The sequence below is a fragment of the Poecilia reticulata genome, chromosome 17 (assembly GCF_904066995.2).
Source record: "Poecilia reticulata chromosome 17, P_reticulata-male-v2, whole genome shotgun sequence".
In the NCBI taxonomy this organism is placed as follows: Eukaryota; Metazoa; Chordata; class Actinopteri; order Cyprinodontiformes; family Poeciliidae; genus Poecilia; species Poecilia reticulata.
In genome coordinates, this window is record NC_088846.1 from 18,089,199 (window position 1) to 18,233,377 (window position 144,179).

Consider the following 144,179-nt stretch of genomic DNA (forward strand, 5'->3'; position numbering starts at 1 on the left):
ACATGAGATGATTAGTACAACCAGGAGTATATAGACTGGAGTTTGGAGAAAAGTTCTAAACCTTCAAGGCATTTACTTTATTAAAACAAACAAACAAACAAACAAACAAACTATATATATATATATATATATATATATATATATATATATATATATATATATATATATATATATATATATATATATATATATATATATATATATATATATATATATATTGTATTGCATTGCTGGTCTGCAGTGTCAAACTGAGTCACTTAAATTGGATTATTCATGGGTTTGTGCAGCTAAAATTACAATTAGTTCTTTTAGACTCCAGTGGCAGGAAATATGGGACAGTATTTCTTCGCTTTTACAGGAATAGATCAGCCCCATCATAGCAAACATCTTTGCAGATGGTCTAATTAAACTTTGCTGTGACATTTAGAAGCAAGGAGGGATTATAGCCTTGAGATATTGCTGAGAGTTTGGTCTATTTGGATGAAATCAACCCACTGATTTTAATGAGGTAGTGTTGCACCTCCTCACTAGTACACACTCTTAACTCTCATGGGTCCCACCGCCACCGTCAGCAAAAAAGTTTGATAAAAATTTTTTAAAAAAAGTTGAAAAGACTTCAAAGACTTTGCTCTCTATCTGGTTGACAAAAAATAAGCTTGGGTGTATTGTTTTTGTCTTTTCTTTTGGTTAGAAATTGGACAAGACAAATAAACCAAAAATGTCCAGTTTGCGACAACATAACTGACCTAAAACTGTCATAAAAAAAACTTTAAATAATGTAAGTATGGGGGTAGTAGGACTGTCTTTCAGGAATTTTGGTTCAAATGCATCTTTCGCAAAGACAATGACCTATAAGATAGAATCGAATTAGACAACAAAATAAGTGACTTGAAGTTTCCATCAAAAAAGCCCTGACCTCAGACCTATAGAAAACTTGTGGGCAGAAACAGTGTGTCAGAGCCAGGCACCTGACTCAGTTACACCCTGTTCACAGCTATTGTCAAACTATGAAGGACTGAACATTTAAGCAAAGTCCTACAGTTTGAAACAACATTCTTCCACATATTGAGGGGATGAATGTAAACTTCTGAATTAAAAAAAATACAATTCACATTCTCATTTTGGCATTTAGCAAAGGGAAATGCATTTAGTAATCTTAACTAAATTAAGACAGATAAAGTTTTGTCTGAATTAATGTCAAAAAGTAAAACGATGGATTGCAAGTAGAATGTGAAAACATTTAGTGGGATGTAAGTAACTGATGAGGTTTTAGTCTTTAAGTTTAGGCTCGTATGTTTACTATGAACATGCTTAATTTTCTTCTAATTACAATACGAGATATGGGCTTTTTTGTTTTAGTGAATAAAAAAGAAGTTCTGCAAACTGTATGTGGCAACAAAGGATAATGCTGTTCGCAATGATCACCATTTAGTTCTGTGGTCATGGGATTTTAGTGGGTTAGGCAATTAGGAGGAAATACAATAAAGTAAATATGATCACAGGATTCTTTGACAACTGACCTCAAATAGAAACTCAAAAAAGAGACCAGAGAGAAAACTGATCAGGACAATGCTGCCTTGTCAGTCTCTACAGGCTGCTTTATGTTTGTTCTCTATATCAGACACCAAAAAAAATATCATTTTTGACCTACATGGGGGGTTCAACCACAATTTCTTTGAACATGATGGCAGTCTGTCACTCATCAACCGGGCAGTCAGCTTCTTTTTTTTCTTCCAACTGTGAAACAATTTGAAATCCTTTAGATGAATTATTTTCTTCTTTGAAATGCATTGCATCCAGCATTTTGTTTTGAAGAAATCAAACATCCCCGCTGATTAGATTATGAGTTCTTGAGCTGCAGGAAACCAATTTACCATCAAACAAAATGTACAGCAAAAATTAGATCCAAACAGTTAAATAAAACCGCAACAAAATTGTTGTTGCATATAGTAAAACCACTCATTGGAGGAAACGGCATTGTACTAAAATCTTCTTTAAAGAGACATAGGCATTCAATAAACTGGTGAGACGTTCCTCCTCCAGGCGGTTGGAGTAAAAGGAAAGCACAATCATCTCCTTTCTGATGTGGTGAGGTTATGAGAAGTCCTGAGAATCGCTTCCCGGCTAGCACAGTGAGACCTCAGAGAACACCCTTAATTGTATTTGTTCCACTTGATGGTCATAAAGACATCATGCTCCCTGATTCACCATAAAGTCAGCAGGTTTTTGGGGGAATCATCCCACACTTTGCATCCCTCACTGTCTTCTTTGAAGCTGGAACTTTATTTTGCCCTGGGCAGTCTAAATGTGCATGCAGAGGACATTTATTTAACATGTGATAAAGTACATGTGACAGAATAAATGGTGTGACTAATTCAGCCATTAGTTAAATTCATGGTGTGCCAAAAGAGTCATAATGTCATGTTTTCTCTTGTAAATCAGAGGTGAAAATATGACTCCATTAGCCTATTTTTATTTCATTTTGAACTTTTATTTCAATTTGTTGAGTTTCAGCTATTTATTCTTTTCTTTGTCCTTCATAAGGACAAGTTGTATATCACTGAGTTTATGGCTCAGGCTAAGTGGAGTGTTTAGCACTTCTAAAACATGTGACCTTGCTGCAGACAAATAGTTTGTATGGAAATATACTACAGATGAAAACAGTTTAATTAACTTGTTGCTTTTATTTTCACTCCATAGTTTAGTAATATATCACTAAATGCACTCAATAACCACTTTATTAGTTGTAGATTGGTAGTATTGGGTCAGTGGTCCCTTTTGCCTTGAGAGCAACTTTAATTGTTATCAACAACGTGCTGAAAACATTTCTCAGAGATCTGGGTCCGCAGTGACATAACGGCTTAGTTGCATTGTTGCACATCAATGATTCATAAGTCCTATGCCATCACATCCTCAATATGCCCTTTTAGAGTGAGGTCTGGTGACTTCTTTGTGGTGTTCAACAAAACATTTTGAGATGACTTGTGCATTATGACATGGTGCATTATCCTGTAGGGATCAGAGTCTAGATTCATGTATTATCTTTAAATGTCTGTCATTTGAATGGATGGATAGAGTTACTATCCAAACGTAGGACGACTGTGGTCAGTGTTTAATTTTAAGTTTAAAGTAGTTAATTATTTCATTGTTATGTTTTTCAGCTTAGATAGAGTTAGCGTTGATATCACTGTTTCACTTATTCTCAACTGACTCTGAGGGGCCCAAAGAGTATATAGACAAAATTATCCATACCATCATGTCACACCTACCAGTCTTGCATGTTAACTCATCGCAGTTTGGATCCATCTTTGTTTAAACCAAATCCTTACCCTGTTATCTGCATGTTGCAGCTAAAATCAAGATTCATCTGTGTTCTTCTGAAACTTTGGTCAGCCTTCCTTTGTACATCGTGGTCTGAAATCTTTCTTATCTGACCTCTCACATCAACATGACATTTTTATTCAAACCCTGTCTCACTGGACGTTTTCCTTTTTTTCTGTTGAACTTTTCTAGATGTTTAAATGCCTTTCCTCGCTGCCATCTGACATGAGCTGTTTGTGTTCAAAAGTAATAGAACAGGTGGGTACCCAATAAAGTGGCACATCACTATATATTATTCAAATGGTTTTTGAGAAATGATATTCAACATTAATCTTTAGTTGACGATAATGCGAAGAATAAAAGGATAAATTAAGCAGATTTGTTTGTACATAATAAATGACTCAAATTAAGTTCTAAAACACTTTAATGGAGCAAAACATTATTAAAAAGCACATAATACTGAGCAGGATTCTATTCTCTCCTCGCTTTGACAAGTTAGACCATGTGTTTGGAGATTGTGGACGTGTACTAATTTGTCTGCTTGGACAAATTGGATCAAGTAATTGATCTTTTTGTTGTGTGAGTTGTGAGTTGTTTTCAACTCATGCAGAGATGCACTCAGACCTCATGAGACTGTTTGCAAGATGAACATCTCAGACTCTTTATTTTTTGGTCTCTTTTAAGCTTTTCCCCAAGAAGGGTTTTTCAGGCCTGGATGCTGACCTGGTGGGGATGCAGGTTAACTCCATCTAAATCTAGATTTTCCAAGTAAACAAAGCAAAGCAACAAATAGGGCCATTTCAGACACTTCATCTGTCAGATTTGCTTAAATCCAATCAATCTCTTTATTGGAAATTAAATTTGCCTGCCTTTTCACCGTACCTCCACTCAGATTCCCCTGTCTCTAATCTAATTGCATAAACACCCACGGGGCATCCCCTCTACCTGCGTTTGGCATCGTAAAGATTTTAGCACAACAACACAACTATTAGCAGTCCCCACAATCTGGCAAATATTTGCTCTCACTTTCTGTGGCAGCATCCCCCAATAGCTGCGTGTTTTAAAGCAAATAGGTTCTTACTCCTTGTCTTTCCCCCACCCCCGCTATCTCATCCCGCTATACAGTCAAAGCTGCTAAATCAAATATTCATGTTTTTAGGGTTAGTGGGGAGGTATAACACATTGTTGTTATTATCTGAGAAACCAGTCAGGCGGTTAATTATTGCTGTAAAAGGAAAATCGAGCCAGATTATAAAGCTAACAGGCATCATAACATTCAGATTTCTCTTCCTCTCTGTTACGGGTAAGATAAAGTTCTGCCAATGGATGGAGAGATATAAAACCCTCCAAAGAGGAGTGAGGATGGAAAGTGTCTGTGAGAGTTTAAAGTGCCCTCTCAATGGTACTTTACTTTTATGATGTGAATAATAGGACCTGCTTGCTTGTGCCATTTGCAGATTAGGTCACGGTTGGGGTATCAGTAGGGCTACGGGTGTGGATTTTTCGTCCTGCTCGCTGCACCTGCTTTCCAAGCAGGTTGGAGAGCCCCCGAAGCCAGCAGGTCCAATCAGAGGCGAGCACCTGGAATAACTCGATGCTGACTCAAAGAGGATAGAGAGAGAGAATATACCTGCAGGGTGGTTCAGCCTTTTCGCAGCTCAAAAACAAGTGTCTTTTTTTGTCAGATCCCATCTTTTGGGTCAGCTGCTTTTGGGAAACAGGAACACACTGTGGGGTTTGTTAGACAGAGCTCGGCTTTGACTGTATACCTCAAGGCGGTGCGCTTTTTGTAGTCTAATCTTTTTCTGCTGCAAGATAGCATATGGTAACAAAATGTAGCCAGAGGAAATCTATTTAATCCTCCATTACAAGAAGCCCAGAACTCAAGGAGGTCGTTAGAGCAAATGCAAATGTGATGTTTCAGTAGAAAAATGATTACAGGAATACGCCAGCTCCCTGAAGTGACTGAGCTTTAAGACATAAAGAAAAATTTTCTTCAATGTAGCTGAAGTTATACTTTTATGGCAAACGTTTTAACTTTATTGTGCCTTCACTTCCAACTGAGCAAATCTTTGGACAAAGATAGAGTCAAGGACCCTCGAGAGGGTATAGCAAGTGAGTGCAGATCAATATAGCTAGTATGTGTTAAATTTCAAGGTTGTTTGATGTCTGGACAGGTTCACAAGGAACAGGTTCAGGCCTGACACAGAAGCTGAGTCACCCCGCTCCTCATTTTTTAACAACTCCATAACAAGAGATGGCGCAAGCTAGATTAAATATCATTTACGTTTTTATTCCTCTTTTTTTCCTGTGTGTGCTTCTTCTCCTTTTGAAGTGTGTGACAATCAGTAAATCCAGCTGAGTCCTTCCTGCTTGAAAGAGCTGCTGACAGAGAGCCTCGGAGATGAAAAGCAACTCGGAGGATGCCAAAGGAATTATACAAAAACATCATTTATTTTTAAAAGTGTCATAAAAAATATGAAAATATCAAAATCATTCAGCATCACAGCTTTCACTGCTAATGTACAATCATCTCAGTCACACTTACATTCAATATATAAAAATATATATAAAAAAAGGCACCCTTTTGCGGAAAAATACATAACATTGCAGAGTAAAAATGAGGCACTTGTTTCTGCTATATTTGAGTGCTGGCAAACTGTTTCTACAGAGTGTGCAAAAGTTAATGATAATCTCGCTACATCTAAGTTTGCACTTGTTCCCTATGTAGCAATGACTTTAGTATTACATTGGTTTACAATAAATACTGCCAATCAGAGACAGCTTTTGGTTAAAGCTTGTAGAAAAAGGTTGGTACAAACACTGAAGATAACATTGTGGAGGCCTGAAAAACTTTCTGAGCAAGCAGAAAGTGCTTGAGTAGCACAGGTACGTTACCACGCCGTTCGATAAAAGCTCAACACTGATTGCAATCAGGAACACTGATTGAAGAAAAAAGAACAACATGTGATCGCTGAGCTATTTCTCAGTTTGAAATGAAATGGACCGCCTGCAGGACAAAATAAGTCTGCATGTTATGTGTTATTTGGTGTAATTCCCTGACACCTTTTCTGCAGCTTTGGAGGGGAAAAAAAAAAGCACAAAAAGGCACAGAAATGTATTCCCAGTTCAGTGGGCTGTACAACAGCCAGATTCCTCATGCTTGTGCAGAAGAGACATCCTGGAGAAGGTTTTGGAGCAGTTCTTGCATTGGTATTTTTTCACATCCGAATGGGTCTGTAGGTGAGCCCTGAGGTTGGACCTGTCTGCAAACGCCCGGTTGCAGTGTGGGCAGGAGAAGGGCTTCTCGCCTGTGGAGGCAGAAATGAAAACAAAAGACTCTATGAGGATGCATTCATTTCAAACTCTGAGGTTCAGTCAAGACAGAACTCGAGGAACTGAAAAAAACGCAAACATCTTCGCCTAAGCTCCATAAATCAAACTACATTAACTTAGACTTGCTGCCTCCTCAACCCAAAAGGCCCAAGTTTTTGATTTTCTGTCCACTCACCCGTGTGCGTCCTGATGTGTCCCTGGAGCAGCCACGGTCTCGAGAAGGCTTTCCCGCATATCTTGCAAACGCAAGGCAAGGTGTGAGTCCTGATGTGCATTTTAAGAGCTCCCAGACTGACGTACTCCTTCTCGCAGTATTTACAGCTGAAGGATTTCCTCGCCTGGGCGTCGCAGTGCAGCTGCTTGTGCTTGAGCAGTCCAGAGTAGGTGGAGTAGGATTTGCTGCACATACCGCACTGAAACTTCTCCACCTCCACCCCGCTCGGGTCCGTCAGCTTGGGCAGCATCTGCTCGTCTTCATCGCTCCTGGGGCTCTCCGAGCCGCTGTGGTCCTTGGAGGAGGTGTCGGACAGTGACGAGGGGTATCCGGAGATGGGGGACAGGTCGCTGGGCAGCGGGGACAGCGGCAGGCTGCTGGTGGTCCACACGGTGATGGGGCTGTAGGCGGCCGGGCTCAGGATCTCCGGCTGGGGGATGACGGATAGGGGGAGGCCCTTGTAGAAGTGCGGCGTGATGAACACTGGAATAAAGAGCGTGGGATGAACACTGTTATGTGCCCGAGTGAGGAGCGCAGATTTCAGAGCTGGCACGGCTAGTGGTATTAAGTTACAAATGAACTCCTGCACAATATGCATACAAAACTTTTACAACTTCATAAAGTCACTCTATTAACAAACTTTACCTGTTGGGCTTTCGAGCTCACTGTAATTTGGCTTCTTTGCGGAGTTTATGTGCTTCTTCACCAGAAAAGAGCGTGGCATCTTGGAAAACAAGAGGACAACTTTTGTCAAACTTTTCTCTCCCTTTTCTCGCCCCCGCAAACAGTCTGCGAGCCTTAAAGTTTGTTGCGTAAAGACGGAAATCCTTATTGCTTAAGTCCAGCGGAGTGTCATGGTGCGCCGCTGCGTTCTTGGAAACAGTGCCGCGGGTAGTTGCTGTAAAGAGCTGTAAATACTGCCCCATCAGGTGCATAGGAGGAGCCATCTACTGCTATTTACATATGCTGGGAGCTCAAACCAATTAAATCTCGCCTGATTTTAGCCTATAGGAGTACATGAGTCTAAACTGGGACAGGTTTACTGAGGTTTATTCCAGCTAAGACAGGTGTTTTCTGCAGAACTTGTTTTATCACTTTGAAAAAAAAAAATTGCTGTCAAGAAACAGTAAGGCGCTCACGAAAAGGTTTTCTACTTTGTCATGTGTGACTTTTATCATTCAGTGGAAAATGCGAAGATAATAGCAGGGGCGCCACCAAAAGCGGGAATGGGGGGCCCAGTGCTCACCACCACCAAGGGTGGGTGATGTCATTCTTTGACAAATCCTGTGGTAATCCGCCCTCAGACAATCATATTTCCCTCATTCATCCACAAAAACAACGCATAGACAAGCAGGGAATGAGGGCTGGACATTGTTTGTAGCAGACATTGGGTGAGAACAATCTTATATGCATAATACTTTCACTGTTTGGAAAAGAAATTCCAATCAGTTTCAATTCAATATAATTTAATTATTTGGTTAATTATTAGCAATTAAGTCATTTAAATTTACTGCTTTTGGGAACTGCCCAACTTGATATATTTTCATTGGCAGACCACCTTGAATGTCAAAGGTCTTTTTACGGATGAATTTAAGAAAAATAAATAAATACCCAGACATTTCTTGAGTGCTTACATTTATTTAATTGATTGTTTTTTCACTCATGGTGCCTGACTATTGCAGTACACTGGCCCCCCACTCCTGGGTGCACCTCTAAAGGATACTGGAATCATATATTTAGCCAATAAATTAGGAGATACACATTTTTAAAATCATTGGTTCTAACTTTTGCAGTGGCAAAAAAATAATTAATAAAAAATGTTAACATATCAAATCAGCTAATTTTCGGCATACTTATAAACAACGTACAGATGATCAGTTTGTTTTAAAATAGTGCAACTTTAATCCTACGATCAAAGTTGTTGCTTTTTTTCCATCTGACCTGAGTTTCAAATTTAGAGTGTCATTCAGACACCCACAAACCCCAACACACACACACACACACACACACACAAGAAAAAACGATGACAATTAAACTCTGAAATGATACTGTTGCTTTCAGTTTTGCTTTTCAACCCAAATCTTATCAAGTGAACCCCATCATTACATAAGAGTGATGTCGCATTATTTTTACTTTTATTTATTCCAAAGAAGAAACATGACCATCAACAGACAAAACGTCATGGCTACATTCCTCAATGGATCAGTTTGATCTAGGCAAAAAATAAAAAATAAAAAGCGACATGCAATAAGGCTTTCCTCCTTAAAATGTAAATTCAAATTTCTCTCAAGGTCAGCATGATAATCAAGTTTAGCCCCACTGCTGCTGAACTGGACAAAGAGAGGCAAACTTAGCAGTGTACGCCCCCTTGTGTTGGAGTCAGTTCTTCAGAGAAAGGGGAGTTTTGGGGTGTTTCACAAACAGGTCAGAGGCTTGGGCTGCAGTGAAGTTGAAAACTAGCCACAACCTGGAGGACTTTGATGAGTTGGGTCAGCAGATATTAAAAAAAAAAAAAAACTCCTTATGTCTGGGCCATGTGTTAAGTTAATTGTGATTTGCTTATCTTATCTAGAATGCATAATTGCAGATCAAGAATGATTTCCATCCACTCCCACTTGGATTAGAAGAGGGAATGGAAGGTTATCAGTGTATAATAAACTCCCAGCTACCGTGGCAGATTCAGCTCTTTGCATGGTGTGCGATACAGCAAGGAACAATGGCATTTGCCGGCGAACAAGCAGAAAATGTTGTGCACACTTAAGTAAAATGCTTCGAAATCAATACCGCCCAAACCGCAACCGAGAGAAGCAGAGCGTGCACGGACAGGTGAAAGATGCCATCTTGCAGTTTTTATGCTTCACCTCTGTTTCCCCTCAGTCCTGTGGATGCTCTTTTACTGTCAGTGGGAGTTAAAGCAAGTAGCAGCCAGGACTCACATCATATCAAATAATCCTGAAAAGCAGGGGCTGCAGATCAGGAGCTTGAAAATTATTTAAAAGCTCTCTGAATCTTCGGGTTGCAGGAGGTCATAGTGTAAAAAAAAAAAATGGACCGAATTAAATCGCGAGCTTCTGTTTCTCTGGTCAAGCACACATAAAAGGGATAACATGCGGATTGTGCAGATATCTGCTGCACAATCCGAGCACTTTCATCTTCCTTCACGTTCCAGTAATTTTAATTTAGATTGATGTTTGTTGTGTTTAATCTTTTGTGTTTTCTGTCATCTATTATTTTTAATCTCTGGAAACATTTAAATCAACCACCAACATCAAACTGGTGTTAAGAGCGGAATCACCAGGATGAGAAATGATTCTGTTTTATCTCTTGTGCTTCATTTTTCATCTCTTCTTTTATTAATTGTAAGCCAGTTTCTCTGCGTTGAGTTTCAAAGGAGTCTTTCCACATGACCTCTGCTCCTACTTTTCTTTTCCTTGAATCTTTCTAAATATATGTAACTATACACAAAAGTGCTTTTGCTTACGTTGATACATGTTTTGTAGTGCCTTGAAAAGTATTTAAACCTCTTGAACGTTTTGAATTTTATCATATTATGATTTGAAACTTAAGTACATTTTAACAGGATTTTTTTTTCATATGAAGTGAAGTAGAAGGAAACAAATCTGAAGTGTGACAGATTTGTGCTAAGTCAATACTTCATAGAACCACATTTACCTGCAACCACAGCTTCATGTAATTTGAAGACTATTTCAAGTTTTGCACATCTATACAAAAATCTTGCACATTTTTCTTTGTGAAATAGCTAAGAAAAAAAAGGTTCACACTGAATGGAGAGCATATGTGAAAAGCAAGTTTTTCTACAGGTTCCCAAGTAGATTTAGTTCTGGACTTCAACTGAGTCATTCTGACAAAGAAACATGCAATTCTATTGCAGTACTACTGACCGTATCCTTTGGACCACAGTACAAAGTGGAAGGTTCACGCTGTCATCTTTGCTGTATGCCCTACATGAGTTGTAGCAACCTGCTGGCAGGACTTTGTGTGGCTTTCTTTTGACCATAATTTTCTTTATGCCACCCTTCCGTGATAGCAAGATTTGTGAAATGCACAAGTTACCTCTGTCCTGTGAATAGTTTGTCACCTGAGCTGCTCCTCCAGAGTTACCATGGTACATTAAGGTTCATTAAAGCCTATGTATAATCTTTCTTCATTTTCAAAAGAGTCAAGTTTTGTGTCTTGATTCTATAAAAGAAAATATATTGCTATTTATAGTCATAACGGGTGAAAATATGAAAAACTAATTGTATTTAGGGGCAGTAAAGGATATATATTGGATGCCGTGATTGTGTTTTAGGATACAAGCTGCAGTTGGACTTAGAAAATAAATTAGAGGAAAAATGATGGATTTGCTCATATAAAACAAAAGCACCAGTTTATTTACTTAAGCTGATTCCTGATTTCTTTTACAGTTTTACTTGAATGCAACTGTTTCCATACTGTAATTTGCCATATTTCATGTTGAACCCAGGTCACTCCCCACCAAGGAACAAGAGAGCATTAAAAACGCACAAACACTGAGACTAACAATAACACAAAGTCTCTTTTGTAAAAGAAATTTCTCTGGACTAGTCATTTCCAGTCTTTTTCTTTTTCAAACAATCTTGAGAAGATTGAGAAAATGTTATTTCTGATACAGCACTCCACCTTTTCTGTTGTCGTTCAGTCTTTATATATTGTTGCATTTTGTTGCATTGAGTTGTATTCAAATAAAATCCATAGTTTAGACTCTTTATTTAAGATCCAGATATATTGGGGATGTTGAAACATGATAGCATGACTCAGAGATATGCTTACTCTATTAATATATTAAACATAGCCTGTTTGAAACAGCAGCTACTAATAATGGAAAACCTGTTTGGTGAGGTAAGCGTCACAGAGGGCATACAGTTATTATCCCTAATCACATCATCATTGCCCCTCGCGCAAATGACCTCAAGAACAGCTGTTAGGGACAATTCAATACAAAGCAATCTACTGCAACAGTGTTAAAACTTAATTAACATGCCTTAATTAAGAGATTGTTGCCTGAGACAGAATTATACACATACCCTTCCATTTATAATTAGCTTGTACTATGATGGCTGGCTCAGGTTGATGAGCAACTTTTAAACATCAGATGATCTGACATGTTAAAACAGCGAGACGTTATGGCCGTCGAGATGACAGTGCGGGAAATGAGAAGCACCTGGTCATTGTGCTCAGCTGCTCACAAGGCCTCACGGTGAGCTCAGATGCTATATTGGGAGACTGGATGCATGCACATTGTACGTGAATGTGAGTGCGCGTTTCTGCGTGTGTGTGCGTGTGTGTTCGATGACACTGACGGCACAAAATGAGTCAGGAGTGTCAGACTCTGCAACACTCTGAAATCCACCCATGCTTTTTCTTTATACCATTCAGGAGAGTTTTGCCTCTTCCACGCTGCCACTTGAACCTTGAGAGTCATGTACTGATGACATCAAAGTGAATTGATTTGCTTTGGATTGTCTATAAGCAGGATGACATCATATTCTAAAGATAACCTGAACAAAGCTTCCTACTTATATAACCTTACGGTCTGTCCTTGCTCAACCTTGTTAGGCTTGACCCTGATGTCAAATCATTTTATTTCAACTCAAATCAAAGGATGAATGCTAATGGCTAGATCTGCTTCTCGGTAAAAGAAAAGCAAAATGTGACTGGCAAAGTAAATTTATGAACCTACTTATATTTTTATATCCATGCCCTTGCCCTCAAGCTAATTTGATCCTGTCAGTCCTTCAATTATGCAGCTAGAGAGAAAATCTCAACCTGTCTTCCTCACTCTCGTCCACTGTCCTTAATTTGAATATCTAAATCTTAAATTGGTTCACACTAAATCTGAATCCCATTTCCTAGGGTTCCTCCAGCCCTAACCCTCCCTGTCAGCTGTGTGTCATTTAAACACTGATCAATCCTGCAGCAGGTGTTAAATGTCGGTGTTTATGTAAGAATCACATAAAATACAAATACCAGTAACAATATTTTCCAAAAGTCTTTGTGATTATCAATATTCTTTTAAGCAAATGATATCAGATGGAAATTTGTTTATTTTTTGCTCATTAGTGCTTTTGACCTTGGAAAATGTGATCAATTTTCCCAGTCTCTTTTTGATTCTTGAATTATGAATACAGACCTTAACTAAGGCAAGTGAGGCCTACAGTGATGTCCAGAGTTATTTGGTTGGCTTGTCAGTCCTGGGAAGATTCATTACTATTCAATGTTTTCTCCATTTAATGGGTAATTTCTCTCTCCCTCTTTTTTTCTTTTAGATCAAGACTTGATAAGTTCCTTTTAGCCAACTTCATGTTATCAGACAGGAACTATTTATTTCATTTCTTGATTCTGTGAGCCTGGCAGTAACCAGGTCTGTGTGTGGCTGGTGAAACAAAGCTCAATTTCCCCAAACAATTTAGTTAGAAATAGTTAATTTATAATTTACCAAGCTTATCTACTAATGCTTTCACATACCAGCTTGGTTTAGATGTGGTTTTGTCTTAGTTAATGAAATCAATTGAAAAAAGGACAAATAAACCTTTTAAAATATCCTGTAAAGTGTGTATTAAAAAAAAGGCAATTTCTGGTGAGGAATAAAATAAAACAAGACCACAAACCTTTGCCCGTGAAATGGCTGAAGTAATGTACAGATCTATCACGTCTGGTGCAGATGTTGAGAACATCATTGCTCAGCATTTCAAAGACGCACCATGTTTAAACCTTATATGTGGAGCTGGTATATTCTTGACTCCTTAAATAAACGTGAGAAACATGCTGAGATCAAAAGAGCTGAATGAGGTTTTAGGAAATTAGACTGTAGCAGTTTGTGACGATAAGGGATTTAAAGGTAGTACAAGTGGAAGACATTCAACACATCTGGGACGTTCATGTTTCATGGTCAGAGATGACTATAGGATGCTAAATGAAAACTCCCAAAACGTTGGGAGTGTCAATACGAGACCTAAAGCTGGCTCTTGCTGCTTTCCTTTCCTGTCTGAGAAAACATGAAGGCCAGGTAAAGTTTTGCTAAAGAGAATCTAGGCAAAATTCTGGAATAATATATATACATATATTTATCTCACTGAGATGACAATGCAGTGACTTCAAAGAGGTTTGTAAATGGAAGAGACACCTCAAACATCTTCCAGCTGAGAGTAAGGAATGGGTCAAACTTTCCTCAAACTCATGTCAGTCTATAGATGGATCTAGTGATTCAATGAAGTTAGACTTATGGTGTCTTAACTTTTCACTCAATTAGAAAATATGTTTTTGTTGAGATCTTTATTTAATGAGTTCATGTTTATGTTCAAGCCTCCATTTTGCTGTTTCCATGTAGTCAAATCACTTTAGTTCCCAGAAACACAAAAGAGAATGCACAACAAGATAAGAATGTTTCTTTGTTAAGAACTGAATATTTAATGATATTTCCTTTTTTTGACATAACTTTATATTCTCTGGAAAAATACGAATACCTCATTGTTCCCAAGTACCTTCAAAATGTATTTTTTAAGGAGAAGTAGCAATTTTCAGTAGTGTGACAGTGAATTAGGGTCACAAGGAATGAAAAAAAAAGAATTAGGTGGAAGGTTGCATTCCTTTAAAAAAAAAAAGGAAATTTATAAATAATGTGAAAAATGTCCAAAAAGCATAAAGAGAATGAAGTTATTACAACATTACAACAAATCTAAACATCTGCAACAGTGACGTATTGTGTAATTGGAAAATTGAATTTTGAATTAATATTCAATAACAAAGACATTTTTTTCTGTATTAGCATATAAACATAATTTAAGTGCACACTCTTAGTCTGCACATGTTTTTTGATATGTTGAATCGTGTATGTAAATTGCACAGCAGTTTCATTAATTTACTGTGTCCACTTTTTTCTTTTTTTTCACTATGAAACTGATATTTTAGTTTTCTTCTCCTATACAGAAAGGATTAGGACCTTCTCCCTTTTAGAAGCAAAAACATTAGGGTTAAAAATAATGGGAAAGAGGTTAAATGGGATATAGCCGAGGATAAACTAAGAATACTTGATTCAGCCTTACATTTACTACCACTTTATTTCCAATTTGGACGCCCTAACGCTTCCGTATGTAGGCTTGAGGGCTAAGAGAGAAGTGGCATGGGATTCAGCCTAAATTACAGGTAAAAGGCAAACACTCCCAGAAAAGCACTGCAGAGCATGTCAGTGTATAAATAAGGCTGTGTGAAGTAATGCGTGCCAGGGCGGTGGAGAAAAAAAAAAGCATAGAAAAAAGTGGAGTCATGTAATATTGATGCTTTCAGAGTTGTGCAGGTGCCTTTGGGTAAACGCAGGCGCGCGCTGAACACGCCGCATGTGATTTCCAGCTTCAGTCATGTTGGCAGCACGATGCGCGGCGGAGACGGGAGCGGGGCTGTGAAACCGGACCCTCTGCCAGGGATGTCGACGAGCCGGAGTCCCTGAAACCTCCGCCAACCCGGGATACAGCCTTTATACGGACTGATACGTGTTTTCCTGCGCGAGTGCGGGCTGCTTTTTCCTTCGTTTTTTTTAAATTGTTTTCTTTTTTTTTTTTTTTCCTTCTCCTCCTCCTGCACGCAGTATATAGTGGACCTGGATGCCGTGTGGGCGATGCAGTCACAAGGGATATATTGTGATTTGGCGGAGATGTGTTCGCCACCATTGCATTGATTAAAAACAAGTAAAGGAGGTAACGAGGGATCTAATAAGAGATCGCCACCTGTTACCAGAAAAGCAGGTAAGCCTCATAAACCCACTGTCGCTTTTAACATTTGCACAACCTTATAATCATTCACAGTAAGCGCCACGTAGTTCATTATTATTCTCCCAAAGATCCATGAAATGAAGCGTGAATTTATTCGCACTGTACTTTTTAAAAGGCGAAATGCACCGTAATGTTGCGCACCATAGATTTATATACCCATCACCTTTGTGATCCAAAGGGTAATAAAGCATACCCACGTTTAATAGTTGGATTTGTGTGGTGCGCTGAATGGAAACATCCCAATAAAACGGATTAAAAGATATATATTTGATTAAGTGGAGGATACGTGGGCTTGCACAAACCTTTGCATTGCATCAGTGCAGGTATATACAGGCAGCAACCGCAGTTCCTCAAGCCAGTGCAGTGGCAGCAGACCTCTTTCATCCACACAGCTATTCAGCTGCGTTCAAGTAGCCTGCTCTCTCTGTGCTGGATGCCAATCCAACATCCCCACTTGGGGGTGGAGGCGGTTGGGAAGGGGTGTAGGGTTGGGGGGAAAAGAAGAATAAGCCAATTTTTATAGCTGTTCACAAATCATTCGTCAGTGTTGTTCCTCTTTTTCTCGATCCTTCCCTGCTTGGAAGAAGCATCAAGGCAATGTCCATCTGTGGAGGGGTTTCAGACAGCAACTGCTGCTGGCCCCACTGTGCATTGTTAGCTGTTCAAAAAAAAAAAAAAAAAAGAACTTCTAAATCAGACCATTTGTTTTGCTTCCCTTATGGTGGCACAAAATTATTCATAGCACTTTAACTTTCTCACATATTATTACGTTACAATCCTAGACTTCAGTGTCTTTCATTGGGGTTTTAAAATGAAGCGGAGGTAACATATATATTTTTTGGAAATATAAACTTAAAAAGCGTGGCTTGCATTTGCATTCTACCCCACACCTTGTGCTGCAATTGCAGATGCAAGTCTGTTGGTTAATGCTTCCCACCAGGTTTGCACATCTAGAGATAGAAATCTTTCCATATTTGTCTTTACAAATTAGCTCACATTTAGACGGAATGGAGGGAGATGATCTGTGAACAGCAGTTTTCAAATCCTGCCTCTAATTTTCAGTCGGAATCAAGTTCAGTCTGTTTCTTGTCCACTCAAACACACATATATATTTTGATCTTAACTATGCTATAGCACCTCTGATTGTATCTTCAGGATCATTGTCCTGCAGAGAGGTGAACTTAGTCTTTTTTGCTGCAATTTGGAGTTTTTATTCCAGGACTGTTTTGTATTTAGCTCCTTCTAATTTGGTTCCCAACAAACTTGACCATGCAGTTTCCCTGGCAGCTGAAGAAAAGCATCCCAACAACATGATGCCATCAGCACTGTCTTCAAGTCCTAAGCCATGACAGTGTTTGTTCACCAAACCTTTAAATCCTTCACAAAGGGGAACTGCATTGGCTTCTTCAGATATTTAGTGGCACTGACTTTTATTTAGGGATATCAGAGTAAAGGAGCCAAATCAAATGGAATGTGGCTGCCACACTCTTCAGATTTTTTTTTTTTTTTTAGCTGTAAAACTTTTTTATAACATGCTTCATTTTCCGTCCACTTCTCAATTATATTCTAGTTTGTGTTGGTCTATCATATAAGATATCAATAAAATGCACTGACGTTTGTAGTTTTAAAATGCAAAGTTAAATGGGTCGATGGATCTGAATATTTTTGCAAGATACTGCACAACAGACCGCTCTTGCAAAGTTAGCATATATTTGTTTGATACACATAAAACTAAAAGGTAAAGGAGAGCCAGAAACCAAGTACTGCTCAGCCTGTCTAGTTTGGACCTACCCTGAAAAGATGTGTTCAGAGGTTGGGCCCATTTGGGTTCGATGTGCTTCAAGGACCCATCCACTGTCTAAGTATAGATACTAATTTGTCACTGACAGTTTTATTTCATAACCCCATTACCTTTTTTTCTGCTTATATCCAAAATCAAAGAGCATTTTGACCAAGTGACAGGGCCGCGCTGTCTCAAGATGGAGAAAAAAAGATAAAGGGAACAGGTGAAAAGGTTGTCACTCTTGTGTGAGCTGCACATCAGGCCGTGAGACGACTTTGTTTCGGAATCCATCTTTGCTATATGGCACTCAAACTGACACAGGCATGATACAAAGTCAATTTTGAAAAAGAAAAGAAAATGCTTCTCATCTGTTTTTGTTGTCCCTTTCTGTCAAAACCCTCTGATAAAAAAATCCTTACCAGATAATCATTCTCTAATATATAAGCGGGATCAGTAGTCCAAAAGTGTCACTTAAAGCAGGGAATGAGTGCATTGACATTAATTTTGTATGTTAACACATTCAAAGTGCTGTTGCACTACCCCAGCAACACCTAGTCACTTGATATGTCATCGAGCTGCTCTAAATATTCAAGGGTTACTCTTTTTTCCTTTGAATAAAGCATAAGTGACCTTTTTAATGTCACATGTCCTGTTCTCAGAATTATTTTGATCTTAAAAGTGAGCACTGTACTGAATAATGTAGCATGAAATAACTTTCATTTTGACCTTTCGCCTCCAGATATTGTTTGCTTTCCTGCTTACTTTAGCAGGCCAGCTGATTTTTAATAATTAAATCTTAGTTTAGCAACTCTTCTCAAAACAATAAAATAATATCTCTATATTATTTTACATTTCAAGCTGCTATTAGGTTATTGTACCATACTTCCTACACGAAAGCTGTCTGGTGATTTGTAAACAAGAGATCATAACGTTCAAGGCTGAATGCGGATTAAATCTAATTTCTGAATGGGAAGCAGGTTTTTGTCCTGCAAGATAGTTATAAGTTTAAAATATGAATTTGCAAAGCAGCAGCTAGTGGGTAGTTTGCTTTCATTAAGATGAAATGATGTGGGTAAATGTTTTAAATCTCTGAATCTCTTAGGGAGGAAAAACTCAATGTAATCTCTGACTCCCTTTAGCTCATTAGCTGGATAATATGATGCAGCTACACTATTTGTGGATAGACTTTGGTTTGCATGGAACGAGTGGGTCCCCGTGTGAAAGTGTCATCAGTATTGAACACCCAGAAAGCTTTCCTATGTTCTAAGAAGCTGGATCTGACAGAGTGGACCGGGATTAAGCTCCCTGTTGGGGGAGATCAATCTGTGGTTGAGATTATTATTTGCTTCACATTCTGTGTTAGGCTAAGTTGATTGTGTTTGAGTAAAGCTGATTTTACCCATCTTCTCTATGTTCTTTTCTTTTTGCCTTAGTAGCCTGGTTGTAAGTCCAAAACAAAAAACTTAAAGATGTCTAGTCCAGGATCAAAAAAGAAAACGACTACAGTCCTATGAGAAGTGCATAGAGTAATTTCATTCAAAACAAAATACACAAAAAATGTCAATAATTATCTTCAGGCATGGCAGTGCTATAGGGGTAAATTATGCGACACACGTATGCGGAGGCCTTACCCCTCGATGAGGCTGTCACAGGTTCAAGTCCTGGGCTGATGACCTTTGCTGCCTGTCTTCCTCCTCTCTCATAACCCACTTTCCTATCACACCATTGTTGGCCCCTTGAGCTGGAGAAAACCTTTAAAAAATATATAATAAGAATAATTCTTCCATTAACATAAGTAGATTTTGTAAAAAAAAATAACTAAAAAAACTGTGAATGATAAAATAAGGTTTTATTTATTCTGGCTTTGTTTATTCTGTTTTTATTTTAAGGGGACATTGAATTATTTGGTGGAATTTTTTGTAATTATTTAATAATACAAGCATTTATTTAAATCCTAAGTACATGAGGATTTGAGGATTCTCTGTGCTTGTCCTTTGTGTCCAGATGTACAGTATTTCTAAACTAATTAGTTGGGCATTAGGGAGGTCGCATATCAGTGGTACAGCTGGCCATCTAATGCTGCAACAAGTGTTGGACTATTCCACAATAACCAATGCATAATTTAAAAAACATATATATTTGCCTTGTAAGAGCAGCAGGTAGATATTAATAGAATTTTTTTATTATTTTAGATATAAGCGGAAAAAAGGGGTGGGATATTTTAAATAAAGCTGTCAGTGATAAATTAGTATCTATCCTTAGACAGTGGACATCTATAAACCTTAGTAAACTATTAGTTTTTCTATGTTTTTTTAAAAAAAGGAAATATTTATTTAAAAAAAAACAAACAAACTGCTATTCTTCCATTATCAGTGCAGATTGTAGCTTCTTGGAAAGAGCAACAATTTATTTTTAGATGAATAAACTTTAGTGATAATCCATGAGACCGATTTGAATTTGAAAATTCAAACTTTTTAAATCACTCGTCATATTTGCACATAGGAAACAGGAAATTAACATGAAGTGTAAGCAACAAACAAAGCCAGTATTTGTGCATGTGTACAATACATTTTGTTGGATTTCCCCAAGCGATTGTTCAACCTAAACCGTCCACAACAGCAATCCTAGACATCTTCATTACATCAGAGCCCTGGAGCTCAGCAGCAGGGAAGAAGAAGTATCCTACCTGATGTTTCTGAGGGGTTTTTATAGCAAATGTTTGGTCAGTCATCCATACAAGCTGCTCCAGATGTTAAGCTCGTGGAGGAAGAGGAGGAGGAGCAATGCGGCTTTATTGCAGAGTGATATATGAGCGGCACCAATAAAAATAAACTGTGGGTATTTCTCCCAGAAAGAAGACTCTGTGGGGAAAATATACTGACGGTCTGTGCCATGGCATCACTGTCATGCCACAAGAAAACCATTACTCTGTCTTAACAGAGACTGATGGCTAATGAAGCGAATGCACACCCAACTCTTCATGAAGGGGACGGCACAAGTCTCATTTATATGCACCTCATATACCAGCCTATCTGATTTAGAGGATCCGGGACTGCAACACAGACCCACTCACTTAAAGCTACACACGCGTGGTGATGACTGCCCTGAGAAAACCAATAAGGGGTTAGATTATCCATAATGATAAATGATCACTTAACATATACATGACAAAACCCAGTCGGATAACATCTGCACCTCCAGAGGAGGGCTTCTGTTGTGGGCGGACGGTGTTTTCTGTACACTTTGGAACTGGGAAGTAGCCCACATTGGACAATTTTAGGTCATATTTGATTAATGTGTTAAGAGTCTGCTTGTTCATTAAGCACTGCTGCTCTGAAGCCACGATATGGGAGCAGCTCAGCCTTGATGGCTCATGCTGTAATTTGCATTACTGTGTTTCCATTTAATATTTGCAATCCATTTAATCAGTAGATGGAAGACTAAAATAGCCCCAAGCAGTGTTCAACTCATTCCAGATTTACTTTTTTTTTGTCAGGGATAATGCACAAAATGGCACTGATAGCTTTCTCGAACAGCTGTGGAGCTGTCTGCAACAGAAGTTTATGTGGAGCTGGAGCAGCTCATCAGTGACAGTAATTAAGCATGGTCCAGTATTAAATTCTTACACCCTTAGTAATAATAATACCATGGTTTTGACTTCAAGCAAAATCAGGATCTAACTGCTTTTACTTTAAGCAACAATTGAAATATAGTATACCTATGAAGCTTAGCTGTTGTCTTCAAGATTTTACAGTGAAAATAAAGTTTGTAGTGTGGGGCTAAGTGTGTCTTTTTGTAGCTGATAATATTTGCAAAGAGTGGAATTTGTCTTAAAGATTGGAACATTTTAATAGTCTTTTTTCAGCCAGCTGTCTAGCAGTGTGCCACAAAAAGAAGAGAAGACACTGTGTTACTTTAAGCTCAACACAACCAGAGAAAACTCTGGCAGCTCCTGGGTTTTGTATGGCATCTCAGTAAAAGCACTTTAAACCTTTGGAATGGCATCTGGTTTTAGTGGTTTGTACCCATAACTTTTACATCAGTTCATCCACGCCTTGGGAATATTTTGTACTGGTTTTGACAAACAAGAATTTTAAGTAATTTTTTTATAATCTACTTGTCTACTGGAAGGATTACTCAAGCTAATAATGTATTCGAGTAACATAATGTTACTTTGGTTTGATCAAGGCCAAGGTTCTAGAGTTAGACCAATTTGGTCACACATGCAACTTAATTCACACTGGTGCAATTACAAAAAATCTCAGGTCACATTGGCCCAGTCATTTGAGAAAATTAAATGAAAGACTCTGACATTGAAAGTCTCCCAGTGGGCAAGACCCTTCCTCAAACTGGCCGTGGTCCAGTTATTTATTTATGTGTGTACATTGTGTCTTGTAGTCAGATATAAAGGTGAGTAGGCTAGGGCAGTCTGATAATCAGAGTGGGTGGAGTGTGGACGAGGAGAGAGAATAGAAATGCTGAAGGGTGAACATTCCAAGCATCATTACCGACGCTCCGACATGAAGCCATCAACCTTCCAGGTTATGTGAAGCAATGGGCATCACATCTGTGGGAGATGTGGGTGTTTTAGGTCCACACTTCTCTGAGCAAGATGGTTACTTACTCAGAGAAGTAAGTAACTATCTACTTCTCCAATTATGGACCTGGAAGTGCAGTTCCATAATTATGGCGTTATATTTGTGCCCCAATGTGAACATCTAACGAGACTGCTGTGAGCGCATATATCTATGTGATCAAACAATATTTTTATCATGTAGAAATATTTTGCTCTCTCAACACTTCTGGCATGCAATACACTCTGACAAACTCTTGCTCCGCCTTCTTTGTGCTTGTGTTCAGCCCTGTTGCTGTGCTGACACATGCTCCAATCTGACTCTCCTTTTTCTCATTCTGGTGCTCAGCCCAATGTCTGGGTTCACATCTCAAAGTGTATGTAAATGAACCTCTCATAAACACCCCCCGTGGTTCTACATTTTGAATTGAAGCGCTGAAAAAGCACAATGCATCTATAAAAATGACATGCCCTGGTAAATGCACTGCCCAAGTGTCCCCTCTCCACGATGCCTTTCAGCGGCAGACAGCAGCAAACAGATCAACAAGCCAGGCAGACGATCAAGTTTATTGTTGCCTACAGTATTGCAGCAGAACATCCATTCACTAATTTTAAGTTCAAAATGACTCTGGAGAAAAGTGGCTTGAATGTAAAACATTTGCACATGTAATTTAGATTTTCTTTTAATTTATCATTCCATTCAGTTTTGTCTTGAGACATTTTTAAGTTTAAATTTCAGCTCATTGAAGCGCTTGAAACACTTTTTCAGCAAGTCACCTGCTTTGTTCTAATCTGGTTCAAATAAAGAACTTGTTTTCTAGATTGTTAATTATTTCTTTACAAGTCGATATTGTCTTGTGTGTACGGGCATTTAAAAAAAGTGAAGCTGTAAAACTGTGATGTTAAATTATAGTGATTATAATTTTAACTATACAAACTAAATCTATTTGTTTTGTACATTGTAGAATAGTCGTTTTGCAATTGGAAAGTTTTGGGTTTCGATTCCACCCTTCCCCAGCACATTCACTTGTCCTTAGGCAAGGCACTTATCCTCAGTTGCCTACAGATCTGCATATTGGTATATGGTTGGGTGATCACTGAGCGCGTGGCAGGGTGATGGAGACTGCAGTATAAATTCACTGTGGGTGGTTATTAAACTCAAAAAGCATGAGATAAATTCAGTCCAAGTAACATTAAAAGTGTTCTGAGATTACATTTGTTAATTGGCATTGTGTAAAAATCCTGAAGGTTTGACCATTTCTAGTAATATTATCTCCACAAATCATGTATTCACCTAACAAGAGAAATTAACACTAAATGGCTTGAGTACATAAAAATAAACAGGTTTGCTTAGTGGTAAGAAATTAAATAAGAAGGGATTATATATTGGTAACTTGACCAGGAGCCCTGTCCGATACAATTATAAAAACAACAAACATATTGTAGCCATTTGAAAATGTCTGTCAGTGCTTGTGCAACTATAGAGCTGTTTCTGACCTTGAACAATGAGAGGCAGTGATTTTGACCAAGCACATCCAACCGTTGTTCGATAGCCTTGTGGACACCACTACTGAAAGAAAAGCGCAAAATCACAAGACTAATGTTTTGTCTTCAGCCTCTCAGGCTCTTTCTCTTGATTTATAAAACTCTGTGTACAGCTTTGTCTGAGATTATAGTGCATTAATTTGTCCACAGACAACAAAGTACATCACAGTCTGACAAATAATGTCCTACCTGGGGTAATGTATGGTGATGTTTTTTTTTAAAACTGTGAATCATGACTAAAAGCAGATGTACAGCTGAGCCGACTGCACATAGGAAAGTAAAAAAAAAAAAATTGTACATTCACTAATTCTGAATATGAGGCATGCATTTCAGATCATAAAAGTCATTTTAGCTGTTGAGCAATGGCATTTTATAAGAATGTCAAAATGCTGAGGAATGTATCAATTGCTATATACAGGATGATATTCAACATTTATTCGCTAAAATTTAAAGACTCAAAGAAAATGTAAAGCAAGAAAGCCGCCCTCCTCTCAGACTCTCAATAGGCTACCTACTTTTATCACTCTAAACACACTTCTCTGTGTATGTGACATTTTTCAATGTGTTACAACACAAAAGGGTTTTATTCTAACAGAAAAACTCAGACAGAAAATGACCTCTTTGATAGAAAATGTATTTTCTAATCAAAGTAATTATCAAATTTGTTTCTGTAGATCATCTGTGTTTCACAAAATACAGGATTTAATCAGATCATTTTTCACCTTTACATGTCATTACACTCTGCCTCGTCTCATTCTGTAAATATCCGTGTATAGATGCATAATTTTTGTTATAGATGAACTTGGTTGGGAATGAATACTGGAAGTCCATGAAAATCATCAGCTATTATGGAAAAACTACTTTACATCTATTCCCTGTCCTATAACTTTGGTTTTATTGGTAGAGTTTACAGTGTTGCAAAAATAGTCTTACTCCTTGAGCTTGTTGTCATGCTTGACCAAGGCAAAGTACCAGGCAAAGTTGTGGAAATACTTAAGACGATGAAGTGGTATGACTCCACATTTTTACACAGTATGTAATTGTGGCATTAAGATGCATTTTAAAATGAAGTACAACCAGGAAATCAATCTGAGAAATTTCACAATGTTGCCTTGAACTCCAATTAGATCTTTATTTTTCATGGTTTATCATGTAAATGAGTGTTCTTCTCCGGGAAACTAATTTGTTTTACCCAACACAGTTTGAATTTGAAAATAATTAGCCCGAGCAGAAGAGAGAGGGAACAGAGAGAGATAGGGGGATATATTTCTTACTTTGTATTCATTCAGTCAGCACATGTGTTCCTAAAATGTGCATCATTTCAGCGAGCAAGCCTTCAGGAAAGAGCTGAGCTTTTAAATCCTTTCATGTACTCATCACTTAGCATGGAGCCATTTCCAGATCCAAAAGTCTTTTCCTGTAAGGCAGTGTAGAGCTCATTGGTTTAAACACCAAAAGTAACTACATGCTTAATATATTCAGAACCTTTATGCTTAAGCAGAATGATATAGTAATTAAATTCAGAGTGGCACAAAAACTGTATCTACACGGTCTGATGTGTCCTTTCCTCTGCTAATGCATCATTTATTTAAAAAAAAAGGCTAGCAATCAGGTTAGAGGACACCTAAAGAGGCAATTTCCCTATTGTGTATCATCGGGTATATCTGGTGTTTATCTGTTTCTACTCTGATATTTTGTCCTTTAATAGTGTGTGAAATTATATAAACCAGCACCCACCTGTTATCTAGAGGTTCTCTGCAGCCAATGGACATACATCATAGTCAGCAAGGTCAGGATTTCAGTCTATAAATGTGTCCATCATTAATTTACCTCTCTGTCTATCATTCATGCACATTTGGCATAGAGAGCACCGCTCGCTGTGCCCGGAGCTGCAGGTATTGACTTAAAAGGTAATGAAAGTCTTATTTTTTTGACAAATGCGGGAAAAGAATTGAAAGCGTGATGAGACACTCAGAACATTTCTCAGTAATCGATCTTGAACATAATCTGAACGAGGATGAGGGGGGGGGGGCTAAGGAGTTGCACCTCTTGGCGGCTCACAAAACGGCCCCTGATGAATACAAGATGTTCTTACGCAAATGTTTCAGACTACAGCCTCCTGGTATGAGCCTGCTCGCTGCAGGAGAAAAAGTCAGAGGGACATTTTGGCCTTATTAATATGTCAGGGGAAGAGGAAGCATCACACATCATTTTATACGCAGATGTTTCCACTAAAACCTCATTTCCTCTACAGTTTAGATATTATTACATAATGACTGAACAGTGTAAAACTGGAGTCCAAACCCGTTTTTGCACACAAACCTTTCCAAAATAGCTTGTTTCGATTGTGAACATGTTTTTGTTTGGAACAAAGCATTGAATGAATATTTCTAAAGGACATTTGGGAAACCAAATTATGAAGGGAAAATGATATACAACATCAATAACTGACCAGTTATTTTGTCTCAAGAAGAATATCCCCAGAGGATAACACTGCAGTGTGTTCAGTGTGATGTGCAGTTTTAGCTTTCCACTTAATTTTTATTGAATGCCATAGCCATCAAGAATGAATTGCAGATGATTAAAATTATGGAGCAGTTTATGGAATTAGTGTCAAAAATGTTATGATCTTATAACTTGAAATGTGTTTTTCGCGTGATAGTCAGAGCTGCTTTTTCAAAACAAAGTTTCACTTTTTATTTAGAAGTGAGTGACAATAAGCGGCTGTACGAGCAACATGTGACGTAACATGTTCGAGGCTTTAGACTGTTCTTCCTTCACTTCATATAATTACTTTTACGCAGTAAAGGATTTCTGCAGCTCTCTGTTGGATGGTTATAAAAAGTTTTTTTATTGCCATAAAGAGAACAAATAAAACTGGTCAAACTTTTCCTCTGTAGACCTGCTGCAGTGAAGATATTTTCTTCTACAAAATATAAAGATCTTCTAAATCAAAAGAACAATGCTTCCAATTCCCTTTTAAAAGAAAAGAAAACTGGATTATTGACTTGTATTTGTTCTGGGTAATTTGATTGATGGTCTCTATTAAAACCAAGCAGACAGGAGGACAGAAGAAGGCTCTTTGCAATCTTTTCAGAAAATAACTTTTGCTCTATAGAAGCATCAGATCCAGGTCATTTCACACATGTAAGAGTAAAGCTGATAACTTGTCAGTTAGAAAGGTAGCGGTGTCAGTGGCCATGGTTTCATTGTGTCAAAGGGAAAACACAATGATAAATGTGCAACAGAAACATTGATAAGTCTTAATTACGTCAGTGAAGCTTTTGACAAGTAGCTTAAGGATTTTTAAAACATAAAAATTCGGAGTTAGTAATATATTATTACATATTATTGCAATCAGGCCTGCTCATCCCAGTTTCATTTCTTACAACTGTAATACATTCAGGCTTATTTGTGGAAACTTTGCATTATAGATGTAATAGTTTTATACACAAGAGAAAATGAAGGGATTAAAACATCAGCTTCACTTATGGATCAAAACATCTGTCCTTTTATAAAACAATCACTATTTTTTTTATAATCCTTGAGATTCATCTTTGATTGTTATAAATATTTCTCCACTTGGAGAAATACAAAGTATTGGTAAATCTCAGATATAAAATATAAAAATACTCTTAGTGATATGTTGATATATTACTAGGTAAAATAGAGGATTTGTTTGTATTTAGAGTGGACTATGCATGAGAAAAAATATCTACCTGAAATGTAGTTTCTTCAACATGATAAATTGTTTTTGTTTGGTGCTTTGTGTAAAATTAGGTCCTGTTTCTTATTCCTGTTTTTACAAAAAACATTCATTTCATATGTCAGAAAGGCTATATTAAGCTCTACCCTGCTCCAAGTAACCACATGTAGGCTGCTGTGATTTAAGTTAGATCTATATGTATCTTGCACCTGCTAGCTACCAGTAAACACACTGTTTTCTGCTGTCCCATAAATTGCATGCTTAGCATTAAAATGTGAGGCTGATCAACACATTATCAATGTTGGAAAGATACAATTGTAGATATGTTTTCTTTGCAGCGTGGAGATTAATTAGTAGAAAGCAATCTTATGAGTTAAAACTCCAATCACTGATCACATTTTTCAAATTACATTGATTCATTTTGGAAAGAAATGTTCTGTTTAAGATGGGATTTTGATCTTCAAAAGATACTCTTTGCAGAAGAAATGTAATTTTCCATCAGGGACAGAAATGGGAAATGTTCTATGTGCCGTGTTTTTGCTGTTGCTCATGATCTCTTGATGCTGTAATTTTTTAATAAAAAAAAAACATTATGCCTATCATCATCTCTCAGAAGAAAAAAAGTCTCAGGAACTTTCTGTTCTGGGTCAAATGACACGAGTGTACAGGAGACTGAATAAAACCCATCGCAGTATTTGAAGAGTAAAACTGAATTTAGTGGAGTTCAATGAGGACAGCTGCTTCACCTACAAGCTTCAAGGGCCATTTGTCATCCTGCATGGCCTGCAGCTGTCCTCAGCTCTCAAAGATGGAGATGTCATGTTGCAATCGCCACATCATCCGAGCGATTTTGCCCTGTTCCTTCCTGCGTGCTTGCTTCCTTTTCTTGTCAAAAGGAAGAGCATTGTTAGAAACACAGTGCTTAGCAAACTGATAGGACAGAAAATACCTGATGCCGTTATTATAAAAGGAGCAACGCTGACTCTGCTGAAATGACACAAAAGGTTCATAGTTTAATCTTTGGATTCTCAGAGGACAAAGGGAAGTGCTGCTGTCTTGCAGGTTGCACAGGAGGACCTGTTAAGAGAAAGTGCTCTGCTTCTAGCTGCAGACATGTCTTTCAGCTGACCATTTGTAGACATTCAATTTTAAAGCATGTCTTAACATTTACTCTGGCTCCTGTCTTGTCAATCACGCAGTTGTTTTATAAGAGAGCACTTGGAAAAAAAAAATCCTGCAACTGCAACAGATCGATGAAACAAATATTTTGTTTTACAGTGTCTTTGCAAAAGCCTTTAAACTTTTACGCATTTGATGATGTTACAAATACAAAATGTAATTTTATCTTTTTCTAATTGCTCCTTCATATTTAGGTGTGAACTTTTACTGGATCACTTTAAAGCATTGTTTTAAGCTTGGATGTAGACCACTCCATTGTATCTGGCTGTGTGTGTTTAGGATTGTCATCCTGTTGAAACACACACATCAACACAGCATGATGCCACTGCCACCATGTTCCAGGGTGGGTCTGGTCTGTTATGGTAGATTTACTGTCAGTTTTTTGTCCTACATGACTGGCATGCAGTATGTATCCCAAAAGTTTTAAACTAATTTGCTCAACCTTTCTCTTATCCACTCCCACATTTCTAGTGACCATTGTCTTGGGACAATGAATATAAATGCACAGCATTATTTGTGTAAAAAATTGGAAACCATGCAGCGTTATTATCACACTTCACGGACAAGTGTTATTTTAAGTTGGTCTACCATATGAAATCCCAAAGACATATTTTACTTTGAAGTTTGTGATTACATATAAAATTGGGGAGGTTTCACTAGTATGAATACATTTGCAATGAGCAAATGTAAGGGAGTAAAATCTTAATTTTTTTTTTCATTTAGGTGTCTATAACATGCAATGTTATTTTAACAAAAAAGAAAAAAAGTAAAGCAGCGTGTATTTTAATTAAAAAACTAAAACCTGCAGATTTTTCCTGCAGATTTTTCTGCATTTTCATGAGAGGAAAGTAAATACATTATATTATTTGTCCATATTGTTGGCAAAATAGATAAAACATGACCCAATTAAGTCTTGACCTAAAGTGCAAAATGTCCTCTGTTTCTCTTCTGCTGTCACGATGCTCCTGACACGCTCTCTGTGCATTAGCATCTTCACTACTGTCCTCTCAATTAGGTGTGAGCATCTTTTGCAGTGAGACTCCATTGGATTGGTCAAATATTTTATTGGAATGTGGAATATGAAGACTTGTCCTTCACAATCTTACAATGTCTCTTTATGGACATGTGGACAAACTATCCTTATATAGAAACTCTCATGCTATTTTATTTAAGAAGAAATCTGTCTGTTATTTTTCTATTGAGAAAAGATAACATCACTCAACATACTTGAGAGATGGAGATAAAGGGATACCACTCCCTCCAGAGGATTTATGAGCATTCTGTCCTTTAGGCAAGCACAAAAGGACACTGAATGACATATCTAATCTTCTATATACAGAATATCACCCCATGCACTCTGGTAGATAATCATCTGCTGCAAATGCATCTAGTATGCAAACTCATATTTTTCTCTTTCCATCAGCTTGTTAAGAAACACTGGTTAAGGTTGAAGGACTGGAAAAGCTCAGGGCTGTGTAAAAGAGATGCCTTAGTGTATGGACTGATGTGAGTTGAGATGATCTCAAACTGTTGTTATTGTTATGATTAAACAAAAATGTTTGTCTGCTATACATTTTGTGTGATGCAAAGGCTTCAACAAATTTCCCTACGGGAGCAGTAAAACTAAATTTAGTTTAGTACTGTCACGCTAAAAATGTAGGACACTGTATGAAAACTTCTCTGTCCAACATATCTAGATCTACCCCCATTCTTAACATGTTTAAGTTGTGCATTCTTTATGTGGTTAATAACAATAGTTAAATATAACAAGTCAACAAGTACAAAAAATATTGCCTTTTCTGTTTGTGTGTCGGGATCCTAAGATACAGGTAAGAGATTTATATTGAGACAAGATTTGTAGTTCAGTAACAAAAATTATGTGCCTAATCCTAAAACTGATAGGTAGCTAATCCTTATGTTACCCAGTGCTAAGAAGACCTGGGTTATCAAAATTGAAAGAATTGCTGTATTTTGGAAGTAATGAAAAAATAACTTAACATTACTAAAATAATTGCATTTAGATAAAAACCTAATTTGAGAAATGTAATTTCTCAAAGTTAAAATCACTGTCAAATATCACATTCAAATCCTTGATATGCTATTTCACAAAAGGCTTCAGAGTACCTTGATCCAAAGTAAATGTTTTGCAAAGAGTCCTAGAACCAAAGAAAACCAACAAGCAATTGTTAAAGAGAAACCGAGTTGCTATATTTTATTAAAAATAGATCCAAGAATGCACTGTTTCCCAAAAACATGGCCAAAGGGAAGCATGTTAGTCAGTACGGATGGGAGAACAGAGCCTCTGGGCATCCTATTTTATGCTGTTTGAAATAAAAATATATCTAAACTTGTGTAAATACAGTTTTTACAATAATCATTCTTTATTTTCACTGTGAATCTCTAAGAAAGAGCTCATGACTGGAGCTACATTATTGACATCAAAGCAAAGTGCTTTTTTGTCTTTGTTCATTTGAGGAAAATTGGAAGCTCAGTTAAGTCTAGATGAGAATATAGACAACTTTGCAAACATATATAAAGCAATTTTCTAATTATTTGAATAGATTTGTTTCATAATATTTCAGATTATAGTTGTCATATGTTCTCGACTTGTCATTGCACCAGACATTGTTCAAATTTGACATAAATAGCAAAATGTACTGTGAAAAGAATACATTAAGTAAATAAAGAAAACCTAAACTTTTGTTTTTCAATTAATAGTGTCCTCAAAATAGTACAGCTAATTACCAAGAAGTTGTGTAAGTACATATAGTAAAAAATGTTTTAAACATGTATTTGAATAAAATGTACTTTGTCCAGAGAAATCGCTTGTTTGCACTAGTGATTTAGATGGGACAATGATGATAGTAGTAGCACTGCTGCTCAACACTAATGTGGCATTGAGTAAACAATGGATACTAATGAGACAGGATTTTCAAGGGTATGCTTTTGGAATTTGATAACTGTCATGAAAAATAAAATCATTTATGCTTGGTATTTGCAAAATCCAAGAAAATAGAAGAATGTGAGTTAATTAAAATTCTTTTTGCTCTCTTGCATGTTAATCTACAGGTTTGTGTATGAAGTGTTTGAGCAGATCCATCATCAGAATCATTCATATCTTGAGTTTGTGTCATTTCTATTTCCCAGTTTAATCCCAGAGCTGCCTCAGATTCTACATTCCACACATACATGCTGGCTTTACAATAACAACTCTCATCTCTGTATTGCTTGCTAATGTAAATGATATATTTTCATTCAAAGTCAAAAGCATGCAATCAACAACATTCACTAATTCATCCTTTTTTTTCTCTCCAGATTTCACTTCTGTGGAAGAGCAGAATGTTATCTTAGCCCCATCCTCCCTGATACTACAGCGCAGCCACAGTTCAGGGACCTTTAGAAGAGATTCCATCCTCCAAACGATAACCTCAATCTGCTCTCCAGCATTGGCTCTACTGGGAATAACGCTGCTTACACATACACACAGCCAGCCAGCCAGGAGAAGTGACAGTGTTGCTCTCCTGCCGCCCAAATCTGACAGCCATGATCCTGAGAGGCCCCCTGCTACGGCTTAGATCAGGGATCAGCTCGCTGCTCGATGGCTAGACCTCAACACTCAAAGAGCTGGAGGCCTTTCTGATGAGGTAAGTCTCAGTCTCTCTCTGCTGCATTGGTTCTTTAACTTGAGTGCGAGCTGATTTTCTTTTTCCTGCACTTGTTTTCTGTATCCAAGTGACCGCCATGTCTCATTAAAACTGATGCGGTGCAGATTAAGCTTCTTCAAGACAGCCGTCAAAGTGATTTGATATCATGAGCGCAAAACTGTAAAAGTATAGACCGTTTAGTATTAAGGATCTTTAGGTTTTTATTTGCAATATAATACAGCACATTCCACTGTGGCTTGGTTTTCTCATCTCTGCGACAAGCCATCAGACACAGTAACACAGTTCATTTCTGGGAGGCTGGATTCAATATTGAAACATTTATTAGGATACCTTGGCTCTCACCTTTGCTAATAAATTATTCATTAATGCTTAATGGTCTCCAGTTTTCTGCAGAAAATTGCACCATTGGGGTTCCTTGTTCAGTCAAGTTTAGAAGAAGCACATTTAAATAGAAAAATCTCTTTCCCTCTTTTGTCTAAGCTCCATATGAGAAATAGTGGAGCATAACGGGTATGGGCAACCTGCTAACAATGCTGATTTAAACTCCGCCGTGTGGTTTTGCTGCATGACTCCATCCTATCATTAAGCATTTGTCCCTGCAGACCTAAATTAATTTTGCTTTTTTTCTCCATTCCAGAATCTCTCACTGCATTGTAGCACATGGATTTCAAGACTTCAAATGAAGAGGTTGGTAGGATTTAATCAGTCTGACAATTGACCGTAATTAAAGAAAGTGGCCAAGCATTTTCAAGCATTGGAACACAACATTAAGCCTCCCAGCATAAAGCTAGAGAGTAGGACTGCAGGAGAAACATTTTTTCTCACGGTTTTGCCTCTTATTCGCTACGTTAGCCTCTTAGAAGATGGTGATGATGGATGTACAGAAGCCGCATCTTTATATCTGCTATTAATATGTAGTAGTGGTTAAAAAAAAGATGTCTGATGAAGCATCTTCTTTCCGTTAGAGGGTGCATATATCTGAACACAATAAATAAAACAATGTTGTATCCAGGTGCTGCTAATAACAAGCAATGGATAGTGAGGTTCTCTAAAATAATTTCAAAGCAAGTTGAGGCCACTGAGAAGTGTTGTAAACAAGTGAAAATACTGAAGATAGTTTATCATTCTCTTAGAAATGGAAGCGGAGTGAATCAACCTATAGACATTACGTAAAATGAACTTTTTTGACCTTTCCATCATGTTATAATGTTATTCCCTCAACTCCTTAAGATTAGCATGAGTAGCAATTAGCAAACGCCTGGTGGAACTGCGAGTCTGCTGAGCTTACTATACAAAGTTCTTCTCAGTCCAACAATCCTGAGAACTGAGGCGCTTCTTAAAGAGACAGAGGCCAGATTCAAGGCATCAAATTACAAAGTCAAATTTCTTCTTAGTTATGTTTGATATATATATAGAGCATATTTATAACAACTGAAGGTAACCGTTAATTGATTGTGCTATAAAATGGCACTATGTGCTTAAAAAGTATATAATACCACCTTGTTCATGACAGTACATTTAGAAAAATGTGTATAGCAGGATGACTTGGGACAGATGAGACCTTATCTTGTCCCCTAATTACAAAGCCAGTGTGATGTTAGGTTTAGTTATATGTGTATCTTTCCTCTAGCATACAAACCTCAACTAACTGAAGGAAGACCGGGAAGATAATTGGCCTAAAAATGTAGTTTTTATTCTTGATACGTGAAACCCTAGCCTTGAAAAAGGATGAACTTCTATCTTATTATGTCTCTACATCCTATGTGATCACAAAAGGACAGCTTTACATGCATTAGCTCGTACCTCACATTAGAATGCGCCTCCACATGAGTCTCAAGTGACCGTTTGCGATAAGCTCCGAGCTCCAGTTCCGCATGCCGATAAAGTAATATCACATATGAGGATCTGACTCACAGTCAGCGGGAGGGAGGGGGGGCAATGTGTGGCTCTACAAATGTTTTAACAAAAAAATAAAAAATCAGGAATTGCTTTCAGAGCGAACCACATAACAGACTTTATTATAGACATAGACATTAATCTGACACATGTCAAATCTGTCTGCGTCATGTTAATAACTGTGTTTTGACAGAGGTTCTTGTAAGTCATGCTTGCTCTGATGGAGAAATGACTGATGTTGTGTTGGCAGCCTCTCTGTGTGTAAGCCCACCTCTGCTGACTAAAGAGAAAAATTAAAGCTTTTAAACTTCACATTCTTAATACTGGATCAGTAACTGTGAGAATATATATTAAAAAAAAAGGAAAACTAAGAAGAAGCCTCGACAGTTCTTTGCAGCTTCACTGCCTGCATTAGATGTGAGCAATGTTCAACAATGCTTTTCCTCCCGCGTTTTAAGCTACACATCCCAATATAATATATCAATGTACCCGTTTTAAAGACCCACAGTTTGTCTTGGCTTTAAACATTCAGGGATTATGGAGGAGCAGTCAGGATATACAGGACGGATTCATAGCTTAGGTAAGGGAATGCATCCACCGTCACTGCAATAAAAATGTCTGCAGCTATACATTCAGTATATTTTAAGTCTGCTTCGATGTCATTAGTCAATCCTTAACTATGCAGTGTCTTGCAGAAGTATTTTGAGCTCCTAAACTTTTCTGTATTTTGTCATTCTACAATGCCAAACTTCAATGGGATTTATTCAGGATTTTATGTTATAGACCAACACAAACTGGTGAAATTGATAGAAAATGAAATCACTCCTAACATTGTATCTGTTTGTACAGTTCTGGTACCTCCTACTCCAATGCAAACAGCTGTTCTGTGAATGGCTTTAAAAGCTTTGACGAAAGCAATATTGTTAAAGGTGAGGAACACTGCAGACAGAGAACTTACAAAATAATATGCCAAGTTACATAGAAACCCTACAGCATGTGCTGTGAAAACACATCACTGTGAACAAACCATCCGAGACTTGAACATTTACTCTTCTAGACTCTTTTCCTCCATTTCACTGTGGTGAGATATTTTGTAAAGGTCTGGGTCACCAGTTCAATATGTAGATGTAAAAAGTTGTTATAGACATACCTGAAAAGACTTGGAGGTGTCATGTCATCAACATGCAGTTTTCTAAGTATTCTCTTAGAAACAAACACCACATTTCTGGATTTTTATTTTAAAAAACACAACCTCCTGAAAGCAGTTATGTGCTATTTTGTGTTGATCATAAATTACAATAAAATGCATTGAGTTCTGGGATTGTAATGCAAAAGAACATAAACAAGTTCAAAGTGGGTGCTTTCTTGTGCAAAACACCATAGTTGTAGTAAAGCATGGAGAGCTCACTTACAAATTTAGCAATAATTTGTAATAACCAGCCTGGACTGCCAGCGAATGTTACCTGACCAATCTGATCTCAGTTAACTTTCATCCGTCCTCAGTCCACTTGTTAAATTGTGGGTTAAACTACAACCATGGGGCTTATTTCAAATGAGGCCAGTGGTACTTTCTTCATCATGAAGCACACATCATTATAGAACAAAAAAATACTTCCGTACTACTCTGAATCAGCATGACTTCATGCTCATTCTCACTCTTGGGGCCTCATTTAACTAACTTCTGGGTTGATGGAAAACTGCTGCTGTTTTTTTCCACTCTTTGATATTGAAATGCATTATCTCTAAACGGATTAAACATCTATGTCATGTAACTTTCTTTTCTGCTGTTCACGTAGGTGTAACCCATCTCGCAACACACGCCGATGAACTTGGAGAACTTTAGAAACTGTGTAATTTGAATGATTGATTAAATTTGTATGCAGAGTACATTACCAGAAGAAACACACAGTTGCTCCACCTTTTTTTTATGTGCTGTTTACCCATCCTCTGTTCTACTGTCTGACACAAATCCTGACACAAATTACCATTACCTCTTTTCTTGTGTCACTTTTTTGTAACTTAAAGAATCAACTCAGAATGTGTGAAGCACACATATGATTTTTCAAACATGTGGAATTATTAAAATCACTTCTCACGCCATTATACATTTATACCAAGAAGCCAGACACTTTTTTCATTTTTAAAAATAGTTACAAAATATATCAATCTTCTTTAAATTTATGTTCAGTCCTGTCGTTCAGTTGGATTTTATTTTTGTTTGAAGAGCAAATGAAGAAATGCTCAACATTAAAATATATCGAAATGTGATGAAAAGTGCTTGAAATCATACCCTTGACAAATTGGGAAAAAAAAAAAACCTCCAGTGAATGTCTGACACAAACCTTGACAGATACATGGTTATTCATCATCATTTTAGTTGATCACTCCTTGAGAAAGTTTTTGGGCACAAAGTTACCTTTTTTAATCTATTTAAGGGTGCAATTTTTAATTTGAATTATTATTATTTTTTAAAGATTTAGCTAGAGACATGGAAGTTAGGAGTATCTTAAATTAGGTGCCATAACCACAAAGCATTTCATGGAAGATGGTCTGACACTAGTCGGAAAATTAGCAAAAATTAAGCCAAAGTCAAAATAAAATTTAAAAATGCCTCCTTAAAGCCTAATGAACTATTTTTCACCACAATTTGAACAAGTTTTAGGAAAATCTACCTCTTTTCAAGAAAAGCATGAAGAAATGAAAGCTCACTTACAAACTCAGCAAAGTGCTCTAGGCATTTGTCTTAAAAGTAAGTTAGAAATAATGTAAGAAAAAGAAACTTACAGCAGAGTCTCTAATTTAATTTAATTTTGAATAGTTTAGTCTTTAACCTGTTTCTACAAAGTGCTAATACCACCAATTTTACCTTCACATTTTATACAACCTCAAACTTTAACGTTCCTTTTTTTTAATTTTATGTCTTGTGTATATTATTTGAAATTGAAGGAAATAATTTGTTTTTCATTATCTTTTCAAGTAAAAGCCCCCTTTACTTGAATACCCCCGAATGGACCTGATGAAACAATATCAGCAAGACCAAATAATAGTCGTGATAAAGATAAAGAGTCAGATGAGTTTAAAACACGGTTAGGTAAGCCAGGAGGCACAATGATAACTGAATCAGCTGCAGAGCTCTGAACAGTTATTAACATCCCCTTTAATGATTTTGCACTACATTGTGTTGGTCTGCAATATAAAATCCTAATAAAATAAAATACAGAGGTGAGGTTTTTAGTTGTGCTCTAACAAAAGGTGAAAAAGTTTGAAGGGTACAACTTTTGCAAGGTATTTTATGTAGTTAATGAAGTTAAAAATAGCAAAAAGAAAGCAACTTTTAATTGCACCTTTCATATTTTCCTCCCTGTTAGCTCTTAACATTATGCTCCCTGTTTATAACAAGATGTCCTTGCTTCACTACTTAAGTCATCAGTAAAATTTAATACACTCTATCTCGGAGCAAAGATGATGATGCAGATTGGACAGTTAGAAGAGGAGTGATGGTGCACCTTAAAATAGGATGGAAGATAAAGCTAATTATTTGCAGTATAAGAGGCACAGCAGGTCAGACGACACTTAGTCAAGTGAGATGCTGCCTGACCTCAATAATACACAGACACTACTGCCCTCATTTCGCTTCACTAACGATGCCTGCACAGACACATATTACTTCAAATAATGTGAATTAATGCCTCACTCATTCAATTTCCAACACCACGGCTGCAGGTGGGAGTGGACGGACTCAGTTTCTTGCGCTTCTCGTCGCAACTTAAAGATACAAACTGACTATTTCCCCGAGTTTAAACTTCCAGCAGCAATGAAGCTCCGTGTCTTATCTGCTCATGTGCGTCATATGCTGGGTGACAAGGATGCTGACACTGGTGGCTTTCTTCTATTAGCAGTCTCATCAGGTGAAGGTGCTTCTCTTATTCAGACCTATTTTTTTTTAAGTCAAGGACGGGACCGGCATCACAATTAGCCTTGAAGGAGGAAAGGAGATGCAGAATGCAAATTTATGCAGATTAGCGTGTTGTTAAGGGACCGTTGGAAATACACGCACAGTCCTCACTTTTGCTTGTTACGAGGAAGAAACAAACGTAGGGTTTAGTTAATTTTTCTTTTTTCTTTTGGTCTTTCCATGTCACAGCTTCCTGATTTGACCGCAGCCTTTCTCTCAGGCTAAATGAGATGATGCAATCTGAGAGCACCTTTGTCTATGAAATAATACAAAGCACACAGAAAGCAAATCATTTTCGAGACTCTCTAAATACAGTTCAATATTTGAAGTCATAAATCCATTTTTATCTTTATTTCTAATATAAACGGTTGCCTATTTGTTTTGATATTAATATTAACAATTAAAGCACTGGGGAAAAAAATGGAAAATAACAGACATCAGCCAGAACTAATTTCCATGTTCATCCTGCAACGATGGTTCTCAATGACATTTCATTTCATGGCCAGTTAATTTTGTCACGGGGAGGGAATGATGAATGATTTTATCTCTTTGACTGTTTGCAGACAAAGACTGGGATTTATTTGATGCAAGAAGGTAATGAGGAGCCATTTAATATTCGACTACACTTGGCCAAAGATATTCTGACCATTCAAGAACAAGATGTCATCTGCATTTCAGGAGAACCTTTTTATTCAAGCGTAAGTAACCCCGTCAAAGTCATGGTTCTGCCCGTGTTCGCAACACATCTACATCAGTAGAATCATGCCCTATGAATGAAATATGTTCATTAAATAGTGATTCACCTGCTGATCTTGTTATGTTGAATGTAACATTTAGCTCTCAGTTGTCACCACTTCCGACGGCTTTTCCTTTGCGTCTATAAATGCACTCTTTCTCATGAGAAACAAGTCTAGAGACCATGGCCTTTACCAAAATGGCATTCATGTAATAACATTTTCCCGGATAAAAGTCTTCACAGACAAATGGAGGCTCACGTCCTCCGAAACATTGTTACTAATCTACGAAAAGGTCAAAGACACAGAAGTCCAAACACATCTTTAGCGTGTCAAGTGAGGATGTTTTTAACCTTGCAGACGAGTTAAACTTTCCCCTGATAAAACTTTACTGCGTCGGAGTCAGACGAGTGGACTGAGGGGCCTTATGTTTCATTTGTTCTGGCAGAATGTGTTGGCCTTCCTCCTGTTCCAACACATTCCCACCCTGTTGTGCTTGGGTCGCCATCTGGCACCGTTTTGATAAGGCTGAGGAGGGACATGCTTAAACAGCGTTAAGCTTATTTGCACCAATTGGTTCAAAAATGCATCGAGGAAGTTTTTAGCCTCTAAAAATTGCTGTGAATTCACATTACACAAGACTTAATAACCTATTTATGTTTGCAAATTTTATATTTTAGAAATGGTTATATTCTTGCAAATGTGTGGTAAAGCTAAAATGACATTAAAATGTTTATGTATTCATGAAAAGCCATTTTTCCCATCAACTTGCTTTGGGCATAATTCTGGCTGCATATTTTATTGCTTGCACAAATGCACAAATGTTTTGGAGTTAGGACTTTTCTTTAGTTGGTTTGCTTCCAGCTTTTTAAAAAATGTTCAGGTTTGGGAACATCATTCAAGAAGCCTTCCAAAACACATTTTGACAACCATTTGAGATCATAACCTTAACCAATCACCAATTACAATTACACGTAAAAGCAAACTGAATTTTTCCAATTCAGGATCCAATAAGGCTCAGTCTGGAAACTGCTGAAACACCTATTTCAATATTTCAATGCCTATGTCAAAGCAGGTTCAGATGTAACTGTTTCTGAGAGGACAGCTACCAAGAATGCAAATTTTGCTTCGATACAAACACTTATTCCATCGTGATATCTGCTGAGATCAGCAGATATCACGATGGATGAAGCAAAAACCCTCTGGAGAAAGATTTTTTAGCTAAACTGCACAAACATTTTATTTGCTGTCCACAATGAAAACAAAAATGTTTGTAAGTGTCAAGGTGAGCCTTAAAATCCTTAAAAAACAAAACAAGACACTGGTCCAACTGTGAATCGGGATGTTGACAGCATAATTCTTATTATCTGTTTTGGTGCCAGTTTTTCCTGTATTGCACAATGTGGGTGGAATGATTGATCTGGAGGACTATGAACAAATATATCTTACCTTAAAAAGCTAGTTGGCTGAAATTTGTTCTGATAGTTCAATGGTTGCAAATAAAGTTGGTTTTGAAATGAATAGAGTTTTTTGTGGAATGAACTCTACAATTTCTGCCAAGAAGAGGGGTTAAATATCCAGCAAGGATTCTGCCAGAAGCTAACATCTTTCTATTAGTCTATTCTATTAGTGGGGATTTATCGGTATGTAAGACTAATCTAACTGGTCACTTAATTAGGTACGCCTTGATCCCCATTTTGCCTTCAGAAAGTACTTAATTCTTGATGACACAGATTCAACAATTCAATTCCTAAGAGACTTTGATCAATATTAACTTGATAACACCCCTCAGTAGCTACAGATTTGTTGGCTGCACATCCATGATGTAAATGTCTCGTTCCACCGCTTCCCAGAAGTGCTCTGTTGGACTGAGAGCAGGTGACTGTGGAGGCCATTGGAGAACAGTAAATCAAGTGCCACGTTTTAAAAAAACTGTTTGACATGTTTGGGGATTGTTGATAATCTCGCTAGAAGTATCAATGAGAAAACTGTAATGCTGTGATCACAAAGAATATTCATAACCAACAACAATGCTCAAATTGTGGCATACAACAGAGCTCAGTTGTTATTAAGAGGTCCAACTTGTGTTAAGAAAAATATCTCACACCTTTACAGCTCCACCACCTACTTGAATTATTGATGACAGGGATAGCACATTTTGTCATCTTCTGCTCTTGTGGCCCATTTGGTCCAACATTTATTCGCCTGTGTGTCCAAAGACAGCATTCCTCATACCTTTGTTCTGACGAGTTATTTGAGCTACGGTTGCCTTACTCTCACGTCGAACCAATCTGCCCACTCTGCTCTGACCTCTGACATTAATAAGGCATCAACTGCCGCTCACTGGATATTTTCTCTTTCATAGACTATTCTCTGTGAACCCAAGAGATGGTGGAAAATCTCAGTGGATCAGTAGTTTCAGAAACGCTCAGACCAGCCCATCTGGCCTCAACAACCATGACACATTAAAATACACTTAAATCCCCGCCGCTCCCCATTCTGAGCTGCAGCAAGCCATCTTCACCACACATAGGTGCCTAAATGTTTTGAGCCCTCTAACATGTGATTAGCTCATAACGTTATTTGCAGTTTCCCCTGTGTGTCCATCAGAGAAGCCAATGGTTGTATAAAACTGTGTTTATAATCGTTACCCTGTGTTAAGAAAGAAAAACAAAAAACAAGCAAAATAGTTTCAAACCTGTGCACACAGTTTTTGCTTTTTAAATATCATTACAGTTTTATGTTAAATTTTTATGCCACCAATGAATCATGACTAGATTGCTTAACTAGTTAAATAAAAAATAAATAAATCCTACAATCAGTATGACATTAATGTGTGTTTGCAAACATATGACCAGAACATTTTGCCACTATGCTAATAATAATATCTAAGTATTAGAGATTGACATTCTTGTTACCGTTTATATTCTTGTTGCTTTTGTCTGATTTTCTTGAATGATAACGTAGTCCACAGCTAAATCACTGAAAACAATGAGAAGAGTAAAACAGGCAGCTGAATTGCTCCCAGTGTCTAATTCTTAATAAACTCTCTTAATTAGGAGTTCACCATCATAAGTGGAACGCGAAACAAAAAAAACATTTTGAATCCTAATGACTTTAATATCAGAATTTTAAACTAAATATGCTGTAGGCCATATTTTAAAGTATTTTTGTTATAAATAAGGATATTCTCATTTTTAATGAAGACTGCTGAAAGGAAAACAGACTCGTGGGCAAATCATCTGTAAATCATTTGTAAAGATTAGTTTTGATCTTGGTTAAGGCCATGACAAAAATAACAGCCTCATTCTCATTCATCCAGCTAACCATGATGATGTGTTCTACTGCTGTCTGTTATTGAACATCAGATCATGATCTCCCCATGTCAAAGAAAGCTTTGCTAATTAGTTTGTTTTAATTAGATTGATGGCATAGTCATCCATGTGGATCTAGGAGAAAAAAACAGTCACGATATGACTCCACTCTGGCAGTTTCAGTACACGTTAAAAGTAAATGGAGTGCTTTTTAAATTCATTTTTTCATCTTGATTTATGCCCTTTCATTATTACTGCATTTGAATTTAAGAGCGATCCCTGACAGGTCTGACAGCAGCCTAATCTCATCTTTTCCCCTCTAACTGCAGGAGAGGACTGTAACAATCAGACGGCAGACGATTGGAGGGTTTGGTCTCAGCATCAAGGTAATTTAGATCTCAGCTGATTAGGCTGCCCAACCTGACTCATTCAAGTCGAGTGTGGACAAGTGTTATTGATCATTTCCTTGTCGAACTGCAACAACACCAGCGTCAGACACTCTATTGCCTTTATGTTCCGGCTCATTTTGTATTGCCTCCACAGGGTGGAGCAGAGCACAAAATCCCTGTTGTGATATCAAAAATATCAAAAGAACAAAAAGGTACGACATCCATTTTGTTGATGTTTCTCATCTCCCGATGTTTCAGCCCTTCTAATTTGTGCTTGCTATAAAGTGTTTGTTGTTGCTCTGTTTGTTTCCAGCTGAACTCTCTGGGCTGCTTTTCATCGGAGACGGCATCCTTCAGGTAAAAATGTCACATTAATGTTTTCTCCTCTCATTGTGCAAAATAACACACCCGGTATATTTAATAATTCATGTGCCACATGTCCCGGAAACTATGTGAAATAATTACTCATCCACACGGGCAAAAGTCTCATTTATCACATATATTTCAGCCAAAGGAATTAATTAAAAAGAAATAGCACATGGTGTCCCACTTGGTAACTGTGGGAGACATGTAATTATGACGCTCATATTTACACCTTTCAGTGGAGAACAATTATAGTGCTGTTTTATTTTCTTTTTTGCCTCCTTACAACTAAAATCGTATCAAATTTTATGTGACAGACCAACCAAGTACTGCATACACATAAAGTAGAAGAAAAGGATATATATATATATTTTTTACAAATAAAAATCAAAAAAGTGTGGCATCAACTCCCTTTATTTTAAGACCTCTAAGTAAAATCTAAAGCAACCAACTGCCTTCAGAGACATAATTAGTAATCATAGTCCATCTAGGTATAATATAATCCCACTTTTGAGATTATATATAATCGCATTTGTTGGCGAACACACTAGACAAGTCTCCACCATTAATGTTGTAGGGAAGAATGGGCAATCATTTCTTTCCTTAGATTTGCTAGGTTGATAAACAGGGTAGTGGCAGTAACATACTGTAGTGAGGTGATGTGTTTTTTTTATTATTTTTTTTATTACATTGACACCTTAGGTGGTCAGAGTTGATGGGATTTTGGATAAAACTAAGAACATGTTAGAGGCTGCAAAAGACCAGAGACTGGTTTGAAATTTTACCTTTTTGAATATGACAACTAAATTTAAAGCTATAGCTGCAACATTATGGCTCAGATCAAACCATATTAAAACGATTCAGTGAAATGACATACCCACATCTAACTGACCTCATATTTGATGGTGAGGTAGTCTAAAGGAGTGAATACATAACTCATTCAGAGCTTTATTCATAAACAATTGAAAACCATGCATCATTTGCCATTCATTTTGCAATTTTGCAACTTTGTGCATTACTTACAGTCATGGTGAAACACATTTTATTAGATTCCAACCAAACTTGCAGCTATATTGTCACAGATTGTGTAAAAGTTTGAATACTTTCGAAAGGCATTATAATATGCTTCTCTCATTAATCATATTGTAGAAAGCTTTAGTGCTTTTGGTGGTGAAATGTTATTCAGAGGACTGATGTTACTGTTGTTTTCCAGATAAATGGAATAAATGTCAGAAGCTATCGCCACGAGGAAGTGGTAAGCTGTCAGCTCATATTTCATAGTTTCTTACACAGAAACAACTCTTTCAACAGCTTATCTTGTCTTATTTTGATGATTTGCATCTTTTTGACATGCAAAGCCACTTTTTTCCCTCTTTCATCCCTTCTCATAAGCAACTGTAAGAAATCCTATGCAGCTTCTTTAAATCCCTTATCTTGGATTTCCATTCTTAGCTAGACACTGCCATGCTATGTCTCATCCTCAGCAACCCTCTCCCTCTCCCCCAGTGAAGAAAAAACTTCACTCTGTGTAACTTGTAGGTGCAGGTTTTGAGAAACGCAGGTGAAGAGGTAACCCTGACGGTGTCGTTCCTGAAGAAGACTCCAGCCTTTTTGAAACTGCCGCTGTGTGAGGACTGCACATGTAAGAACCCTCCACCAAACGCTGAAGCACTGGAAAGTAATTAACCAGGATTATTTTTAGCTGGTCTTATTTTCTGTCTAGAAGTGGTTGTCCTGGAAACAATAAACTCAAGCCTCTTTGAGAAAAATAAAAGTGACGTTTATATACAGTGAATGGACAACACTTTCACTTTTTCTCTCTGCGTGACACTAAATCAATCTAAAGGTTTAATGTTTTAAACTGGTTAGGATTACTTGGATTTGCTAAATGTCAGAATAATGCGGGTTTTAGATATATTTTTGGACTTTCTTAAGAGTCAGATGCTTATATATATTGTATTTATGGCTTAAATGTCTTTTAATTTCAGGTTTTGCTCAAAGATTTGGGGTATCCTAGCACAATCCTCTACATATTTGGCTCCTTTTGACAGAACCAATATTACTGGATCAGCTTTGTAAATTAACTGAATTTATATAGGACATTTCTAGTCACACTCACTGCTTAAAGCACTTCATAGTGCTTTAGGTAGCAAGAAAGTAATGACAGATAATTCTGGCATTTAGCAAATGGAACAAAAAGAAACATTGTAATCCCTTATTGACCTAAAACAGAAAAGGTTTGATTTAATATCAGACAGCGAGAAAAAAAACAACAAGATTGTGTCTTTTTATACAGCATATGAAATTGAACAATGTTTTTTTAAACATAATAAATTGATCACTTGGTTGTGTTGAGATCAAGAAAGATGCAACTTTGGTAAGGAGAGAAAAACAGGAAAGGAGACTCGTGTCGAGCTCCACAAAAGGCGCTAAAGACCAAGCTGAAAGAATTGACTCATTGCTCATTGTGGTGTAATTGATTGTGTCTCATGGGAGAACTTCAGCTCATCATCAGACATGAAAGCTTTTGTGAAATCCTTTTATATGCGTATGTAGGCCAGGTTGACTGGCCGTCAGTCAGTCAGCTGAATACAAATTGGCACAAAGCAGGAGTCAGCAATGGAGCAGAACAAAGTAACGAGCGCTTGTTGATGAGACAGATGGAGAAAATAACATATACATTCTTTTTTAGCCGTTATGTACTTGCTTCATTTTCTAGGCATTCCCAGCGACCAGAGTAGTGGGACATCATCTCCTTTGTGTGACAGCGGCCTGCACTTAAACTACCACCCCAACAACACGGTACTGTTCTCTTCAGAATGTGTGACTGAACGATTCCATAACTGTCCTGTAGCTGTGCAACAAGCGTCTCACTACCAGCAAGTTGTTTCCATGCGACTGTCACTGCGCACTGATAACCATGACGCTCTATCTTTACCGCTTGAAAAGGGGTGAATCAGCTCTAATCTGCAGCCTGTTTGTACATCTGCAACACCAGTAGCTGCAGCAGTGGCATCTCTTGATATGTGTAAGACCTCACACACACAAAATAAAATCCTCTTCTAACTTATCCTTCACGCTGTTACAGGACACGTTGTCCTGCTCGTCCTGGCCCACTTCACCGGGGCTTCGGTGGGAGAAGAGATGGGTGGACCTGCGCCTTATTCCTCTGTTACACTCACGCTTGTCGCAGTACATCCCCGGCTCTGACATTAGCAGGTGAGCTGTGAGGCAGAATCTTGAAGCTGTTTTTTTTATTTTTTTTATTCTTCAAGGCTCAATATAATAGTTGTGCTGAGATCTCTTTCTTGGGGATTTTAAAACGGAGCACTCTGCTGAGGTCCATCTATAAATAGACCGTTTTTTATGATTTTTCAACGTGGCTCCTTTGGTCATACCTTGCTCTCTTTGATAAAAATGAACTTTTCGTGTGGTAAGTAGTTCATAAATCTAGTACAACATCCTTTTTACGTACTTACTTTGCTTTCAACTGAACTAACACACAAAACAGACTAAATAAAGCAGTAAGCAGTAAGATCATATGTTAAAAAGCTTATTGTTTTAACAAATTATGTACAGTGACTTGCAAAACTATTTTTACCACTTTAGTGTTTTTCAACTTTACCTTTTCCTTATTTAACCACACCAAAATCACCAATTTAAATACATTTTATTTAAATCCACACAAGTGCAAAAATTAGAAGAAATAGTGAAGACTGTTTTTTACAATTTCAAAATTTGAAAATCATTTGCTTTCTGAAGTAAGGTAAACAGGAAACAGAGACGCAAAAAAGGCTGCAAAACAGGCTGCAAAAGAGTTTAGACTGAAGAATTCCTGAAGGACCTTCAGAGAAAGTTACAATGAAAAGGTTTAGAACTGCAATAATTAATCGGATTAATCATAATTAATGGATTAGAGGAATAATCACCAACTACTTTGGTAATTGAATATTTGTTAACTAGAGTATACAGGCTCTAAAACAGGCAATTTGTTGAAGGAACAACACACTCAGAGCAGCAATTAAGCCAAAACTTTACAAAGAATATGTAAATTTTTTCAGATGAATAACCTACTTTTAAAATATGCTCTACCCAGAACTCCTCAAGTAGCATCATTTTAACCTCACCAATCCTCCCATTATCGCCTTTTGCTATCCAATTTTAATTAGTCATTTGAAAAAATAGTTAACAGATCAGCTCTACACAAGTCAAGCAGAAAGGGCTGAGCTTTTCACATGTTGTTGTTATGCAGTATGCAGTATTTTTTTTAGCTGCAGAGGCATCCTTTTCTACAAATGATAAAGCGTACACTAAAACAATTATATGTTATTGCATTTTAGACAATAAAATGCTTCTTTTTCTTTTTAAACTTTGTATAAGCTTAAGTGGTTAAATGAAAACTTCGCAGATTTTTAAACTGATTAATCGATTAATCAATAGAATACTGACTGAAACAACTGTGAGCAGCAGCCCGAATGTAGCTTTTATCAAAGAATATCCACATGTTTGAATGGTCCAGACAAAATCCAACTGAGAATCTGTGGCAAGATACAAAACTCCAAAATGACTTGAGCTATTTTGCCAGAAAGTATGTGGTAAATATTTAGTATCTAGATCTGCAAAGCTGGTAGAGACATTCTGCAAAATCCATAGCTGCTTTAAAAGGTGGTCCTACCAAGAAGGCTCATTGGGACTGAATCCACACTTTTCAGATGTTCTACTTTGTAAAATTCTGAAAATTGTGGGCTTATTTCTTTCCTCTTTCCTTCCACAATTTTTACTACTTTATATCGTTATATCACATAAAATTTCCCAAAACACCTATCAAACTGTTGTAGCAATAAAATTGTGAACATTTTGGGCTTGTTTTCAAATATCAAAACCATTAAGGAATACACCGACCTGCCTTCTAAACCTAATTTGCATTATTTTGATTGTCGTTAAATCGGAATGACGCAAGTAAAAATTGCTGATATTATTTAATAATATTTTATAACTTTGTTTCTTTGTTAAATGTCAAATAGGATCAAAACATTAAAAACTCTTCCCAAAGTTTTATTTGCACAGGGGTTCTTTGCATATGCATCAGAATTGATCTGATGAATTTTCCATGCTTGACGTATTAAGCCATTAAGCTGTCAATAAATGTATTTCCATTTTTATTACCCTGTAAGTGATAGATGCAGTAATCTTGCGGATTAGACGTTAATGGATCTCACTTGTGGTTTGGCCGGTTTTAGCCCATTAACTGACAGCTGGCTGAGGATATTGCTCAAGTTTTTTTTAGGATTTATGGGCCATATTACAGGAAAGGCTTTCAGTTTTTTGTTGTGGCTGAGTGATGATAAACATGCATCACAGGACTTTAAATGTGTTCTCTTTTTTATTGTGTTGTTTTTTTTAAAGATATTAAGACTTTAGTGTTTTTTTTTTAAAGATGGAGCAAATAAAACATTTAGTAATATAAATCTCATTTAAAACCTCACAGTTGGTTCAGACTGAAGTTATTGTTCCTTTGCTGTCTCTAAACTAAAAATTAGAATGTTAATTTATGGGTTTTAGTTATCAAGTTGCTTTAGATCTGCTGTAAGGCAGTTTTCTGCCTTGGTAGGCAAAACTTTCCAGCCCTCAGTGTCAAGAAGTAAATACAGACTAATGGTCTCATGTGAGGAGTTATATTTTAAGAATGCAAACTTTTCTACCTGTTACTGAAGGTCTTGTACAATGAAGAATAAGTTTTCAAACAGCATTATACATTTTTATTGTGTTGTATTATAGACTGAAGTAATTAGGCTTATGTGTAATTATAAACATCGACATGAATCTAATGTGTCTTTGTCCATTACTTTTGTGTTTTCTGTGTTGATATCCTGCTTTGCAAAAGTCATTATATCTGTAAACTGTTCACATTTTGTCATTTTACAATAATGGACTTTTATGCATTTTGGGGGGAAGGGGGATTTTATGTAATAAATCAACACAATGTCATTCATTTTAATAAAGTGGGAGAAACTGTTCTGTAAAAATCAGTGTGGGATCTACTTGTATTCACTCCCTCAGCAGGTTCTTTAGAATATATCTCAACCAGCTTTACACATCTTGAGGCTAAAATGTTTGCCCATTCATCTTTAAAAATAGTTAAAGTTCAGTCAGATTGAATGGAAAGTGTCCAGAAACCGTCATTTCAAAGTCTTGCCACTGATTCTCAGTTTGACGATTTTGTCTGGGCCGCTGGAGCGCTTGAACATGCTTTGATCGGAATCTGGCTTTGATCCTAATTTTAGTCTCATTTGATCAGAGTCCCTTCTTATTATGTTTACTGTGTTCCACTCATGGCTTGGGGCAAACTGCTAAAGAGCCATATTGTGACTTTCTTTCAATAGTTTCTTTCTTTTTGCCACCCTTCCATACATACCAGATTTGTGGAGTGCTAACTGTTAACAGATCCTCCAACCCATTAGTCTACCATCTCTGCTGCTCCTGCAGAGTTACCATTGTTCTCTACTGCTGTTTAGATGTGTTTCTTAGTCTTCGTGATGGTGATTGTTCACTGATGTAAACTGACAAACATTTCAGGCCTTTACAGAACACTGTACACAAAGGTGGACTATTCACCAATTAGGTGACTTCTCAAGGCATTTTGGTAGCGCTGGATTTAGGGGTATCAGAGTAAAGTGAGCAGAATACATACTAACATCACTTTTTTTCAGATTTCAACTATAAAGAACTTTAAGAACCATGTAAACCATGTTATTATCAGTGTTATTTATTCCACAAATATTTGTGTTGCTCCCAGAAAAAAACTAAACAAAACAAAAAATATTTTTTATTTTTCAAAAAGGGGGAAAAAAACCAATTCAAGGGTTGGGAATAAGAGTACTAAATGAAGACGATGAATAATAATTGTTTTCTTTCAACTTGTAAAATAGATTCTGATAGTCACCAGAAACACTTTAAAATGCACGAGTGTTATGTCAACATATACTGAAAGAAAACTCCTGCTGTAATGTTTTATTCCTTTGACGCTTTCAGGAAAAATGCTTTCCAAGTCATAGCTGTGGATGGAGTTTGCAGCGGAGTTGTACAGTTTCCCACCGCTGAAGACTGCTTGGACTGGCTTCAGGCAATAGCAAGCAACATTTCCAGTCTCACCAAGCACAATGTGAGTACGAAACAATAACAGCTTTTAGAGCCCAGTCCCCTGTGTAAAACAGGGGGATATTGGGCATGTTGTTAACGCAGCACTCACACAGTCTTGTTGATTGTCTTGGAAATGTCACAGACAGTATTAGGTAATGTAGACGAGTAATAATGTGTCTTCACACTTATCTCAGAGCCAGAGATTGCACGAAAAGCAATACCATTAACCTACACTTCCTCCGGTTGTGTTATTTAAAATTCATCATACAGAATCGTTCAATAATGATATCAAGGTACAAGTACAGCAAAGATGAAGCAAAGCTTCATCTTTTCTTGAGATATACTAAAGCTAATGTGGGAAAATGCATCAAGCCGACTGAGCTCAATCATGGAGAACAGCTTGCAGAAAATCTCTGTGAAGGTGTATCATTTAGAAACATTTTACATGTTTGACACTACGTTAAGAATGAATTGTGCATGCCACATTAGCAGACACTGCTTTAAAGATGTGTAAAAGGTCTGAAAAGGAATGTATTTTTAATGCAATAGCTTAATCTCTGGTGAACATTGTCTCACATCCTTGAAAAGAAATCCATCCTTGTGGATGCATATGTGTATTTAGCTGACTGCCATTAGGCTGAATGAGGACATTTATTTAACTGGCCTGCACAGTAAGCAGGATGAAATGAAAATTAAAAAACAAACTACCAAAGTTGATTGTTAGAGAACTGCAGAGAAAATGGTTATTTTGGGGTCAACAGGTCTCTTTGATAGCGGTGAGCTACTTAAGCAGCTGTGACTGTTGTGGAGAGCTCGACCATTGACTGAATTAAAATTGTTCAAGTATCCAGCTTCAGAGCCCCCAGTGGCTCTTTAAAACCTCCACATTAACTCTTGATAGCTAAACAGCTGAAAAAAAAGATCATAGCAATGTTATTGAATTAAAATAATGGATACAAAATGCTAGTTTATAGCAGCATTTTATAAATTTTTTTATGCAATTTACACAACAGTGAAACTACCATATTTTCCACACTATAAGGCGCACCTCAAAATCTTCAATTTCCTCAAAATCCAACGCCTTATAATCCGGTGCACCTTATATATGGACCAATATTGAGCCACAACAGGTCTAGCAACTATGGCAGCCGCTGACTTCATTTTTGCCCGTAGAAGAAGAAACGCGCGGTGCATGCTGGGATAGTTGTCAGAACGCTGGTTTGTAATCTATTAATAAAGTTTGACTGACCTATCTACCTACCGACCGTCTAGAATCAGGCCGTCTGCAGGTCATTTAGCACCGCGTTCTCCACGAACATGCTGTGCGCGAACGGAGAAGGGTGACCATTGTCCGGCCACGCCCTGGCCCAGTCTCGGAAGGCTCTCCTCCCCGACCCGAGTCGGACTGTTTTGTTGACATTCCCGTTAGTGCAGCTCCATCTAGTGGATGCATAACGCAACTCCAGCCTCTACTATAGTGTCTATTCTATGCGCCTTATAATGCGGTGCGCCTTATATATGAAATAAGTTTTAAAATAGGCCATTCATTGAAGGTGCGCCTTATAATCCGGTGCGCCTTATAGTGCGGAAAATACGGTAATCTTACCAGGAATAATTAAGAAAAATACATTTTTGTTATTTTTTCATTTTTTATGGCAATCTGCAAGTATGTATTTTTCCAACCTTAATCCTTACCATGAAAGTAAAATTGTTCTTTAGTTTGAAAATCGAAACAAATAGCTTTTAGTTCATACTTCTAAAACCCGATGTACGGTAATCTGTTCCTCAAAAAAGATTTTGCACCTCTAAGCTAAAAACGGCTCTTTGGATTCTAAAGGTTGTTGACTCCTGAATTAAGTGATCCCAGGAATCCAAAAACAATGAAAAACAATAAACATTAGTAAAATATTAGCATCCTGTAGTTTTAAAAGAAAGACAATCTTGTGTTATTTGAGATCTGAAAGTTTTACTATTGATAATTTTCTTCAAATAAATGCTCAAATTAGCTTTTTATATTTGGGAAAAATATACCAAAAATATCCTGTTTTACTGAAATGATAAAATTTAATCAGGATAATGATCTTTTTTTTATTCCTTAATTTTTTTCAGATAATCAAAAGCAAATACAAAAATCATCACAGACATGGTTCACCTTTCGTTCATGACCATGGAGGAAGCTCTTGGGTCGAGCTGATGAGCAGAAAACACAGAGACTCTGGATGATCCAGAGAAAGATCATCAGTTTGGAAAGATATTACTCTATGGTTCCTCTCACTGCATGCATTAGCCTTGTAAAAATGTTAAACCAGAACAGTGCTGCTGTTATTGTAGCAGTATTTCTTTTTGTTAAAAAGAAAAAAAAATCTATCATTCCTTAACACTGGATTTTTTTAAACATAGCCATAAGTACTCAGTAGTTGATTTCTTTCTTCATTTTAGTGTGAAATTATACTGCTGCAACAAACGACTCATTTATTTTCAGGCTCTTTACACAACTTTAACATATTTCTGTTGTTTCTTTGTAGAAATCTCCGAGAATTAATAAGGAATTACGAAGGAATTACCTCATAGACGTAAACAGGCTCTTGTGTTGGCTCTCCAAGGGACGTGAATGTGGCATAAAACTAGCAGCAGAATAAAAACTGAGGATTTTGTAATTATCATGTGGCCATGGGGATGGTTTTGTGTCTGGGTGGGGGGGGGATAATGGAACCCTGGTTAATTGGAGAGGACCAAGTGAGGGACACACTAAACATAACACAGATGACTCACTGGATTTCTCACTCCAGCCTTGGCATTTACAAAGGTGTTTGATCGAGCTGCAGGAGTAACATAGACTGGTGCATGAGGTGCGAATTTCTGCTCAGAAAATCTCATTGTTAGGGTTGGTATTGTGAATGAAATTGATGAGCCAAGAGTGCATTTCACTATTACTTGTTTGGCTCTTTGAAAGGAGATTTTGTGATTTACTGCACGAGTTTTATTTTGGTCGTCCGATTTCCTCCTGCTTTCATCATACTGAGGGAACACCAAAAAGGCGTTTGGGACGTATAAACTATGCTATTGATTTAATCATCAATGTGTAATTCCAACAGAGTCCTAAAGAGATCTTTGAAAAAGTATGAGAAAAGTCTACTTTTAAATTTAACTCCCATAAATATTTAGTTGAAACCGCATGTGTGGTACAAAAAGAGAATAAGGCAAGACAACCCTTTTTTCACTAATATTAAATCACACTGATGCTTTAGGTCATTTTAAAAACTATCAATTTTTGCAGTATAACTTCAAATACATAGGTCTACATTTCCTTGGTATTAATAAATTATCCTTTTACACTTTGTGACTTGGGTCAAACCTTTGTATCAGACCAAAGGACTTACAAAGGTTTTATTTTTTTGAGTGAATATTCAGTCTTCAATCTATCTCGTCATGTTGCATTTGAAATAATGCCTTTTTCCTTGCTGATGGGTTTTTCAAACCATATTAAACTGGTTTCACTGTGAATAAGACACACTTACCAACTGCATACAGGATCTACACAAGGTCTGATGCTGCTGTCCAGGGTTTTGTTGCCAAATCTGTGTTTTGGTAACAAAACACAGATTTGTCTCTGGAGCACTGAATCCATCTCCATGCTAAATGTTATGACACATGGACATTCTCTGTCCTCTTTGTGCTTATATTTAATTGTTTGAACATGTGAGGGTGTTGCTCACGCTGGATTGTTTTGGCATTTAGCAAATAGAAGTAATTTTTGGTAATCCTAACTGACCAAAGACAGGAAAGGCTTAGTCTAATTTAATCTGGAAAGATATTATTCATGTATAGAGGGTATGTTCTTCTATAAATAAAAGCAGCCTTTTGAACTACGGCATTTCGAAAATAAATTAAGAAATAGAGTGCTTTGTTGCTTGCAGATGTCTGTCTTTTGAACAATCTATTTGCAGTCAAACGTGTATCATTTGTCACAACGAGACGCTTTCATTTCTTTGAGCGATGGCGGAGGAGGAAAATCCACTCTACTCTCTGCGCTCGACAACCCCCCATAAAGGCTCAGTGATGTTCTGGTCTAGTGGCTGGAGAGGCCATCTCAGGGTACATGAAACCCCTCTTGAATTTGTTTAGCGAGGCATTTGAAGGCATCATTGAGGACATTATGAAAGGAAGCACTTGCTCCACTGCGCCTAATGACTCCCACCAGTCAGCTGCCGCACAGCAGTGCTATTGCACGCCGAAGTCCGTCTGCCATTTTATTTCCATACACGATTTGTGAATCAGATGTGATGTTCGGAGAAGGCTTGATGACGAGTCACTTCTAATGACTCATTGCGTTCATGTTTGGGCGCTCTACTCTTCACACCATGTTGGGTTTCTCTACGCATTGACCTTGAGTACAAGCCTATGTTTTTTTTCTTTTAATCAGAGCTCAGCTCCAAGTTTCCAGCTGTTTCTAGCAAAGTGCAGCCTGAACACTCGGGCTCAGAGGTGCTGATTCAATTCAGTGGAAATCTTTAAAGCTCTACTTCAGTAACATTCAGCAGCTCCCACTGTTAAGAGTATTTCTAAGTTCAGTCAGCGGGCATTGGGCTGGGATCACTCTCCCTTCTTATAGATTAGGTTTTGTCCTTTTTTTGTGAGTTTAAAAAGAATCTTGAAGAAGAAATTGTGTTTCTTGTAACATGGTTGGATAACAAAACATTGCTAATAAGGCAAATAAATGCATACATTGCTATTTAAGTTTGCCATAATGAATTAAAGCCACAAATATATAATTTTAGTACTTTTTGGATTCTTTAAAGTGAAGATACAATGCTTCTTACTTTTGATATAGAGCTTGTGTTATTCATGACAGGGCACAGCAAGTTTATTTGCAAAGCCAGTTTCCCTCAGCAGGAAATATTTAGTGATTTTAACAATTAATTAGGATACTTAAAAATAGAAGAAAGAGCATGAGAAAGAGATGACAGCATTAACTATTTTCAAACGAAAAAGCATTTAGAAAAAAATAATAATGCATAAATACTGCAGCCAAAGATTAAAGGGATTTGCATTTACAGAACATAAAAAGGGAGACAAACAGTGGTAAATTTTTGTTTGCACTTCTCAGTGGTTAAAACGTTGAATTGCTTCTGTAAACTTTCTTTTTTTTTAGCAGCAGCGTTAAATGATCTGACAGTTTTTGGAGGCATCAGGTGTTCAGAAAGCGCGTTCACCAATTGCTTTGTGTTGATGATGTGAACACGTCCCAGATCTCTTCATGCTTCACAGTTTTAATCTGAGTCATATGTACAAATAAATAGGAATCATTTAATGCTTAGCACATAAGAAACACATGCATTGAGTTAGAATGCTACGTTTCAGGGATTTAGCCAGACCTTTGTATAGAATCAATAAATCTCAATTTAGATATAGTTTGCCACCATTGCAATAACATGGTGAGTGTGTCAGATTCTTATTATTTGTTGTGTACTTCGATTTTAGTACAATAAAATCCCTCCCAAAAATAAGTTTTTGGCTTAAGGAAAAGTTTGCAAGACGTTTTTGAAGTCCCAATTATGTTTTCTGCATAACTGCTGCTTCACACATAATGCAATGACAAGTAGACAGCTCTAAAATGCAAGAGCAGCTGGCCAGCTCAGTCAGCATGGTTCTTATGCTTCTTGTGTTGTCATTTACAGGGTTTTAGTTCTTTGATGCAGTTTTTAAAAACATGGTTTCTTGTGAAGTTTCTCAAAATTGAATTAAATGTACAGTAAATATTCATTCCAAATCTATCTTGGTCTTAATGTTGTAAATCTTCAATAATAAGTAGTTATAAACTAAGACAAATTCAAGAAAAAGCATACTCGGGAACATTTAAATAATATTTCTTAACCAAATAAACTAGGAACCAACACAATTTGCTACCAGTAAGATATTAAATAAATTGATCACACATTTATTTCTATTTACATTCTTGCAGAGGCCAAAGTATTTCAGATATAAAGGTTTCCTGTCTATATTTTTAAAAACAGAAAGAGATGGATTATTGATTTTGAGTTTAGAAGTTCAGAAGTGAACCGATAAATCTCTCCTGATTTGAGTTAAAGCTTCACAAACCTGCAGCCTAAAGACCCTAGAGCTGAATCTGAGAAAACCTGCTGTCACTGTTCCCATATATCTGCACCCAGCTCACATCAGTCTTTTTCCCCCCTTTCACATTTTCTCTGCTGAAATAAAAACATAGCTTTTCTTTATTCTCTCCGCTCCCCAAACTTTAGTATCGTTTAACAATTGCTCACTCCCCTGGCTTGTTCTTGTCTCTGTAGGAGGATGGACTTGGGAATGGACATCTTAATTTGGTGCTCTGCTTCTAAGAAAGAGTTATATTGATAGTGTAGCTGTGGATTAGTTGCGAGTGATACCTGTGATCTGAACACAGGGTTTTAATTTGAAGCCTGACTGCTCTCTCTGCTTTTATTACCAGAGAGAGAGAATTGATTTTTTTTAAGTGGATTTTTTTTTTAAGGAAGAGCCTCAGGACCTCATGGAAGTGGCTGGATCTATCTCATTTTGAAATTTGCATGCTTTGAATAAATTGAGTTCTCCTTCAATATGTGTGGTTAATATGTTACCACTGTAATGTTTACTTTTTTCTTTGCACAGAGGCACATAGGGTATTTTAAATTTTTTGTGACAAATGTTACAGTGGGTATTGATGCTCCTGTTAAATTTTGCAGGTGAAGAAGATTAACAGGAATTTTCCAGTAAACCAGCAGGTGAGCTCTTCTATTAATTATTCAACCCACTTTATTTTACGTATCTTTAATGTTTGTGCTTTAGCCAACATTAAAACTGAGGTAATTCTGAGCCGCTCTGTAAGTCAGAGAAGTTACACAGGCCGGTATTGCCAGCTATTACAGCACATGGGAAGTGCTTGCATCATTTAAGTCCATCCACTGGGAGATGATCAGAAAACAACTTAAGTGCTTTCAGTCAGTTAACTCATCATGTCAACCTTCAGTCTAAATGGAGAAAATCAAGCATGCATCAAGGGCTTTCTGCTTATTTACTGCAGCTTCTGCCTCACAACAACAAAAAAAATAGCAGCCATGCAAATTTAAGGTAATAGTTCACAATGGAAAATTACACAGTGTCACAAATCTTTTCACTTTGTTTTGTAAATGAAGAAAAGGTCTCGCCGTATTCTTGTCAGTTCATACCTCTGTTCATTATCGTCTGGTGGGACTGTTGCTATATAACTTCATTTCCTAGTAGTTAGTTCTTCGTTTATTCTGGTGTTCTCCTAGATCAGTGCTACTTTCCTCTTGGTTTGTACTTTTACATTGAGAAAGACAATAAACTCCTCTGTCTTCACCAGTAAAGAAATGCTACAATGTATTGGAATTTTAGGTCACTGAGCGAAAGCATAAAAAAGCATAAATGTGAAATCCAAACTCTGGAGGATTTTTGGAAAATTTGCAGAAAGGATTTTTTCTAAAAACATTCAATGTGAGATTAGTTTAAAACAAGCATTTCTTTCAAAAATTTTTAACACCTTTACCAAGATATCGTCATCCTTCTACACATTTGTATGTAACATTTCCTTTATATGACTGAGAACATTTTAACCTTGTATTATTAAAAAAACATAGATTTTAAACCTGATGAAACCTCAAAAGATATCTCACATATGAAGAAATAATGGATGACATAGTTGTGTGAGAACTGTTTTTGTTAAAGCCAAAATTCTTTGACTTTTCTCACACATTTTCAATTTATTGTGACTAAAACCAGCCCTTGATTTCACGGCTGGTTTCGTGAAAACAAAAAAAGAAATCAGAGAAGCAGCTTGTGATTTTTTTTTTTTTGTTTGATTTTTTTTCCGGCTCAGAATATTTCTGTCAAGTTGTCAGATGAAAACCTTGGGTTTACTTTTACTAATGATGAGGAGGAGGAACCAGATATGGAAGCATTTAGGCTCATTTAGAAGCTTGCAGGTCTGTTTCAAAGAGGATGTAGGGACTTTTGACAGCCTGTTCGCAAGTTGTGGCGACTTCAACTCAAACAAATACCAACTCCAAGCTGGAGAAATCACCTCCAAATTTAATGTCGTCAGTCTACAGAATATTTTCCCCAAGAGTCTGGGAATCATCAGGACTTTTTCAAACTTGGCTAGGCATATGAAACATACAGCCAATGAAACTGTATGTGCCTTATTTTTTCTAACGTTATAATTTTTTGGGTGATCTGAAACATTTAGGTGGAATAAATATTGAAAATTGAAGAAATCTATCAGGCAAAAAAAGTTGATTTTATTCCCATGTATTTTACCATCAGGGAGAAAGGACAGTAAACTTGTGCCAGAGTTTATAATTCTTAAAAAGAATTGCAATTTTACTTAGAGATTTGATGCATTTTCTTTCTAGTTGGACCCTTAAGATGATGCAGCACATTTTTATCAATCCCGGACTTTAGACAAATGGATGTTATGTGGTACACCATGCAGACTTATTTCCCTATCCAATATTTTGACTTGAAATAGTAAGAACAACAGCACTGTTAACAAGGACTGACCAATAAGCAGTTTAAATGCACTTTACTTCACCTAAAACGACTTGAGCCTTCTTTGTGCAACACTCCGATTTAGAATTTTCTGCCTACTTTTACATAAATGAAAGGATGAGATCTCCAACTGAAAGATGTCAAGATGAAACTTCACCAGCAAAAGAACATGTTTTGTCTTATCCCGATTTTACACACAAAGATTTGTTCTGGTATTTTCAGCATGAATCTAAAGTTCTTATTTAAGTATGTATGAAATTTGGCACTTCTGAGTTAAACGTTAATAATAAATAGAGCCAAACTCTGACTTGTTAAGTATGTATGATTTTTGACACACTAGAGATATCGTTTGATAATTAGGGGTTTGCCTCTTTTCACCTTAACATAAATCATTAAATACCGTCAAGGGTATCCGAAAATGAAAACCTGTCACATTTTTGGAAGAAAACGTTCCATAAATTAGGCGTGAAAACATGTGATAAAACCTTTATGCTGCCAGTAGGAATAAAGCTGGAAAATAAGTGTTTAAATACTAGTGAAGTAAAGATGTCAGGGAAATATTTATATGAAGAAAACTGTGTTTAAATAAATTGTGTACAAAGTAGCAACAAATTCAAAACACAGAAGGGTTGTATTTAAAATTACTTTTCTCCTTGTTGGGCCTCAAAGTTGTCATATTTTATTTGACTTTTTCCAGTATGCTAAATTACCCTGGACCTCAAGACTATTCTGCATGTTTTAACACACCGGATTCAGAGAATTCCAGTTCAGCAAAAGCTTCCTTATCTCCAATTAATTTAAATCATGTGTGCTGAAACCTAAAACATTGACCATCACCTAATAAGAAAGTTCAATCTGTTATTTGGTGTGAGCAGCACACCAGGTGGAATGTTCGGGGTCCAAACAAAGCAAATGTTTAAAATGCATAGATTGTGCTAGTCATGCTGAGGTGTCCTCATTTATTTCTCTGCAGCAATAGCTTTTTTTTAATTACAATTTAGTAAAAAAAATAAAAAATTAAAGGTCTCTTCCTCCATTTGTATTCTTCATTTTACAACTTGAATTTTGAAACTCATTCTCCATTGTGTCATTAATACCACCCCACTGACATCCACATTTTTATACAGCCCGTCTTACATTCTCTCACTTAAAGTTTAGATGCTTAGCGAATCTCATCATGGTCTGTGCAGAATAATGGGGCCCGTTTCAGTTTTCTCTAAAACCAAACCAAACTAAATAGCTCGTTGTCCGTCTTCTGTGCAATTCCTGAAAAAGTACAGATACTAACCTGTCACTGCTGAGTCCGTTTGGGGTTTGAAGATTGTGCCAAAATTTGCACTTGCCAGAATATAGATAGATTTCTGTTTTCTGAAGTAAAAATTGGAATCTTTACACAAAAACTCTTTTCTACAGGCTCATAAAGACAAAGGAAGTACAAAAATAGTTTCCACAGTTGCAAAATCCCTCATTTTCCAGGCACTTTACTTCACAGCTTTGCAAAGCTGGATTTAGTACCAGATATTCATGGTTGAAATGTTCTTGTGATTATTTGGTGAACATAGTTATATCATCTTTCTTATTTCATGGCTAAAAATATAAAAAAATTTAACACCTTTGAGCTAATTTTTAATTCCAGTTCATTTTTATTTTACTTTGTAAAGTACACAATGCTGTTTGCTTTATTGGACAGATTATCTACATGGGCTGGGTCGACGAGAAGGAGCAGGACTCTGTTCAGGACAGGATGTACTCACCAAAGTTTCTCGCTCTGAGGGGTTCCTCACTCTTCAAGTTCACAGCTCCTCCCGTAAGCATTCTCTTGTGTTTAATTTCTATTTCATCAAATCAAACTCCTGTTTTGGATTGATGCTTTCTGCTCCTGAGGTGGGGGGGGTATTTAATTTTCATTTAATGCTAATCTACTGTTGAGGAAAGGGGGAAAAAATGCTTCCCTATTTAAGAAACAGGAAGCAGCTCACTTATAATCATTTGTGGTGCATTGATCTTTGTCTTGATTGATGATGATCATTTAATGTGTTTACATTCTGCCAGCTATTTGGGTTATTATGACGAGAGGGATAAGCTGTCAATGGGCCTGTTGATGGCAAGAGATTGATAGATAACTGAAATTGCCTGCTGATGGTGATTGTGCTGATATAAATGGAATATGCTAATGTGAGTGGATGAGGGAACATGAGAGAGCCTGCATGTTCAAAAGTCTGGACATGTTTTGTTATTAATCTAAACTAGCTATCTGGGATTTATGGCTTCCTGCATGTGGGAGGATGTAACTGGAATTTGAAAGGCTACAATGGGTTTGAAAAGTATTTTTACCACGTTGACATTTTCGAGTTTTGTCACGTTACAACCATGAATTTTATTGGAATGCACATACTGGTGAAGTGGATGGAAAATGCAAGTCTGAAAAGCATATTGATTCTGGCCCCCTTTAGAGTGACATCCTTAAATCCCATAAAATCCACTTCAACCAGCTGCTTCAAGAAGTCTTATATACACTCTACTTGTATGCATGTAAAAAAGGTCTTGGTAACTCTGAAGAAGCTACAGAAACCCATTAATAGTGCAGTTATTTTGGGGGGAAAAAGTAAGCTATTATTGAAAGAAAGCCATACGATGTCCCATTAACTAATTTTCCCCAACCCATGTAGAGAGCACAGCTGAGACATAGAACAAGGTTTCTTGCCAGACATCATCATAAATGAACCATGTGCTATGTGGTCTACATTCAAAATACTATGTGGTGGATAACCAACACGGCACATCACCCTGAACTTACAATGAAATGTGCTTTTGGAGAGCTATCTTCAGCAAGACAGGGAAGCTGATCAGAGTTGATAAGAAGATGGAAGGAGCAACATACAGTGCAACCCTGTGAGCAAACCTCTTAGAAGTTTGAGACGGTAGAGGTTTTCCATCCAACACAGCAGGAACCAACTTAATCCAACTGAGAGTCTGTGGCAAGATTTGAAAATTGCTCTTCACAGGCTCTCCCTGTGGAAATATGTCTAGATTTAAGATTAGTATAATTTTCCTTCTGCTTCACAAAAATGCATTACTTGTATCATAAAATCTCACTCGATTACATTGAAAATGGAAAAAATTGCAAGTTACTGGGTACATCAATCAATCAGCAAGGAAATACTGTAATGTTCCAGTCCTTTGGATTTGATATGTTACTAGCAAAAGCACTGTGCATTGTTCTGTAAATAATTGTTTTTTTCTGTATATAAAAAGTATTCCCAAGGAATTCCCCTGTTGCAAAAAAAAACACATGCTATGTTTCCTCTTAGGCACAGTTCCTGATCTTTTTTTATTCCTCTCCATTGAGACATTTCTTAAATCAAACACAACATTCATGTGCTGTTTTCAGGTGACGACGTGGGACTGGACCAGAGCAGAGAAAAGCTTTACCGTGTATGAAATAATGTGCAAAATTTTAAAGGTATCACAGTCTCTCTTTTTTTTTGTCTTTTTACTCAATTCCCCAAGCATTTAGAGCAGTGGATCTCAAACAGGGTACACTAGGAGAATATTAAGCAGCAGAAGTGAATCTAAGGGATGCTCTCATATGACTCACTTATACAGTACATTTGCATGTATTCTTCTTGCTGTTCCACAGACAGACTCAAGGCTTGTAGTTATTATTCTATGCAGGTTTCAAGTCACTTTGAATTTGATGGTGAGAATTTATCTGCCACTCATTATCTAGAAACGGATTTTGAATAGCTAGATATAGATTCACAAATGCAATTATCTGTAGGCTGACCTTAAATTGCAATTGAGTTTATAGAAAGCTGTGAGGCGACACATTAGATTATGATTATTAAAGTTAGTAACGCCTGTCAGGGAACTGTGCTGCTGTTGCCTTATCTGTCAGCCCGCTCTGTGTTATCTTAGGACAGTGACCTTTTGGACAAAAGGAGACACTGCTTCAGTGTTCAGACAGAGAGTGGGGAGGACATGTTCTTCAGCGTAGAGCTGGAGTGTGAACTGCTGATCTGGGAAAAGGCTTTTCAGATGGCCACGTTTCTGGAGGTGGAGCGGATACAGGTCTGTGTTTTTATTTAACAGCCTCAGGCTGTTTCAGCACAGTTGTTTTAGCACGAAAAAACTGATAATACTCTTGAGACATCTGTAACTGTTGTAACATCGTATCTTGCTGTTCTGCAGTGTAAAACATATGCTTGCATAATGGAGAGCCACCTCATGGGACTTACAGTTGACTTCAGCATGGGATTTGTGTGCTTCGATGCTGCTTCAAAGGCAAGTTCATGACAATCTTCTCTAAACTCTTCAGCGTCTCCATTTATCAGTTCATTTCTCAGCCTTGCAAAGTTGGATTTATCTATGTATTTTTCATATCAATGGTTTTGTCAAGTTGTGACCTGCTGATGCCGATATTGGTTATTTATTACAGTTATACAAACTTTTGCTGTCTAGTTTTTGCACAAACTGAAGTCTTAACATGAAAATGTTTGCAGTAAAATAATTTACTCAGAGCATGACAGAGCTTTTGCTGTAAAAAGTGTTTAAGTATATATAATTTGCAAGATGGATTATACCATATATGATTTTTTTCTGCACACCTCAGAATGAAAAAGGTGTGCGCACTTACATTTTTGTATACAAGACTAGAAAATAACTTGTCTTATGCAAGTAAGCTATGACTTGCTATTATGTTTTAGATTATTAAAATTTTTTTAAACTATAAATGACCTTCAAGCAGCCATTCTAATGTGATGAATTAGGACCGGAGGAAACGTCATGCTATGTGTGGGAAATGGGGAGGAGTCAGTGTTACACAGCTCTGCGGTTCAACAGAAGTTTACAAAGTTTTTTAAACAAAGACAAAATGGTCAGAGTTTACATTCTAAACCGTCTTAGCATCTTCTCTTAACAATAAACATCATTGGTATAGTTATAGGGGTAACATAACATACAAACAAGTCTCTGTATTACATATAGAGCTATTGGACGGTTTCCAAAAGAAAGCAAATATTTCCTAATTTAGCAGAAACCTCTAAGATATTGAGAATAATTAAGTTGTCTTCTCACAGCAAAACCTTCCATGCTGGTGATTGCTAATTTCAACACGACCCGGTAGCGCTTACATAGACGGTGCTCACTGATCGGTAAAAAAAAGAAAGTTTGAATTGTTAGATTCTGCCTCTTCTGAGCGGTGAATATCCGGTCATACAGTTGGCCAACTTCTATGCCAGGGCAGGGGAATCCTCTGTTATCCATTCAAATATGGAGGAATGCTCTCCTCAGCACGCGTTGCATACAGTTGGATGGAACAAATCATGACGCCTCAGCTGACTTCTTTTTTTGTGCTGCTGCTAACTTATTCTGCTCACTGTGCATTTTAGGAGTTGTGAGTTCATTTGTTTTGACGGCTGAACCCCTCCCAGCTAAAACCTCTTACTGCAGCGTACAGTTCATTTTGGCCTTTCCCCAAGTCTCACAGGCATGCATACTACTCCACTGGTGCACATTATGTTGATGAGAGGGACACAAGCACTGCCATATTGTTCTCTAAGATTTTGGCCCCGATTCCAGCAGTGCGCGGCAACAATGTCCCCCAAGCATGACAATAATGTTGCCAGATTATTGTTTATAGAGAGAAATTCACCAAGCACAATCCATATGTAAACTGCAGTTGCAGACAATGTGAGTGGGATTATTCCATAATTAAAAACTGCTTTTGGCAAATTTGACAAGCATGCTGCTTTCTGACAGAAACCAACCAAAATGTAACCGCTTGACAAACAGATCTGTAATCTGCAGGTTTAAGATACAGTCAGATCTTATTCCATCTCTGCAGTACCGTTTCCACATGGACAACATACAAGGCAAAAAAAAAAACTGTATAAAATATTTATGGTTAATCTCCACCACCATCTCTCTGCCAGTGCTTTTGTTTGGACTTTTTCCTCTCATGTCTGTGGTTCTCTTCTGTGCTCACACACATGAGAATCAAGTAAGCTCATCTCTGACCTTTCAAAGATGAACACACAGTGAGTGGGCGGATGAATCAATGCATGAATATGATACTTACTACTGTGTAATGTGTTGCATATATTAGGACGTAAAATATGTGAACTAGAACAGCACAATGCAGTTATGTGTTAAACTGTGGCATTATTATTCAGACAATACCGACTTCCAGTTGGATACAAAGTCAATATAAAGTTCTTTATTGCTACAAAGTTAGGCAAGATAACAAGCATTTTATTTATTTTTAATTTATTTTACTCAAGCTGGAGTTTCAGCAGACTTCTTCAAAATTCTGCTCTAACTGGTTGACTAAGAAATACTTTGTTCAGACAACGCACTGACACAATTACGCATGGATTTATCATTTATTCCCATATATTCCCATATAACACAGAGTTGGTCTTCAATAAACTCACATCTAGCTCCTGATAACATGCTTACAGGAGTCAGGGACTCCCTATAGATATAGATTTTTGAACATGACATTAAGTGTAATGTACTCCAATGGGCTTCACGGTAACCAGATCTCAACCCAGTAGGGTGCCTTTGGAGAGTGGTGGGAAAGAAGATTTGCGTCGTAAATCTATAGCATCAATCTCAGAAATGTTATAAGACACCTTGTTGAATCTATGCCCTTGACAATTAAGGCAGTTCTGAAGACAAAAGGACTCCCATCTGGTTATAGCAAGATGTAACTAGTAAGGTAGATGAGAACTGCATCTCTCTCTTAGTACATTTTAAATGCTGTACAGATGAAAAAACTGCATTGCTAAAATCTACATAGTGCTCAATGTGAGAACACTGACATCAATAATGATTCGATCAGTGTTAGGCTTCTTTAACAAATCCTTGACAGCTTTTCTCTTAAAGAAATGAAAAGAATCAGTGCTTACTATGAAAAGTAATAACCACCCTGGTAATATAGTGCAATATAGCATCATGTTGCCTAAACCATTTTGACAGACTGGGGAATCTGGGGGTGTCTGGCAGTGAAATGAGAGCAGTAGATCCTTGACTTCAGGGTGGCCCTTCTGTGGTTCTGCTTTCCTCTGGTGAGACCCATGGATAGTAAATGTGACGGGGATCTCGGGGGGTCCTTGGACTGCGTCTAATTAGTTGTACTCTTGCAGACCTCCTGGAGCTCTTCAAAATTTATTGTAGCGCATTGTCTTAGGAGTAGATACATACACATTACTATCAGAATAAAATGTTCCCTAACAGAATATTAGCAGGATAGTAAATTTCTTGTCAAGTATCTTTTCTGACTCAACTTTTCTACTTTGAAGTAGCATACAATGTTGCCAATGGAAGTTTTTGTTCTAATATTGACGTGGCTACTTTTGGTATCATTGTCAAGCGTCATTTCTCATGTGATTAGTGAACATAAAATGAAATCCAGATTTTTATTTGTACAATTTTATGATAGAGATTTTCCAGTGGTAGGCATCACAGATTGCATTTGTTGTGATTGATATTTTGTTTACTTCTTGTCTTCCATTTGGACACTGCAGACTCTTTAGACATAGGAAAACACTGGGGCACAGAATGGATGCTCCACACTGTCCTGTATAGCTTAAAACGTCTTGGCATGGCCACCACAAATCCCTAATTTCAGTCCTGCTGAGAATTTGTAGAGGCTGATTCAGTTCCACTGGTTCTGAGCCAGAACTCCAGCACACTGCTGTGAGAAGCTTGTGGAAGAAAAATCCAAAACATTTGACCCAAGTCATGTAGTTCAAAGGCAATGCTACAAAATGCTGAGGAAATGTAGTATGCTTGGTGTTGTAGAGATTGGACAAAATCGCAGACAAAAACTGGGCATAGTCATAATATGCATGCCAATTTAAAAAACAAAAACACTTACAGAGAGGGCCTGCAGGGAACCAGATACATGCCACAGATGAGCAACCCCAAACAATAGAAAGCAACTGCAAAACAACGAGGATGGGGAGCTACTGAGGCAAAGGTAGAAATGACAATGCAACCTAAAAGCCTAATCAGATGGAAATGAGAACAGCTGAGGGAGAAAGCACGCAGAGGAGAACGAGGTGATTGAGAACAGCTGTGCTGGGAAGCAAGCTGGCACGCTGAGGGAGGAAGATAAAAAGAGCAGGAGAAATGGGAGACCATAAAACTTAAGGGGAAAAATCCTGAAACTATCATAAACAGTTAACAATAAGAAACACTCGTTTACGGAACCTCAATCTAAATGTACAAATTAAAATACAGCCAGAAAAGAACGAATATGGAGGAAACAGAAATGGTAAGATTTAAGATGTAGAAATACAGGATGGATCCTAAACAGGAAACACAACACAAACAACTCAGGATAATGACAGTATGTAAATATCTAATTTTAAAGATATTTATAAATAAAAATTCTGAGATCCTTTCAGTCATTTTGACAAATATAAATCATTTTTCACTCTGATTTAACTTCAGACATGACAATTTTTGTTTGTAAATTTCTGGTTTCACCTAGTTAAATGTTTATCCAAGGTATACCCTTGATTTATTACACCTTTTGGAAAACGTGAAGTGTGTCAAACTAATAGCAGAACCTGAGCTGACCAGAGGAGTCGGGGATAACTACACATGGTTCCTGCTTCTCTCATGCTGTAATTTCAAATTCCAATTTCTCATTCATGGATGTTTATCTTCTTTTCTTGTGTTTTTCCAGATCTTGAGAGTACATAAATTAAATTTGCAGACCCTGCTCACAGTCACTCTGCAAATACAAACTAACATTGTTGATTCAGCTCGCAACTAGCTGCTACTATAGGATGCTGCGTCTTTGTGTTGGCTTCAAATGAATAGCTTGGAGCCTGTAAAGATAGATAGATTCTAAGGTGAATGTGATCTCACGCAGTAATGAATTTGTTTCTGCCAATCAAATGTGTGTTCTTTTCCCTGGGGAAGCAGAGCCTGCCAAGCCGGTGATCAGCCAAGCACATCAAAGTGTGGGGTGAAGATTGCAGTTGTGTCTTTTTCCTTCAGTATTCTGTGTTTGTAATCTACTAAATTATTATTCGATTTTATGGTTTTGATTTAAAACTTAACATGTCTCTGAGGCATCATCTCGTATGATTTATGCTTTTTAGGCCTTCTGATGCCAAACTTTGTGACAAAACAAAACAGAAAAAAACAATGAAAAATTATTTTACCGTTGTTTAAATTGTGTCTTAAAATTTGCAGACGAACTGGACAATTTTATACCAAACAAGAGGAAAGCGAGAAATGTCAAGTCCATTCATTTAAACTCGTGTGACATTACGTCCGTTTTCTTTTGTCTCAGATCAAAAGTGAGCAGGTTTAAATTCTGAGTAAAGAAACAAAACAACTTTCTGTTCCTCTGTGACGAGGCTATCTATTTGAAGTTGTAGTATCTGGTGAAATACTCTACATTATATTCATTAAATATGCATCATGTTCAGCAACAGAAGTTTAAACACGAGTCAGTGATGCGATTAGATAAACCATGAAAAGTGCAGAATGACGGTTTTAAACCTGGTTATCCTAATGTCTTCTACTATATGCTGCCATAATGAATTTTGAGACAGATACTTACTGTAGATACTTATTCGGTAGATTTTTTTTTCCAATTTGTAAATTTTGATTTTCAAAACATTGTCCTTCACTGGGACTTTCTTTACTTTTTGATAATGTTATTCTGCTCATTATCCTCAAATGTCTGTTTTTACTGAATTGTTTGGTTTTGGTTTTATATATTTCTTCTTGCCAGATTACTGGAAGTGCACAGAAGATGACTTTCAATTGCAAATATTTCATTAATCACAGAGCAAAATTAAATATTATAACTCATATTACACAATCTTCAAAGAGTTGTAGATGTTGATGGCTGTGGGTAGGAAGGATCTCCTGTAGCAGACAGTATTACAGTGGTTCAAGTGAAGCCTGTGACTGAAGGATGAAAAAAAGTGTGCTGTTTAACATTGTCTTGAGTATAGTCTCAATACCTGCCTCCCTCCCGCTTCAGATGTTAACATTATACTAAAACGTTTTTAAAACGCCAGAGCAAAACCCTGAGTGCTGTTTTTAAAATCACCAGTACAGATATTTGTGAGAAATAAATAGATTTCTGCTTCTACCTAAAGAAAAACATTGTAGTTTTCATGGTGAAGCTTTAAATCTCTGCTGCCACACAAATAAGACTTTGCAAAAAGTGGACTCTATTTTTGAATGAATTTCTCACTTTTGGAAACCTTAAAAAATTGTGCCACTTGTCTTTTTAATAGAGAAAAGCTGTGTCACTACAGGGGTCTTCAAGAGGGGAATATCAGAAACAGTGGGGAAGTGGCTTTTAGTTAGCATTTAAAATTTCTCTGAAAATGAAATGTGCTGTGTGCAAAAGTGCCCTGCCTTCACTTGATCTAAAACTAGTTTGAAAAATGTTTAAACACAATGAGTGCTCTACTGTTATTAAAAAGTGATGCTGTACTGAAGATCATTTCATGCTATTTGTGGCAGATACATAGATGTAGCACTGGGGCGACTGCTACAGGTGATGAAATTGATTATTTTCCTTTCTTATCCTGGTATTTTTAAACTAAGAATCTTAAGGAAAATTCATAAAGTTTTTGGAAAGTAAAAATATGATCTCTTGTCTATATTTACACTATTTCAATGAATTAGTTGAAATATAATCAAAAAGATTATATTTAATGTTAAACTATTTATTTTTGTTTCATGAAGACTTAGATTCATTATTATTGTTATCAGGATAAAATCAGTTTGTTAGAAACAAATATCAATAACCCATAATAATGCCAGGTTTCATATACAATAACCATGTATTTTCTTATCTAGGCACTTTTTATAGAAACTTGCCAATGTTGTCTTAATGCACACATAAAACCAAAGAAAATTTAATAAATACATGTGACTTCAATGTATGCTAATAAAATACTAATTTCTGATAGCATAACATGGAAACCAAAAATGAATCAAAAATATAAACGCTTGTCTATACTTGTGTCAGTCATTATAAATACACACCTACTTTGCCAATTAATCAAGGTTTGGATTCAGGCCTTTTAACTGTCAGCTACTGTATCACAGCATAGGTTCACAAATGATGACAAGCTTTTTATTTTAAAAAACGGACAACTCACTTGTGTTTCAGCACGTAATGTAAATTCAGAACAACAGCATATCCAGCTCTCTCTTGTGATCCATTCCTTGTTTGTAAGAAAGATTATGGTAACGCTACTGATGTGCCAGGTTAATTAAAAGATGGTTTGTTGCCATGCAATATCCTAGCTGAAGGATAGATAGGTCTGACAGATAGACCTATCTATCAGGTCAATCCAACTGATAGATAGTTTATCTATCGGGTAGAAGAACTATCAGGTAGTTCTTTTATCTGCCTGATAGAAGAACTGTAAATATAAGCTACAATATTAAAAATAATCCTGTGAAAACATGTTGAACTTGCATTCAAGATTCCTCTTACATGCATGAAAAAATAGCAGCTAACAGACTTTAAAAATAAAATTAGTCTGTAGCATAAAATAAAGATAATTAAAAGCTATAGCGTAGTTCAAAGCTGTACTTCCACTGCTGCAATAAGTTGAGCGCTGCAGATGTCTGGCCTTTTAGAGCGTCACCTAAATCTTCCTGATAAAGTTGCTGTGATTGGCATTGAGGACAAGATAATGCTCTATCATTACCTCTGACAAGACTAGCATGAATGAATTTCAAAGGCAAAATAGATGAGGTGACACTTCTGCTGCACTCTGATTATGCTTGGTTATTACCCGCTGTAGATTTTTACAAGAAAGACGATTTTAAAAACATCTAATGCACATGTCGCATTATAGCATCATTTTTCACACCACATTTAACCAAATTGTTAAAGTTGTTCCTACAGTCCCAGGAGCAGTTTTCACTGTCCAACAGCATGCGCACACTGTGACATAGTCAAGTGAAAAGCATAGCTCACTGTCCACCTGAGGAGTCTGAAAACTGACTCACTGGGAAGCTTTTATTTACTGATTTTAGCACTAGTTGAGTCACCGAAGCGCTACTTCATATTTAATTGTGCTGCGACTTCTCACATTTTTTTCCACCGGCAGCATTCATCTCTCACAATGGATTGTACTTGACTAATCTGCTGATGTGCCTCATTTCCAATCAGCTCCTTGAGGATTTTATCATTTATAATTTATGAAAAAAGTGACTAGAGAAGAAATTCTGTAATTGAATTGCAGCGAATATAGAGATTTAGTTTTCTTTTTCTTGTCACTTCAGGCAGTACTGTGGAGATACAAGTTCTCCCAGCTAAAAGGATCATCTGATGACGGAAAGAGCAAGATAAAATTTTTATTCCAAAATGCAGAATCCAAGTCTATTGAGGCAAAGGTGAGTCTGGTTTTACAAGATTATTAGACTATTAAAACAAAATTAGACAAATTGAATCATGATACTAATGGTATATATGCTGTTTTTCCCCTCGTTGCCACTAAATCAGAGAAAATGTTTTGCCCATTTTAGATTTTAAGATTACCAAAATGATTCATTTTATTCCTAAATATATAATAATATAATAGAATCTTTCAGATAATTTATTTATGACTCTTTTTTTTTTTAAATTGACATTTACATACATTAAAATTACTGATAGAATAATCAGATGACTGAACATAGTGTTTTGTAGAGTGGTCATCACAAAACCCTAAATGGGACCCTGCACGGTCCCATTAAAATTTTGTAGGCAGAAAAGGTGCTTGTGAGTGAGGCGGCCTACGAACTTCACTTAGTTGCACCAGATTTCTCAGCAAGAATGGTTCAAATCTCCACCAAACTATTGTGAGAAAATTGTGGATGTCTTTGTCAAGTCCTTGTTATTATTCTGACATTGAGCTCTTGGAAAATGATTTTAATGTTCCTAACTGACCTAAAAGTAAAACAATAAAGAATAATAGTAAAAGTGATTTAATCTCATTACACTGCTTCAAAAATAGTATTTGGTGTCTTTTGTACAGTGTGTGTGTAAATATCTGGTTTTAACTGTAAATGTTTGATTTTGTGCTTTCGTTTAGGAGCTGGAGTTCTCAAACCTCTTTGCTGTTCTTCACTGTATTCACGCTTTCTTTGCTGCCAAAGTTGCTTGTCTGGACCCAGTGTTTGTGGAGAGCCAGGGCAGCGCTACGACTGCTGGGATTCCTTCTCTGTCCAGCCTCTCTTGCAACTCACAGACTCCAAAACTGAAATACACCACTTGACAGGTGCTGCTGTCTCCGGACTTCTTTTAAAAGACCAGAATCGCCTCAGACGACAGACAGCTGAACGTGGATCAAGCCTATGTGTGTTGTGGGTAACTGGACGCTTTAGTAGAATAAAAGACCTCCTTGTGAGTATTACACTTGATATCTCTGAAGACTTCAGGAATTACTTTGGACCTGACTTTGAACCTCTTCTTTGAAAACCTTCTGAGAGCGACTCGTTGGACATGAAATGGGTTTTTGTCTTTCTTTCAAGCCTCAGACAACCACATGATTATCACATCAAACAGAAACTGCTGGTAATTTCCCTCAGTAGTTTGTCTTTTTTCTGTGAAACTTCACTGAGAATCTTGGGCTAGATGCATAAAGATGCGCACACTCATCGCTGTGTGGGTTTGTACTCATAAAAGCATATGAATTACTTTATCTAGACTACCAAACCCTTCATTTTAATGGAAGCTAAGTACAAATTTACTTAAGATTATTAATTAGCATGGGATTTTCTTAACATCACAAACTGACTTTTTTTTTTTTTTTTCATCTGGGGATAATAAGGTGGGATTTTCTCTTGGGATAACAGCCTTATCTTAGTTTGCAAGCTAATTTGGATGTGATTTTTTCCAAGGTCACAAGTTGAATATTCGTTTGTCTTAAGAAAACCAAGTCATTTTTATTTCTTTGTCCCTCAAGAACAACATGCATTTCCTTGAAATAATGGATTTACTTGCTTTTATTATTAATTTAAATGTGATTTTCTTCAGATTACAGACTGAATATTCTTTTATCTTGACCTAACTAACTAATTGATTATGGTGCAGATGGTTATTTTAGTACTCCTAGTTTCATTGTTCACTGTCACTGTCATGACACTTCAGTTTGGTACCACAGTAGTCAGATGTTTCTTAATGGGGCATTTTCACATTTAGAAATCTGTCCGTGTTATGTACTTCATTTGCTTTTGTTTCATGATTGCAAACTTATTTAAAGTTATCTCAAGAAAGTAAATCTTTTATGTCAAAACAACTAAATGTATTGAACACAATACCACAGTTAAATTCGTATGATGACATAAAAAGTCTTATTTTCAAATATTGAGGCAAACAACACATTATCACTAGATAATCTTTTCTGAGCAGGACGTTTCTGCTTTATTGCAAAAATCTCAATAATTATAAAAATATGTACAAGAACTTCTTTTTTGTACTATGATTATATACCCTTATAGGAAGCCCTCTATGTGGGATATATACATTCAGCATAGTATAGTATTCAGATAATTAGTTCTCATTTCTGTTCTAGTAAAACCTTTTACAATCATGGTAAATTATCTCCACAGTTTTTTCATTTCTGTTTTAAATCCCTCTCTAAACAAGTGGTCTGAAAAATCCGGCTCAACATTCTCAATGCATAAGTAGGTGAAGGAATATGTATGTTATTTTTTGTGTGTGTGTGGGGGGGTGCGTGCGTACGCATGTGTGTGTGTACCCATGATTTATGCATCTAGTCTCTGGAATTAAAAATATGAAAAAGCACTTTTTTCTAAAACATGTGAACCTGTTCAAGGACAAAAAAAATTGCTTTGACTGGATTATAGGAAGAGTTTACACTCATTTTAAGTGTTTTTGTGTTTTTAAACGGACAATTTAATTCAAGACTCATTTAAAGTCAGATTTATTTACCTCAGTTTAGAGTCCACCTATAACTAAAAAGCAACATTGCTGGTGAGAGAAATGTATGTTGTTTCTTGTGTTGTCCTTGCCTGACACTCAGCATTGTGAAGTACAAACACATCTACCGATCTGCGTATCGGTGTATAAACGTGTTAGCATTTGTGAGTGCAAGTGGGTGAATGTGTCTCTAGTTTAAAGCACTTTGAGTGGTCAAAATGATTGGAAAAACACTATATAAGTTTAGTCCATTTACCGTTTTACCATTTACATCTGTTTTTGGGTCACTGAACAGGTTGGCTGAAAGTCTATTGCTGCTTATTTGGTTGGTGGAGAAAGAAGATGACTTTGAACATCAAGTTCATCATTAAACAGCCTTAATTGGACAAACAAAAGAAAAAAAATCAATTTCTGTTTATAATATCTCTTCTCAAAACAATTATGTAAATAAACACTGACATTTAAATAAACTCAGATAACCATAAAGCATAACCTGAAGCACTGTCACTACTACTTGGCATTAAGGTATTCAATATTTGATGTGTGCCAGAGGTAAAAAGCTCATACACTGATGCTCTCTTTGTCATTTACTCTTTGAACCAGTTACAAGTATAAAATCAGCCATGGCGTATTTTTTATCGTTGCTTGAGATTACCCTGTAAATATTACATTAATGAGAAATGGTCAGGAGGAAAACAGAAATATCCAATATCCTAGCTTAAAATGCTTTCAGTTACTCCCTTTAACCTGTCTCTGTTTCAAACTGTTTGTAAATGCTGCAGAGTGGCAGCTAAACTATCATAATCACAAAGAGTTCAGGTCAATTAAAGTAATTATTCACACTCTTACCTCCTATTTACAGAGGAGGCGGCCCCTGGGTAAGAGAAACTCTGGAGGATAGCAAATTAAAAGGGGTCAAAGCATTTTCGTGCTGTGCAGCCTTGTTAAGGCGTCTGATGGAAAGCGGCGGTGGTGCAGTCTATGCAAAGAAAGTCTGTGTGATGATTTTGTGCTTTAAAAACAATCTTGATAAGAAATAACCGTGCCACACAGGATCCTAGAGGGTAAGGTTGACTTTATTTTATTTTAAATTTTTTTTGCAGATGTTTTAATAACAGATATGCAGTGAAATAAATCAATAAATGAGAACTTTTGTATCACGGCTCAGTCATGAGTGAATTTACTTTACTCAAATACAATCCCATGGCAAAATACTTATATTGTTTGAACTTTTTCCACACTTTTTCACATAACCACAAATTGTTATGTGCTTTGTTGGAATTTAAGTGCATAAGTGTGAAGTGAAAATATCCCTTTACGCTATGATACCATGAATAAAGTGTATTCAGTTATCTTCAGAAGTAGAAAGGATGTGCTGTGGTCAGATCAACTATTTTGGACTACATGTCAAATGCTACCTATGGTGAAAACTGACACTACACATCAGCCTGAGCACACCATTCCTACAATGTAACATGGTAGTGGCTGCATCATGCTGTGGTGGTGATTTTTTTTCTTCAGCAGGGTGAGGAAAGCTGGTCAAAGGTGATGGGGAGATCAAAAGAGCTAAATACAGGATAATATGTGAAGGACACCTGAGAGACGCTGCAGAAGACTTGATGTTCACCTTCCTGCAAGACTAAACAAAACACCCAGAGCTACGGTGGGTCAAAGTCCAGACTTAAATTCATCTAAGAATCTATGTCAAAACCAGTTGGCATTGGCAGATGCTGACATAAAGTCTGATTGAACTCAAACTATTTTGCATAATACAGTGGAGATGAAAATTGCAGCTAAAATTGATCCACAAAATATTTACGTGAAGATATCAAAAAACTTTCCAAATTGTATTGTAAAACGTATATTAATAACCATTACCTTCTTCTACTTATGCATTACTTTCTGTTGGTCTGTCACAAAAAATATCAGCAAAAAAATAAAAACAGCGTAAATGCATTGAAGTGTGTGGTTGTAATGTGGCAAAATGAAAAAACAAAAAAGTTTAAGCGGTATATACTTTTGCCAAGTACTGAAAAACCACTTTTCAGCTTCTATTAAGATATTGTTGTGTCAAATTAAATATGCACACTTCCATTATGGCATCCTTTTAAAAAGAAAACATTCATCCTTTAAAACAAACTCCCACGGTCTCTCCCGAGTATTTTATGAGAAACATTCCCAAGGACCTTGTCAGGGTTTCTCCGAGCCTGACCTCAACACATAAAAATTTTAAAAGCATCTAATGAAAGATGCTGTTTGCCACTGACAACCAGGAAATCTCTGCTTCCTTTTTCTTCATCTGCCTTTTGTCAGTCACCTCAGCGCAATTCTCCCATACACTTAATATTCAGCAAATCCCCCGTCTGAGGCAGCAGCTTTTCACGTTTGAGCACATAAAAAGCACTATTTTGACAACTGTTTGTCTGATCTGCTTCACTTTTTTGGCAGGTGCATTTCTCAACACTTTAAAGGATCAGTGTCGAGTTTGAGGCTCTTTGGATGAGCGGTCCTCTTATTTGCAAGCCTTTCACTAAAGTATCCCCACCAGGCAATATACGCAAGCTCTGGGAAACGCTTTTGTATGTACTCTGCGAGCAATCAGGATCCAGAAACAAAATTCAACGGGATCTTCTTTTGATTCTAATCCGCCTCGCTAACAAGTCTGAAGAAATTCAGCTCCCATGGAACATAACATTAAGAGCGTATAAGCATTACAATGACTGGAAGACAAGCACTGTGATTGTGACCTTTATTTTTGTGCCACACAGTTACAATGAAACAACACATTTTCAAAATGAACTGCACACACTGAGAACAATCAACCCATCGCCCCTAACAAAGAGAAGCTGGACTGATTTGGCTTAAAAAAACAAAAAAGAAGAAAAAATAAAAGAATCCAAAATAGAGAGTGCAGGGCAAGTTACGAGCTTGTTTATTTTACTGGGAGCAGTTTTAATAGTCGAATCTCGTCCACGTTAAATGTAATCACAGCCATCCCATTAACTTTGGTGCAAGGGGCGACCTCAGAGTCTCAGCTGTACGTCTGCCTGATTCAATGTCGCTCACTAATTAGCAATTACATTTCAGGTTATGGTATATCAACAGTTGTGCTGCTCAGACGCATCATGTGAATTTTAATGGAGGCTGTGCGAATCAAATGGGACTGTTTGGTTGTTATTGGTAATTATAAGATAAGAATCTGCGCTGCTAAACTAAAAACTATCCGTCAAGAACATTTAAAAACTAAGCAAATTAAAATAAACTTACTGAAAATAGAAATCACCTCCCCACGCACAAAAAAAAATCTACAAGAGATCAAGCTCATTTTCAAAACTATTTTTCAGTATATCAGACTAAAATTGAGAGCTAATATTTTCTATGTAGCAGACAGCAGTGGAGTTCCCAGTGTGAAAGATACAGTACAGCAAAAGGGGATGTGCTACAACAAGTCAACTGCAAATTAAACTAGATGGAAAAAAAATCATATGAGAACAATATATACTGCTTATATCACTTTTATATTGAAGAAAATTCATATCAACAACATTCAACTTAGTTTTTTTTTAATACGAAAGGTTCATTCAAAGAAAGATGAAGAGACTGTCCAACTGTGCGACAGTGAAGCATAAGGAAAACCTATAAATGTCAGGCCGGCGCCGTTCTGTTTTTCAATGTGGAATGTTTTTTTTTTCTTTTTTTGTACAAAAACGTCTTTGTTTAGATAATTCACTGTGCCAGGAAGCTCACAGAAATCCTAAAATGATGCAGGGGTACATTGGCACTTAAAAGCCACCGCTATTAGGGAAGTACTTGGGGTGCCTTGTAATTAAAGGTGAATTTACATTACAATGAGTCCAGTCCCCAATTATAGCCGAGAGTGGTACCTTTTTTAAAATATTTTCTTTACTTAAGGACTGCAGATTAAGGTGCTTTGTTGGACACAACTGTAGTCCAGGATAAAAAAGCCATTAAAATCTTGAACAATTGTGATTTTGCATTGTTTTTGATTAAAAACATAAAAATGAAGAAAAAAAAAACATCAGCACTGTACAGAATTCAACTTGACTCAAGGCCATGGAACCAAATAATAATTTTAAAGGGCAAGTATCATAGAGCAAACAAAACAAGGAAAAAGAAAGCTATCAACACCATGAAACAAAAATGAATCCTCATCAGCTTTTACATGGTTTTTCAAAACTAACCCATATTTGTAAAGCATTTTTTTCTGTAAAACTGGAAGTGAGTACATTATAAGGATAACGGCGCATCACCTGCATCTGCAGTGCCTGATCAAGTATAGCGGTACAGTAAACATGAAATGCTTCCTGTATAAAAGTACCAACATTTTAATGGGAATAGATGACCACCGATTGGTAGCACAACAAAAAGATGGACTGAGCACTTTCGCTACAAAGTTCATCTATGGGTAATAATGCAGCTTGAGCAGGCAGTGAACAGCCAGACTACTAAGAAGTAGCTGAGAGCAAAGTTTTCAAGTGAAAACTGTTTAATTTAAAACACGCTTTACTTTTCAAGTGTACAAAACAAAAATGTTCTTCAGGATGTTCATCCAGTTTCTGAGCCAAAAGGCAGCCGCAATGTGATCATACTTTGCTATTTTAACTCCCTCTCCATTCACTACATGGATAGCATTAGCTTGACGTGACTTTTAAGGGTTAAACGGCATGTGAAAATTAAATGCTGGTGAATTTCTAGAGTTTACAAGACGGACATCTTCAGTATAACGTTTCAACAGCTACATCACTACAGAGAGCTAAAACCATCACAAGTAAAACCCAGACTATTTGTGTGAAGAAAAGGCAGACTTGCACATTCACTGCATGGCTCACCAATATAAAATAAGCTAGTTTGCTGGAAGGAAGAGCGTATAAGAGTGACAATGCTGGTCAGAAGTGGGGCAGAATTAATTCTTTTTTATTTTAAACTAGCTGCTGCCAACTTTCTTAATTATAGAATTATTTTATTTTGTTAAAAGTAGGCTCAGTGTTACAAACACTAGATCAATCAAACTTGTGGCTGCATTCTGTGCTGCATGATGCTTGCTGTTTTTTAACGTTTTGTTTTTTCACATTTAGTCATAGAATTTAATATAATTATTCAGAGCTACAATCCTTAGCCTAATTGAAAAGGGAAAAAAATAAATTATGATAAATGCCCTTTAAATTCCTATGATTTTTTTTTTTTAAGACATATTCCTAAACCTGATCACTTGGGACATCACCTCCAGCGATCAGTCAGAACATGTAAAACGGTGCCTAGAAACACCTCAGATATATATAATATAATCAATATTAATTAAACATCTTCCTTTCTGAAACCGTGAACTATCCATAAACATCTGTAGCTTATTTCCTTACCATGCTGATATATTATTTAAATGCATCCTTGAGAAAAGACAACAGAGTAGAGAGCTTACATTGCATCAAATAACATGTCAGTTTTTCGCAGTGAGAACCCACAAGAATGTAAGCATGCTTTAGAAAACTTCACATTAAAATGTGCCCTGTAGAAAATATATATGAACCGATTTCATCTTTCCAGTGATCCATTTTTTTTTTTAGCAGAAAGGTATAAAATGCAACAAGATAAGTATTTCTCCCCCCCATTCATGAGTATGCAAGAAGTTTTTAATCTTTAGTTGAAAAATGGGATCAGATGTGGCCTTATTTGCAATTCAGCATGTTTCTATATAATTAAATCCCCGTATAGTGACAGCAGGTTAAAGCTTCTACAAAAGGTGCAGTAAAGTTTTCAGTTTTGTATGATCATATTTTAACAAAACCATAAGAACAGATTTTTTTTTCTTTTTTGTCATGTATAGAGTTCTTATCTGCATAATATCTGCAGACATCCTGATTTGATAAAATCTGTATCTCAAAACGGTTTCCTGAAACTAAATGTTCATTTCGGATACTTTTTACATATTTTTATATACAGATCAAAAAAGAAAATGTCAAGAGAAACGAACACCCATGGAAATCAAAACATTATTATCTGACATTATGTCATCTTGTTCCACTACAGTGTTGCCTTTGAGATTAGGTGATAATAATGCTACATCGAACTGAAAAAGGGTGAAGAAAACAGGATTTCAGCAGGCAGAGCACTCATTACGGACGGACATCGAGTGAATCAGTCATTTCTCTCTGTAATACAGCAAGTACGCTTTCAGCGACTCTGGCAGAGGCAGAGCCAGTATTTGTTCTCTCAGCTCATTCACTTGCTTGATGATTTCAATGTCACCAATGTCTCTTTCCTCCTCCTCCTCCTCCGCCGCCGCCTCCTTCTGTTCCTCCTCAGCGTGTTCCTCCTCTTCGCTCTCCACCATTTGGGGTATGAGCTGATTGCCCACAAAAACGTAGGTGTTGATGCGCCGCCGTCGACAGCGCCTCCTTTTGCGCTTGTGGGGAACCCTCTGAACCGTGCCCTTCCCCTGACTGTCCTGATTCGCCAGGTTTCGGAGAGTGCGGCGAATGTAAATGCGAGATAGGTCCTGAAGGCTGCGGACGGTCACTGGGGCTGAGGACAGAGAGGGATGACACGGTGCTTCAGGACAACGTGTCACAAAAAAAACAAGAAACAAAGAATTTTTCACACTACAACTGCTGCTACTACTACCACCACATTTTCTCAACTAGGTCAGCATAAACAAGTAAGAATGCGACAGGAAACTGAGCTCCAGTGTTTCAAGAGAAGAGTAAAGTGGCTTCCTGATGCAGCTGCAAGCACATCTCATAAAACAAAACAAGTACGGTATCACGCTGCTCTAGGACTCATCGCTTCCAATCAATTTCAATGCACTGTGCCTAAAAAAAATAAAAAATAAAAAAATACAGCCAGTTTTCCACTTCAAGGCAAGTTTTTTTTGTTGTTGTTGTTGTCAAGGCAGTGAAACTCACGCAGCTGGACAGTGTCAGGCTTCTCTCCTTCTGCTCGGCTCTGCTGGACCAAGGGGGCAAAGGACACCGCCAAGATATTCCTGCTATCCCACGTGCTCTGACCTGTTCTGGTTATCTGGGTCAGCTGCATATACACACAAAAAATTGAATTATTGTTGAAAAAAACCCAAAAAACACTAAATTATGCCTAAATCATGATCTAGAATCAGGTAGGACAATTCACTCCTACACCATAAACATATCACAACATGATATGTTTACGAAGGCTTCCACCATATAGAGTGTGCAAATAGTGCCAAGTCAGACTGAATGCAGAAATATGCAAAAGTTACAAAAGTTTTGTTCTAAAGATGATGCATGCGGTCAAGTGGTCGTAGATTTGTTGTAATTTTACCCTCTAACATATTACTAATCTGAGTCTTAGATGTTACATCATATCAGGAAAATGTTTTGAATTGATTCATCCTGAAAATTTTTAATTGCCATTGAAAACCACTGCATGTGTGTAAGTTCCATTCTGCATGTCATCAGGAACATAACCTTGAATATTTGCTGCTACTGCAGACAACTAAAACCTGACCTTCGTGTCTGAGTTTCTTGTGAACTATTTCTGATTTGGACTATCATTAAACTGGATAAAATGGCAACCTGTTTTTTTTTGTTTTTTTTTACCAGGCCACCAGCTTTTTTTATTAAGAATATCCTGGTATTTCAAAGTATTTATACACACTAATAAGGCTCCACGGAAGGTAAAAACCAACTCACAGTAATATGAAACATCCACCATTCTCAACAATGGTGGATGCTTTTCCACATTGTGTGGCAAAAATGTTATAGTCTTATCTAGGAATGTAAGACTGTGTGTGGAACTTCACACAGATGCTGAAGTTGCTGAGATGCTGAAGTTCCAATAGTGTTTGTAAAATTTTACCCATTTATGTTTGTGATGGTAGGACAAAAAAAATGCTTTTTCTGTCACCCAAATAACAGGGTGGCATGTAGATGGTGCCCAATAGGTCTTCTGCAGACTTAGCAGCTTTCTGTAACAGTCCTCTGCAGTGAGCTGTGCAGATGTTTAACATGCTACACCGTGTCGTGTTGAGATAAAATTGGATCAAAGTCCAGCCTTAGTTGCTACAATTACAGCGGTTTAAAACTGTAATATTTGAACTGTTTAAAACTGTTTAAACAGTTTAATGTAATTATGTAAATTAATTACATAAATGTAATTTATGTAATTAAAAAACAACATGTAATAAATTACATTTATTACATTTATTACATTACTATGTCATTAAATTACATTTAATGACATAAATGACATAAATGTAATTTATGTCATTAATTTACAAAGATTTATATGTAAATTATATTACATATTAATTTAGACAATGTTAATTTGGTTATTATTTTCCAACTTCTTAGAATGCTTTATCAATCTCAGGGGGGAAATTTGTTGTTACAGTCACCTGTTCAAAATATACTGAAGAAAACAGAGGAAATACAAAGTTATGTCTGTAAAATAAGCATAAACAAAAGAATAAAAGACGATTCAAAAATAAAACTACAAAGAATTATGAACATTATTATTATCACAGTCGCATGTTTGCCACATGTATTCTAGTCCAACACATTTTGATATATTAGTCTTTGGACATTATTTTTATACAGCAGACAAACAGGAGTATAGATTAAAATGAAACAAGCCTGGACTCTGTGATCAAATTAAAAAATTAGATGCTTCAAAAAGGTTTCAGCTACGCTACTTTTTGTAGGAATCTTTGGAGAAACAAGTAATTGTGGCACTGGTGATTTTGAAACAATGCCATGGGATATTACATAAATATTTAACAAAGCAATATCATGTAAATGCAGTAAAATATTAATGCATAGAACTACGTGTGTAGGGTGCTGTAGATTTACTGTATGCATTTACATTTCTCTTCCTAGTGGTATGTTACAGCTGTTAATGCACAAATGTATTCTGCAAAGTGAACAAATCTAAAATATGCTCATGAGCTTCCCGACACATCTGCTTTATCTTTATTAACATACACACAACATATATGAAAGGTTTGAAATGTTTTCGTTCTTCCAGGTGCCAGAAATGAAAACAAAATTATTAAGCAGAATCAATTAGTATTAATAAGAAAACTGTTGCATCGCTCTGCAGTGGTTCTGGCTTATTATTAGATGGCCAATCACATCACTAACGTTGTCATTTAATGTCAGATTGATATGTCAGGAATAGCTCTCGGGATGAGACAGATATACGACAGCTCAGATCTTTAATATCAAATGACCTTCTGCAGGGTGACAGTTCTTCAGAAACTATTAACCTAGATTGAGAAATTGAGTTATTTTTGACAATAACAAGTTAAGTGTTTACCTCAAAGCAGCAGCTGTAGTGAATAAGACTTATTGACTTACAGAGGTGCTGTACATGACATCGCATTCCTTCCTTTGTACAAATTCAATCTTGTTGTTGACGTTCACGAGTTCTACCTCCTTAGCTCCAGCTACCAGCTGTGCCACTAATGGAACAACACATCTTTTATTAGCTAATAGAGCCACCACCTGGAGGCCAGATGTCAAAGTCCATCCATTCATTGCTAAAGGACACTTAAAAGATATGAGGGTTTCATAAAACAAAGTGGAAGCGTATGAAACAAGGTCTTCATTTAATAATTCACATTTTTCTTCTGCGTAAACACATCATACTGTAGATGTCTTTTACCATTACTGAGTCAGGGCTTCAGCTAAAATGACAGATGCTTTATGGGGGATTCAGAAGTGTTTCATATATGTACTTGGCCAGAAAAAAAAATCTGCTCATAATGAAATCCACAGAAGTGATTCCTCATCCTGACAAAAAAACTAAATGAGAAGAGGGAACTACAGATGTTGGTTATTCCAGCAGCAATCTACCAGCCAGTGATGACTTTCCTACAGTGTTTTAGTTTTCTTCTGCACACTTCTTCCCTTCCCTGTCCTTTGAAGGTTTCACATTTGTCCATTTTGAAGAATAATTTAAAAAGAAAGAGCCCCAGACAAGAAGGAGGGGAGAAAATATGTCAGCTTGGTGCTGATAAAAGTTCAGATCCTACATAGATCTGCAGTTTGTTATAAATGTTGTTTCCTCAGTAATAAGTGGGTCTTGGTTATTTAGGAATACAAAGCAAATACAGATAGCAGTTTTCCAAGTTTATTGTAGTTTCCAAATTATTCTTGATTTTAATTCCTAAGAAATGTTAACAGCGTGCAAAATGTTATTTTAAAATGTTAATATAATTTCTAATTTAATTTGGCATTTAAAAAATATGTTTATGGTTTGTATTTTTTTTTTATCATATTAAGGATAAATGTGTATAGCACAACACTGGATAAAGCAACAAAATATATAAAACCTTGATTTTCTGTAGTTTGCTGGATTGTTGAATCATAAATTCATTTCATTGTGTTGATACTTTTCTGTTCCCCCAAACTTTACATTAAACATCTGGAAATTGAACAATGGGCCAACTTTAAATCGACTTCACTTAACAAAATGCCAAAAGTTGTTTCTTAACATTTAAACCAGATTAAGTTTCTTCAGGATCTCCGAGACTTTTCAAACATAGCTGGTTCATCGTAAATCTGAAAAGGCTCATTTCGATGTGAACACACATAAGGCCGTATTTTCCTGGCCATTTCAATCACATCTTTCCTAACAATCTACGGATTTTCCCTAAATACTCAAAAATCAATTTCAACCTCGTTGTGGAGGAAGAAAACAATGAGTATTTCAACAGTTTATCGGCACCAAACAGAACTTTGACGTGTCATCAGAGGGAACCGTGCAGACACATTCATGAAGTTTGTATTTTTTTTATATGATGAGCATAAAGTGCAAACCTTAATTTAATGTTTGGTTGGTTGTTTGTTTTGCTTTTTAGGTGTGGAAAGTGTGGACTGCTCTACTGGCTGCTTGGTGAGATTCTTTTACTTGCAGCAGTAGGGGCGCCAGCATGCCACGGAAAAAAAGGGAATGGTGCCAACAGCTGCATTCTCGTCTTGATGTATCCCAGAAGACCTCTTCAAGGCACTATATAGACTGTCTAGCTGATTTTTTTTTTTACATTTTAATACCTTAACTACGGTGCAATAAATTGTTTAAAATGAAATTATTTTTTAATGACCAAGTTATAAAACATCTTATTATTATAACCAGCTTAAAAACTGGTTCAGTCTTCTTGGATGTACATTGCACAACCCAGAGAGCCAGACTAAACAAAACTACAACCTCGGGTAATAAAATCTACCAGAGTCAAAATTAAGTTTTGCTTTACTTGAGTCCCTTTGTGATCCCAAAGGTTCCTTGCCACACAAACATCAAAACATCCCATGTACTTTCTTACGCCCCAACGGTGTGTCAACACCAACACAACGTCTATTTTAAATAAAATGCTATTTTGGCAGCACCGTGTGCAGCACAGCTGTTGAAATCCAGGGGCCGCCGTGGCTCAATAATGCATGAGAAAGTTGCGTAATGAGTCTTGCAGGTCAGAGCTATTTTACCTTGTTTTCCCATACGCTTTGAATTTTAAATAGCAATTGGTGTGTGTGTCAACTCTGTGTCAGTGCCATTGCGTGCAGCACTTACCTGATCCTCTATAGGCATCACCAGTATGCCTCCAATTTTGAGCAGTACTTTCATGTAATTTTCATGGTCCTTCTGCACTCCAGCGCCACAATAAATGCGATCGTATTGATGGCTGTCCGTTGAGATTTCAAGGCAATTCCCCACCACGAAGACAGGTTCGCAGAATTCAAACCTGCGAAAAATAATCAACATATCAAATACAGTCAGGGAAAACATGTTTGTCATTCAGTCAGTTTCACTGCCGCATTTGTAAACAGCGACAGAAATAAGCAAGGCTACATGAGTGTTTTCACACATCCACCGCAGCCCTGAGGTTTTCTAAACAATTCATGAGTGAGAATGCAAATGTCTGAATCAGCAGTAATAGACTTGTAATGGACAAAGGCCCTTGAAATTCAGACAAAGCCCATTTGCAAATAGAGCCGGCATCATCTAGGGACTTCACAGTGCGTGTTCATTATCTTTTGTGCAACAGGCACTGAAGAGGCAAAAACAAAACTGAGGGAAGAAACAGTGAGATTTGATATGTCGATAAAAATGTCTAATAAAAAGAAACTCAGGGACATTATAAACCATCACACAAAGGACAGCAATTGACATTTATGACCGAATAAAGAACCACAAACTTTACAGCAATATAAATCTTGCAGATATTCCTACATTTTGAACACTACAATAGCACATATGTCTTAGCACAAGACATTAGCAGTGAAAACACATCTGGCACAAACAACTTTCTCTTATGTGCTTGAAATTCCTTAACATAAAAAAAGAAAAAAAGAAAAATTCACACAATTCACCCAACTTTTCCCTCACTTACTTCTCTTATTTTTCTTCCATGATAACAATAGTCCCATTTCTCCCTATGAGTCTTTGGTCACTAAAATCTACATCAGCCAATAAACATCTATCCAACTGGCCAGATATTATACTGACATGCAGGGTGTAAATGTGTGATACTTGAAACATTATAGCCCTACACGAAATTGCAACCAGGCACTCCTTTGCGACTGTGACATTATACATGTCGAAACCGCGATGACAACTGTGATTCAATACATTGTGAAGCTCTAGTTTCAGACAAGTTCTCCAACCAGAGTTGTAAACATCTGCAGTTGTTCCAGAGTTACCACATTTCTCTGGGCTGCTTGCCTGATTAATGCTTTTTTTTTTGCATGAGCTGCCGTTTCAGGCAGACATCTATGTGATTGCTACATGACAAAGAGTAAGATAGCAGTTCACAGGGTATGAATATCGTATGTCCATGTAATGCTTATAAACCAGTGGGCTTGTTAAAAAAAAAAAAGAGGATAATACGTTCAAAGTTGTTTTACAGGCAAAAACACTGCAGATATCCCTGGCTAAAATAATCACATGTGGACCATTTAAAGACAAGTTTGTTATTGCGCAATTATTTTACGAAAAGGTGTCACGTGCAGCTCCTTTTAAAATGACAGACATCAAGGTCACAAGTGTGCTGAGTAGCTGTGGATCTATTTGTTTGTGAAAAACCGTTAAAAGACTGATTTCTGTGTTAAAATTCCACATGTACAAGGAGCAAATAAATATACACTAAAGATGATTCCTAAGGTGTGCAACTAAACCCAGAAGTAGATTCACTGATTAAAATTGAAGCATTAGTTTACAGCAGCTGGTAGATCTTTACCACTCAGAAAAAACCCAACAAGTTATTAATCATTTAAAAAAAATAAAATTAACAACTGACTTTATAACAGAATGCATTCATATGGTGGAAAGGTACTCTATTGTGCCCAAACATACCCTGCTGTTTTGTTGTGCAAATTTGGCAGAGGTTAAACTATTTCACAAAATCACTGTTTGCACTTGAATAACGCCAAATAACTAAGCCTCACAATAAGAAATTTCACTGAACAGCCGCAGTTAGACACTTGTGTCAAACACACCTTCCAAATGAGAAACAGTTTGAGCAGTTAAGTGGTTTTCATTTTGACTTCAGCTGGCAAAATTGGCTATCGAACCAGCTGCAACCTTCTGATTGTAAAGCACACCAGCAGCCCTCCAGCTGAGAAACAACCTCTCCATCTTCTGAGCTACAGCCATTTATTAACATTCATTTGTGTTTAATTTGTCCACATTGACAGTGATCTGTTTTAAGAGTATTTACGTGGGTGGTTTTGTTCTGGGCAGCTTCTTGGCTGAAACTGTTTGCTAGGCAACCGTCAGAGATTCAGGAGAGATTACAGTAAGGCGCTAAAAAAAAAAAAAAAAAAAAAAAAACTGACTCTTTCACAGTTTGCATCTGACAACAAAGACACTTAACAAAATAGGAATGCTCTGACGGCATTTACTCACTTATCAAAACTGTCACTATTCTTAATGAATTCATCAAGTTTCTGTCTGGCGTACTCGACAACGTCCTTGTGGAGCTCAACTCCATGGTTCACACCGTAGGGGCCTGAAGCAGAAACAAAAGGGGGGAAATAAACACAGAAACAATGCTTTAATCTCAAACACACTCGGACACTTGGTTTTCAAAAACTATGGGCTTTTCATTTCAACAAGGTCCCTTATTGAGAAGAAAACAAAGGAGTTAATAATTCGTGGTCTTCAATCTTGAAATGTTTGAGGCTCTCCGTTTTTGGACAATAAGTTAAGATTTCAAAAAGCCGAGTTAGCTAGATTATACACTGGGGAATCTTAACAAAGTGTAACATTATAAACGATTATTTTATTTCAGTAAATTAATCAGTAATTTCAGTTTTTCAGAAAATGATAAAATGACACACCACCAACAAAGAAAATTGGTTAAATGCAGAAATGCCACACTGCTGAAATGTATGTTATTGGGCTGTACAGTATATACTGTATATACTGTACAGACCCCCTGTAGAACTCCGTATGCATAAATTACTTCCTTGCTGCTGGGTCTGGTGTCTCTCCTCTTCCTTTTCACAACACTCTGCAGAGTGTTTACATTTGAAGAGTTTGCACTGCAGGTCCATCAAGCACAGTGATGCTACAGTCAATAAACCAGGCATAACTTTTGGAAGTATGGACATATGCCAAGTGTCACTTGAGAATGAAATAATCTTTTCTGGACCAACACCAGCAGATCTCAAGGTTCCAGAAATAAACTCTGACTGTGAAAACTTCACAACGGTCCTCCAGCAACTTTAAACTTAAATTCAACCGACCTGATGTCTTCAGTGCCCTGTCGAGTCAGCAGTTTTAAACATTTCTGTTTTAAAGAAACAACATTTTTATTGTTTCCATAAAATATTAGATTTTGAGAGAAACTGTGTTCATTAACCTGAACCAAATGTCATTATTGCAGAAATAAACACTGTGTGTAACTAATCTATGTAATATAGAAGCTCTCCATTTTGAAATTAACTACTGAAATAAACAAACTCTTTCATGATCTTCTGATCCGCTAAGCCGAACCTGTAAAGGGTCAGAGAATCCCACATGTTAAGCAATCACTTGAAATAGAATTGCATAAAGAATACCTATGATGAGCCCAACCATTGTGCTCAGGTAACCGGTTCCGCTGCCCAGATTAAGGAAGGAAAGGCCTGGCTGCAGTTTGAGGGCCTCCATTACTTCAGAGTATATACACGGGGCAGACAGGTGAATGTTTCCGTGCTTCCACGCCAAGTCCTTGTAGGCACTGTCCCGATAGCCGTCCAGATAGTAGTCGCCTCGGTCTATGGCTCGGAAGGCCTGCTCGACCTTCTCTGTGCGGATGTACTGCGCCTCCTTTAGGTTATCGATGAGGTCATCGTTGTCCTCCCCGGCGCTCACAGCTCCCCCCATGGCGAAAAGTGAAGAGACACGGAAGGGCTGAACTTGTACACAGGTTGAGTGAGTCCTCCTCACAGCGGCATGGATATCTACGCTGGCTGAGGGGGTCCTGCCAACGCGAGTCGTCGAGTGTCACTTCAGATGGGGCTCATGTCCGAGCAGCAAGAAAGCTAAGAAAAAAAAAACACAAAAAAAAAACATTGTAGCTGTGTTATTTAAAAACCCTGCAGAAAAAAAACATAATGTCTTTTTAGGTTAACTAGTAAGATGCAGATTTGAAAGGCTTATTGGGGATGTATTAATGCACAGCCAAGACTGTCTGATGATGAAAAATTAACAATTGAAAGAAGCTGGCTGATGAATTTTCCATGCCCCCCCCTAAGATCTTCACATGTCACAGCAGGAAGAGCACAACTGCAATTAATAACTTTGATGAGGTTTTCACTCAATTTGGCTTCAAGAGCCACTCCATAATACATGGTGACCTGCTGATGTGACTTACAGGAATGAAACAAAGCCATCATCAATGGAATTTATAACCTCTGCACATCCAGCAGTCACAAGGCAAAATATCTGCTGCTACAAAAATAATATTAACACATTCATACGCCACTGAGTATCTAAAGAACAATATTCTCTGTGTAGTTCAGATCAGAAGTTTGTAAGCATTCCCCCTTGTTGTGATTTGACAATTAATTAGGCTTTTTATGATTTATTTGATCAATTTTATTTGCATGTTATTTTTTTACATGAGATCTCAAGTTGCTATTTCATCAGAAATGTAAAACCGTAGCGACTTAGAGGGAGCTGAATTGTTCTTATTTTCTCCAGTTTATTTATTTACTCAATTTGTAATTAAATTTCTTTAAAAAAAAACAAACAAAAAAAAAACAATTTCAAAATGCAGTTTGGACCCAGGAAATGAAAGCCATTTTTATTAATATTAAGGAATACTGCCTAAAGTGGAAAGTGTGCAGGATATTTCTCATTTTCAGTCAAGCTGTGCTTTTATTTGATGCAACCTGCCAGATATTCAGGTGTGAAAATCACTGGTTCTGGTTTTGCTCAGGGCAGATAATGTCTGCAGAATGACTCAGAGTTGACATGGTTGGCTTCAGATTGGTAACATTTTGTGAACATTTGTTCATTTTTTTCGTACTCAGATTTGCTACCTTTAATGTCTTGTATGATCTCTGGAGCTTTTGGCCCTTTAATGAGCCCTTGAAAGTTCACAAATTCATAAATAAGAAGAGAAAAGATATGTTGAAAACTTAAATATCTCAAGACATGTAAGCAAAACAATTCTCACAGATATGGGCTTTTTTTTTTTTTTCCCCCAAAATGAACATTTATAGCTCGTAATGCAGCTCAGAGAGACAAGATTTGAATTCCTTCTCTGCCTCCTCAGCATCTTCACATCTGACTCAGCTAATAAAGATTAAAATCAGAGGTGACTTTGTAGTGTGAGGCCCAGTGAGGTAATTTTCCCTTGGCTCTTTCTCCTAGGCAAAAAAGAATCATTGATTCTCTTCCCCATTGTTGGACACACAGCAGAACATTTTTCATCCAATTTTTCCTCTGCAGGCATTGAAAAAAAAAAGAAAAGAAATTGGGTCACGAGAGGTATTCCAGCAAAAATGCTTTGGAGTGATGTTCTAGTCCTTCCTCTGATAATTCACAGGCTTGTTGAAACAGGGTCATTATCAACACCTTTGCACAAATTAGGAAGTACAGAAAAGCATTTGTTAAAACAGCACCGTGGCAAATAAAAGCACAAAACAACTTTGCTTGTAGAAACACAGCTGATGTCATAGTTGTGTACTGGGACACTTCGAACACCATCTGAGGTCATGCTTGGCTCATGTGACCCAGAATCTTCGCCCAGAACGAAGAAACGTGTAACAGATCGTCAGTTAGCGTCTCGCCTGCAGAAACCAAATACCACAGGCCTGTCTGGGCAGCACACTGGAAGCACACCGCCAGACAGTGTGTTTCCTTATCAAGTGTAAAGTAAAATTGATAAGGCTACGCTAATAAGAAAATAAATTAAATGCATAACCTCTGGGTTTGACAACCAGCACACTTTCTTCAACATAAATGATATGGCAGAGATGAATCCCAGAATAATATAGCTTACTGTGTTATTCTTATAGTAAACTTACAGAACTCACTCCTGCTTTCTCCTTCGAGACAAATTTTTAATTTTTGTCTCGAGATATATTTAACAATGACTAGCTTAAAATCTGTGATCCCTTTAGTATGTACAGCAGCTTACAAAGACACACATCAATTGACTTTTTTTTCCCCAAACATTTGCATACATTTCATTAGAATTTCCTACGATGAACCAACACAAAGTGGTGCATAACTGGGAAGTGGAAGAAAAATGGCATTTGATTTTCTAAGGATTTGAAAAGCATGGAATGCAATCTATTACACGGGTCTTATGGCTCAGGTCTACTCTCCATCCCTAAAATATGAAACCAACACAGAGAAGCAGCTCTTATATGGGATAAACTACCAGAAAACTGAAAAACTGTAGAAACTCTGAGCTCCTTTTAAACCCCATTTGTTTAGAGTTGCCTTTGTGTTGTATTCATGACAGAAAAATCATTAATTTTTGCCTTTAGTTGAACTTTGTTTCACTCTACATCTTTGTGTTTTGGTCATGCAAAGTACTTTGAATCACCATGTTGCTGAAATGTGCTGTGCAAATAAATGTGCCAAGCCTCACGACGAAATAAAATCCTTTGTAACCGATTGACTTCAGAAGAGATATGTCATAGAACATCAGTGGATGTCATAAAGACCAAGTAACACACCAGACAGGTCAAGAATAATATTGTGAAGAGGTTAAGGGTTAGATTATGAAGCTGTAACCTATACGCATCAAACATAATCTTAAACTAGAAAGTGCATGGCACAACTGCAGACTACGGCTTCACAATATTTAATCAAGATGAATATCATGGGAAATAAGTAATATTGCAAATGAATGTTTAGAATTTCTGGCTGCAAAAGGTTGAGTGTCAGAAATTAACACTTTGATTTCAAGTTATATTTTCAGCCTGTTGGATGGAGTCCAACTAAAAAGAAGCCCACGGATAATAAAGGTGGCAGAGCATCAGATGCTGAAAGGTCACAGAGAGATTTGGAAGCAACATGGTGAGGAGTCAAGGGAAACGTCAATTTACCACAACTAAAATCAGAATTGCAATACTTAACAAACGTGATTTCCTAATATCGTTCAGCCACACATACTGGACACCTATCAACACTTGGGCCCCCCAAGAGCTCATAGACATCTTTATAATTACTGCATGTGCTACTTTGTACTGGGTTTATAACAAAAATCAAAATGAAATACACTCTAATGTGTTCTAATGTGTAAAATGTAAACAGCAAAATGAATGAAACTTCAAAAGCTACGAATATTCTTGTAAGGCACAGTGCCTACCAGAGCAGTGATAGACTTTACTATGCAAGTATATAAAAAAAAAATCAGTTGCCTATTAAGTTCAAGTTTATTGACATAATCATAAGGTGCAAATTTAATTAAACATTTTAGCACTCTGGTTACAGTTTTGTTTCACACGGCCCATTAATAATAATTTTAAAATAATCTTCTCCCATCCAGAAGAATGAACAGCCTGGTAAAACAGCAGCTTTAACATTAAACTGAGAAGCTGCTTTTTAAAAGAATGAGGGAAAACCATGTGTACAGCTGGAACTATGTAAATTGTAAATGTGACAAGTTCGTAGAAAGGCAAACATTTTGTTAAAAAAATGTATGCCTCTATTTTAATTTGTCATTTCTTGAGATCAGTTTATCTCTGCGAATACTATAAAAACAAATTTAGATTTGGCACATTACAAAACATAGCACAAAATGTACACACCCTGGCAAACCGCTTGAAATCGTTACTTTTATCAAATGAGCAGTCAGTTTTATTTCTGTAGTATAAAACTAAAAAGGTACGTCTCGCGGAAATTTTATTTGCTGACAAAATATTCTAGCTTTGTAAAAATTTGAGATCTATTGAGCAAAACAAACACTGTGGGATCAAAGTTGGGAAAGATCATTCTGCAATTTGCCTTTCTGAAACCAATACCTGCACAAGTCTAATTCTGAACATGAAAGTGCAGTTAAAAGAGGGTTTGCAGACCATAATGAATAGTTAAACTTGGCTGATTCGCAAAAAAATATGAGACCTTCCAGTTGGTTTGGAGCAAGTCCATCCAAGCAAGCACTTAGGCACCACAGAGGATATCAAAGTGTGGAGGACAAAAAAACATTTGTTTTTTTCTTCAGGAAAGGCAGCTGAACTCCAGAGTAGTTGTAATCTCAAGTAAATTAAAAACGAAATTAAGAAAATTGAATGGCAAAGTTACAATAATGAATAAAGGTCATGCCTAAAGGACTTTAAATAGTCTTTAAAAACCAGAGTTTAATTTAGTACATGATTACACACTGTTTCTTTTATTACTGTGCCACAAACTAAAACAACTGCTCAAATAACAACCAAGAATAGGACTTCTGTGTATTTTTGTCAGGGGTTGTTGGCTTGTTTGCAACCTGAGCCCTTTATAATCTAAAGTACAATCATTGCTAAATGTTTTGCAACTACATTTTTCAATGGCTAATGAATGCAAATATCATAAGCAAATCTGACAAAACTTCAAAAGCTTTAAAATTACAATCACATCATGTTCACATAACCTATTATAGATGCTAAAACCAATCTAGGCCATATTATTAATTTAGATAAATGAAAAGCAGTAAGCAGTTCTGCATTCTCCTGTTTGTGTGCTTCAGTTTTTCACCCACTACATCAAATTTCCCCACAACTCAGATGTTTCATTTCACATCAAGACGCTGTAAATCAAACCCTAACAATCCAATCCCTGTTAAGTACGCACAACTAATCACAATTCGCTAAAATAAATCACAATGGTTTTATGCAGTACTGCAATAATCTTGCGATTAACACTCTTAGGCCTTAACCTTTACCCCAATACTTAATATTCATTTCAGAAAACTAACACGTCTTGAAGATTTAAAAGCTCTCAGATTGTGACAATTGGACATGCCCTGCAGGGTCAAAAGGAGGACAAATGTGTTAAGCATGATCAACCTTCCTATATTGTACAGGGAGCAAATTTATGGTTCCAACCAGATGGAGTGTCAAGCAGGGCGGCTTTTCATCCTTCCCTGTGCAGCCAGTGCTGCACATAGTCTGGGGAGTCTATATGGTAAAAGCAATATGAATGTGACAAAATATCAATTTAATTGTGCAACTCAATTATTACACAGTCTACAGATTGTTTAGGATCTATGTCGAATATCAATAACAACAACAAATCAGACATTTGAGATGGATTTTGCTGTATTTTAAGTAGCCTGCGTGTTATTGCCTTCATTTCCAGAGCTACACATGAGAATCTATGAAATGTTTACCATAATGACTTTAGCTTTAGCACCATCTTCAGACTAAATCCTTTCAGTGCTCTGTGGTGGATAAACACTGCTGCTTGTTTCAAAATCAACTTTTTTTCCCCTTTTTTTTCCAATAGCCATTCAACTGTGTATTCAAAATTAATTTCAGTTCTACCCAACGCTCTGTTTCTTTACGTAAATGTTACATGAAAAAACAAAATAGATTAGGTATCGTTCTAACAAATGTATGCAAAGTCATTAATCTTCAAATATAGAAGCTACAATCAAATTTAGTTAATTTTCTCTCTGCATTGTGCATAAACATACAGTAATAGATCTCAGTGCAAGTGTGATGTCAAAATAAAACATGTTCAATTAGTCAACAAACATTTATTTTTAGGTGTACCAACTTGCATAGAAGTAGTTTGCCCACCTCTCCAACTTTACAAGTTTGCGAAACCTGTTTAAGCAGTTAACTTCACTGAGGGAATTTCCTCAACCACCACTTTTCCTGTTAAAACCAGCACACACCAGTCTCTGTAGTACAAAGGTACAGACACTAAAAAATGTTCAACAGAATTACATTATACTAGCAATTATGACAAACAACACAATATAAATTTGCACGGTCAAAAGAATGTATGCCCCATTTAAATTCTACAGTTTTACATGTTTTGTCTGTATCCGCTACTTTCTGCCCTTTCCAGTCCTAAAACATTCCTTTCTTTGCTATGTGGCCATTTTTAGTTGTTTTGAAATTAGTTACTTCAATAAAACTTTTACAGTGTTTGTGTAATTTCACAAACACTGTAAAAATAATTCAAGATTAAGAAGCTTAATCTTGAATTATTAGGGTAGCACCTGTAGCAAGGTTATAAAGTGCAATGCTACTTACAGGAAAGATGCTTGTTTCTATGACTTAACTATAGTTAGTACCAAAATCAATCACAGACCAGGCAGATTTAGGTTTAAAATAATCTTAATTTTATCATCACATTTTTTTATTACCAGAATAATAACATGTTGGAGAGGCTCAGCTAGAGCACAGACTTGAATCAGATAGGAAACTCTATAAGATTCTATCTCAACTATATTTAGATATGTTCTCATAATTTTGAGATACCTACATCATCTTTTAACTATCGTATATAGTCGTATAAATGCTATATTTTATTTATTTTTCTTTTAATTTATTTTTTACGTTAGCAAAGAAAGCTCCATTTAAAAAGGGGGGGTCCCCCCTTTTTAATCTCACCGCATCACAGATCTGAATTCACATCAATTGACACCCGAGGAAGCCAATCGACAGTGCGCCTGGTCACGTGATCCCGTTGCCACACAGACAGTTGTGCCTCAGCCAATCCGCGGCCCGAACACGCTGCCTTCACTGCGTGTGACGACGGAGCAAAACAACAACACCGTTTTCCTGAAATGTTTTTCAGCCTGTAAAAGCCAACATTCTTCCTTATTAACACTCGTGTCTGATAGTGATGAACCCACGGGGAGTCGTGCGTGTTAAATAAAGCTGCTGTTAAACATACAGAGAGTTTGTGCTGCGGCTGAGCATTCATGCAGTTTTTTTGTTCCCACTTGTCGAGCTGAAACGCAGTTGCTGGCCAGCTTTCTGCAGTGCGATTAACCCCATTATTTAGCTGCTTGCAACTCACAAAATCGGTTTGCTAAAACGAATTACATATTACACCTTGCGGGTTTCTGATAATAGCGGTGTTAAAAATCCAACACAGAACTTAAAAAAAAAACAAAACAAACAAACAAAAAAATAATAATTAAATAAAATTCCGGAACCTCTTCGATCATGTCAACATTTGTGACAGAAAAAAGTGCCCCCCTTGACACGTTTCAACAGCCTGATATTCACATCGAGAAATAAAACCTGTATATGCCATGGTGGATACGATCTTTAGCTCGGAGGCTAGGATCTTTTTTTTATCAGAAGGTGAGTAAAAACAGCTGTGTGATTGGGGCTGGCTAAGGTTAGCTTCTGGTGGGCCCCGAGTACGCCATCATCAAAACAGAGACAAAGCAGGTTAGATAAGCTCGGCTCTTTATCCTGCCGTTACACACACAACCTATCACAAACACAACGGTGCTACTCTGTTGTGCAAGTCCTCACTAACTGGACATAATTGCAGCCGAACCGAAAAATGAAACCAGGTAAGACGCAAACACACGGAACTTAACCACAAGGAAAACAAAGATACTCACAATGTCGTGTCGCATTTACTCACTTCTTGCAAGTGAATGCACCGTGCAATGCGACGGTCAGTGAAAGCCACTTTCACACGATGACAGCCTCTTCCAGAGACTAAGTACTGCTTGTCTGAGCTAACTTTAGTGGTTTGGTTGGGGAAAATAAAGAGTGGTAACGGCGAGACGCTGTGCTGGAGAGAAGGAAGAAAGAAACAGCTGAGAGAAAATGTAAACACGGGTCACGTGGTTTGGAAATGTCGAAACAAGGAAACTGTTGCTTATCTATCTATCTATCTATCTATCTATCTATCTATCTATCTATCTATCTATCTATCTATCTATCTATCTATCTATCTATCTGTTTTTTTATTTCAATTTATTATATAAATCTGAAAAGTGTGGTGTGCAGTTGTGGTAGCAGAATCATACTGTCGGGATGCTTTTGCTCCTAAAATGTTGCAATTATGTTTTTATTATTCCAAAAATGTTATGTGATTGTGTTCCAACATACATTGTTTGTCAAAAATATTCACAACAACTGCACTTTTTTTTCATTTTGTCACCTTTCAATTAAAAGTTGGATGTCTTTTCATAGGATTTATATTTATTATATTTGTTAGGCTGAAAGATTAACCTTACTCCAAGTCTGTTTCTGCAGGGTTTCTTTCAGTATTGCTTACAATATTATCTCCATACATCCTTCCATCTCTAATTAGCTTTTCTGTTCCTACAGAAAAATCATCGCACTGCATGACTCTGCCACCAAAAATATTAACTTTGGGGAATGATATTGTCAGAGTTGATGGTCAGTCACAATATCTTATGACATTTGCTTTCAGGTACATATGGGTTGCTGTTTTGCAGAAAGGAGGTTCAATGCTCCAGTCTACTGCTGCCCCAAACAGGGTTTCTTTCAAAATTTCTCTACATTTTGCTCTACCCACTAAATGAGTCCGACCAGTTTCCTCGTCCTGCGGATGCAAAGCATCCACACAGCTTGATGTAATCACCATACAATTTCAAGATATTTTTATTGTAATGTGTAATTTTTCTACCACTCCATACTTATCTATTCGTTTGTACTGTTTTATAAACTCGTATAACAAATGAAGCTTTTTGCTATGTAAATAAATGCAAAAACAAAAAGCTTAAAATCAGCTTTATAAACCACAAAAAAGGAATTGGACTTTTGTTTCACATGCAAAGTGTACAGATTAAACATAAATATTGCTTAGTGTATGTACACATTAAATGTGAAATAGTATTTCTTTAGAAGAAATAAAATAAAGAATGAAAGGAAAAGTATGTATATGTGATTGTATGTACCGCCATTTTTTGCTTATTAAAAAAATAAATAAAAATGGAAAAATACTTATTTTGTTTTACTTATTTTTGTTTCACAGCAGAGTAGTTAACCACTCAAGCTGTAGCTTTATTACAGCTCTAGTAGGCCTTCCTATGCTGAGAATATAGGAAGGCCGAACTTTTCTGCAGACCTAGTTGTTCATGGCGCTTTGCACCTGTCCTTCTTTGTGGAACAACCAAACCACAGAGTGATGGATGTGCACAGGATGGACTGAATAATGGTCATGTGAAAGATGACAATTGAGTTGTTATAGAAAGTGCAGGCTCTGCTGGACCTTCTTCCAAACAGTATCTGTGTGTGAGGATCATCTCATGGCCACAGAGGACGCAGGGTTTTTGATCATGGGTTTCATAGGGCATGAATACTTTTGCAAGTATTCAGTCCCCATAATGTGATCTCTTTGTCAGGTCAGAGAAGAAAGCTTCATTTCTAAAGACACAGTAGATTGTAAAATTTCACCCATACTTTTTTCAATGAGCACTATATAGCAGGAGCTTCCCTGCTGAAGACGTGTTCTCACATCTGGTTATATTTCAGTATGAGGTCTCATCAGAGCGCACAAGGGGAAGGACATGACGCAAAAACCACTGTGTAAAAAAATACTGTCTTTGTTAGCATATGTTATAGAGCCCTACTTAAAGATCACTGTTTATGTCTTTATATCAGCATCTACCAATATCTACAAATTTAGTGAACAAAATAAGGAAAGAGGGAAGATCACAAGTACCTTGTGATCGAACTGTTCATTATTTCGACAAGAGAATTTAAAAATAGAAAGGTTGTAGAAAGCGTCATGCACCTTCTAACCCCGCACAGTTCCTATAATGAGAGACCTAAATTTAGCTGTGGAGGACTGGGAATGGATGATCACCTGGTTTAATGTGGAAGAAGCTCCGGTCATCACATGCGTTTTGGCTCTGAACTGGCCAGCTTGCATGAACGGGCTTTTTCCTCTGAATTTTCGAATGTGTGAGGCAGCACTTGATCTTTTGTTGCATGTATTAGTGCATCTCAAACTTCCTCTTGTGTGGGAGGAAATTAGACACTTTGAACTATCTTATCTTTTACTTCTCTTTTTTTTTTTTTTGTTGAGATTTTATAAAAAAAAAAAAAAATTTACAAAAATACATATTTTTTTTATGAGTAGTTATTTTTCCTGTACCTGAAGAGTTTGCTTACTTTCTCACCCGGTGTTGTTAGTACGCAACAGAGGTGCTGAGATCCACTTCCATGAGCCAAAACTATTAATTCAAAATAAACCCTGACGCACATTTGAGTGTCTCTCGTTACTGAATAGCTGCTCATCCAGGATCATTAGTAATGTCACTCACTGCCACTCTCAGAGTCCCTGAATCAAACAAAATCAACACCTCTGTACAAGAAGGGTTTGTTTTTTTTGCGTTATAATTGGAGTCTCATGAGATCTGAAGTGAGCGATGGAGAGAGGAGGTTAGCGAAACTGTGGTCTGCACATTGACACCTTCTCTACATCACAGTAACATGGACAATTTTAATAATACGATAATAATGAATGTGCAGCCAGCCCGGTCAAACAGCAGGGTCCAATAATTTACTGAACCCTTTAGTTCTGATTACATTGTTTATCTGTACATTTGTAAGTTTACTCTTGTCAGATATCTTATTTAAATGTTGTTGTTTTTTTCACAATCTAGAATCTAGATGATGTGGAAATGGGGGCACAGCATTTAGTCTTCTCTAGCACATGACAAAGACAAAATTATCTGATAACTGCGGCCAATCCAGTGCTTAAAGAACCATCGTCTACCGTATTTTAAAGAGGATCCAACAAATTGGGTATGTTAAAAAGCCACTAATATTACATTGCAGTACTCTTAGATTACTTCTAATAGGTGCCCTTTATATCCCTTTCTTTATTTTTATGCTGAGACTAGATTGAATGCGCCCTGCGACAGACTGGCGACCTGTCCAGGGTGAACTCCGCCTCTCGCCCGGTACGCTAGCTGGAGATAGGCACCAGCAACCCTCCCGACCCCACTGAGGGACAAGGGTGTAAGAAAATGGATGGATGGATGGATGGATGGATGGATGGATGGATGGATTGAATGCAGAAGCACCAGCAACTCTATGCAGCAGTGAAAACCATAGGAGGGATGTTACAGGAAGACAGACTTGCAACTGTCCAGGAAGTGGCTTCATGCAGCACATACCTCTTGTCTTGTTTTGTTGTTTTAGTCTTCCAACACATTTGATTTGTATGCTTCCTCTGATGATGCAAATCAACATGTGAGGTTACATATAAGGACAAATGTTGGCAGTCATTGTTATCTTTACCATCTTCTTATTAATTTTACCTGCTTTTGAATCAGAAAGCTGGTAATTGGGTTGTTGCTTAACATAGTCTAGCCGTTTCTAAAAAGAAAAACAAAACCTGTGCAATTACTATTGACCCCACAAAGTAACTAAACCTTGATTTCACTCAGAGCTCAGTTTTTTGTGTTCATAAAACTGAGCTCTTGAGTTTTTTAACTGAGTTAAAAAAAAATTTACTCAAATTTTTTTTGAGTTAAATAATTTACATTTTTAACTAAAAAAAAATTTAAATAACATGAAACTCAGGAACTATAAGGAACTAAGGAAAAAGAAGACACGTTTGCTAAGAGAGATGAACAAGTCATCTTTGACTTGATGTCTTTTGTCGATTAATTTTTTATATTTTAACTATTTGCCAACAGTTATATTTAATTAGCAATTTTTTAAATTTTGTCAAATTCACAAAAAAGTAGTTTTTTATGGGATTTGATGAGACACATTTTCAAAACGAAAATCTCAAAAGTGTGGAGTAGGTGCAAAGTTTGTATGCAACCTTATTTACTCTGGTAACCCTAAATAAAATACAAATAATTGTTTTCCTCAATCATATACTGGTCTAAACAGAGTCTACCTGCATGTCATGGTGTAAATACATCTGTTCTGTGAAGGTCTCAGTGAGAGAAATTTAGGGAAGCCAAGATAAGCCCTGGTAACACTGGAGAGATCCAAAGTTCAGGTGGGAATATTTGTTGACAGATGTTGGCAAATGTTAGACAAGCACTCCACAAAACTGGCATTTATGGAAGGGTAACAAGAAATAAGTAATTGTTAGAAGAAAGTATAAAGAAGCCTCATCGGCAATTTACAGTGTAAATGAACAACCAAATGACGTTAAATGGAGTAATCTGGAAATATAATATGTTAGAGGCTGTAAAACATTTGAGACTAGGATGAAGGTTCACTTTCCAGCAGGACAACCCCAAGCATACAGCCAGAGCTACAATGCTATGGTTTAAGATCCAAGAATACTCATGTGGTAGAATGGTTCAAAGTCCTAACCTAATCTGAAACAGGATATGTGGCAAGACAATTGAAAAACATACAGAGACTACATTGCACATGTAGCCTCTCTAAGCTTGAGGAAGAAACCTCAGAGACATAAAGAAACCCATCTACAACGTGGTTTCACACCACACTTTTGGGAATAAAAAGTTGAGAGCTATGCATAATTTTCCTTTTACTTCACAAACATGCAATATCTGTGTTGGTGTATTACATAAAATCTCAATAAAATATGTTAAAGTTTTGTGACATGATAAAACATAAATGCTTCAAAACTGACAACCCCCACTTTTTCTGGGCTGTAAATACATCGTGTTGTTTGATGCACATTGTTTTTCATTTAGTAAAGAGAAAATATGGAACATATGCACAGAGGCTGGAAAATAGGCGTCAAATTTAGATGACTGCTTCTACCTATTCTCATCTTCAATAGATGATGATAGTGGGATACAGTCTACCTCTGTTCTACAAAACATAAACTATGTTTATATATATAAATAAATATATTAACCTAATTTGGTCATTTCTACGAAGAGGATTTGACATACTGTACATTCTACCCCACTTCTGAAATTTTGCTGACATGCTTTTAAATAAACAACATGCTTTTAAATAAATATAATAAACAATAGATTCATTAATATTGAGCAGAAATACAATTCATTTAGGTAAGGTTATTATTTGTTGGTCATATAAGATGTAGCCATTTGCTCTCAGTCACTCCTTGGATGTCATGATTGTTTGGTCTTTATAAATTTAACCACAACAGCTCCTCAACGTGAACTTACTCCCCGGGGCCAACTCTCTGCTCTTAATGTAATATTTCAGATTTACCACTAGGTGCCAGTGTTGCCCCATGAAAATGTTTGCCCATCGGGCATCAACGTTACTGTTGGATTGTCGGTGCACCTAAAACCTTAAAAAAAATAAAAATAAAAAAAAAATCACACAACCGTTTGAAAAGTTTATTTCTACCATACACAAACTGTACAACACAGCGCATATCTGTTTATTATGAAATAGTAAAAGTAATAGGAAGTTTCCATTTTACAAACTACCCCAACTGAAAAAAAAGATTACATTTTAATGTAAAAGAAAAAAAAATAAAATACAGTACAATTTCATACTAATATCGTTCCACAAAAAGAGCATTTTCACATTACAAAACATCAAATACTAACAGGGAGAAGAAAAAATAAATAAATATTATTCACAAAACTTCCTGAGCAAACAACGTGTGGTTTAGGAATAATAATAGTAAAAAACAAAACAAAAAAAAAACGTATAAAGGATTAAGAACATAATTGGGTTTTTTAAAGATTTAAATTATTGTGTTTGGATAAAATATGGTTTCAATTTTCTGCAATTTGGCTCCTTTGCTATTACAATGTTTGCTTTTAAAACCGTCAAGGCTACATTGGACTAAAAATTAAATACATATTGCTTAAATTAATATGCATTCCCAACTCTTGGATTAATTTCAAACTGAGAGACTAAAAATATTTGGAGGTGTAAAGTAAATACAATGTTCCCTTTTCTTCTATTTGTTGATCTAATGGAGACATAAATATATTGGTACAAAAGTGCTGCTCAAAATAACAACTGATCAGCCTTTAACGACTGTTTTTCTGTGATGATTGATTTAAACCAAATTGCCAGTTTTGTTGTTTTGTTTTTTTTGACACGGTTTTAAAATAGTTATTAAAATGTGCCAATAGGATATTTAAATGCTAAGACCTGTGAGGAGAAAAGAGTAAAACAAAAGCCAAAGAAGAAGGAAACAATAAAACAATTTCAGTCTCAGTCATACTTTAAGAACCTGACTCAGAGATTACAGCTACTGAAACACCAGTTTTCAAACAGTCATCAGGAACTCGTCCGCCTATGAAAATAATTGTACTGTAGAATAAATTAGACACCATCCACGTAATACTGTCCTACCACAAAACATAGTACTTGTATATTTTCATGGATTCATATACATTTAGGCACATACTATATGCACACTTCAGCGTGTGTGCACAGAAGGCAGTTTAATATCTATATTTCTGTAAAAAAAACAAAAAAAACATGACAAAGTGAATTTTTGATTTTTTTTTTTTTCTTTTAGATGCGCTCCGTTTGGGCATAAACTCACATTCGCTTCCCTAAATGATGCTGCATTCTCACCCCGCCTTGAGTATAAAAAGGTACAGTACTCTTGCATTGCATTTTGTTTTATTATTATCATATATTTTTTTTTAATCTCACTTTGTCTAATACATTCAGTTCCCAATAACAAAAGTGAAAGCAATGCCTAAAACCGATGATACTTAGTTTTGGTATTTTTTTTATTTTTTTTTTGTTTTGTTTTGTTTTTTTCTTTGAAGGGAAGTTAAACTCATGAACTAATAAGAAGAGTAATAATAGACTAGCTTTTTCGACACTAGATGGCGAAAGTTTGCCATTAAAAACTGGAATGTGCTTTTGTGTAATTTACAATGTGCAGAAAAACCAACAGATTTCTCAAATATTAAGCATTTACAGTTCAAGAAATAAATAAAATCTGAGGAAATAAATACACTGAGGAACAAATATAGTAATAAATACCAATAATATAAGAATGACATAAACACATACAGATTAAAATCAAGCAAATCATACAAAATAATTAAGTGCAAGAGGGGATAAAAATAAAATAATCATAATAATAATAAAAAAAAATCTCACCAGGATAAATGCAGAAACGGTAAAAGCATTACAAATCTGGCTGGTAATTTTCTCAGTGCAGCGTGTTTACCGGGGAAATGCCGAACACATTTCCAAAAGCCTTGTCTTATACATGCAGCCGAGCCAGCACTCTTCAGTGAAATAGAGCTATCTAGTGCCATTATCCCAAGTCAAAGGAACCTCTTGGTAGCTCTGCAGCTTAAACATGGATGCCCTTAATAGCCTGTTTGATATTATCCAAGAGGGCCTTGCACTCCGGGGAGTATTCATGCTCCGAGTTGTTGTACATATCAGTTAATGTGTTCACATAGGCTTCAAAATTATGCTCACTGATGGGTCCCTGCAACAAAAACAAGTTTGACCATTAGTGGAAACAGTGCAGCAGAAAATGACAATCTGAAGGAAACTAGTTCTCACTGACAGGGTTCGACAGATGCAGTGTGTGTGGTCAAAGCTTACTGTACCATTTGAGGCAGCTGAATGTCTGTCAGGCTGTTAATGAGAGCTTGGCTGAGGCGAGCGAGCTCCTTCAGAAGGCTGTTATTGTGCTGTTCGATCATCTTGTTTTCCTCCTCAATTGTCTTCAGGTTACATTCCATCGACGAGATCTGCTTTCGGGTTCAAAACCGAGGAGAGGCTCATCAGATTAAGCGAGCTGCAGCAATCACCCTGAACTGATGCTTCTGCACACAAGCTGTGGGAGTAAATACTTACCTGTGTTTGGAGGTGCATCATGTCTTCTTCAATTTTCATATTTGAGTTGTTCAACTCCTTGATTTCATGATCCAGATGGTGAATGTCCTCTTTGTTTTCAAAGCCTGGATTAGACAGACCCCCAGGTATTATAATTAAAAGTTGTTGTTGTTTTTTTTAAATCTAAACAATAACATTCAATTTTGAATTAACTCACCGCTGCTGGTTTTCAGTTTGATAGTCATCATCTCCTCCTCTGAGTGCTTTTTCTTGATGCTCTGTGCATTCAGCGGACACCCTGACAAGCTAGTTAAGCACAAATAACAGTTTAAGTTGGTAGGACACCATCGGATCTACATAGACCTGTAAAGGATAGGGATGCAAAGAGAAATTATTGTTTCAGCTCGATCAGTTCTAACTGAGGACCGGCCAATCAGAAATGTAAAAATCCAATCTTTTTTTCCGATTGGTGAGAAGGCCAAATGTAAGCACTGTCATGTTGTGCTAGCAGCAGCCATCCATGGTGTCCATACTTCTATTGAGTAAGCAACTATTAACATTAGCTACTTTCATTATCACTGTATTTTTTTATTTTTTATTTTTTAGAAAGAATCTCACTGCAAGAATGCAGATGTAACAAGTACAGTTACATCTGTGACTCAGTTAAGTTCTTTGGAGTCTTCTGGACTAGATGAAATGCTATACAAGGACAGACTCTACCATTTTAAAGTTGTATGACAAGAGATGTATTGATTACAATTAACTAAAATCTTTTATATTCTTTCTTTATCACATCATTACAATCTCCCACTATTTTCTGTCTTCTTCAAAATCTCATTCACTAAAATTGAACACGAATGTTTGTGTCATGTTGAAGCCAAGCAGTCTTCTGTAATTACTATATTGCAAACATTGCTTTTGCAATGATGACGGAAGATTTTCAAGCAGATAACTGGATGACTTAATTAAGTACAGCAAAGTTGTTTTTTTTTGTTTTTTTTGTTTTGTTTTACCCTTTTAAACTTTTTTGCATCTGTCTTATAACATCTTGGATTTGGAGATGCAGGCAGCCCTTGGGAAAACGTGGAATAAAGGCCCATTTGTGCTGACGAATACAGACGGAGTATTCAGTCCAGATTCATCGTTCAGTCCAAGAAGACCGTGAAAGAAATGGTGGAGCTTCCCCATAATCATGCTGCACCTCTGTTTACTGCAGTCTTTCTTTTAATGTCTCTTTCTGAGACTGCACATTATCAAGATGGCTTCCACTGTGGGCTGTGATGCTTCGCAAAGTTGGAAACAGGGTTACCTATTTCCACACATAAAGGGAGCGTGAATGGATCTTTAGGGTTAAATATCAACACTCTAGATTGTGAAGACTGTTGTTTTCGTAAGACTGTGTAAATGCTGCTAAAATGATCAAGTAATGGCCATGCAGCAAGGCTAGAAAAAGCCTATAAATTATAGATGATAAATAGAAATCAGAAATTCTTTATAAAAATCGGAGATGGGAAATTGGTCAGAAAATTTGGATCAGTGCACAACCAGTGAATGTGGCAATATACAGTAAAGATGCAACATTACAGCCAGCAGTAATGCTGAGAGAGGAAATGATAAGCAAGTGACCTTACCTTCGGTGAGTGGCAAATACATTATTGGCGTGTCCGAGGCCGTTGCAGCCAGGCAAGGGACAATGGGGCAGTTCTTGCTTGTTAGCCTTCCAAGCAAAGGGCAGGCCATTGATGGACGACTCTTTCTGCCTTTTAGCAGCTAGCGGACAACTGCCTGCACTGCGGTGGGATGTGTATTTCCCCGATATATGGCCCTGCCCGTCACATCCAATCACAGGACACCTACAGGTCAAGAGATGCGTATGCTGAAATGCTGCACACACTGCCCAAAAAATCTAACAGGCTTGCATTTATCAACAGTTATATGCTATTATTTTCTTGCGGTACAAAACAGCTTTATTGTTAAACTACAAAAAAAAAAAAAGAGTATTGAAAAAAAAATCACTTTCAATAACTAGACCGGAAGATTTTTTAACCATTACCTTGATTAATCCATCCAAATGCTGATTAAAAACAAAGTCAAAAAACTCCACAGACTCAAATAATCACATTAGCTGTAAGTTATTAATCCACTAAAACTTGGATTGGAATTAGCGCTCTGCTCGGGTTAGTGCATGCATTTTGTAGGTGAGCAATATTTGTGTCTGGGGGGGGGGCAAAAAAAAAACCATCAGCACAACTCATGCTGAATGTCATTAAGAGTTTGTCAGTTGCATTTCCAGGCCTGTTTTCTGCAGGTCAGTAATGGAGTGACATGAATTACAGATAATTGTCATGTTCCCCCCCTCATGCGAAAGAATGTAATTTGGAGGTGGCTAACCCATTCCCTTATTGATAAAGGTGAAAGGTCGCCTGAGATGATCCAAATGGCACACACACTGTGGAGTGCTGCCTGCAAAAAGCCTGTTTCAGCATTTTGCTACTACACAGCATGGCCTCACTTATAGGACAAAACAACATCAGTCCCCATTACTTACATCCACCACAGGTAGGTAGCTTGATGCAAGGCACCCAGACAATGGAGGCATGCCATATGGCTCACTATTTACAATAATCTAGGGACATTTGTTACCATCCCCCGTTTCTCTCTTAATGTGTATGAGATCTACTCCGCCATAATTCCTAAGCTCATGGCCTTGCATTAGTAATTAAAAAGAAAAAATCAGGGTCCAGATGTAGAAGTAAACAAGGGCTCATATATCTGACTTTGGATTTAAACTCCAAATCAATTACATTATTCTTACTTTTTTTTTTTCCAATAACACTTTCACAGACAACAGTGATTAGAGCAAATGAGTGCCGTGCCATCATCAGTTCGACATTTTCTTAATGTAATATAATTATAAAGAAAGCACTTGGCGAAAAGTGATAAGCCAGATATCCCATTCAGAAAATAGGACCAGCACAAAACCCTAGGGAAAATAAAATCCTACAAAAAACACACTGCTAATCCCCTCCACAAAATAATTCACTAATGTTGTGGACAACAGAAGTATTATTTTCTTTGTTTAACTACACGGCCTCCAGGTATATAACGCACGAAAGCATGATGCCAGTTTTGGTTTGTTGCCTTGTTTTATTTTTACACCAACATAACGGCGGAATGAGGGCAGTTAAAAAAAATATCTTACTTAAGCTCCTGCTCATCTTTGTCATCCTTGTTTGGTGTGAGCTTCAAACCTCCTTTTCTGGCACGTGGACAACCTGACAAGCTGAAAACATTTGGAGAAGGTGAAATAACACAAACCTACTGAGAAGTTCCATTAAAGGCTAAAAAGGGACAGAATGCCTACAATTTAGACAGACAGATAGATTAGATAGATAGATAGATAGATAGATAGATAGATAGATAGATAGATAGATAGATAGATAGATAGATAGATAGATAGATAGATAGATAGATAGATAGATAGATAGATAGATAGATAGATAGATAGATAGATAGATAGATAGATAGATAGATAGATAGATAGATAGATAGATAGATAGATAGATAGATAGATAGATAGATAGATAGATAGATAGATAGATAGATAGATAGATAGATAGATAGATAGATAGATAGATAGATAGATAGATAGATAGATAGATAGATAGATAGATAGATTAGATAGAAGCTAAGTTTTTTTAAAACAAGAATTCAAAAAGTGCAGCATGTTTGCTGTTTAAAGTGAGACTTTCACCATCTGCTTGAATGCCATGATTCTGACAAATATATTTCATGCTCAGTGGTGATGGTGCCTTTTTTTCCCATCTTTCTCTCTCTCTCTCTACCTTCTGTGCGAAGCATAGTTCCCAGTCACATGTCCAGATCCATCACAGCCAGGTGTTGGGCACCTGCAGGTTGAGAGACACAGACACCAGGTGCTTTTTACAGCATAAAGTGGATCAATGGTAATATGCAGGAAAGCAGCACAAATAGCTAAACGAGTTCATGGTGAGGACATGGAAATTTTGCACAGTGTGTAATGGGAATGAAAATAAACAGATCGGATATGGGGGGAAAGCAGAGGAGAATTCAATGGAAGCAAGAACAAGCTGCCTAGTTTTATGTGAAAAAGGCTTTAAGAAACAAACAAAAAATATATACCAGTTTTTAAAGCACATACTTTAGTTCCTGAGAGTTGGCTGCCATCAGTGATTTGAGAGTTTTGTCAGCCAGGGGACATCCAGACACACTGGAGAGGATAAAGAGCTAAGAGTCACTTTAATTCATGCTTTGATCACTGTTGGATTAAATCATCACAATGCATAAATAATACAATATTATTTGAAAGCGCAACTTCCTCCTCGGGAAAAGAAAACCTTTTCATCAAACCGCCATTTAATATTGTGAAGTGTGAAAGCTGCAGTTTGTGACAAGTTTGAACAATAAGCACTGTTTGCCTTGGCTGCATAACTTTGAGCTGCTGCTAATGAGACTGTAATTAATTGCGCTACCTCCGATGTGATGCATAATTCCCTGTCACATGGCCGCTGCCATCACAGCCTGGGGTCGGACAGCTGCACAGGGAACACAAAGCATTTAATACACAGATTACTCCACTTCCCACAGACTTTGCCAAGCTGCGACTGAAATCTTTTATTTGACACCGAGAGCCCTCTCGTTGACGTTAAAAAGAAACAAGAGTTAGTAGAGCGAGAAGTTTAGTAAGTGTTTGTGATCACAGTGCTTAGGATTCGGTGTGGTAATGTCTCTGAGCGCCGTTTGGGAGATCTCAGGGGAAGCTGTGCTGTGCAAAAACTAAAGGGTCCTACTTTTTCTGGAGGGAAGACCCAGTAGAGTAGAGCATGCACTCTAACTACAAGAGTCAAGAGTTGTGCGAAGCTTTTACAGGGAGAAAACTCACTTTTAAACAGACACAATTCTTCTCCACATGAACCTGCAGACATATCAGTTACAGTCAAATGTGACACAGGGAGTTTCATTTGACCCACTTAAATCAATCTGCTCTTGGGTTCGGAGTTACACTTTTTTTTTTTTTTTTTTTAATCATTAATACTGACCATCTGCCGACTAAAAAGGGAGGATCAGCTTACACATATCTGACTGAATAAAGATGCTGCAAGATGTTTCAGCATTTAACCCTGTATAGTCTACCTCAAAAGCTCCTTCTTTGAATCCCGTAGCAGCAGCTTGGCTTTGGGGCTTAACATACTGCCGTCCCCTGGATAGTGCTGGTCCTCCAAGGACACCTGATCGTAATCCTCCTGAAGAGAAAAACAAAACAACAACATGGCTAGAAACTCTCTCTTCACTGACCTAAAAGTCAATAATTAAGAAAATCCCTTTGTAATACTCTTAAAACATTTGCTAAAGGTCAGAGTGCAGCAAAAAGAGATTAGGCCCGAGGACACTCGGGATGTAAACCATACATCCATTTAAAGTAATCCACAAAGTGTTTATGATGCAAAGCCATGGCGTACTGGTGTTTGTATTTAAATCCGGCAACGTGTATCTACAATAAATAAGTTCCGTCTTTGAAACATAAGAAGCCATATTATGGTTCATTCAGAGTCCCTTGCACAACAATGTGGAGCACAGAAGCACTGATTTGGTATATTTTCAGACATGCTGTTGCTATGTCTTTAAAAATGTCACTGTAAGTATTTTTAAGGCTCTATGTGTCAATAAGAAACCAGATTATGTCACTAAAATTAAAGAGAATGGTGACTTAATTTCTGTTTTAGCAAAACGGTGTGCCATCTTAAAAAATACACATATTTATGCCTTTCAGTTGAGACTAAATCTTAAAATGTTTTGATTATTTATTTGGTGCGAATATGTTCAAACATTCCTCATTTCACCATTTTTGCTTTTAACACATTTTATTACCTTATAAAATTATTTAAAAAGCATCGATTAAGGTATTACCACATCACTAAAGTTTAAATGTAATTCATAAATTAACAAAGTATGTTTCCTAATTTGTAAAAGTATTATATTTAACTTTAAATTAAAATTTTACTATTTACCACTCCGCATATTTACTTAAATGTTGCGCAAAGGTAAATATGCTTTGCATTTAAAGATCTCACTAAAGGACAAGTGAAGCAGTTCAAAAACTATGTATTTGAAAGTCTTTCAAAATATAGCATAAGTCCAGACCATACAAAACAAATGTGTAGACAGACATATTTTTATGTTTCATATTCAGAAATGACTCTGGTAAAGGTTTGGTTGTTTATCAAATTTCACACATTTCTAAGAAATCCATAAAATGTTTAACTAAATTAACTAACCAAATTGAAAAATAAAACTGAATGTTTTTAACCACTTAGTATGAATTTTGAATGAACTGTATTACAAAAACTTTATACTAATTTACTTAAAAAGTCATTAGAATGTTTGTTTGCACTTTGTACATTAGGAAAAAAATAATATTTTAATGCATTTGAACCATAAAAAATTTTAATGTTTAGACTAACTGGTGAACAAATAAATGAATACCTTACGTCTTACTGTTCTTAACTCATCTGACTACATGCAAAACTGTAATGTGTTTGTTATTTCAGCTCCTTAAATTGTTGGCTTTTTATTCTATGAAATATAATATGTAATTTGGAAATAAAGTCATGTACTGCTGCTTATACTTACATATAACTGATGTTTTAGATATTATATTTTACCTAAAAGATGAATCTAAAACAATAAGTCAAATCTCACTTTATTTGATAATATATTTCTAAAACTCTGAGAAATGTTAGACAGTTTGGCAAAGTTTAGAGAATTTGAAGCAAAGATGTTTAAAAGTTAGATTCCTTTTACTTTTTTTGAAATAAGTCAAGTAGTAACACTTTGGTTGTTTGTCAGTGTTTTTCCTGTCTTCATTTGCTTTCAATGGAAATTTCTTGCATTTTTAAAAATCTACAGCAAAAAAAATTATATATAAAAAAAAAAACTAAAAACAGGTACGGATAAATTTTGATTAAAAATGAATTACTATATAGCTGAAACTAATGTTTGTCTACACGCTACAATCCCTTTCTGTCATATTTTCCCCCTTCCATCCTCAGCAGTTTCATTTGTGTTTTTGCGTCACAAGCAGCTTTTTACCTCTTTGTCCTGTAAAACATGTGCTTTGCTGAAGTTGACAGGGATGGAGTTCTCCCAGGTTTCTCTGTCACACAGCGGCTGGTAGAAGGCGGGGCCGATGAGCAAACTTCCGCCTTTTGCCAGGGCAGACTCGGGAGGCGGCAGCTGTTCGTCCGAAGGTGTTTTGGCCCGGGCTTTTCCATTCTCTTTGCACTTCTTCATGCTTAGGTCCAATGTCCCATTTTCATCCACCTCAATTAGCATATCCTAAAGAACAAAAAAAATAAAAAACAAAAAACTGTTACAGAATCCAGTTGACACATGTAACAACATGTTATAAAAAAAATAATTATTTTCGTGCTGCGAATAATAAAATGTAGGGGGGATAAAAGAAAAATGAAAGGTATTTTCTAATTACGATAAGCCAGCAGTCATGCTGTAAAAACTTTCACCTCTTTCTCTGTAAACACGAATAAAATGACTTAAAAACGCAGAGCAAACAACGTATTTAAATAATTCATACAGCAGTTATCTCACACCAGACAAAATACCAAACTAAGCCAGCATTAATTCTGCTGAACACAAAAAAAAAAATCACTGGTGTGTAGTTTTTTTTTTTTTTGTGACAGCTGTATCATCTGTTTTCTAGGACACACAACCAAGATGGCAGCTGGGAGTCAGGGTGTGCGCGTGTGTGTGTGTGTTTTAGGTGGGGGGTTGGGTTGTTGGTTTTAGGTCATCATTATTAAAGCAAAAATTAAAAAGCTTAATGTGGCATAAGTTTCCCCTGCTGACAGATGTGTTTGTCATTTGTGCATTTGCTTTTTCAGTACTGAAATGTACTGACATGATGACTTATGGCTGTTTTAAGGTATTAAAAGTTGGACCTCATTAGAGGCTAAAATCCTTTTTTTCCATAAATGAAACCAATTACTCAATCCATATGTTTCATTAAACCCTATCTATGATTACAGGGTCAATTAATAGTGGTAGTTTGATTAATTAAGAGTAATTTTCGTAAATGTGACTGTCCAGTTTAATTATCCTGCACTGAAAATGGCATCAGTGTGAAATTAAAGAACTTTTATTGATTTATTGTGATTTAATGTTAGCAGAAATCTAAAGCAAAAACATTTGCTTTTCTCTCTCTTTTGTTTCATTGAAACATAACAGCAGTTTCACACTTTTTTCCTTGTTTTTTGTGCTTTTTTTTTTAAAGCGTCTGGATAGATTTCTTTCTGGTATATTTCAAAGTGTAACATATTTACATATGCATATAAGTTAAAGCATCCAGCGACATATAACACTCTAAATATGGCCCCCTCTTTTTCAGACGCGAAAGCTGTTCTTCATTTTGTGTGTCTGTCCAAGACAACTAAGCTGTAAACGAGAACAGATGATTAACTTGCTAACACTGTTTTATTCATTCAGTGGGCTGGTACCTGGTACAGGGCCACATTCTCAGCTCAACAAGCTGGGAGACAAGGATCTGTGCTGTGTAGGTGTGGAAACCTTGAATCATCTACAGTACACAGTGCACGTATGTAACCCACAGAATGTGATCAATATTAATCATGACGTGAGTTGGGAAGTTGCTGAGCACAATGCCATGTTGGGCATTCATCGCAAGCAGAAGACATTTTGATCTGCACACATTTTCCTGCAAAGAGTTTGGATTTGGTGTGAATTAAACTTTTGATATGTTAACTCCTTTTGCTAATTGGCTTAATCCGTTTGAAGGCTTCTAAAGACGATCTGGTGTAGACACACAGCCTATGCTGGATCATATAACTAAGCAAAATATCCTCTGCCATCTGCACTGGGCAAGATGCATCTTCAGACATCAGTTCAAGGGTTTTACATGCCAGCTGATGTCAAAACAAAATACAATGCCACATGTTTCACCAAAAAGCAAGAAAAAAGAGAGAGAGAAAGAGACGAGCAGTCTAAACGGGAAAAGCCGGCAGATTTGATTTTTTCTTCAGACATGATGCATTGGCGGTTCTTGCATGAATGACGGCCTGGTAAAGACCTTCCTTCCACAATCAAGAGCAAAACAAAAAATGTAACTATATATTATGTTTTATTATTATTATTATTTTGCAAACAGTCACATCTGGTTAGAATAATTAATCTCACATTTAACCAGACTGTATTTTAGTTTGCAAACTAAAGATGAATGAATTCAGACTAAATCCCTTATGTAAAACTGTAAAGCGGCCTTCTGTGTCGCATTTATTATGTTACTTGAATAAGATCCCAACTTTAACATTGGCTGCATTGTGTATTCATATTTTCATAATTTTTTTACACAGTGCACCACTATGTTGTCTGCCTAATCCACTTTAACTGGACGTAAGCAATAACAAAAACTTGCTTTGTGAAACTAACAATTTTTTTTTTATTATTATTTGTTATATTTTGAAGAGCTCATACTGCTCCCTAGCACAATGCCTTTTCCTCCTACAAAAGATTCAAGCGCAAAATGGCAGGTAAATAAGGAGGTAAAAAATAAAACAAAAAACATATTTTTCTACTTGGTGTCACTCTTGAACTCTTTGCACCAAAGTCTCTTTTGTTTCCCTTTCATTTCACTCACAAATCATAGAACTGCTTTTAGAGAACAACAACAAAGATCTTTCCAATGGCCTAATTTTATTACCTTGGTTGAGGTTGCCAAGGCCTGGCCGCTGATGGTTTCCATGCTCTTCCGGTAGCGAGTGGAAAGGTTAAGAATGGCGGCTGTCGCTGCAGTGGCCTGGAGACTGTCTTCTTTTTTGAATTGACTCGGAGGACTGTGTTGACCAGAGATGGGCACGCAGCCACCCGAAGCTCCGAGTATGCCAGAATACTGCTGAGGTGCTAAAAGACAAACAATCCGGCCATTTAGCTGCTAAGGCACAAGGTGTTAAACTCAAACATCAAAATCCCTAGAAATATTTCAAAGAAATCTTTGTAATAAATACAGCTGAATTTTCATTCCCAAAAAGTTTGAAACTTACAGTCGGGGTATTGCAACATTTCCTGGTCTTGGTTGGTCCCGAGCAGTGGCTGTTTGCCGAAGACCTGTGCGTCAAAGCTGGCGTAATCGAAGCGAATTCGGCTGTACTTGTCCATTTCTTTTGTGAGGCTGGTTTGCAAGGCTGCTACTGGATGAGATAGCCTGTAGTTCAGTTGGTTCATTTCAAACTTCTTTATTAAGCTGATTGCCCTAAAAGTAGGAGAACAGAAGAGTGTGCCTTATTGTATAGAAGAATTTACAAACAAAGGTGGCTGAAAAGTTAATAAAAAAGCAGTAAGACTGTAGACATTGTGTTTATTCATTGAGGGATGCCAGTGCTTTTGTACAAATGGAGCCTGGAATCCAATGTGTGTTGAAGATCCACAGTCAGGTTGCCAGACTAATTAATATAGAAGGAATGGGCATCCTGCCCATGATATATCCACAGGGAACAAAGAGTTCTGCTCTTTTATCATTCCTAATAGAGAGGAACTCACAGGAGCAGCAAGCGTCACTTATGTTTGCTTGGAAAGCTCAGATTTAGGCTGTGTGTTCAGCTGGGATCAGGGAATGAACATATTCCACTTTTCCTCAATAACGATAGTCTTTATCAGTTTTTTTTCAGATGATCTCAGCTGTGTGTAAAGAACTGAGTCCACCACTGAGCTGAAATGCCATTGTTTGTCCGCACGTGTTCACACTGAGCGCAGTGAAAGTCCAAAAGCATGATCTGGCGCCATACCTCGGCGAGCGGTCAGGCGTTTGTCTGCACTTCAGGCTCTCGTCTTGAGGTTTGGAGACTTTCACTGCGGCGGCAATGGGGCAGCCTGAGAGACTGGTCGGGGAGAGAGGATTAAACACATTAGGTGAGCTCTGCAACTCATCACCAAACAGGGTGCAGGCTTTCTAATGGCTCCTGTCTGTGGTTGTACCTCCGGTGGGTGCTACGGTTGCTGTTGACATGGCCCCTTCCTGTGCACCCAGGTGTAGGGCACTTGAGGACGTTTTCATGCATTGCCAGGACTGCGTAGACAAAAACAAACAGACGGACGGCATGAGAATTGAACATGCAAGGAAAAGTTATGTTCTAAGATTACAGTCAGTGCAAATACAGTACAGAAAGCTTCAATATATTTTAAATGATTGTAGGTAATAAACCAATGTAAAGCGGATGGTGACACTGAAGCGAAAGGAAAATTATAGTTTTCAATTTCTTTAAAAATGTGTGTACAAATAATAAACAAACTTATAGAAGCGTATTTCATTCTAAGTCTTTTGTCCTATTATTGTACTTCATTTGCACATCAGCAGACAGATCATTTGACCCATTCTTCTTCGCATTATAGCCCATGTTCAGTCAGATTGTACAGATCTGAAAACATCCGTTTTCAATTTTCCCTCAAATTCTCAACTAGATTTAGATTTGAACTTTGACTGGGCCACTTTAATGCTCCAACTTTGATCTTTACCATTCCGTTGGAGTTCAGGCTGTATGCTTCGAGTCTCAAGAATTTTGTATCGTCTAACTGGTTCTGACAGGCACCATGTTAATCCCCCAGCCCCCCGACCCCTGTTCCCATCAGCACTGATCAGGTTCCCTGCCTCTGTGGTGGAAAAGCAATCCCACAGCATGATGCTGCCACCCCACTATTTCTTAAACATGGTGGTAACATCATGCTGTGGGATTGCTTTTCTGCAGCACAGCCGGTGCAGGCTTTTACACTTTTTAGATTTTTATTTGTAAACATTTTTGGAAAGCCATGAACCATTTTTCTTCCGCTATGATTATATATGCACTGCATCTTTCATATAAAAACCAATTGAAACACAAAAATGTGATAAGATTTTAAAACATTTAAGTTATTAATACTTTTTAAAGAAACTGTGCTGCATGTAACATCATATATTTCTGTGCATTAACTGATGTTTCACAGAACAAGAAGAAAGATCCTGCAGGGACATAATGAGGAGGAAAAAGCAAAAAGCTGTTTGCCTATTGAGTAAAATGCTGTTATGTGGCAGAAATGTAAACGGCTTAGCAAAAAGAGGAGCGAAAATAAGACAGATTACATTCTTTAAACCAAATGCGTTGTTAAAGGTCCGCTCTGTATCCTTAGAAAGTTCTCCTCTGTACATATCCGCCAATTAGTTTATTGGAGTTGTCTATTTATTTTTGAATTCTTGCGCCTGCAAGCCCTTTGATTTGCAAATACAGCCTGCAGTCTAAGAGCATGTGCGTTTTTGAAAAACTTAATTACTTTTTCTGTTCCCTTTTGTAACATTACCGTTTAATGTTCAATGTTTGTTGAGTTATATTGAAATGACTTAACAATCGCCAATGTGGGGGGAAAAAGGAGAATTCAATATTCAAACATTATGAGTAAAAGAAAGAAAATCCTTTAAGTTTATGTGTAAAGTTTTTTTGTTGCTCATCTTTGAACTGAACTAAATGTATAAGCAGTCTTTTCGTGTCTTTTTTGCTTTTGCTAAGAGGTTTTCAATTACTGCGGCTGATTGTAAATGGTAAAACCAGAGGGTTTTTTTTTTTTTTTTCTTAAATAAAAATCATCCCACTAAACGACGTTGCTTCGGTAACTCACTCTCGGGGGGAACTCGGACTTTGTGAGGACATCCAGACAGACTCCTGTGATGTGGGTACAGGCCCGTCACATGACCGGTGCCATCACAGCCGGGGGTTGGACACTTTATATCCTTTTTATCTATCCTGGGAGAGTCTACAGACATAGGAAAAGAGCAGATTTTTACAGGAAGTAAAACTGAATTGTTTCTGTTTCAAACGTAAAAAACAAAAAAGAAAATTAAATCTACACATTAAGGTTTTGCAATGTTCGGCATGTATAAAACATTTAAACCAAAAGATTGAAATATCTTGCACTGGCAAAACCGTTTTGCACTACATGCATCTATTAAGCTGCCGTTTTAGTTAAGGCTACAGTTTAACACAGAGCATTCACTTCTTAATGCCCATCCATCGAAAGATTACATCCAGGATTACACATTTATCTGCAGTCATTTGAAGAATCCGAGGGAAACATGAGAGGTACTTTAGCAGGATTTAAGACTTATGGTCATGGTTAAATATCCAGTTGATTCCTATCAAAATCCAATATTCTGAGTAGCACCAATTCCATATAAAAAAAATGTTCTTCTTTATATTTTAGTCTGTTTATTTATTACCTCACTTGTTGCCAAAATGTTTTTAGTCCTTAAGAGGATTTCCATCCTCTGATTCCCCCGCTACTCCCCTGCATATGCTTCTTTTATTCCTTTCAAATGTTTTTTCGGCGCACACAATCTTCTAAATAACAAGTCATCTATCTGATTTACGCTAGATAGAGGATTCTGCTTTTTCTTTTTTTTATTATTATTATTATTATTCTTCTTCTTGAACAATATTAGAATGTTCCAGATCATTTTCTTAGTGTTAATACCTTTGCCTCCATGGTAGTTGAGCCTGCTCTCCATGTCCAACATCCTGTGGTGCCTTCTCTCGCTGGTCATCTGCTCCAGCAGGAATCGATCCATTTCTCTGTAGGCATGGTGTAGGACCTGCCTCTGCTCCGTCTGCAGGGCGATGGCCTGCTCCAGCAGGCTCAGGTTCACTCTTCCTCTGCTCATGTCAAGGCCTCTGTCGTGGAGGCCCAGAGCCCAGCCGTCGAGCCTGGGCAGCCGGTCTGCCTCTGCCTCCCCCTCGCTGTCCTCCTCAGCGGGGAGCAGCCTGTACCTTAAAGCTTCGGCTTGGAAAATGCTCGCTCTGCCTAGCGGACTGCCCAGTTCAGACTCTTCCTTCATGTGGCTGTTTCTGCCTGGAAGGTCTTCGGAGGCTCGAGAAGGGCTGCAGTTTGAGCTGTGGTCTTTGGCAGACAGAGACAGGGGCTCCCACTCAGCTTCCCTCATGTCTCTATATGGACTCTGCGGCGATGAGGTGCCGCTCATCCTGTCTTGACTTTGGTCCTCTTCTTCATTGTTAGCGAACTCCTCATCCTCCTCCGTCATCAGATGCTCAGAGGTGTCCAGCTCGCACCGGGGTGAACCGTTAGACGTAACTTCAGGCCATCTGAGCAAAACGGAGTTTGACGCAGCATCCAGGCAGCTGCTTTTGTCAGCTGCTCCATTCTCTGCTTTAAAATTTCCATCTGAAACAACAGGACAACATTCGTTACTATGCTGCATAGTGAACTTGCGCTGTTTTTGCCTCTCGCATAATAAGAATTGTATTTCTTTAGTAATCTTTAGCAAATCCCTTAAAGGTTTTAGGCTTTCTCTTACTTCTCTAATAATAATATTCAGAGAGAAACATGTTTTTATACACATCAACAGGGATTTATAATGTTTATACATGCTGCAGAGGAATGATGATCAACAGTCATAAGGTTGCACAATTTCCAAGCAATTCCGACATATTTTTCAAAACATATGTATCTGCTAGTTCAGCGCAAAAACCTATGACATAAGGAAAACAATTGCTTTTCACTTTGTTGCTGCCTCCATTTGGGGTAACAACTCAATAAAGATTTAGAACAAGATTATGAGAGGATTTGCAGAACATGGGCAGAACACACAATTTTTTTTTATTCTAATTCATGATCTGCATTTCAAAGTGCAAGCCGAGGAGCAACATGTCGTCTGTCAAATCTGATTTAAGGAGCAAAAAAAAAAGTGCTGTTTCTAGGAGTAAAATCAGAGGAAAAGTGGGGGATTAATTAAAACACAAATTTAGAAATTTGGAAAAGTTGAAATTAAAAATATGAATTAACATGAATGCTTAAAAAGGGCAGAAACAAGTTTTTGTGTTGGTAAAAAAAAGTAATATGTTGTCAGCAGCTCTGGTCTAATTTCCATAAAATCTGTAATTTAATAAACATGACCTTAAACTGCTCAGGAATTGATTAATTTGGTTTAGTTTAATTTATTTTTTTTTCTTTGAATACTCATCCATTGTTCATAAAACTGGTGACACTCTGCACTTTTACACTGAAAATAAGGACCTTCCAAAATTCTGAAATATGTAAAAAATACAAGTCTTCCTATTGCTAAGAGTGAATATGACTGAAAATCAAATGTAAGCAAAATGTTTTATGTGATAATATTGAAATTATAATAGAGTAGAATATGTGTTGGGCAGCAGTCTATTTAATTTATATTTTTGTTTTATATGCCAGTAAATGTCAGAATGGATGTTATGAGACTTTTTTTTTTCCATTGGTTTTGTTTGTATAAAAATCAGCATGTAGTTAAATTCCTCTGCTCTGACATGATGCCATATATAGCATATCTTGTGACTTTACTGAATATTATTAAATTCTGGATATATTTCTCAACATCCTTAAATTTTACAGCCATATTAAAAAGAAATAAATCTGTTTTCTGTGGGTTATTTTGCAAAGAGGTCTTTATCATTTCATTTGCATTAACCCACAGATCCTTTATCATTTTGAATAAATCCCAGTCACATGTACAGAGGGCCAGAAGATTTTAGGAAATGCCGATCCGGTAAAGAGACAAAGAGGGTTAGGGTTATCCCTGAAAATGAATCGGAGACAACACTTTACTAACACTGCTGATCATGTTAAGTCATGGTCAGTGATTAACAAAGGAAAGCTATCATCTGGATTGATTCAACAAAATCTCTCCTGATCCCCAAACCATTTAAACTTATGTGTTATTAAAGCTCTTTAGACTGTGAAGGTTTTTTTTTTTTTCCTTACAGCAGGCTGGAGGTCTGTGTAACCACATAAGTAGCTGGACATTAGAGTCCAAACTAAAAGTGGGATTCAGTGGACTGAGAAGATTGATAGATATGGATTGCGAGAATCAGATCACATGGTGCAGAGAACGATATAGAAACAGGCATTAGCAAAAAGCTGAGACTTAATAACCAAAACTCTTAATCCTGACCAAAAGAGCTTTAAAATCACAGGCATTATGTGGCTCTCATAAAACAAAACTACCTATCAGTGAAAATGCAGGATTTGGGGCTTTGTTGAGTATGAGAGACTTTTACTTATCTGGCTCAGGCAAACATTTCAGTGGGTCAATATTTTCTACAGAGAGCAAGAACAGAAAAAAAAGAATGTCTAAAGGCAAACCTTGTTGAATGAAAAATTAAAGTCAGTAACACGTATTTACATTTATGAGGCAAGGGTTTTTGTTTTTCATCCAGATGGACTCCCAGGCCTGACACAGCCGCATACAGTCAGACACACACACACACACACACACGCACACACACACATTGAAGTGTAGTGGGAAAAAAAAGGGAAGAGACGGAGGAAAAAAACTTGGATCCCTCCGCTGGTTTGTGTGTTGGAACAGGTGAACAGTTTGTACTCCAGAATAGCCATTACCAGCACTCTGCAGCAGGGCTGCAGTTGGCTGGAGCTGAACGCAGCATGGCTCAACAAAACAAGAGGCTTATTTTTTCCTCCCTTTTTGTTAAAATGCAGATATGACCAGCTTCTCTCTGCAAAAACAACAACAAAAAAATTTCTTACAGCTTCCAGTCCACTTTTCCAATTTTTTTTTTTTTTTTTTTTTTCACAGAAAATAGCCCCACGAATCTGACAATAACAGCAAAATATGCCGTGAATATGCTTAACAATATTCTTGTTGTTGTTGTTTTTGACACATTTCAGATTTATCTTTTGTAGTTTTTGGTATTTTTTTTAGTGTGTTTTAAACCAACTCCACTGAATATTAAGTTTATATGAGGGGAAAATAAACAGCAGTAACCTGAATATAAACAGTGAATTACTTAAATCACTGTAATGTAATATGAACCCAGGAAACAAATAAATTCCATTTCCAATAAATCCACACAATTTTGGTGAGCTACTCTCCAGGTCCATTTAACTACACACATGTGTACTATAATGAGCCGAAGACATTATGCCTAATTATGTATTAGACTGTGTTAGAGGGCCTAACAAAAGCTTTTGAAAGGGACAATTACGTTTGTTGCTTAGTTACATCGTTAAAAATATACCGAATCAGTGCAGATTATAGTGGGCGAGAATGCACATGTACGCCATGAGCGTTGTTGCCAAAATGCACAAAATTCAGTTAATCCGGAAAAAAAAAAATGTTGCCTTCTTTTGAAATGGACGGGAGTATAAGTGGTGTGTCTGAACTGTTAAAAAATACAAGCCAAAATAAAAAAATAAATAAAGTGATAACAACAAAGAAAAGGGAAGTTTTAATTTAAATCAAGTGAACTGGTGCACGCCTCCATTCAGTTTTTATTGTATGGAATCAATGGGTTTGGCTTAGCTGTTAAAAAAGGACAGATGAGGGGTCTGAAATCTGGCCTCATCAAGAGGGGGTAAAGCCACGCCAAAAATATCATGGCAGATCAGCTGTCAAAACTTCAATTTGTGGACGTGAGACACAACTAATATGGGCCCAGCAGTGTAGTCTTTCACTTCCACTGCACAATGACTGCGGCTGCTGGCTGATGGCAGAGGGAGGGGAAATATGAATGCAACAGATGGGATTTTAAAATTCAGCGTCAATTGTTCATCAAAACAGACAAAACAACAGGACATCTGTTTACCTGCTGGAGTGTCAATGTTCCTCAGCTCTTCTTTGTCCTGTGGCGGTGCCAGGTCCTCGCTCTCCTCTTCACATGCGTCGCTGGGGCTGTAGTGGCGGGGTTTCATCAGCAGGGACTTTCGCTTATTGACAGGGGCGCCCTGCACCCCATCCTGGGCGCTCCTCTTCCTTGCCGCGGACCCATATGGGCTGGACAAAAAAAAGGGGAGGACAGCAGAGGCAAGAGAGGAGTCAGGATGCTCATTTTAAACTGTGAAAATGCTCAACTTTTATATATATGGTATAAGGTACAAAAATTCTTATGATCTGTGAAAAAGTAATATAAAAAATGTTTTTATTGTAAAAACCTTACCTGTGGCTTTCAGTGATCCAATCCACCAGGCCTGTGAAGCAAAGAGCAAGAAGTATTAGAGGTAAAGTCGTGTTTATGTTTCCACCACAATGGCGTAGCATCTGTCTACATATTTTTTTCATCAAAGCTCCATGGCCACTCACAACTTTTGGACTCTTGCTAATGAAATTTTACGATGTCCAGTAAATATTTGTTCTGCAGATAATGTCTTAGGGATGATATGACGCTGGCCTTTTCACCATAGATTTTACAACGCCACTGTATCAGCATAATCAGCAGACGGGTGTAGGAGTGGACTCCTCATTGATCTGAAAAAAAAAACCCCGTCTCATTCAGCCTGCTCACTCTCTGGAAACGCGAAAGTACCTCATCCTTTGACAGCATTGACAACATGATCTAAAAGGCTAAACCTATTTCCCCCGAGGGGGCCCGGTATAAATCTCATTCACAAGTTGCTCTGCCACTCCCATGAAGCTCAACCAACAATAACACTTTTCATTAGGTTTTTTTTTTTTTTTCGAGGAAGGCTTTGCAAGCTTTGCAGACTTCCATGATGACATATCCAGTTTAGAGGTTTTCAATAACACACTATACACATGCACACGCACACACTCTTTCACTAATTTGAAGCCCATGTTTGAATTTAATGAAGTTATTCCCCTCTGAATAATGAAATGGCGGTGCAGTGCTCTTCAGACTGCGAAGGTAATAGATAAAACTGACAGTTATAAAGTTGGGTTGTTGAACTGATACCCCTAACCTGTGATCATAAGTGGTGTGTGTGTGTGTGTTTCAATATGTGTGGGCTAGTAAGTCCTTAAGCCTAAGGCCTGAACTCACCTGTGCTACTGTTGCATGTTTTGAAGGTTTGCTCCTCACCTTCAGTATCCATCTGTAAGAAAATCATCAAATATGCAGATGATATTCCAAATTATTTCTTCATTTGCTAATTCTGGTGTCAAATTAAATATGACAAAATGTCTCACAATTTACTCACACAAAAATAGGAATAAATACAGGAATAAATACAGAATAAAATAATTAAAATACAATGAGAGGATAACATTATCAGTAAAGCAGCACTTTTAAAACTATCGAGGTTCTCACAATTAACTTAAGGCAATGATAAAAGAATTTTAATCTGATGTTTAAATCAATATATGGTCTGAACAGTATGGATGTGTATATATATAAAAAAAGCAATTGCATTATTAATAAATTAAACCTCAGTCACCTCTATAGTTTAGTTTGAAACTCCGGGCATCCATGAGAAACTTGTTGATTGGCCCAAGTGCTCTTCAAAGTGTGTGAATTATCCCATAAATAAGACGAGGTCATATCATTTAAAAATTTAATCCATACAGAAATGTTAAAATCGGCACAGAAGCTGAAGCCAATTCTAAGCTTTTAGGACCAAAGTCATGTTGTAATGCTTATTTCGCTTCAAGTTAAAAGGCAAACATTTCTTAAATAAGATTAGAAAACCTTTTTTTTTTTTTGCTTTTTGAGGGTTTTAGCTGATAAACTGGGAGTCCCAAAGGCCACTTAGCCTTAAATTCCATATTTGTGCGCATTACCACAAACAACTTCTAAAACACTGGTAACATGTAAACAAACAAACCAGCATTTGGGAAAAAAAAGAGAAAAAAAGTTCTGCAAGAGTGAGAAAATCATAATGACACAAAATAATGACATTTAGGTACAGACAGGACCTCATAGTGTGTGTTTAGACAAAAATAGTTGCTAAAAACCATCTACTCTCACTGACTGTTGCTTGTGGATCCCAAATAAAACCTATTAAACATAATTATTCCGGGATGGTGGCGGTGTATGGTGGTCACAGGCCAGTGAAATCTGTGAGTCATAGGATATGCTGTTACTTTTCTCTGGTAATGGGAAACATGACTCCTCTCTCTCGTTTGCTGTTGTGATTGAAGGCACTGACCTGTCATACATTTATAATAGGGGAGCAGGTGTGGCAGTGATGGACCTTAATTTCCTTTAATAAACCTTTTATGTGCCACACTCTTAATGCCACGCCGGGCCCTCAGAGGTCCTGCTCATAATAGGTTCATTACTTTTGATTACTGCAGCCTATTGAGACAAACAACTCCAAAACACTATAGATTACCTTCTGTAAAAATGAGTGTAGCTCATTAGGTTATAACACTTTCCCAAACAGACACACTTCAATATTTTTGTATAAATTTTTTGGGTCCAAATACAAAATATTTTCTTTACATCACCCAACCTGTGATTTCAACACGGATGTAATTCGGTCCGAGTCCAACTGATGTTATTAGTGTAGGTAAACATCCTCATTGGATTATTGTGGACCTTTTTTTTATCTCTTTCTTTGAATGATATTTTACACAGACCCCTGTATTAATATACAAAAAACAAGTGATTATAGAACAAAGCATAACTTTACTATTTACAAATGTAAAACTTGCTATTATTTATTTATTTGTTTATTTATTTATCCAGAAGATTTTCAGTTGTATTGTTTCCTTTTTTTTAAACACAAGTAAATTCTTTTTTTTATTTATGTTTACACACTTAATGAAAGGTTTACACACAACGTTTTGCACAGCTCTCTCTGTATGGATAAGCACCCATCAGGAGAAGACAGGCTATGGTTTGATACAAAAAAGTGAAACTTGTTCCAATACCAATGGCTTATTTCATTTTTACTATGCCTGTCTTTGTTTGATATTGTGCATTTTTAATAGCTTAAACCGACTCTGTAAGAAAACCTATGGATGTCAGGATTTACTTATCTGCCTTGACTTCAAGCACGTCAATGGAGTTGATCTTAACTCTGCTTTTACATATTATTTTTGTTTAAAATTGGTATGAATAGTGAAATTAATTAAGTCTATTTCCAATGTTTTCACCTATTTTAATACATATGTTTTAAGACTATAGCCCCCCAAAAAAGAAATCTTCCTGCTGAAGCAGTTTTGAATCAAGCAAAAAAAAAAAATAAATGTATATAATTGATATAAAGAAAAAAGAGAATCCAAACTGTGTGATGTGTTTGTAGTCCAAAAGTAGTTCAAGTTCTTAATTTTGATACATTTAGCAATGGAAAATAAATCATTTTCTACAATTTGGCTTGCCAATTGAGAAAGTATTGATAATTTCAGATTTTTCTTTTTTCGATTTATCCCTACATACTAACTTTAGTTAGCTATTTCTTTCACAATAAATCAAAATTCATCTGAGACAATAATGCAACTACAGTCCTTCATTATGTCAAAAAAGTAAGTTCAGCTACATTAAAGAGTTTATTATCTGCCAGCCTCCCACACTCTCCTGATAAGCAAAAACCTATCTCAGACTGTGATCAGTGCAGTTGAAAGAGCACTGACTCTCCTCCACTTACAGACTGAAACCTATTCAAACAGTTACATAATCCTTGTGTCTTTTTCCATCATCTAACAAAACTACATACAAAACTTTGCTCTGCGACAGACCATTCACCTTTGATTGCGGTTTTCCGGGTGCACTGAAGGATAAGATGCCAGATCCACACTGTTCACCCCGGCTGCTGTTTTCAAGTTTGTTTTCTCTCAGGAAGTGATCGTGTAATTCATTATCTGTGACAGAAAACACAAAAGAATATACACTTTTGAGGTACTGGCTGAAACTTTTTCTTAGAGGGAAAACTGTGCGAGATCTGGAAGGATTTTATGGATTCGTCTGTTGTATCACGGTGTGGAAACGTTCACTTTCATATCTCCAAAGGAGTAAGGAAGAGAATGCAAATTGATTGCTTGACAGAGATCAAATTGCTTGCTTCTAATTAATACAAAATATCCAAGAGGGAAAACAAGGATGAACACAATGAGTACATTAAGCCTCTTCACTTCACAGATCTTATTATAGAATTATTTATTTCTGTTAGCTTTAGAGAAAAGGAAAAAAAGAGAGAAAAAGCACACATCTTCTTAATTATAGCTCACAGAGCATTTCCCCAGAAAAACAAAATTGGGGTGGGGGGGAGAGAGGAGGGGGTCGCTAGGGGGGTTATTCACACAGTTAGATTTGCATATGAATTAAGACTTAGCCTACTACTATTCTGGCTGGTTCGTCATCTGCTGAATCATATTTAAACCCCCAAAACACACACACACACACACACACGCACACAGGCACACAGTCACGCCCCAACATAAGTAATGTTTCTCAGAGGCCCGATTTCTCTGGGGGGGACAAAAACTGAAGCAGCCTGATGCTGAGGGTCTACGAGACTTTCCGTGTGTTAATCTGGCTGTTAACTGTCCTTGAGCCCAGCCCATTTCCCCCCCCCCAACCCCATCTGCCAGCATTCCCACTGCAGAGGAGGAGAATGGGTTACAATTGTGGGAGGGGGGCATATAGGGGCTGGGGTTTGTGGGGGGTGTGGGGTGGGGGAGGCAGAAAAGAGAGAGACCTTCCCAGTCCAGCAATCATGAATAACCATTGCCTTGCACCATTATCAGGGGACCCTGGATCTGAGCTGGAGATGTAAGAGAGAGCAAACGCGTGCGCTCGGCGATCTGGACATTACTCTCACATTTTGGTTGTTAGTGATGCTATTATTATTATTTTCATATTATGCTTTATTAATACTCTCCAGCTGCCGTGGATATTCATCACTGACCTTGAGTGTTTGCGTGAGTGTGTGTGAGTGTGTGTCCTGCCTCAGTTCCCAGCTTATCCGTCCACTTGGGAAGCTCTCGTGTAATTAACACAAACATTATTGTGACGGAGTAAAAAAAAACAAAAAAACAACTCTGTGCTGATACCTCATCTTGAAAACAATAAAGCATGCCAGAGTAGCAAAGTAAGATTCTGGAGAGCACAAAATTAATTACATTATTTACATTTCCTTTAGATAAGGGGGTACAGGCGATATGATGGAGGCAAATGAGATTACACAAAATAAGATTTCAAAATGTCAGAGCTGCACTCCCAACCAACCAACTGTTATGATTAGATTACTCTTTTAATATAATTACTGTCTAAGGCCGTGTGTGTGGAAACAATGCATACATAAAAAACAGCAGCCGCGTATTAACTGATCCCCCCCACTCTCCCCGTCCCTTTTCTCTCTGAGTCTTTTTCTCTTAACCTTTCTTCAACAGTATCATTTTGAATTATAGGGAACGGATGGGTGCTCTGCACAAGGTCACTGTCTGGTGTGCACTCGCAACTCCCACCCCCCACCCCCTCTTTTGCTCCTGTCTTGTTTTTGTTTCCTCTTCCAGAAGCGCACTGAGCGAAGGGTTAAAACTGGAATGGATTTAATTATGGAATGAATGGAATTATAATGCGCCTGCAGCAAGTTTTCCTCCTTATTTATTAAAGCAGCTGATGGGCCAGGTTTGATGAGCCACTTCTGGCATAATTGAGTCATCACACAAAGAGGGTTCCTCGCATTCAGAGTGGTTTTATCAGCAGCAAACAGACCTGATTACTGGCAATTACACTCTGATCTAGGGGAAGGAGAAAAAAGGGTAAATGTGCGGGGTAACTTTTTGTGTTTATAGTTTACCCCGGGAATAATTTTCACATTAATTTTACATGCTAAGTGTTTTCTGTTTATGTATAATAAAGAGCAAACGGCAGGAGATAGGACCTTTTACTTTCATATTTCCTTGTAATGAAGGTCTATGGGGGATATAGTTAATTGATCGCAATTCATACTTACACCATAGGTGGTTTTTTTAGTGTAAAGAAAGTGAGCTCAGTCTGTTTTAGCTCCAGCAGCAAGGTGCGCTAGCTGCAACATACCTGTTTGGATAAGGCTCACACCTCTTCCTGGGCAAGCTGGTGATTGCTTTTGCCATTTTTCATTGAGATGCAAATAGATTCATGGAAAGTAAATTAAGCCTTGGTCAGACAGTGAAATCAACTTCTGTTCAGAGAGTATTTAGATAAACAACTTTGTGTTGTGCATGCATGTGTGTGTGCATGCGTGTGCATGCACGTTTGCGTGCGTGTGTGTGTGTGTGGGGGGGATTTTTGTTATCTTCTTTTGTGCGAGGTGGCCATGAAGCCATCAGACATTCTGTGTCTAAATACCAGCTGGACAGTCCAATAACTGGAAAATAAATTAGGAGGGAAGATGGGTCACAAAATGTCTGTGTTTAATTTTAGGTTTTTTCCTCGTCTTGAATTTCACAACAGGTGATTGATCAGTACATGGATACTACAGGTGTGGGCTGATTACTTGTGTTACGGCACACACATATTTTTTTAAAAGTTCTAGATTTAAAACTGCAAATTTTTCCCATCACTGTTCCTTTGGGTTATATGGCTTTTATGCAAAAGCCAGAATCAGAGCAGAAGTGATGGAAGTTTTCACTTATTGTATTAAGCATAGTGCAACTTTGTCCCTCCTCAAATTGTTGCTGCACACATCAATTCAATTGAGTGAATGGAGGCAACCAGACTTACCCCTCATTTAAAAGTAATACAAACAAGGTTTTCTGTGGCTGTTTGAGGCGTATAGGTGTGCAGCCCTGCCCCTCCCCCACATGGTTCTTATACACACTGCCAAACAATTGATTTAAAGAAGACCACTATCCATATACCTCTTATAAGAAATAAGTTTTTTTTTTCTCTGCACGTCCTCCCCTAACTTTCCCTGCACACAGTCTGAAAGATGGCTGCTGCACTCATACCTCTCTTACAAGAAAGACAAATTCAGTTATGTTGTGGAGATTAAAAGTAGGGCCACCTATTGGTCTTATTAAGGTAATCTTGTTTGAAAACAACACTTGGCAGGTATTGTGTGTCTGTTAAGCAGATGACTGCCGCCTGGCTACCTGAGCAGGAAGTCTGACTAATTATCCTGCTAATGTCTGCTTGTTATACTTTGGCAAATACTACTAAATTTAGAGTTTGTTTATATTTATGCTTGAGCCCATGTATATAAATTATTTTTCACCAAATAATTATAATCAATCACATTGTTCTGTGTCCTGCGGTCCAAATATGCAAGGTTGTAAAACAATGATATTTTTACTAAAGGGTATTCCATGACAATGTCATACTGGCTCATATCCAGTAAAGATTAACTGATAATTCCTTAAAACAAAAGTCTGATGCCTGTCTTATTTTCCCATTTTTCAATTAGATCATACAAAAAGAGATGCTAAGTAGTCTTGAACTTTTTGAGATTTGTTTCAGTGGTAAAAATGAAAGTGAAGATCTTTATGTGCTTGCTTCAGAGAAAAGAAAAAAAAAGCTTCATCTTAAAAAAAACCCTGCCAACAATTTATGAGCATTCCTCTGTGTAAAGGAGTTTAGTGGTTTCATGCAGACACAGGCAAAATCCTGAAGTCAACTGCGATTTCAGATATAACAGCCTCACAGCTATCCTGACGGCCAAGCAAAGTGTTTGTGCCTTTTGCCAAAGTGTACTTTTATAGAGAAGCGTATTGGCATCTTATCACTTCTCCAAGACAGAGACGCTTCAATAAAGGAGCACAGCTCACAGAATTCTTAACAGACAATTAGGAGTCTGGCTAGAAGCTATCGCTTCAATGATTTGTTATGATGGCAAAACTACAGGGGAAACTTGTTGTTGGACAGAGTTAGCAGGAGTCCCATGAAAGAGTCAGATGGTGACACCTTTGCCGAGGTGATTTATGAATCTTGTAATCGCGTTCCAAAGTCATCCCAAAGCCTTTCCTTCTAAATTGGGTTCATCTGGAGCCGGACCACACAGAGGCTCCGAGTCCAGATTGTTTCTTCTGACATCAAAGAGCCAATTTCAGTTTTTGACCGCATTTCTGCTGCTTTTAGTCCCCATATCTTATAAAAAGGGCCTAGATGATGTGCTATTTTATTTGTGAATTTCAATCCAATTAGGGACACCAAAATATTGAAACATGTAAAATTTGTATCCTCCTCCTCTAAGCCATTCATCAATAGCGTAATAAATTGAGCGGCGCGCGATTCATCCACTGGCAAGTGTCCAGCTTGTCAAACAGCTCCTGTGTTGGGCCGAATCTTTGAATTCTATCATGAGCATGCTTTTTCAAACCTGTCTAATTTGGGGACAGGTGTTTGGGTGAAAAAAAAGAACTTCCAGCTCTAGTGCGACAATGAGCAGAGTAATCCCGCTCATTGTCCCTGCCCAAGGAGCCCCTTTTCATGGAGGAGGTCGCATGAAAGCTACCAGGTGGTCTGCAATTTGGAGAAACGTAGTAACCGCTCCGGCTAATCCCCCCCTTTCCGTCACAAAAGGCAGGTCTCCAGTGCTCTGTGGGGCTCTCGGGGGGGCAAAAGGGAAAAGTTTACAATGCTCACAGAGGGTCTGAAAGGAGTCAGGGACTCGAGTGGTGATTCCTAATCAGATTGCACTGAAGTGAACAGCTCGCATGGCAGCTGTAGTTTTCCCAGGGTTAATTACCTTTCACTGCTCTCTCTAAATGAGTCAGCTGTTCCTGTCATTAAACAACTCCACTCTATCTCTGCTCCCGTGTCCTCCTCACACATGTGCACACGTGAACACACACTAACCGACGTTATTTTAAACGCGTTCGGTATAGCGATCAAAGGCTGTTCAAAAATATCAATTATTCGAGAAATGTGAGGTCTTTGATCGATTTCCTTACCACTTAGTGGACATTGGAGAGCAATTTCAGATTGGTGTATTTTGATTTGCGCCGCTGATTTTTATGCATATGGGAGGCAGTGGTCCCAATGCACCTCCCATATACACTGATTCAGAACAATAATACCAGTCTGTCAAGGTCTCATTGCAAACGGTTCCCGTTGTACTAATGGAACACATAAAGGAGCACACATGCTCACATATGTGCACATGCAAACACTAGCATACGCACACACACCACCAACACATGCACAGTCCAGCTCGAAACATAGATGTTCTGTCATCAATTCTGAACAATCTGTCTGCTCGCTGAGCTCAGCGGCTCAGGATGTTGGGGGAGTTTTAAGTGAATTTTGCCACTGTATGGTAAAATCCCTTGGCCACCTGGATTACAAACTCTAGTCCTTTAACTCATGCCAGTATAAATCCGTGTTAACTCGGATTTACCTCTGGCATATGAATTCTCAATCTGCGTAAGCTTTGTTTGGAATGAGTCGAACATAAGTATTTCGTGCCGTTAAGGATGCCCGGTGGTGAATTTTTCTTTTTTTTTTTCGATGAAACACACACTGTGGAGATGGTTCGGGACTAAATTAGTTATTAGAACAACTTGAGAGGACTCAGGCAGAGTTTTATTACAGTCGATGTGTGACACCGGTGCGGCCCTTCACATCCAGGTGGAAGTGCGTAACACTGCACTGTGAAAGCCATGTAACCAAGGCAACCAGCATAAACTCAGAAAGGGTACACTGTGAACAAGAGTTTAAGCTACAAATAAGCATTTGGGTCACTTATGGAAGATCTTGTTTTCTTGCACTCTGAAGTTAAAAGGTTAACAATAAATTGAAAATTGTATTTTGAGAATAAAGTCTAAATGTTTACAAAAGAAAATCAGTCGAAAGTCAAAAATGAAAGTATAAAGTCAACATGTTTGAAGTAATCAAAATGCTGAAACTCCTGTGTTCTATTAAAGCATTTTAATTATTCATGATGGAGCTACTGCTGGTCTTTTTGTTCGATTTATTGACCGCAATTTTATAATCATTTCCTCTTCGTCCCAGCTTCATTCACAATATTTAGTATTTAGTGAATACTTTTTTTTTTTTTACATTTTTAATTTTTTTATGCACGTAATAATAACTTTTCATCTGACCATTCTACTGAATTAATCTTGCAATTGAGTCTTTTTATACTGGAAATAGTTTATAAAGTTTTTCATGTCATTATAACTTCTTGAAAAATTGTCTTGACCTTTAATTTTGTAATTTTTGTCATTTACATTTTTGGTTGAAAATTTTTTTTTTTTTTTTCATTTAAACTCGTTTCTCATTATTTGGACTTTTCTTGGAAGTGTTTTGACTCTTTTTCTTGTAATTTTGGCTTGTTTTAGAGAAATCAGTTTGACTTCTTGAAAAATTATTTTGACATTTTTATTGTCATTCCAACATTTCTTCAAAAAAATATTTAGACTTATTTTTTGTTATATTTGGGTGTTTTGATCAATTTCTTGACTCAAAACAGACCATCAACAAAGAAACCCTTGCTATTGTTTTCTATTCATCTACCGACCTTTGTACTCTGTCTTTGTAAACTGGCCCTTAACATTTATATTTACTTTTTAAAACATAAATCCGGGTCTGCAACCAAAGCCATTGTGATAAAATAAAACATGGCAAAAGCAGCCTGGAGGATCTAAATTAAGTATTATCCAATCTCTAACACTCACACACACACACACACACCCACACAGACACACACACAGACACACACTTCTGAGTTAAGCCAGACTATTTTGTACTTAAAAGGTTAGCAGGGCTGTTTTGTGAGTTTGATCTATGCTTGCCAAATCAGCAGATGGTCCATGAATATGATTATATGCATCAATAAAGGGAGTAATCTTTGACAAAATGTAAATTTGACTTAAGTCCAGGCTTTAATATACACCATGGACTTTAACCCACTTTCGAGCTTGACACAAGAGCACGATATGCCAAGGCACTTGAATTTTGTACACTGATGTTCTAGTCTAGTGCTACTATTCTGGGGATTTGAAAAACAGAGCCAGGCAGTAGGTAAAAAAGATCCACACAGTCTAATTTGCCTGTGTATGGGGAATAGGCATCTTATATTGCTAAGTGTGCAACTGAGCAGTTCGGTAATTGATTCAAACTGAGCTTGAGTGCTTTACAAAACAATCTTTTGAGCAGCCCTCCTCTTTTCTAACACTCACAAACACTTTGCTTTTAGGGTAAACCTTAAAAAAAAAAGACTAAACTACAAAACTAAACTAAAACATCTTAGAGTTTTAGCATCAACCAGTATTATTTATTGAACAGAAAACAAGTCTTGTAGACAAGAAAATAAAGTTAACAGCTAACTGAAAGTTTAAGCAGCAATTCAGAAGTTAAAAATGACAAACTAAAACGTGCTAGTCTTACCCTGAGTCCCTATTTAAGAAATAAAATAAAATGAATAAAGCATTCCCTGTTATTGACCCGGTCATTAATCCACTTATCTGAGCCTGAGGCTTACACAGCACAGCGCATCCTCACGCAGACAAACAGAATCACTTGTCTCCCCGACGTCTGAACGCTGTCGTGTTAACATGTCCGACAGGGCAGAATCACAAGCTTGACTTACCATGCCCCTTTTAGCCTTTGTTTTTCATCTCTCGGGGACATCAGGGAGGAGACGGAGCAGAAGGATATCGAGGTGGGGTTACGGGGTAGTCCACGGTGTCGCTGCTGCGAGAGCGCGTTTGGTTGTCGCGTGTACGTGTGTGTGCGTGTTCGTGTGTGTGTGTGTGTGTGTAGAGACACTGTGATATTCCCCCAAAATGCTTTTTTTTTTTCCTTTCTTTTTTTTTTTCAGGGTACCCTTTGTGTCGTTTACTTAACAACCAATCTCATTAGCTGCTGGGCTACAGTGGGCTGAATTATTTTCTGTGTAAATACAGCACTTGGTGATCCTCAAGGTAAAACCTCTAAAGGTTCTTTTTATGACATAAATCACAGATTCACATCAGAATTAAGAACAAGACTCGTTTCTGGAAAAAAAAAAAAAAAAAAAGAACTAAATGCAACAGTTATCGCTGCCTTTAGGTGAGAAATTTCACAATTAAAATTCATAAGTGAAAGTATATCACTTTAATAAAATAATTTATATATTCATGCAGTCTTAATTGATTATGCTTAAATGAAATAGAGAGAATTGGTCCCAGGATTTGGAAGTAAATTATGTGAAAATAAGTACAAAAAGTGTCCCCATAGTTTGTGCAAATATTTATTTTAATTTTTTTTTCATATGTTTATTTTAGCTGTGCCTGGTGGTGCAGAACGCCTAGAAAATGTAGCCATTGTAAGTACTTGAAGTCATGACAGCTGTCTATAAGCATAAGGGACATGTCTATTGGCCAACTTGACCCTTGTTAGAAAACAAAACAAATACAAAAAGAGAATACTGCAGCCTGGGACTGCCGAGCCGGGTCACTGGAGATTTTCCAGACAAACGCCGCACAGAGGAGGGGAGGGGAGGAAGAATAAAAAGGACAGGCTCAGAATCTCATTTTAACAGACCGCACACAATCTGGGCTCCCACAGAACTATCTCTGCCTGACCGCTTTCTATTTATCCCTTATCAGTGTTTACCAACCGCTAGTTTTCTTTCATTCACACTGTGAGGCAGTTCTCTTACTATCAGTCAACAGCTGACACCGTGGAACAGCCTCAAAGGCAAGAGGAAGGGATCAAAACTAAACCAAAGCTGTTTAAACAATACAACAGAGGAAATAAATTCATAAATCCTAATTCTTCCCAACCCACGAGGGTATAAGCAGATCCTTTATAGTTAGGCCAACAAACAAAACCGCAGCCAATGAGGTACATTACAATCAAGGTATATTCTGAAATATATTTAGAAAAAAAAATTACAAATAAAAAAAAATCCAATATATTATTAATTGGAAGGATTTTACAGGCTTGTCCTGTCAAGCACATTTACGAATTAAGTGAAAGGATTTTTTCTTTTTGTTTTATGGTGTTTTTAGGAAAATCCCATCTGATTAATCATTCTAACATTTTCACCATAAAAAGGTTTGGAAATGTATTTTATGTCTGCACCACCTAAAGATTAACACAATTTTCAAAATCTTAAAGTTATAATAAAAATACTTAATTTAACACATCTTCTCTGGAAGAGACAACTTTTAAATAAATTTGGTACCAGTGTAAAATATGTAATTAAGACCTCGATATTTACCGTGTTTGTTTCTTTTTAGCTGTATTTTCTTAATGTGCAAAACATATTATTATACAATGAATTTTACATCTAACCAGTTTTAAACAAACTCACAACTACTTTGGATTACTGCCTAAAATGTCAGTGCTACAGTATGGTTAGACTAAAAACCAGGAGCTACAAATCCCGCTATTGCGCTACAATTTTTCCTCTTTAGGATACACAAACAGCACTATTTTTACTGCAGTGCTTTTTGCAAAAGTTAAGCAATTAATTACATTTATCCGATCACCAGCTGCTCAACAGCAGATGGATCATTTCTGAAAACCTTACTTGAACCAAATCCACATAATTCATTTTTGGGATTAACTGGCTGAAGTTTGAGTTGGGGGCGAAAACAGGTAACACGATGTGTTTTAAATCGGTTCTTATTTGTGTGATTCTGTCAGGCTGCCCAGAAGACACGTGGATTAAAATTTCCAGAACAATAAGACATTTTTGACAATTACGCCTAAAACTGCTTTTTTTTATTTTAATTTAGTCAGAGTAAAGAAAGATCTACATTTCCCATGCAGTTGCTGTGCGTTGTCCAACAATGTGGAGGACTTAGTAAGTTTCTAAATCGGTTTCCTCTTACAGCAGGTACCATGGACAGTTCCTTGACGGCAAACACCGGTTACATTAACGTGTTGTGTAGCAACTAACATCCCTGGGCTTTGAAGAGGAAGGAGTGTGGATGAGAGAGGAGTAATGTCTTTTACTTATCACTGCTGTAACACACAGACCTGCCACAGCCCTTTGCTGCTTTCATAATTAAAACAAAGTGTAGAGGTGCAACTTTGAAAGCACTTTCTTTCTGTTTCATGAATGACTGGCTGAACTTTTTCCAGTAATGTCTCGGGTTTTAAGGTTTTAGCCGTATTTGTGAATTTAGGTGTGTGTTAGGAAACAAGCTAAAGAATAATCATATTTCCGAAGAATTGGAATATATTGGACGGCAAAATATGCAGACCCCCCCCCCAGAAAACTGTGCACGTAAAATGTTATTTACAACTTAGATATAGAGGTGATAATCTGCTGAAGTTTTAAAGTCATCCAGCAACATATTTACACTTTTCTCATTCTTCTCTTTTGTTTTTTCAAAAAGTCCTCCTTTTGCCAAACAAGAGTCAACTTAAAGTCTGTTCGTACGGGGTAGCTGAGGAGCCATTAGTGAGCTGCGAGTTACTGGTAAATCATGAACTTTTCTAGCTAGCATCCAGCCTCCTGAATCAATAGTTACTCTGGAGACTGCTGAGTGGTTCGACCCCACACACTTTGTTTAAACCTAAGTGTTGTGCACGTCTGACACTAAAAGTTAACCTCTCGACTGAATTATTATCACTGCAGGTTGAGGATTAGCATACCTTTTCAAACTTAAATGCGATTACCAGGCAAATAATTGCAGAAATTTAGTGTTGTTTCGCCCTAGCTGAATACTCTTCAGAACATGTGAGGCAAACGGATTTGTAATTTACTTTATGGTCACAATTTGGATAGTTTTCAAACTTCCAATACAAATTATTTGAAAGCCAGAACAAGAGGCAATAAAGCACTTGCCTGACTGCTCAAACATGTTATTGGAACAGAAAGTAAATGTTTAAGTGCATTAGGCTCAGTGGTCTTGTATGTACAGCTGTCACTGTCAAAGCCACAGGCAACCTGACAACGCTTTGTCTCCACACACAATGCGAACATGTGTTCTTCTAAGACAAGCTTATTCTCTGCACAAACGCGACGGATCTAATCTGGGGAGACAGTATCTCATGCTATCTGGATGATCAAAAATAGGTCATGCCTCTCAAAAAGCAGTTTGAGCCATTTAATCTCCTCTCAAACTGTCTGAAACCTGAACAGAAGCTGCGCTTGCTTTCCAGCAAAGATTTTGAAAATGCCGGTTTGTAGCAGACATGCAGTGTTCACCATCAGTTCAAGATTTCTTTAAATACCCCCTGACCTGGTACAAAACAATTGCCAGCATAATTCTTTTTTCTTTTTCTTTTTTTTCTTCTTCTTCTTCTTCTTCTTCTTTTTTCTTTTTCTTTTAATTTTCACAGCACAAGTTAAGCAGATGGGTGAAATCTAACTGTGAATCTGAATAAGTTTCCATCACTTGTATATTTCAGCTCCCGCGTTAGTCCTGACCAGACAGCATCTACAAGAGCATCAGCTAAAAGCCCTGTCATTATACGCGCGCAAGACGGCGGATCAGTGATAATAAATGCTGACCAAACAGTCAGTATAATAAATAAAAAGAACTTTGACACCAACCTATTGCTGTGATCCAAAAAGTTTGATTTTCTCCCAGTCTCTTGATAGCTGAGCTGGTGCTGCGGCTTTGAAAGGTAGTCCCCAGGAATATGACATACTGTGCCTTTGACAGCCTCGAGATAAGCACCTGCGTTCGGGTCCCTTTTTACGTCACACCTCCCCATTCACAGCCCTTCAACATGATGCACATTTGCACATCAACAGCCACCAAACCCCCCTCCCCCTGCTCTCCCCTCCCATCCCTCCTCGCTCTACTCCCACATCCGCAAAAAAAAAAAAACACAAACAGGCACACAAGGAGGCAGATGCGCGCACTAGCCTCCACTCAGGCGCGCGGACGCGTCCACAGACACCACAGATTGTTTGTTTTTTTTTCTTATGTGAGCTCACGGGGGATGAAACTTACACCCAGGGTCACACACAGAGGTGATCTTTTTCTCTTCCTCCAACTCTGTCAGGTTTCTTCTATACATCAGTTTTTATTGTGTGCTTAAAAAGAATAAACTTTCACTTGCTTTGTGGTAAGACCGGGGCATATGCCCTCCCATGCTCCTCATACATCACTCATCATGCAAATGAGAGGGAATGTCACTCCTCAGCAGCAGATGGCCAGGGACGATAACAATGGCTCAACAGACCAGTTCCAGTGTCTATGACTTTATCGCTACGACAACAACAAAAATAGATGACATGAAAAGTTGATTTCAGAGTTAAGTCAGATTTTTCCTCCTTTTTAACGTTGGTAACTTTCTCACTCTTTTTCAGCTAAACACAGAGATTTAAATTTTTTTAAGAACGTTCTGTTTTTATAAAGGGATTTTTGGTGACTTCAGTAGCCTCCTGGGATTTTACCTGCTGGGTGAGAATTTAGAAGGGTCTGGGTCAATTCACCCCTTCGCCAACTGGTCTCCCCATTTTGCAGCCACTCATTGCCATTTTGATCCTTCCTATTTCCATTAGCCCTGTAGATTGGTAAACAAACCCTTTCACACCCATGTTTTTTACCCAATGCTGTTATTTTTTTATTGTAGTTTGGTATTTTCGTAAGCCAGATCCAAAAGACCACAAAATGGTTAAAAGTCACATGTTGCTTAATTCAATTGTATGCTGTTGCTTAAGGACTTTACATTGAACTCTGTTCTGCTTTATTTCAGTTCTGATTCCTCTTAGAGTCTTTTGACTGATAGACAATATGACACACTATTGTGCCTGGTGAAACTATAAAAATTCTAAGGCTATGTTCACACTGCTGGCAAAACTGGACCAGATCCGACTTTTTCACCTACATGTGAACCGTGTCTAATTTTTTTAAACAGTGTGAACAGCAGAAATCTGATTTTTACAATTAGATCCTAGTCACATTTATAGAAGGTCCTGTATGTCATTAAAGAGTCACATTTCAGTCTAGTTTTATGTTATTGTGTGTAAAGAGGAGGGAAACGGCTAACTCAGACGTAAACTTTGGATGAAACAGGCATAGTAAATGTTGTGACTGTTTCTCTGCTTAATAATCGCTTGCTGACATCTTTGTTTAGATTTGAAGGTTTCAGTTGAGTAACTTCATTTACACAGAGCAACATTTAAATTTGACTGAAAACTATCTCGTTTATATGCTATGACTTGCTATAAAATCAGTCTTCTTCAAAATAAAAGTAATTACGAACATGAGAGCAGACATCACTGAAGGAGCTAGCCACAGTTGTTTGGCTCAAATATCACGGCTATTTCAAAACTGACACATGTATTAACATGTAGCATCCATATTTAGTTCTGTAGGTATGTTTTTTGATAGTAAAGTCACATTTTCTTCTACTAATGAAGAACACTTCAGGGCCATAGACTGTTCGAACTAGAATCTGATGGTGGCCTCATTAAAATTAGTATGTGAACAACCATAATAAATAAAAATTGGAATTGAGTATAATGTGAGCAGAGAGACACTGTTGACAGATTCTTTTGGAGTCATATGATTACATTTCTCATAGTAGATGAACATTAATACATAGGAAAAAAATAACTTTTAATAGTTAGCTGTAAAGGTAATAGCGCAGCATCAAAACTGGAAAGCTACAAAATAGCAAGGGAAAAAATAACCACCACACTTTTAGGGCTTTTAGGGCCTCTGGGTTCTAGGTTCTGGAGGTAAAAAAAAAAAAAAAAGTCTTATAAATGGATGTTTTGTAAACATGTCGATTTCAAAGGAATAGAAGTTGTAGCCATTAAAAGCAATAGTTTAAAAAATTTCACGTAAAGAATGCAACTATTTAAAAACTCTGACATTGTAGCACCGCCTCTAACATCATCCTCAAACCAAAGCAGATCCGACATAACAAGAGGAAGCATAAGCTCACAGTCTTGTTTATTGTTTTTAGTGTATTTCAGTGATGATAGCATAATGTAGGCCTGGTATAGTTATCATAATATTTATGTAAAAATTAAAGTGTATTAAGAAAAGAAATGACAATATTGTCTTTATAAACAACTTTTAAAAAATGTTTAGAGCTTTTTAGAAAAAAACAAATACAGAAAATTTATTTTCATTTGAAAAAGGCATATAAACCTAGGGGTTTATGTGCATTTAACCAGCAATCTATTTTCATTTGCATGTGCAAAAAAAAAGACAAGTAAGGCAGCAAAACTGGCTCCAGCCCAGGGGGCTACATGCTCTTAAATCCGACCCTGATCGCAAACATTACATGACTTGGAATAAACTTTAACTCCTAAACCAACATAAACACATGCATGCAAACCCATTCAATAAACAAGACTATTATTGAAAGGCTCATTTATTTTTGGAACTTTATCACAAAGTGAAACAAATTATACATATCAACTACGCACAGATGGATCATCATATTCCTGCTACGATGTTTTCCCACTTAAAACTACTGAAAACATGACATTTAAAATTAAAATACTGCGTCAAACCAATAAAATAGATACTATTTTTTTTAAAACACAATATGGTCTGTAAAGTATGTTTAATATCTGCTTGAAGGTCATTTTTGGAAGTTACATTTAATCTGACAAACGAGACTCATAGGGACATCTGATTCACTGAATATGAGCATAGACGTGGACATACTATTAGCATGTGGAGTAGGTTTAAATCATTTACCTTATAAGTTCCACTGAAAAGCAAGAGTTCTTTGGTGACTGCACAAACCCTCCTGCACAGCGGTTATGCAAGTAATTAGGTGTAATTCGTCCCCGTAGGCCAGTTGAGCCCCCCCTTCCCGGGTTAGTTCATGCGTTCGACAAGCCTGGACAGGGACAGGGAGGACTAGAAAGAACAAGAGGGAAAAGCAGAAAACATAAATGCAGCTTCTTTTTTTTTTTTTAACACCTCCCCACCCAAAAGTGATGTCACCCTGCGTCCTGCTGACTCCTGTTCATACAAACCCCCATGGCGGAGAGTAAACAGTGGAAGCGTTTAGCAAACAGGGCCAGATTACAATGACAAAGGCAACCACACTTCTGGGTGGAGCCTGGGGGTGGCGGGTGGGGTCGGGTGGGGGTTGCAAAAGAGGGGAGGCACAGGGTTTTAAATAAGTGATAGCCCCCCTCTTCAAGATCCCCCCAGCTGATGGTGAGGGGCCACCCAAACATGAATTTCTATTGGGGATATGCCCCTCCTCCCCCTTGTCACCACCATCGCCACCCCTTGTCCTCAGGGGACTGACGTGAGAACACAATATGTGATAATAATGAATTTTCAGTTCTCTTTTTTTTTTTTTTTTCTGTGATTTGTGCACTTGGTTATGCAAGGCCAGGGACTTGAGGACAGAGAATATCATTACTTAAGGTTTGGCAGTTGATCATCACCTTGTTTAATGCCTCATTTAAAAGTCAAATTTTTAACTGTCTTTGAGAGCCAATCCATGCTACGCTGTGAAAAAGACATACAAAGAGAGCAGACGTGCTCCAGTTTACCCTCTTTCCCACCATTTGTCTCTTGTAACTGTACAAACACATCAAAGTGAGGAATAATCTAAGAATCTTATTAAATAACATGTTCTTTGTCCGCGAACGCAGACAATCTCACAAGCAGCTTGTTCGAGGGATGATTATTTCATGTTCCGGACTGTTTGAGGCAAAAGAAATCAACTTATGTTAAGCAATCATGACACACTGTGAGAGAACAACATATTGAGGGCTACACAACAACGCCATTACAAAATGTTACATTTTCTTTTAGCCCCAACATCTGTTCGAATCTAAAAAGAGAGCGAGAGGGAAAACTCATTCAGAGCCGACTCACAACATAAACTAGTGTTTTGTCGAGCTATTTCATCCGCTGAAAATGTGGGCATAACTGGAGAGAGCTGATGGAGAAATGAAAGAGGAGTGGGTTGGACAAAATTACATGTCAAACAAGGGTTCACATTTAAAAAGTCCTGCTCATATTTGTAGAAAGTGTTTGATTGCATTTAGAAAGGTATTACAATGGGTCACATCTGTGTCTAAAAGCTTTTTGCATTCTGCTGCAAATTATGTAAGCAGAGCGAAGTGTCACGGCACCCTGTTGTTTTTGAGCACTATACCTTCCTCCTGTGAAACCTACACAAATATGTTTAACTCGATTCTTCTAATGCACGACAGGATCAAAATGTCAGCGGCGCAACTTCAGCGAACCCTCTCACTCAAAACACGCCGCCTGGTAATTTCGACAAAGCAAACATGACTAATTTCACATGGCAGCCCGTGCAGCCAAATAACAATGCACATCCACCCTGCCATTCAATGAGACAGATGTGTACAAATCTCTATCAAACTGTGGTTAATTTCTGCTATGATGCTTCAAGCCTTGGTCTAAAATGACAGATTCTTCTTGGTGTTGCTGAACCCTCATTGTGTAACCACTTGATGCCTGCTTGTTCATCTCACAAAGTCGCATGAAAGGGGCTGAATTACATTTAAAAGAATATCTATTTGCATATGCAAATATGACGAGCCCAACATAAGTGCACGTTGATGTTGATATGGCTCCGGGACGTAGAAGTACATTTATGTTAATGTCAACAGACGGGGAATCTTCTTTTGAAAATACAGTGCATTTTTCATGGGGATCATTATCTGTCAGCATGTTTCATCTTAAAACCAGAAGTGATTAGATCAGTTCACAGGAATCCCCTTTGGGAGGAAAATTGCTGTGACCACAGGCAAACTTGCTGCACATTCATTTAATGTTCTATGAAGATGCTTTGATTCAATTTTGGACTTTTTCTATTCCGTTGTTCAAACCTGGTCATTAAAACCCGATAAAATGATTTTGGTCTGTAAAATGGTAACCCATTATTCAATTATAGATACTTCCTTCATTCATCAGCCCAAAATAAAAAGAACAGGAAAACTACAGCCTACAGCTATTTAAAAAAAAAAAAAAAGGCTACGGGTCAAGTTGCTCCTTTGCTGATTTGCACTGCTATTTCAGATCCCCGTGTTGCCATTCTGTCCCTTCCTAGTTCCATTTCAAACATATAATAAAATGTCTCTAACCCATCTACTTAAAACATTACATATCATTTTAAAAATACTTTCTAAGTTTAGTATTATCATTAATTATGGCAATAAACTGTCATTAAAATTTCTGAAATGGATCATTTAGTTTAAATGTATCCTATTTTATTTTAAATTGTAAATTTCATGTCACATCATATTTACATTGATTGTCCTATGAAATATGATAGCTTATAAGTCCTCTTTCAATATGAGGCTCTCATTTGAGTCTTACTTTCGTAAAAAAAAAAAAAACCATAGTTTCACTGCATCACAGTATTTAGATTAAGATAAATAGTCTTATCTAAATTCTGTTGTAAAAAAAACAACAGAAAAATAACTACAAAGTGACCCATTAATATAAGAAGAATTAAGTAATCTATGATATTTATTAATAAATACAAAGACACACCTGCTAAATTTGGCAGTTTTCAAATGCTTATTATGCATTCTTGCTGTTCTGTTCTTTAAAAATTAACAAGTTAAACAATCAGATAAGAGCTGCATAGTTAGTGGGGCTATCTACTCAGGTAAACTGCAATCAGTTACGTAACAGACTAATTGCCTTTGCTTGCCAATTATAGCTTTAAAACTGTATTACCTTGATAAGAGTCACTTTTTCTATTATTTATTTAATGCTCTCAGGTGAGACTGTTGCATTGCAACCCAAAAGCCACAGATTATGTTTTACAAAATATGGGACAAAGATCAAACCTCCGAAGTTATTAAGGAGAATTGAAACGCAATGCACACCATTGTACAGATCTTTCTCTTCCAGAAACAGATCTGTGCAAACCTATCAACGTATTTGAATTTGTATGTGTCAAAGAAACTAGGGAAGGGCAAATGGCTCTAGCCAAGCGGCCCCATGTTATTAAATCCAACTCGGATTGCGTTGTATAAGTAAAAATTAAACTTATGAATCTCATTCACAGAAGAGAGACTTTAACTGTGATCCTTCTAATCAGAGGAAGACA

The 144,179-nt window shown here is 37.1% G+C and overlaps 4 protein-coding genes across 13 annotated transcripts in view; 1 reads left to right on the top strand and 3 right to left on the bottom strand.

Annotated features, from left to right (window-relative positions):
* Positions 1-5,756: 5,756 nt before the first annotated feature.
* Positions 5,757-7,787, bottom strand: snai2 (snail family zinc finger 2). Its single transcript, XM_008434251.3, has 3 exons — positions 7,517-7,787; positions 6,833-7,354; positions 5,757-6,632 (listed from the first exon to the last, which is right to left on the bottom strand). The coding sequence occupies exons 1-3, from the start codon at positions 7,593-7,595 to the stop codon at positions 6,451-6,453; spliced, it is 783 nt and encodes a 260-aa protein (XP_008432473.1). The 5' UTR covers positions 7,596-7,787; the 3' UTR covers positions 5,757-6,450.
* Positions 7,788-14,911: 7,124 nt separating this feature from the next.
* On the top strand, positions 14,912-74,553 carry sntg1 (syntrophin, gamma 1). Of its 2 annotated transcripts, none has more exons than XM_081598017.1 (19): positions 14,912-15,651; positions 31,780-32,108; positions 32,767-32,816; positions 38,544-38,678; positions 42,358-42,414; positions 42,572-42,629; positions 42,731-42,774; positions 43,994-44,035; positions 44,320-44,458; positions 45,500-45,582; positions 45,869-45,999; positions 49,813-49,942; positions 56,640-56,678; positions 60,155-60,271; positions 61,856-61,927; positions 62,383-62,535; positions 62,656-62,752; positions 70,757-70,863; positions 71,544-74,553. In XM_081598017.1, the coding sequence occupies exons 3-19, from the start codon at positions 32,790-32,792 to the stop codon at positions 71,724-71,726; spliced, it is 1,614 nt and encodes a 537-aa protein (XP_081454143.1). In that variant the 5' UTR covers positions 14,912-15,651; positions 31,780-32,108; positions 32,767-32,789; the 3' UTR covers positions 71,727-74,553. The 2 variants fall into 2 exon arrangements, with proteins under 2 accessions (XP_081454143.1, XP_081454144.1); XM_081598018.1 differs by having other exon boundaries at positions 14,915-15,651; positions 44,320-44,422.
* A 1,575-nt stretch (positions 74,554-76,128) lies between these two features.
* pcmtd1 (protein-L-isoaspartate (D-aspartate) O-methyltransferase domain containing 1) lies at positions 76,129-96,632 on the bottom strand. 2 transcript variants are annotated; one of them, XM_008434258.3, is made up of 6 exons: positions 96,428-96,632; positions 88,447-88,911; positions 87,290-87,392; positions 84,956-85,127; positions 80,314-80,437; positions 76,129-79,933 (listed from the first exon to the last, which is right to left on the bottom strand). In XM_008434258.3, exons 2-6 carry the CDS (start codon positions 88,751-88,753, stop codon positions 79,551-79,553), a joined length of 1,089 nt encoding a protein of 362 aa, XP_008432480.2. In that variant the 5' UTR covers positions 88,754-88,911; positions 96,428-96,632; the 3' UTR covers positions 76,129-79,550. The 2 variants fall into 2 exon arrangements, with proteins under 2 accessions (XP_008432480.2, XP_008432479.2); XM_008434257.3 differs by having other exon boundaries at positions 96,405-96,632.
* A 5,428-nt stretch (positions 96,633-102,060) lies between these two features.
* Positions 102,061-144,179, bottom strand: part of st18 (ST18 C2H2C-type zinc finger transcription factor) — a 48,405-nt gene continuing 6,286 nt past the window's right edge. For 2 of the 8 annotated variants that reach the window (XM_008434254.3, XM_008434252.3), the window contains exons 3-23: positions 126,030-126,145; positions 123,384-123,435; positions 122,544-122,574; positions 122,193-122,380; positions 118,072-118,776; positions 117,220-117,354; positions 115,552-115,642; positions 115,362-115,454; positions 114,621-114,829; positions 114,281-114,480; positions 111,640-111,885; positions 109,684-109,793; positions 109,023-109,085; positions 108,692-108,760; positions 108,357-108,419; positions 107,714-107,794; positions 106,143-106,364; positions 104,729-104,817; positions 104,533-104,636; positions 104,283-104,429; positions 102,061-104,158 (exon numbers count right to left, since the gene is read on the bottom strand). In XM_008434254.3, the coding sequence (XP_008432476.2) occupies positions 104,018-104,158; positions 104,283-104,429; positions 104,533-104,636; positions 104,729-104,817; positions 106,143-106,364; positions 107,714-107,794; positions 108,357-108,419; positions 108,692-108,760; positions 109,023-109,085; positions 109,684-109,793; positions 111,640-111,885; positions 114,281-114,480; positions 114,621-114,829; positions 115,362-115,454; positions 115,552-115,642; positions 117,220-117,354; positions 118,072-118,776; positions 122,193-122,380; positions 122,544-122,574; positions 123,384-123,435; positions 126,030-126,145 (3,155 nt within the window). In that variant the 3' untranslated portion in view covers positions 102,061-104,017. Of the gene's footprint in view, positions 104,159-104,282; positions 104,430-104,532; positions 104,637-104,728; positions 104,818-106,142; positions 106,365-107,713; positions 107,795-108,356; positions 108,420-108,691; positions 108,761-109,022; positions 109,086-109,683; positions 109,794-111,639; positions 111,886-114,280; positions 114,481-114,620; positions 114,830-115,361; positions 115,455-115,551; positions 115,643-117,219; positions 117,365-118,071; positions 118,777-122,192; positions 122,381-122,543; positions 122,575-122,686; positions 122,978-123,383; positions 123,436-126,029; positions 126,146-133,797; positions 133,998-137,703; positions 137,916-144,179 lie in introns of those variants that run through there. The other 6 variants (XM_017310126.2, XM_017310127.2, XM_008434253.3 and 3 more) reach the window with 6 other exon arrangements.

Excerpts from the sequence above, each read along its gene's own strand:
- pcmtd1 (XM_008434258.3), bottom strand. The coding sequence starts at position 88,753 with ATGGGGGGAGCTGTGAGCGCCGGGGAGGACAACGATGACCTCATCGAT. Across the intron at positions 87,393-88,446 it reads AATGGTTGGGCTCATCATAG|GCCCCTACGGTGTGAACCAT; the intron begins GTATTCTTTATG and ends TTTCTGCTTCAG. Across the intron at positions 79,934-80,313 it reads GCCTGACACTGTCCAGCTGC|CCCCAGTGACCGTCCGCAGC; the intron begins GTGAGTTTCACT and ends CTCTGTCCTCAG.
- sntg1 (XM_081598017.1), top strand. The coding sequence starts at position 32,790 with ATGGATTTCAAGACTTCAAATGAAGAG. Across the intron at positions 56,679-60,154 it reads ATTTTCCAGTAAACCAGCAG|ATTATCTACATGGGCTGGGT; the intron begins GTGAGCTCTTCT and ends TTTATTGGACAG. Across the intron at positions 70,864-71,543 it reads CCAAGTCTATTGAGGCAAAG|GAGCTGGAGTTCTCAAACCT; the intron begins GTGAGTCTGGTT and ends GCTTTCGTTTAG.
- snai2 (XM_008434251.3), bottom strand. The coding sequence starts at position 7,595 with ATGCCACGCTCTTTTCTGGTGAAGAAGCACATAAACTCCGCAAAGAAG. Across the intron at positions 7,355-7,516 it reads TGAGCTCGAAAGCCCAACAG|TGTTCATCACGCCGCACTTC; the intron begins GTAAAGTTTGTT and ends TCTTTATTCCAG. Across the intron at positions 6,633-6,832 it reads ACACATCAGGACGCACACGG|GCGAGAAGCCCTTCTCCTGC; the intron begins GTGAGTGGACAG and ends CTGCCTCCACAG.